The following is a 141,290-nucleotide window of genomic DNA, read 5'->3' on the forward strand; positions in this document are numbered from 1 at the left end:
CCTGAGGTCATCTTGGCGATAAGGCGATTATCCTTAATCTTTGTGATTACTAGTGACAGAGGAGGGGGTTCTGAGCAGATCCACTGCCTGTCAGACGGCTAGATAGATCATGTTAAGCAATTTATGTTTGTGACGGGGTAATCCGCAAATAATTTAAGGTTTAACAAATACCAAAACCAATAAGCCGTTCTAAAATGTCCATAACCCATTTATGTATCCCCCTGTTTTTTTTAAAAGAAGAAGCACCAGATTTTAATTGAATTGTGTAGGTGTTTTGGGAATATGCAAAGAGTGCCTCTTTTTCGACATTAAGAAAATAAGAAAAGTACTTCACTATGAGCATTTAATTAGTAATGATCACATTTGATCAGTGCCGCCCCCTGTGCAGGCTTTTTAATGTAAACAGAATAAAAAAAGTTGAACTGAACAATTCACAAGATGGCAAAACGCATTTTCCAAATATACTCTCACACAAATAATTTACCAACAAAACACACTACACTGCCAAATATGTTTCTAAATTACCTTCCTTATACTCTGAATCATAGCGTTTTTTCACTTCGCCTTTCCATTTTGTGAGTTTGGAGCTGGTAACGAAGAAAACCAGTAGAGAGGAGAAAAAGCTGAAGTTGGCCACAGTGAGGATGAAACCAACCAGAAGTCCTACAAGCAAAGAATAAAGCACATATTAATACAGGGTTGGCTTAGCTAACGCTGGAATACTGCATACGTGTGGGATCCTCTTCCTCCATTTTGGTTTATAATATGTAACTCTTGTTTTATTTCTACTTTTCAACATTCGGCAGATACATTCATTCAAGCGATGTTCATCAGATTTAAAATTTTGACAAAGCCAGCAACACCTAACTCCATACAGGAAGTATATTAAGACATTCCCATGATCACAATAAGCCCTACAGGAACACGGAGTTCCTACCACAGGTAACAGATATTGTGTGTTCTTAGTGCATGCATTTAACTTGGTAATTATAGGTTTAATTATTTTCCCCAAGCATAATTAAAATAGGTTGTGATAAATCAAACTTGCTACAATTCCTCTTAGAACTCATCAACCCAACTTGCTGGTGGTGTATAAATTAAAATGTGAATAGGACTGCTGCCCAAGCTGATAGCAGTTGCACCCAATGCAGCTCTACAACTACAGTCTGCACAACCAATGCAGTGATAATGAAATCTGGGCAGTGAAACTTATACCAGGTTGTCTAGATGCCTTTCTGTGGTGCATAAGGGAAAGAGTTCAAGCATTTCTCTCAGAAGCACTTCCATGTCACACACAAACAAGAGTTGGATACATCTTGATAATATAAAGAAATGTAAATTTCTATTGGACAGAGTTCCAGGCTGCCTAAAAGTGAATAGATCTATGTAGGGATCGACCGATATTGATTTTTTAGAGCCGATACCAATATTCTGTGAACTTTCAGGTCGATAGCCGATATACCGTAGATACTCAAGTATAAGCCGAGTTTTTCAGCACATTAGGTGTGCTGAAAAACCCCAACTCGGCTTATACTCGAGTCACTGTCTGTATTATGGCAATTTACATTGCCATAATACAGACTGGGGGCTGTGTGCGGTTACTTACCTCTCCTGCAGCTCCTGTCAGCTCCCTCCTCCTCCGTGGCGGTCCGTTCAGCACCTCTGTCAGCTCCCAGTGTAAGTCTTGCGAGAGCCGCGGGGTCATAGTGCTGCTCTCGCGAGACTTACAGTGTGAGCTGACAGAAGAGCTGCACGGACCGGCGCGGAGGAGAAGGGAGCTGACAGGAGCTGCAGGAGAGGTAAGTGCTCTCTGCCAGCCCCCCTCCCCCCACTGAACTGCCAATGCCACTGGACCACCAGGGAAGGAGAGCCCCCCTCCCTGTCATGTAACAAGCAGGGAGGGGGGACGAAAAAATTTTTTTAATACTAATAATAAAATAATAATAAAAATAAATTAATAATATAACAAAAAAAACTTAAATAATAATAATAAAAAAAATATTAAAGATGCCCACCCCCCACCAGAGCTCTGCATCACACTCTGCATCACACACACACACACACACACACACACTGCACTCATACACACACACTGCATTCATAATATACACACACTGTAAATAAATATTCAATTAATATAATTTTTTTAGGATCTAATTTTATTTAGAAATTTACCAGTAGTTGCTGCATTTCCCACCCTAGTCTTATACTCGAGTCAATAAGTTTTCCCAGTTTTTTGGGGTAAAATTATATTCTGGTCGGCTTATACTCAAGTATATACGGTAACTTGCCGATATTCTGTACATTTACCATTTTGGAAAATAAAAACTTTCTAAAGTTAAATGCACAAAATATACATGCCACGTGTAGTGGATGCAGTGTGTTTAGACAGGGGAGCTGTGTGTGTTTGTGTAGTGCGTGTAGTGGATGCAGTGTGTGTTTGTGTAGTGTGTGTGTAGTGGATGCAGTGTGTGTTTGTGTAGTGTGTGTGTTGTGGATGCACTGTGTGTGTTGTGGATGCAGTGTGTATTTGTCTAGTGTGTGTAGTGGATGCAGTGTGTATTAGTATGTATATAATGAAAGCAGAGTGTTTGTGTAGTGTGCGTAAAGTGAATGCTGTATATACTAAATGCAAAGTGTTTGTGTTTGTATAGTGCGTGTATATAATGAATGCAGAGTGTGTGTGTATAGTGAATGTAGTGTGTTTTTATAATGCAGAGTGTGTGTGTTTGTATAATGTGTGTTTATAATGCACTGTGTTTGTGTAGTGTGCATTATATAAACACACTACACACACTGCATTATATACACAGTGTGTCGGTGTAGTGTGTATATATAATGCAGTGTGTGTGTGTATACAATGCAGTGTGTTTGTATAGTGTGCATTATATAATGCAGTGTGTTTGTGTAGTGTGCATTATATAAACACACTATACAAACACACTGCATTATATACACAGTGTGTTTGTGTAGTGCATGTGTATATAATGGAGTGTGTGTGTTGTCAGGGTATTTATATCGGCAGACATTTTGTGCTATGATAGAAATTAAAGTGTATATTGCCTAAATCATTCTGAACAAAGCAGACTCCATTTTGTTATTCTCAGTCTAACAAAAGACACAAGATTTCTATCCCTTCTGTAAAACTAACCACTTTGCCAGAGCTAAGGAATGCTTAGTATATACAAACCAAATTGATAAGAAATGAGAACGGGGGATGGACAGACTGTCTAAATGCTAATGGAATATAATCAATTCTAAACCCAGATATTTGTGACAGAGAAGATTAAATAATTTAATTTTACTTTCGATATTGTATAACGTCCCATTGTAAGTTTAGGGGTCATATTTAGTTATAACTGTCATATTAGAAATTATAGCATAATTTGCCAGACACATAGTCTGGACAAAACTTAAAGAAACACTTTGAACTGACAGAAAACTTAAGTTATAGACAACCATAAAGATAAGGTAAATGACGTCAAAATAGCCACCAGGAAAAGTTAACTCTTTCCTGGATAGGAATGTTTAGTGGGACGAGACTGCCCTCTATAGACCAAATACTTAAATTGCGATCTGAAAGGTAACCACACCTCCAGTTTTCTATTGGTCTATCACCTAGTGAATTTTTCCCTTTAAAAGTTAAGACAAAGGGAAGAGAGGAATGCAAAGGAGCAAAGAAGCAAGAGGTGAGCAGTCGGGGGCAATGCAGACAGATATCCACTCCAGGGCACTCAGAATTTCTTACACACCAATCGAAAACATTGTCGAAAATACCGAATATTGGCCGTTTATATCGGTAAAACAGATAATCGGTCGATCCCTAGATATTTGTATGCGCAGCGTTTCAACCAGAAACGTTGCACATACAGATTCCAATCACCATGGCCACTTCTAAAAGGGGAAATGATGATGGTGGTTGGAGTAACCTTTTAAAATTGGCAGATTATGGGGAGCTAATAGAAGATCAGTGTTGTAATTATGGTGTTAATAAAGTAAAAAAGTTATCGCATTGGGCACATTCAAATCAAAGCAGCTGAACTGGGAACATTTTCAAAGTATGCTATGCTTACCTGTGCTACACTACTCAATCCAGTAAAAGCTTCCAACAAAAGCATCCGTTTCTCTTTAAGACTAATTTTATAATCTTCCTATATAAAGTAGTTTGGCATATAGAAGGTGTTTTACACTAATGATGCATAAAACAGAAAAACAACCCATACACACCCCCAAGGGCTCCACTGTTATCCAGGCTCTTCTTTCTTAATCCATGAGTTATGATGATCAGTGGAATCACTACAGACACTAACCAGCGCCAAGGAGAGACTGGCGTGAGATCACCTGTGAAAGGTAACAAAATCACAACAATAAAAACCTGATTTCAAAAAAAATAAAAATAAATCCACGCTGCATTATTATTTTACAAAAATAATTTTACACTGCTTTAATTTTATAATAGAATGTTGCTTTTTGAAGCTTCAATGGAAGAAGCTTTTTCATAGGACAGTGAACCCCACTTTCCTCCTGACACGCACAAACTGTACCCATATTCTTCTCTATAACAAAGATTGCTTTATGAGGTTCCTGAAAGAAACACCATACGGAGCAGGCTGTACTTGGATCTGTGATAAAGCACCCTAGCCAGATTCTAAGGCTTGAATATAGCATGGATAGCAACCTGCAAGGGTTCTGTCCTGAAAAAAGGCCTTAAGACACGGCATCAGAAAAGTATTACTAGCCTCTGCACTGCGTGTTGGCTAATGAGGCTTAATCTTTACTTAAATATTTAAAGGGATATAGAAGGGGGATGGGGGAATTGTCCTCCTGAGAGACACTATTTCTCACAGTTTCTAGCTCCATGCTGTGATACAGACTGTCTTGAAATATGTAATTTAGGATGTTTCCACATAAAATATATATTTGTACCAGTGAGATTTATTTTCCTTCCCTGAATACTTCCCTGCCTTATTGTAATACATTAATTTTGTCATAGATTATGTACTAAGCATATGTCTGTAAGCTCACGTATTTTACTTACAATAATGGAGTATAGCCATTTGTACTGTACATGCGTGAGAGGAAGTACAACACACATTCAGTAGTATTGTACAAATCAAAATGTTCACTTATTCCAGATGCAAAACAGCTTACCATAATATGTACTTGCTGTGAGTGATATTATCCAGAAAGATAAAGATATGCATAGGATCATGCACAGAATGATAATATTCATCATCATGTTTACATATGATTTTTGCAGGTCGTCCTGAATAAACCGCATGAGGACTGATCAACACATAACCTAAAGAAAAAGGACACAAGCATTATTCATACACACTGTATCAACATAACTTTCCTAACTGTAAATCTAACATCTACATCACTGAGGTCATTTAGTTCCTATTGTTTTTTTTAAATAATTTATTAAATTATGACATAATACAACTTAAACAGGAATGTCACTAACTAGGATTTTTAGTATTCTGTTTTTATTTTCTCCCTAGATTAAAAAAAAAAAAAAATTACAAAAATGTGTTTGTGAGGAAAGAAAACCAAAATTAAATGTAGGAATAACGAAACAAAAACAATATTAACCTTTCTTCTTCTTTAATGCAATGTGAACCAGATTTTGATGCCAAGCTTTAAAAGGATAGTATCGACACCCACACCACTTCAGCTCATTGAAGTGGTCTGGGTGTAGTGCCCCAGTCAGTTTAACTCTGCCATGGTAATTATTGCAGTTATTGAGAAACCGGACAGCTACTACAGACGCTACCGGGTTGTTGGGTAACTTTTGGTGCATGCGCATTAGGAACCTGATGTCGCGGAAGAAGCGGAGGCGGAATCTGAACCGGCGTTTGTTTTAGGTAAGCGAATTAAACGTTTTTAACCCTTTCTGCGCTGGGGCAGGAGGGGGAGAGAGAGGCATTATAGGGATCTATTGTGTATTCCTAGCCTATAGTTTCTCTTTAAACAGGAAGAATCACTTGCTAGATTTTTGCACAACCAAATAACTAGCAGGGTTATTTATTCAAGTGCAAATTGTCAGGAATTCAAAGTTACCGTCACTGCCTGGAAACTTTGCATAATTTGCAAAAACCCCAGATGGTGAAATCGCCACTGAGGGTCTGGTGGAGCAGGCAAAGGTGAGTTCTACTTACTTCCTACTGGGCTCCATTGTCCTTCCTCTACTGTGCCAGGAGCCAAAGTCAATGCTGTACTATCACGCATTTTGTGAAGAGCTTATAAAGTCATTCACAACACAAGAGTGCAGCGTTGCTTACGTCAGTAATTGTTACTATTCTTAACTTCCCTATCCTGCTTTGTGCAAATTGGTACATGTTGCAATGGTAACTTCACTAGCAGAGCAGGTTGTGACTGGTTGAGAGCAGCAGCGTATGTTCTCCGCCTATCAGTGCCGGATATGGTGTTAAGTGGGGCAACTCTCCATCTTTGCCATATATGCACTGGGGGGCTGGGCTGCAAGCATACCAATGAAATGGTAGGATACCAGTCTAAAAAAAGTTTAATTTGGCTCCTGAGCAGACGTTACAGTTGCATTGTTACCCCCTCTACCCCAAATAAAATTAATATATTATAAAGATAAAATCCTTATGAAATACTTACACTGACTGTGCTGGAATTTCGCTGACATTCTAACAAACGATAAACGAAGGTAAACGACCAATTACTTTATCTAAGAATTATGCCTGTGCTTGACAAAAGGCAGAGATATCTTTGTCAAGTTTAGTAATTTCCTCCAGATGTCACTTGTGACAACTGCATGGAAAAAGGCTTGGTCTATGGAGGATACTGTCATCTTGTTGGATCCTCGATAAGCCTCAGTGTTGTACTCCTCAGTGTTGACGGCTGAAGAGGACCAACAGGAAGACCATAGAGGCAGCCACAATGGACAGGTTCCGGTAAGTATAACTCACTTTCCTTTTGCACCGGACTGCCAAGTGAAACAGTCACCGTGGACGTAAAAAAATCGCACACATTGACAAAGCCACTTTCAGTCTAAAACTGTGCGTGACAAAGACATTTCTCTTGCGTCTACAGATGCCAGAGACCTAGACTGGAGCAACAAATCAGGACTGTCCTGCCAAATCCGAGAGTGTTGGGAGACATGCGATTTCTGAATACAATGAACAAGAAAAATATACCCACAACTATTATTTCTACAAATATTGAATAGCTATATACTTTAAAGCATTTTCTCTACTTTAAACATTTGAAATAGGATGGTGTATTTTGTCTCTGATGTAATCCCTGTTTTAATGTACCAAGAGAGCACGATGATGGTGCAGGTATTAATGCAATACACCTTAATCAAACAGTTAATTTAAAATTAGAATAGGAAATTCATAGTTATGTGCCAAAATAATCAGCCAACGTTTCGGCCAGAGCGTGGGAGAGCACACTATATTTTCACCATTTACCTGGCTAAGGACTTTCATTCCAATTCTGCACCACCTTCCTCGGCTATATAACTGGTTTATAGGGAGAACAGCCTCCATTCCCGCTATACTGTACAGTCTATAGACAGCTTCTCTCTATACACGAAGATACCCAAACCCATCACTCTCCTGACCACCTTTCACTTCCGCTAGGCTCCTTAGAGTTCTAAACGCTCTGCTTTGCGATGTCCGCAATAGAGTGCGCGGCGTTCTATGGAGGCGGCCATTTTACTGGAGTCCAAAATATACTGAAGCGCAAAGCAAACAGCTCGCTGTAGCAAGGAGACAGGTATTGCATAGTCTACCTAGGTCTTTGTTTGCTGGCTTTGCAGAGTATGTCAAAACGTTGTTTTACCATTATGCTAAAGGGACACTTCAATAATAAAAATGTTTGCTCTCTGCCAGAATATTAGATAAAAAAAAAACAATAGTTCCCTTTTTGTATAATTTGTGTAAAAATACAATTAATTGAAAAAAAAAAATATGGTACCCTACCATTGCACCCACTTTTATTATGTGTCCAACAGAACCTTTTGGATTTAGGTAAGTACTTAGTACTTGACAGCTGTTCACTAAAAGGGGTTTATTCTGAATTATATTGAATTAAAACCCAAATTGAAAAATGTAGCTAAAAGGAATGTATTCACAAAAAAATAAAAAAATCAAAGTAGAGTGAATTGATAATCCGAAGCGCAAACTTCAGGCAAAAAAAAATAAAAAATCAAGCTGTAACTATAGCTTTAGAGTTGAAACATTTAGTTTCTAATAAAATATTTTTGCCAATATTTTGCCATTTGGATTTCATAGAGGGACTGTCATATTTATTTATTTATAAAATATTTTACCAGGAAGGATACCTTGAGATTTATCTTGTTTTCAAGTATGTCCTGGGTATGTGAGATCTTTGAAAATAATATTTACTATACATATATAGACAAGAGAGGGTCTCATATGGAGGAATTCTGTTAAATGAAATACTTTCTTTACAAGCCTATGCTGTTATTAAGTACAAAATTATGTTTATAAATAGAGAAAATTTATGTCAAACTTACTGTAATTGTCTTTTCCTGGCTATTTCTCATGGCAGCATCACTTATGGGTAGCTCCTCCCTTAGCAGTCACAGGACAGAAATTGATTAGATTAATTAGACTGATAGGTATAAACATAGGCGTGCGCACGGGGTGTGCCGGGTGTGCCTGGGCACACCCTAATCCCCGCGGCACGCCTATGGATTGAGTCCTGCAGGAACGGAGTTCCTGCACTTTTTTTGTGCCTGCAGGCACTCAGCGCCCCCCTTCCTCCCCCATGTCCCCCCTGTCATGAATGGGAGGGGGGGGCAAGAGGTTATGGACCCCCCCCCCCAGTCGGCTCTCTCAATATCAGCCGCGGCGAGGGAGCTGTGAGCTTTCTGCTCCCTCTCGACGCGCGCTGTTTGCTGATGCTGGGAGCCGGAATATGACGTCATATTCCGGCTCCCAGCTACAGCAGACAGCCCGCGCGGCGAGAGGGAGCAGAAAGCTCACAGCTCCCTCGCCGCGGCTGATATTGAGAGAGCCGCCCGACCCACTGGACCCCAGGGACAAGTCCACGCCAGCACTCCAGGTAGGGAGGCTGGGTGGACATTTTTTTAATTAAAAAAATAATAATTTGTGTGTGTGTGAATGTGTGTGTGTGTCTGTGACTGTGTTTGTGTGTGTGTGTGTGTCTGTTTGTGTGTGTGTGTGTATCTGTTTGTGTGTGTGTGTGTCTTTGACTGTGTATGTGTGTGTGTCTGTGTGTGTGTATGTGAATGTGTGAATGTGTCTGTGAATGTGTGTGTGTGTGTGTTTGTGTGTGTGTGAATGTGTGTGTGTATGTGAATATGTGTGTGTCTGTGAATGTGTGTGTGTGTGTGTGAGTGTATGTTTGTATGTGTATCTGTGAATGTGTGTCTGTGAATGTGTGTCAGTGTATGTGAATATGTGTGTCTGTGAATGTATGAGTGTGTCTGTGAATGTGTGTGTCTATGAATGTATGAGTGTGTGTGTGTCTGTGAGTGTATGTGTGTGTGTTTGAGTATGCGTGTCAGTGTGTGTATATATATATATATATATATATATATATATACACACACACATATACATACACACACTGGAGTGTATATTTTTTTTTTTGGGGGGTGGGAATCTTGGTTCCCACACTTTATTCCCCAGGACTTTATTCTCCCCTGTCGGCTCACGCAGAACCGGCGCTGAGTGTCGGCTCTGCTCTAAGCCTCCATGGGCCGGCGGGGAGATCAAAGATCTACCTCACCGGCCCACAGCAGCATGAAGGGAGGCAGGAGAGGACCTGGGGAGCTCTAGACAGCAGCTCCGCCAGGTTCCTCTGGCGAGATCTGAGCGTTGCCGCGGCAACGCTCAGATCTCACGGGAGTTAACTCTAGCCCCGCAGGCTAGAGTTCACTCTCCACTGGACCACCAGGGATGGCACATGGCAGCAAGGATCCCCCCTCCCTACATAAGGTAAGAAGGGAGGGGGGATATTTACTAATCTGCCCCAACCTCCACAATCTGTCCAAACATACAGCACACACACACACATACAGCACCCACACACAAAAAGCACCTACAGACATACAGCACTCTCACACAAACAGCACACACACAGCACCCACACACATACAGTACACATACAGCACCCTCACACACACAGTACACTAACCGCACCCTCGCAAACACACACAGCACCTTTACAAACACACAACACCCTCACACACAGCACACTAACAACACCCTCGCAAACACACACACACAAACAGCACCCTCAGAAATACATGACACCCACACACATCACACAAACAGCACCCTCACACACACAGCACCATCACACACACATCACACAAACAGCACCCTCACACACACAGCACCCTCACACAGCACACTAACAGGACCCTAACACACACACACAAACACCCTCACACACAAACAGCACCCTCACACACACACACACACACAAACACCCTCACCCACATAGCACACTACCAGCACCCTCACACATACACACACACACAGCAGCACCCTTACACACACCACCCTCACACAGCACACTAACAGCACACACACACACACACACACCAGTGTATGTATATATGTGTGTGTGTGTATATATATATATATATATATATATATATATATATATACATATACATGCGGCGTGTGTTTGTGCTTTAGGGTGCACACCCTAATGCAATAGGCTGTGCACGCCTATGGGTATAAAGAGTCCCTCCTCCCCTTACACCACAGTCCAATTATAAAGCTAAAAAAATAAAAGAATGGCCGGGAACCCTATTGCTGCCATGAAAAATAGCCAGAAAAAAAAAATTACGGTAAGTTTGTCATAAAGTTTCTGTATTCCTGGCTAATCGTGGCAGCATCACTTATGGGTAATACCCAAGCTCACAGAAATATAGGGTGGGAATAAAGAAACTGAGAAATAAACCACTATACAGACACTCATTCTGCAAAGAAATTTAATATCAGTGGGATAAAGAAACCGTAGACAGAACACTCTTCCCAAAGGAGGTGGAAGAAGAGGCTACGTCCAGTTTGTAGTGTTTTATGAACATCATCGGGGAAGACCAGGTGGCTGCTCTGCAAATATCATCATATGAAACCTGCCCAATTAGCCCATGAAGTCGACAATGCTGTGGTAGAATGTGTTCTTATCTTTATTGGAGGAGACTGAACTTTAGAGACATGCGCTTTCCTGATTATTAGCGAAATCCAACATTTCAACGTAGATAAAGAAGCTGCCTCATCTCTCCTAGGTCCTGAAGGTAGAACGAAGAGTTGGTCAGTCTTTCTGTATGACTTAGAACAAAGAAGGTATTAAGACAGACAGTTCTTAACATCCAAACGTTGCCACCTAACTTCTTCACTAGAAATTGGATTAGGATAAAATGATGGAAGGACCACTTCTTGAGAGAAATGAAACTGAGATACCACCTTAGGAGGAAATTCAGGTTTTGGTCTCAGAAACACCCCATCCTGATAGATCTGTAGGCAGGAAGTCATGGTAGAAAAGGCTATAATCTCTGAAATTTTTCTTGCCACCAAAAACAAAGTCTTGTAAGTCAGAAGGGTAGTATCCAAATTTTCAAGGGGAACAAACAGATCATCAGTCAGGTAGTTGAGTACAAGAGAAAGGTCCCAAGGATGGGTACAGGATCTGGAAGGAGGTCTCAACCTTAAGGCTGCCTTGAAGAATCTTGAGATCAAAGGAACTTAAGCCCATGAGATATTGCATAATGCTGAAAGAGCCGAGGACTGAACTCTAAGAGTGCTGAGGCTAAGGCCTTTGTCCAGACCTATCTGAAGGAAATCTAGGATCTGAGTATTGCAAGGTTGCAAGAAGTCAATGCTCCTGGTCGATGCCCATTCTCTGAATATATCCCAGATTGTATGGTAGCACGAGGAAGTAGAACCCTTCCTAGACTGCAAAAGGGTATTAACCACTGCGTCAGAGAGGTCTAAGTGACGTAGTCTTTCCTTTTCAAGACCCATACCCCCAGCTTGAGGTGTTCTGGATGAGGGTGGGAGATTGGACCTTGACTCAGCAGATCCTTCATTATTGGGAGAAGCAGAGGTCATTCCTGACTCAACTTGTTTAAGAGAGGAAACCATGGCCTCTTGGCCAGACCGGGATAATAGCAATAACCTTTTTGCCTTCTGTCCAAACCTTTCGCAGAAATCTGGGTATCATGGGTAGGGGAGGGAACGCATACCCCAGATCGAATGACCAAAAAAGAGAAAGAGCATCCTGGCCCATCGCCCGATTGTCTGGACGGATAGAGTAGAATTTCTCTACCTGACAGTTCCTGGAAGTCGCCATCAGGTCGATCTGGAGTATGCCCCACCGATGGGCAATCCATGAGAAAACTGCCGGGCGAGGCCTCCATTCTCCTGGAAGAATTTCTGTTCTGCTGAGGAAGTCCGCAGTAATGTTCTCCGAACCCGGAAGATAGATTGCCTTTAGACCTCGAATTTGCTCCTTGTGCTTCCCTGGTTGTTCACATATGAGGCAATTGTAATTATGTTCCAAGAAGGTTCCTCCAACGAGAAACCTTCCAACAAATTATTTTTGCCCTTCCACCAGTTTAACTCTTTTCTTACCGGGAAAGGCAGAGTTATCCTCTGATCCCAATATGCTTCTATTCTGTTGAATTGAAGAAGGAAGCAATGCTGAATAGGACAAAACTTCTATTTGGCCCATTTTACCAGCCCGATTGTTGATGTCAGAGAACCTAAAAGGCTCATGACTTGTCTCGCAGGGGCCTTTTTGAGACTTTGTATTTTTCCTATTTTGTCTCGGATTTTCAGGGCCCTGTCCGAAGAGAGAAACATATCGTATCCATCACTGCTTCCAGGAAGACAATCTTTTGAGAAGGAATCAGGGAGCTCTTCTCTATATTTAGAATGTTTAGAAGCGAGCCATGATCTCGAAGAACGTTCATCATCACTAGAGTATGATGAGCCACTATCTGGTGAGATGGACCTATGATGAGGCGTCCTTTAGGGCTATCGAAATCATCCAATTCCCTTATTTTTTTTTTTTATTCTTTATTTTTATCGTGCAAGTGTGTACAGTCAAGCTTCATATGCCACAACAGCTCTATCAAGCATTGCAAGACAAACATAGGATATTAGTAGCATGGCATTAGTAGGAATTGCAAATTTTTTGTAGTGTAATAACAAACAAATCACAATAGTAGAGTAATAGTTGTCAGTAGATAAGAGAAACTCTATGGCGTAGTACTCAGGCTATCTTAACTGACGTATGTGCCCTGGGCACTGAGTGAGTGAACAAGCATAAGTGTTCAAGCTTAAGTGTATTCATAGGTTATGGGATTGCCTCAGGTATAACATTCTATGCAGCTTTACATTAGGGTTAAGTATGATAACGCTTTTCATTAGTTGAAGTGGGTGTCTGAGCCCTAAGGTTTGCTAGTGTGGCATTCTAGTTTGAGTTCCTCGCTTAATACAGTGTTTAAATCATGCTGTAGGCACTGTAGGTAGTCTGTCTGACTGAGCATATTAGGATTCAACTCTAGGTCAGATAATAACTGGCTTAAGTCAGTGTCCATGGATGCAGGCTTAGTTACATGAGTCCGTCAGGTTGAGCAGGATTTGAGCAGTTCTCCTGTGGTTCTCGCTGCACTGTGTTTGCTTGGTAAGTGCCGCTTGTGCCCTGGTGGTGCTGTGGAGTCATCCTGCGCTGTTTGTTGGCATATGGCGGTAGTTGTGGTGTAATAGGTCTGGGCTGGTATGGTGGGCCAGTTCTAGCTGGAGGCAGGGAGGAGGGCTTGGTGTTCTGTCCCTCTGGCTTGTCTTGTCTGGGCTGGCAGCCTTAGGGTCTGGTGGCCCCTGTGGTTCTGCTTTAGAGGGGTGGTTTAGTGGGGTCCCGTTTTGTGTATACCCCTTTACTCCCTGGTATTTGCCTGTACCTTTTTCTGCTCAGCATGGTTCGCCAACTTAAACCTGGGGCAGGCTTTCATGGTGGTCTGATGGTCCCCTCCAGTCAGTTCGATCGCGCACATGGTTGGCGTGCGGTGGCCATCTTGGATTGTCGCCTGGTGGATGTTCCTCGCCAGGGCGGTTGTTTAGGCCCAGGTTGGTACGCTGTTAGGTGCCCTTGCAAACCGGGATAACCCCCCGGTCCGGGGGGGGGAGCGAGACGCCGGCCGGAGACCCAGGAGAGCGGCCGTCTCGTCCCGGCTCAAGCTACAACGAGCTCCGGGCCCCAGTCGGGTTACTGTCGGTGCCGGACCGGGTCTTAGGCGCTATCCCCGCTTACCTCAGCGTCTGGGGGTTAGTATGGTCACCGGTGTGGCTTTCTAGTCGCGGTTGACCTTCAATTTGCGCCGGCTTTCGGGCCCTGAAGCGGGAGCTCAGACAGAGCACGTCTGATCCCGTCGGCGGTCAGGCCCCGCCCCCCCAATTCCCTTTTTTTCATGTTTTTCATAATGGTCTGTAGGGATTCCATTTTGAATGTTCTCACATCGAGTATGGAATTTACTTCTTATATATTGAGAATCAAATGCCACTTCTTTCCTTGTGGTTTTGGAGCCTTTGAACCTCGCTGTCTTTGGAACTTATTCTATTACCCCTTGTTCCTGAAGAGTAGAGATGCATTTCCTCGTGGCTCTTTGTTTGGTACCTGACAATACCCTTGACTTCCTGAAGAAAGTGGATCTTGGGTACGAGGAGAACTCAATCCTGTAACCTTCTTTTAAGATAGAACTGACCCAGACGTCTGTGATATTTTCAGCCCAAACAGGGTAGAAGAACCTTAGTCTTCCCCCCACAATCCCTGAAAGGGCCTGAAGACCTTAAGAAGTTCTTCCCAGATGTACAAGAACCTCTCCCTCTCCTTTCTTGAATATTCCCTTCCTGGTTTATAGTTTCTGCTATCCCAAAAAGAACTCATCCTTGCAGCCTTTTGTATGGCTTCATTCAGAGTTGTACCAAACAATAAATCCCCCAGAAACGGAAGACCACACAACGATGCATTGGAGGCATAGTCAGCTCCCCATGAATAAAGCCACAAAGACCTTCTAGAGGCCTCAGATAAGGCCATACCCTTTACAATCATACGAGTGATGTCTAAAAAGGGCTTCCGAGCAGAACACCGTAGCCAGGCTGAAGTCCTTGAGAGATTCCAAAAGATGTTCTCTGCGGACTCCTCGGTCAATATCCTCCTCTAGTTTAGCAATCTACACTCTCAATTCCCTTGAGAGAGTGGTTAAGGCCACCGCAGGATGAAGGGCGGAGCCCAGGGCTAAATAGTATTTTATGAGATCCCCATCCATACGCTTTTCCATCGGTTCTCTAAGGTAAGCCATGGAGTCAATGGGGAGCGTGGTTTCCTTTCAGGTTTGTTCCATTCTTGAAGGAACGTGTCCTTAATAGAAGAATGCACCAGAAATGTTGGTCTATTCGGATTCAGATCCTCAAAGAACCGGTCAGCCTCTCTCAACTCTGACTTCTCTTCCGTGAGGCTAAGAGTGTGCCTGATAAGGGTAATCAGCCTATCAACTTTGACCCCCAAAATCTGTTACGCATCTACAACCGTCAAAAAACATCCGTGCTAAATAGTTTAAAATTTTCCTGAGTCCTGAGTTTAGAAATACCCAATGTTAACATGTTCTTAGCTTTTTTTGCAAGTTATAGGACCAATAGTACTAGTAGGTCATTGCTGTTTCAAAATATATATATTTAAAATGTATCAATAGTGACTTTATATCACTGTTATCTGTCATAAATCTCTGAATCACACCTCACATGTACATATTTGTTTAAAGTAGACAACCCAGGGTATTCAATATGGGGTATGTCCAGTCTTTTTTAGTAGCCACTTAGTCACAAACACTAGCCAAAGTTAGCATATATATTTGTTTGTGTGTTAAAAATGCAAAAAACTATTATAAATGCTAACTTTGGCCAGTGTTTGTGACTAAGTGGCTACTAAAAAAGACTGGACATACCCCATTTGCAATACCTTTAATTGTCTTCTTTTGCAAATGGTATGCCATTATGGCGGTAATTCTCATTCCTGAGCTACCATACGCTCTCAAAGGCAACATAACCAATCTGGCAAATTTCAATCTGAACAAATGAAAAAATCATCACTGTGATGTGTTTTACTGTTTTGAAACACTAATATTTGTGTTCTGCGAAGTCTCCCGAGTAAAACAGTACCCCCCATGTACAGGTTTTAGGGTGTCATGGAAAGTTACAGGGTTAAATACAGTGCTAGCAAATTAAATTCTCTGGACTTTTGACCTGTGTTGTTAGGTCGGTCCCTCAAATTGCAATCAATAAAATTACTTAATTATGTAAAAATATTACATAAATATGCACGTAGAATTTAAATATATATATACATATTAATATATTTGAGGTCTCCGTGTATACTTATGAAATTATTTATGTAATTATGTTTATGGATATATACATATATATATATATATATATATATAATTTAATTCTAAGTGTATTTTGATATAACTATATATATATATATATATTAATAACAAATTACATTTAGAATAAAATTATTTATATATATATATATATATATATATATATATATAATTTTTTTAAAAAAATTGAATGTATTTTTATATTTTTTTATTTCTTTTAATTAATTCTTTTTTATAATATATATACAATATATATATAGTTATTTTATATATTATATATATATATATTTATATTTATAATCTTTATTCGGAAGTTTTTTCCTTTTTTTTTTTTTTAACAAAATAGTGGTTAACATTATTTCGAGGAAGCAATAATACATCACAAGAAATATTTAGAAAACAAGTCTAACAATTCCATAAAAAAAAATATTTTCCATACATATAAATGAAATAACTCTGTACAACAGTTGTTCCCTCTAAACTCATTAAATGTATCTAGAAGTTTCCACTATGAACATAAACCACAACATAGACATACATAAAACAATTTGGTCATAAAAGGAAAAGCTAAATAAAGAAGAGCAATAGGCTCACCATGGTCCCAAGATATACGGGAGGATTATCAATGGATCATTCAGCAGTCGTCTAACCTGGATAGCCAGGAGTTATAGCTATCTAGATGTTTTCTATTTAACCCAGCTTCCATTTTTAATTGATATTTAATTTGTTCGTTAACTACTGGCGAGGATGGCACTAACGCCATTTTCCAGTACCTTGCAACAGATATTTTAGCAGCTAGAAGTGTGTGTAATATAACTGGGAGTGAATTATAACTAACCTGGCGGATATCTAATTGTAGAAGGCACAATTGTGGTGCAAGGGTTAGATCAATCGTAGTTATATGTTTTATCTTAGCGAGGATCATTTTCCAGAAGATTAAGGCCGCAATCCCACCATTTGTGTAAATAATTCCCACAATCCGAATTACACCTCCAACAATTGGAATCATGTGAATTATTAAATTTCTTGATTTTGCTGGGTACCATGTACCATCTATTTACAATTTTGAACTGGCACTCTACCAGATTAAGACAATGTATATGTTTATAAACCAGATTTAAAGCCTCTCTCCATTGTTTACAAGTAATCTGGATACCAAGATCTCTTTGCCAAGAATTTATTATAGCTTCCAAAGGTGTATCTGGATCTTTTTGCATGAGTCTTAATCCCATAGCTAATAATTTATTAGGAGAACCTCTATTAAGAATATTTTCTATACATTTCAATCGATCAGAATTTTCTGTGATAATATACTGTTGACAAAAACCTTTTAACCTAAGATAACTAAAGATCTCCTTATTATCCATATTATATATTTGTTTTAAAGTTTGAAAATCCATCCACCCATTACTGTCCAATAAATCTTGAAATCTACATATCCCCTTCTCAATCCAACTTTTTAAATTAAAGTTGAACATATAGTATGACATATTCCCTAGAGAAAGTAGGGGGATTAACTTATTATGAATACCTATGATGAGATTTTTAGTTTTTTCCCACTCTCTTAAGATACCATTCAATACATGTCAGGATCGGGACAGGGATCCAACACGCAGAGTACAAACAGTAGCCAGATACGTATACCGGACCTTAGAATGGCCGGACTAACGTAAGTAGTACAGTATAGAATGGTCAAAGACAAGCCGAGGTCGAGGGTAACAGAAGACAGGTAAGCGAGAGACAAGCCGAATCAAGGGTAACAGAGATAAGCAGAGTAGGGTAAACAAGCCGGGTCAAAACCAAAAGGGATAATAGAATACACAAGCACTGAGTGACTAGAACAAGCTAGAACCACGACAGGGCAATGAGCTAATGAAAGAAGCTCTGTTAAATACCCTGTTCAGAGCAGTAACCACGCCTCCGAGGCGTCCTGATTGGTCCTGCAGCAATTGAGTGACAGGTCATTCCGGAGGAGTGTCCTGATGACAACTTCCTGCCTAGATGCTGTAAAAGGCAGTCACTCCCTCGCGGCCGGCCTAGCATGACCGGATAGACCGTGGGGAAGGGAGCCTTCAGGCCGTCTGGATGGAGGAACAGCTAAGTCTCTACCTCTTTCAGAGGTAGAGAGCACAGGTACCCTGACAATACAGTACTATGTGATATAAGCTTCGGAATATAATCATTCTTTGACTTAATAGGCCAAAAGAGCAAAGACAACTCCAAAGGAGGACCCTCAGTGGGCGTTAGATCTTGTTTTAATTTGTACCAGATATCATTCTTACTATCCCATAGTTGAGTAGTGACCGCATGTGTAAAACTCGCGGCTTTTTGATAATCCCTTAAAATAGGGACCCCCAAACCCCCATTTTCACTTTTAAAGATAAGCGGCTTGAACTTATTCTTGGTGGTTTATCCAACCAAATAAATTTATTTATAAGAGATTGGGCTAAAGTTAGCCAACTATTTGGACACGGCAAAGCGACCATTCTGAAAAGGTAAACCCATTTTGGGATAATATAGGACCAAAAGAGCAAAGACAACTCCAAAGGAGGACCCTCAGTGGGCGTTAGATTTTGTTCTAATTTGTACCAGATATCATTCTTACTATCCCATAGTTGAGTAGTGACCGCATGTGTAAAACTCGCGGCTTTTTGATAATCCCTTAAAATAGGGACCCCCAAGCCCCCCATTTTCACTTTTAAAGATAAGCGGCTTGAACTTATTCTTGGTGGTTTATCCAACCAAATAAATTTATTTATAAGAGATTGGGCTAAAGTTAGCCAACTATTTGGACACGGCAAAGCGACCATTCTGAAAAGGTAAACCCATTTTGGGATAATATAGGACCTGATTACATTAATACGACCCCACCACGAGATCTCTACATTTTTCCATTCTTTCAGTTTCTTTGCAGTAAGCTTAAGAAGAGGTAAAAAATTTAGTTCCATAATTCTATTCACATCATTTGAGATTTCGATCCCCAAATAATTAAAAGATAAATCTGCCCAATCAAAATCAAATCTCTTCCTAAGACTACCCCTGGAAACCTGAGGTATGTTCACTGCCAAGGCAGTTGATTTATTAACATTTAGTTTATAGCCTGAATGTAATGAGTACTCATCTAAACAATTTAATAAAGCCGTCAAAGAGTTTAGAGGATCTGCTAGAGTTAATAAAACATCGTCAGCGTACATTGTTAATTTAATACAATCATTTTGAACATTAAGGCCTTTTATTGCTTCATTTTTCCTTATTGCGGCTTCTAAAGGTTCAATTATCAGTAAATAAAGAAGTGGTGAAAGCGGACAGCCCTGTCTTGTCCCGTTTCTCAACGAGAAAAAATCTGAACTAAATCCGGCCCCCAAGACTTTTGCAGCGGGAGTCGAATATAAAGCCATTATTGCTCTTCCTATGTTCCCTAAGAGACCAAAAACTTTTAGGACCGCGTCGAGGAAATCCCACCTGACCCTGTCAAACTCTTTCTCTGCGTCTAAAGACAGGATCAGGAGGGGAAATTTCCTCGACTGAGCCCAGTCCACTACATCTATCAAACGTCTGACATTGTAAACCGAGGAACGTTTAGAAATAAAACCCACCTGGTCCCTATGGATTATGTCCATCATAATCATATTTAATCTACACGCCATTATTGAGGAATATAGTTTTAAATCTTCATTCAGCAACGAGATAGGTCTATAATTAGTTATTAACTCTGGTGATTTCTGATGTTTAAGGATAGGAATTATATTGGCCTTTAACATCTCCGGCGGAATCTTACCCTTTTCCATAAACTCATTAAAAATGGCAGTTAGAGTATTTGCTAAATTTTCTTTCAGAGATTTATAAAAATTGGTACTGAAGCCACCTGGGCCTAGAGTCTTAGAAAGTTTAATTTTATCTATGGCTTGGTTGACCTCTTCTAAATTTATGGGTTCATTCAGTTTTTGAAGTTGGGAATTCGCTATTTTGGGCAAATTTAAATTCTCTAAATATTGTGTGAGATTAACTGGGGATTGTCTATCCGGTAGGTTATATAATTTAGTATAGAACGATTGAAAAGCTTGGCCTATTTTAGTTGGATCTAAAAGGACCGTATCATCTTGAATAATCTTAGTTACTCTCATCTTAATGGAATCTTTTTTCAACCTATTCGAGAGTAATTTATCCGCCCTGTTACCCTTATAATACCATGATCTTCGTAGTTTTTCTAATGAAAAATTTGCTTTCTGAATCAGTAAATCATTGATATTCTCCCTAATAATCAACAATTTATTAATAGATTCTATAGAGGGATTATTCTTGTTTATATATTCTAATTTATCTAATTCTATATACAGATGCGCAAGAGTTTTTGAATTATTTTTTTTTTTTCTTGGGACCCCAATTTGATGAGGTGTCCTTGGATTGTGCATTTATAAGCGCACCAAATAATAGGTAACGGCAAATCATCTTTACTATTTTCTTAAAAAAAAAAAATCAGTAGTTGTCTTAATTTGTCTAAGATAACCGGGGATACTCAAAAGACGATCATTCAGTCTCCAATTAGATCTATTATCGTTCAAGCCATCATATATAGTCATTATTACCGCATTATGATCTGACCATGAGATGTTTTTAATAAAAAAATGTTTTAACATTTTGGAAATGCTTGGATCTGAAATTATTAAATCAATTCTAGAATATACCTGATGTACATGTGAAAAACACGTAAAATCATATTCCATAGGGTGAAGAATGCGCCAAAGATCCAAAAGGCCCTTATTTTTTTTAACAAATTACTAAAGGATTTCGCCGAATTTTTAACTGTTTATTATAATGATCTCTGATTAAACTTCTCCTATCTAATTCTGGATTGGGGATACAATTAAAATCCCCCAGATAGATTACTAAACCCTGTCTAATTTTATCAACTTTATCAAACATTTTCCGGATGAACCTTATTGGAGCTTGATTTGGTGCATACAGGTTAGCAATCGTGTAGACCTTATTGTTTATTTCACAAATCAATATATGAAACCTACCTTCTAAGTCCTGTATTTGATGAATAAATTTAAAAGCTACTCTAGATGAAATAAGGGTAGCAACTCCTCTTTTTTTTTATCATTCAAGGAAGAGGAAAAAATAAACGGGTAATCTTTAGAGTTTAATCGTAGTTTTACTATCCACTCCTAATGTGTTTCCTGCAAACCACAAATGGAGATAGACTCATCTTTCAAGAAATTTAGAAGAATATTACGCTTTTGTGGTGAATTTAGACCCCTCACATTTAGTGTTAATACTTTTATCATTGGAAGACGAAGTTAGAGCTTAGGCAATCTCCCGTAGTACCATCATGATGAAAAAGACCAAATATGACCAAGACATAAATAAACAAAAAGCACGTACAGATTACAATAAACCCCCCTTGACTCCCTACCTTTCCCCCCATGGGAGCCATACCTTACCCAATCTTGACCGTTCCCTAAATAGGTGAAGATCAATTAAACTCAACCGCATTAGCGGTTGGAGGGAAGCAAAAACAGAAGTATGTTCGGATTTTTTTTTTTTTTTTTTAAATTCTTTATTTTTGGTTTGACGAAGCAGATGGTAAACATTGTAAGTGGTTACATTTATGCAAGTGACAGCGCAGTGTCATATAATGGTTTACAGAATGCAGATGACAGTTGTTAGTTTAGGCATGTTATATACATCATATGTTTTGTTGGTGTCTTCGTCTGAGATTTTCTAATTTGGTGGCAAGCTATATTAACTATATACAATAGCATTGATGTGGAGAGTTAGGCTTAGGGAGTAGAGTGTCAGTCCCCCGCCTCTTGGGCCGTGCGACTGCGCACCCGCTCCCCTCTGTATTCCGCGGAATGTTAGCATGTTGTAATCCGCCTTCCCCTCCTGCCCACTTGCAGGTCTAGAGTGCTTGCCTTTAGTAGATAGATAGAAAGGAAAAGTAGAGAGTTAGAGACAAGTACCTGTGTGTAATTATCAGTTTGGTATGGTGTCCGGGTGAATTAAGGATGGGGGTTGCCAGTCCCCTCGAGTTGCTCTTTTATGTTCCGGGTTTTCTCCCTTCACTCGTCCGGTAGTGGTGCCGCTACCACCTGTCCGAGTGTTGGTGTGGTATTTGGTGTGTGGTGTGACTCAATTCCGCCTGTTTCGGATCGCGTGGATGCTGCCCTGCGCCCCGAGTCATCGTTCTAAGTATCATACTGCTCCCACAGGGCCCAGACTTTTTGGAACTTAGTCATTGTGCTTCGTACTTGGGAGGTCAATTTATCCATTATATAATTGTCCCTCATTTTCGTCTTAACCAGGGATATCTGTGGGAGGTCTGGACATGACCACTGTTGCGCTAGGGACCTTCGGGCCGCTAAATAGAGCATGTTAAGGAGTCTTTGTTCGTGTCTGGTGAGGCCCTCTGTGGGTCTTGAGAGTAAGCACGCCCATGGGTCTAAACCCATTCGCTTTTGTAGGATTTGGGAGCTGAGTTCTACAATGTTGCGCCAGTATTCTGTGACCTTCGGGCATCCCCACCACATGTGTATATACGTGCCTCGACCCCCGCACCCGTGCCAGCAATCGTCTGTGGGGCTCAATCTCATGTGTTTCTGTTTCACTGGGGTCATGTACCAACGAAATAATGTTTTATAAGATTGTTCTTGGAGTGTTACACATATTGTGGTTTTGCTGCATGCTTCCCATATATCTTGCCACTCCGTTCCCTCTAGTACCTCCCCCAGGTCGGCTTCCCATTGGTCGGTGTATCGTAGTACGCCCTCCCTGTCCGGAGTCCCGTTTAGGTGGTCGTATAGTAGTGTGATAAGTTTGGTTTGTGTTGTCTCGTTGTAACATAGTTTTTCAAAGAAGGTCAGTGGTGTCAGGGCCGCCTTTCGTATTTCTGGTTTTTGTGCGAAGTCTCGGATCTGTATGTACCTAAAGTAATCTCTCGTGTGTAAGGTGGCTTTGGTGGTTAGGTGTTCGTAAGTGACTACGTTTTGGTTCACGTATAGGTGGACGTATCTTTGGAGCCCCGTGGCCTCTATCCCCTTATAGTCTCTTGCCTGCATTCCGGGGGGGAAAGCCCTGTTCCGAAGAACTGGTGTCATGGGGGATGATTGGGGGCTGAGGGCGTACTTCGTTTTGGTTTGGTCCCATATCTGTATGGAGTTGAGTATGGCTGGATTCGCTGTTCGTAATATGGCTCTTTGTGTTCTGGGTGCCCATATGAAAAATTGTGGGAGATCCTGGTATGTTCGGATTTTTTAACCCCAAAGCTTCATTTATAAATTGTCTGGAATTCTATCAACAGAAAGCATAATGAGGGTATCCCATATTAGATAAAACATTGCACCTGATAGAAAAAAATAATAATACAATCTTATCCTTAATTTAAACCTATGTTCAAGCATTAGCATTAACATTTCCCTTAAGAATTTGTTAATTTGTGTATCCTTACCTAACCTTACTTAACGTTACCTATCCCCTTTTATTTAAATTTAAACATATTACTGTATAGGAGTAAATGTGTTTACTAACAATGTGTACATAGTCGTGAAATAGCATTTCTTATCTAATACCTAATGTGCAAAGGCTGAATTATCAAATCTAGTTACTATCTTAGTTTGTACATGTGCTATATTACACTCCTATCCCTCACTCTCATAATATGTTCAACCAAATTAAAAATCACTTCTATTATTAACGTGAGTGTAGTTGACTTTAAACCTACTTTAATATCTATCTAACCATAAATAGAAAGAAGATCCTTATCCTATCTTTACAATTTTGCTCCGTGACAATTCGTGTCTAAAGTGTAGCGGTACTTACCTTATCTGGGGGCCGGCCGTGGTCCTCTCTTCAAGCCGCGCGCGGTCCTGCGGCTGCACGAGCCGCGCACGGCTCATCCGACTCTCTTAACAGGAAGACTGGCAGTGACCGCGAGATGCGGTGACGTGTCCCGCCTGCAGCTAAGAGCGCGCCGCGAGTCTCGGGCGCGCTCTTAAAGAGACAGTGGGAGCCTAAATTGCAAAAAGGCTCCCATTGGCTCCTGTCATGCCAATCACCCCATACACTTACCTGTTGGGGGTGTGGAAGTGACAGGAGCCAATCACATTAGTTTGAAGGCTACTTATACTCACCCTTTTCCCTTAGTTCCTTGCCCTATCGTGGTTTCTGCTACAGTTCCCTTTAGTGCTTCTTGTGTTCAGTTGTGTTTCTCCGTATTTGACCTTGGCTTTGTATTCTGACTTCGTTTTCGCTTTATCCTTGTCTGTACTGTTTGCCGGCTTGCTGATTCCTGTGTACCAGACCCCGGCTAGTTCTCGTTTACGCTGTCTCTTTGTGCCCTTGACCTCGGATCGTTCCTGACTCTGTACTTCTCCTATTACGTCGAGTCCGGCCACCCTAAGGTCCGGTAGACGTATCTCTCCTCTGTGCTGTCTTCTGTTTGGCTGGATCCTGCGTGTAGGGGTATATTCTCGTTACATTACGATAGGGCCATGGACCCCGCAGATTTAGCTCAACAGATGGTGTCCCATGAGGCTAGATTTGTAGAGCAGGATCACCGTATGGATCATATAGCTCAGGCTCTCCAGACGCTCTTAGCTAGAACCATTCCAGCAACCGCACCTAACCCTCCCCCACCCCTGCTTCCTGAAGTATCCATTTTGCCTACTACTTCGGCCCATTTAACACCTCCTCCTAGGTATGGAGGGGATTCTAAGACTTGCAGAGGGTTCATTAACCAAATAGAGTTTCATTTTGAGATGTATCCACGTTCATTTCCCACAGAGAGGTCTAAAGTTGGAATCTTTATGCACCAACTTACCGACAAAGCACTTGAATGGGCAAACCCTATTTGGGAGGCTAATGGACCTATGGTGCATGACTTTCACAGTTTCCTTACAGCTTTTCGTAGAACTTTTGACACTATGAAAAGGTCTAAGAATGCCGCAAGAGCATTAATGAGAGTTAAACAGGGTTCTAGATCTGTGGCTGATTTCGCTATTCAGTTTCGTACTCTTGCCTCACAGGTAGATTGGACCAACAATGGGTTAACTACTGCCTTCATGGAAGGCTTATCAGACTCTATATTGGATGAGGTAGCAGCTAAGGAGCTTCCTGTTGCCTTAGAGGACCTTATTGACTACCTCATCGATATAGATAATAGGATTCGTGACAGGCTCTATACCAAGAACAGGAATAGACGTTTTGTTACACCTATTCACCCCAGAGTTAATACACCGGAGAGTGTAAAAGTATCTGAAGAGGAACCCATGCAATTAGGGGTTGCCAAACTCTCTGATAATGAAAAATTACATAGGAGAAGGGAGGGACTCTGCCTATATTGTGGTAAGAGAGACCATATGGTAAAGGAGTGTCCTTTGCTCCCGGAAAACTCTCGCACCTAAGACCTTATAGGGGACTGGCCTTGGGTGTGATTTCTAAGTCTCCTACATTGCCTCCTAACCGACTGCTTCTCCCTGTTTCTTTACATATGGGAGAGAGTTGTATAGTTGAAAATATATATGCCCTGGTTGACTCTGGGGCAGCTGAGAATTTTATAGACTCTGGTTTTGTAAAGAAAAACAATATTCCCATCAGGGAGAAGGAGATACCCTTGGCCGTTGAGGCCATAGATGGTAGACCATTGATATCTCCAGTTGTTACTCATGAGACTGCACCGCTACACATGTACACAGGGGTTCTACACTATGAAACCATTCGGTTCCAGGTCATCACCTCTCCCTCTTCACAGTTGGTGTTAGGGTATCCATGGTTACGTGCCCACAATCCCATTTTTGACTGGGAGACAGGGCAGATAAAATCATGGAGTGAAGCCTGCCATGAGTCATGTACTATTGAAGTCACGCCTGTGAATTCTATTAATGTTCCTACCATTCCTCCTTTGTCTACGGCTATACCCTCTCAGTATTTATCTTTAAAGACTGTCTTTGATAAAAGAGAGGCTGACAAATTACCGCCTCACAGACCCTACGATTGTGCTATTGACTTGTTGCCTGGCACTATACCTCCAAAGGGCAGGGTGTACCCTCTATCGGTTCAAGAAAACCGTGTCATGGAGGAGTACATTAAAGAATCATTAGACAAGGGATTTATTAGGAGATCCTCTTCTCCGGCTGGAGGGGGTTCTTCTTTGTATCAAAAAAAGAGGGTGATTTAAGACCTTGCATTGATTATAGAGGTCTTAATAAAATCACCATCAAAAATGCTTACCCTATACCATTAATAACAGAATTGTTTGACAGGCTCAAACATGCTACGGTATTCACCAAATTAGATCTTAGAGGAGCATACAATTTGATACGTATAAAAAAGGACCACGAATGGAAGACAGCCTTTAACACTAGGTTATGAGTATACCGTCATGCCATTTGGGCTTTGCAATGCCCCAGCAGTATTCCAAGAATTTATTAATGATGTCTTAAGGGACTTTATTCACTCATTTGTTATTGTGTACTTGGATGACATTTTAATATATTCTACAGGCTTACACACTCATCACAGACATGTTACGACAGTTCTGAAGACCCTTCTTGCTAATGGTCTTTATTGCAAACTAGAAAAATGTCTATTTGACCAATCCGAGGTCCAGTTTTTGGGGTATTTGATTTCCACTAAGGGTTTTCGGATGGATCCCCAGAAGCTCGCTGCGGTCATAGAATGGCCTCTGCCGCAAGGTCTGAAAGCCATCCAGCGTTTTCTGGGTTTCTCTAATTATTATAGACGTTTTATCAAAGGTTTTTCGTCTATCGTAGCACCTATTACTCGTATGACTAAAAAGGATGGCAATACACGTGCCTGGTCTACCGAGGCACTTCAGGCTTTTGACTTTCTTAAGACTACGTTTGCCTCTGCACCTATTTTTTTTTTTTTTATATATATAATCTTTATTGAAAAGTTTCCCCTTCTTTTCTCCCCCCCTTTTTTTTCTTTTTTTTTTACATGCATTATTACAAACAAATACGAAAACATAAATTAAACATTCAACATTTACACATTTACACATTAAGAATAAAATGACATGGGGTATGTATAAGTATTGTTACAGTTCAGTCATAGTTTGGCAATTTTCATTCCAAAGAGGATGAGGTTAGATATATGTAATAAATTCTAAGGGCCCTTTCCTTTTCTTTTCTCTTTCCTTCCTACTTCCTCTTCTCCCTTTTTCCCTCAGTACCCCTTTACTCATTCCTCTTAGTTTTAAATCCCTTCCTTATATATTTCTGCATTGCCCTGAAACTCCCATCTACCCTAGTCTATATTAACAAAACCTAGACAGAGGGAAAAAAAAAAAAAAAAAAAGACACACTCTTGCCGAGGGTTGGTCCCGAGTCAATCTTAAGAACCCGAGAGGCAACACTCATCAGTCATTCTATCTGCTAATCAGGTTCCATATAACCATGGATATCCTGAAAGTGAATGCCCAGGGTTCACCCCCCAACCACAGTTCCATAGCATAAACATCCTAGTGTAAATTAAGACTCATTTCTTCTATCTAGTTTTATAATCCATTTCTGCCATTGTTCAATGTGCGGATTAAAGTAGTGTTCTTGCCTTAATATCCCTATTTCCATTTTACAATTATTCAAGACCTGCTGTTTTATCGGCTCCCAAATCGGGGAGTCTGGAGTTTTCCAGAATCTTGCAAGAGTAGCTTTAGTTTCTATGAGAATATGGATTATTAATTCTTTTTTATCCTTTGGAATTGTAGGCCAGCCCAGATGTAATATCATAGAACTACAGGTAGGTGCCTCTGCACCTATTTTACAGCATCCTGTCCCCTCATTGCCATATATACTTGAGGTTGATGCTTCCGATATAGGGGTAGGTGCTGTCTTATCCCAAAGAGAGTCTCCTGACAAGCCATTGCATCCTTGTGGCTTCTTTTCTAAACAAATGTCCAAAGCAGAAAGGAATTATGATGTGGGTAATCGCGAACTCCTTGCTATCATTTTAGCACTCAAAGAATGGAGACATTTGTTAGAGGGCACTAAGGATCCTATCCTCATATTTACGGATCATAAGAACCTATCCTACCTTAGCGAACCTAAAAGATTGTCTTCCAGGCAGGCTAGGTGGTTACTGTTCTTGTCTCATTTTAATTATATAATCACCTATAGGCCAGGTGATCGGAACACTAAAGCGGACGCTCTGTCCAGACAGTTCGAGACTATTGACAAACAGGAGATTGATGTTACTCCTGTCATTCCCCCAGACAGGATAATAGCAACTACTATATTGTCTATTTCCTCGTCCCTCTTGCAGGCCATACAAGCGAAACAAAGCATGGCACCTAGCGAGAGGCCTAATGATAAATTGTTCGTTGACGTTCCCGAGAGACGGGATATTTTGTCACTGTATCATGATACTAAGACTGCTGGACATCCTGGTATTTCCAAAACGGTGTCAGACGTTTCTCGGTATTTTTGGTGGGATACCTTACGTAAGGATGTTACTGACTATATAAGTGCTTGTACTACTTGTGCATGTATGAAATCCTCTCGTAGAGTTCCTTGTGGGCTGTTGCATCCGTTACCCGTTCCCGAGAGACCTTGGTCTAATCTATCAATGGATTTTATTGTTGAATTACCCCCTTCGAATGGTAACACAGTCATCCTAATGATAGTTGATCGGTTTTCCAAAATGGCTCACTTTGTGTCTCTTCGCAAGTTGCCCACTTCCAAGGAACTGGCTCTTATCTTCGCTAGAGAAGTGTTTCGATTACATGGTATTCCCTTATCTATTGTATCCGGTAGGGGTAGCCAATTAATTTCCAGGTTCTGGAAAGCCTTTTGTTCGGAGATGGGTATTTCTCTCTCATTTTCTTCCGCTTACCATCCCCAGTCTAATGGAGCTGCTGAACGTGCCAACCAGTCTCTGGAGCAGTACCTCCGTTGTTTTGTGTCTCACCATCAAGACAATTGGTCTGACCTGCTTCCTTGGGCTGAATTTGCTCGGAATAACGCCACTCATGATTCTTCCGGCAAAAGCCCTTTTTACGTTGTCTATGGCCAGCATCCCGTTGTTCTTCCAGCTGCATTCTCCTCACAGGGCATGCCAGTTCTGGATGAGCATTTGGCTGGTTTGCGTAATACTTGGGAGCAGGTTCAGCGTTCTTTGGTGGACTCTGCTGCCGGTCGAAGGCTCAGGCTGACAAGCATCGCAGAGCGGCTCCTTCCTATGTTGTGGGGGACAGGGTTTTGCTTTCCACGTGGAATATTCGCCTCCGGGTGCCTTCTATGAAATTGGCTCCCCGCTTCATTGGTCCTTATCGCATTATACATAAGGTTAATCCCGTTTCTTATGCCTTGGGTCTGCCTAAGAATCTGCGTATACCTAATGTCTTTCACACCTCGTTATTGAAGCCTTACGTACGCAACCGCTATACCCGGCATACTCCCCCTCCCCCTCCTGTCTCTGTGGAGGGTCATGAGGAGTTTGAAGTGTCTGCTGTTCTTGACTCTCGTTTCCTTAGGGGTCGGCTTCAGTACTTGGTACATTGGAAGGGTTATGGGCCTGAGGAGCGCAGTTGGATTTCTGCTGATGCTGTTCATGCTCCCCGCCTTGTACGTTCTTTCCATTCGCGTTTTCCTGCCAGGCCTAGTCCTGCCCGCCCGGAGGGCGTGTCCTCAGGGGGGGTACTGTAGCAGTACTGTCAGGATCGGGACAGGGATCCAACACGCAGAGTACAAACAGGTACAGGGTACGTATACCGGACCTTAGAATGGCCGGACTAGCGTAAGAGTAGTAAAGAATGGTCTAGAGACAAGCCGAGGTCGAGGGAACGAGAGAGCAGGTAAACGAGAGACAAGCCGAGTCAAAGAGGTAATAGAGGTAAACGAGGTAGAACAGACAAGCCGGGTCAAAACCAAAGAAACTAACAGAATACAGGAGCACTGAGTGACTAGACAAGCTAGAACCACGACAGGGCAATGAACAAACGTAGAAAGCCCTCTTTTATACCCTGATTCTAAACAGGTAATCACGCCCCCGACGAATCCTCATTCGTGCTTGGGGCTTGATTGACAGATCGGGTTGGATTGTCGTCATGACGTCGGCTACTGAACGCCGTGTCATAAAAGGAAGTGGATCCCTCGCGGCCGGCGTGTAAACGGCCGAGGGAACCGCGAGGAACGAGTGATTCAACCCTTTTGCGAGGAAGAACGTCCAAGTGTCTCACCTCCACAGAGGTAGAGACAGCAGGTACCCTGACAGGTACTTACCTTATCCGGGGGCCGGCCGCGGTCCTCTCTTCAAGCCGCGCGCGGTCCTGCGGCTGCAGGAGCCGCGCGCGGCTCATCCGACTCTCCTAACAGGAAGACGGGCAGTGACCGCGAGATGCGGTCACGTGTCCCGCCTGCAGCTAAGAGCACGCCGCGAGTCTCGGGCGCGCTCTTAAAGAGACAGTGGGAGCCTAAATTGCAAAAAGGCTCCCATTGGCTCCTGTCATGCCAATCACCCCATACACTTACCTGTTGGAGGTGTGGAAGTGACAGGAGCCAATCACATTAGTTTGAAGGCTACTTATACTCACCCTTTTCCCTTAGTTCCTTGCCCTATCGTGGTTTCTGCTACAGTTCCCTTTAGTGCTTCTTGTGTTCAGTTGTGTTTCTCCGTATTTGACCTTGGCTTTGTATTCTGACTTCGTTTTCGCTTTATCCTTGTCTGTACTGTTTGCCGGCTTGCTGATTCCTGTGTACCAGACCCCGGCTTGTTCTCGTTTACGCTGTCTCTTTGTGCCCTTGACCTCGGATCGTTCCTGACTCTGTACTTCTCCTATTACGTCGAGTCCGGCCACCCTAAGGTCCGGTAGACGTATCTCTCCTCTGTGCTGTCTTCTGTTTGGCTGGATCCTGCGTGTAGGGGTATATTCTCGTTACATAAAGCTAGTTAGTGCATCGACTAAATAATAATAAAAAAATAAAAAAAATGTGAGAGTATAGTCAAATATCAATAACATAGTGAATACTCAGGAGTGCCTATATACATTCTCTTTCAAATACCAACCCCTATCATATCTTTACTAACACAGGTGAAAAAAAATAAATCTATTAATCAGGTCAAATTATTTAGCAATAGCCATTGATGTAGTTTATCCACATCCCTAAAAACTTCCATATTATCTTTGTGGTAAAACTTTAACCCTATAGGAAATAACCACGTATAGCCTATATCATGTTCTCTAAGCTTTTCAGTGCAAGTTGAACATTTTTTTCTTGCATTTCTTGTAGCCAAAGATACGTCATTAAAGATTTTTAAGTCCTCAAATTTTGAGTCCTTTAAAGATTTCATCCTTAGGGCTGTATTGAGTTTAGTCTTTAAGGAGAGAGAGTGTAAACTTGCTATTACTTCTCTTGGGATATGTGCTGGTAAACTTTTTAATTTTGGCAATCTATGAACATTCTCAAAAATAATTGGGATGTTCTGCAACTGAATGGCTAAAAAATTGAGGAATTCAATTAAATAGGTGGTCAACATTTGGTTAGAAATATTCTCCGGAATTCCTCTGATCCTAATATTTTTCCTTCGGGACCTATCTTCCCAATCAACAAATTTTATTTCCAAAAGATTTATTTTCTGCTCCAAAGAGTTTATCTTATCTTCCATCATCTTATTTTGCAGCACCGAATATTCCAGTTTTTCATCAATGGAGGTAATCTTTATGTTCAATTTCTTTATTTCATCTTTAAAAGTTGTAATAATAAGGTGCATTTCACCTTTTATCTTTTCCATTTGAGAATCAAAGCAGTTGTTCAGGGTATCTCTATCAATATTTAGGAAATCAGTTGGCGGGAAGATACAATTTAGACTTGGTCCACTTATATCCACAATGCTTGAGCTCGCCGTCTCTTCTTCACCGGGCTTAATGGAGTCCACTTGACTTAATCTCCTTTCTTTCTCTTGTGAGAATTTTTTTTTTGACAAACGTTTATCAGATTTTAATTCAGCTTTAGTTTCAGGTTTTAATTCAGCTTTTTTGTCTCTGTCCTTCCTAGTATTTATTTTGCTATCACCTTTTTTAGACGCCATCTTATATTCTCTAGCGCATATAAGAAAAAAACACAAAATTGTATGAATGCACAAGACACCCTCGATTTTAGATGGGTCGTTTTAAGTGACTCAAATACGTAGATATAGGTCATAGACCCTCTCACCAAAACGGGAGTAAGCTTTAGGCGCTTTAATAATCTTGTAAGTCCCCTTTTGGGATTTAAGAGCCAACCAAAAAAACAAGGCAGCCCTGCTCCACTTAAGCGCTCTCAGAGTGATATCACTCTCTTTTTACAGGCTGTCAGACTTTTATGACCCTGTACCGTCATCCACTTTCCGTCATCCGCATTCAGAATAAGAGCAAAGTAATCACAGTTCAGAGAGAAGTGGGCAAAAAAATGTGAATAAAAAGTTTAGAGACTTAGTAATTAGCACTAAGTACTCACTCACTCACTCACTCACGATTATTTAAAGATTTTTCTTTCTTTGTTATTTTTGCCAGTTCTTAGCGTGCAGCATTATATATACGTGTGTAATTTTACTCTAAGTTTATTTTTATATTAATATATGTATATATTAATTAAAAAAAATACACTTATTATGACGTTATAAATAGAATATATATGTATATATATCTAACGAAGCAACAACCAACACAGTTATGGTGGGGAAAAAATTGTGATTGAAAACCCCTTCCACCTGAAGTCTGTGGATAGTTAATACATTGTTAAACAAAAATATGCACACCAGTCAAGCCATAAGACTTGCTTTTCCCACAGAAATCACAAATTTGCAGTGATGTTACTACCGCAAAGGATTCTAGGTGGGCACATGCAAATTAGTTCAACAAAGAATAACATTTTTGCCTCATTCCATTTTAAACATGGATTCCATTAACTATATAAATCTTATATATATATATATATTTTTTAATTTATTAACATTTTTATTTTATTTTCTCACCAGAAGGGGGACTGTCTGTCAGTTCAGGCAGTCCCCCTGCAGGCAGCACTATGGACGCCTATTGCGAGGTCCTAATTTGCCGAGGGGGGACTGTCTGGGTTGTCAGACAGTCCCCCCAGACAGAGAGAACACCGATCCCCGGTGGGGGAACGGCGGCGATCGGGTATGTAAGTAGGAATACCGCGGACGTACTAGGTATGTCCGAGGTCCTTAAGGACCTAGTACGTCCGCGGTCAGGAAGGGGTTAAATTGCTTAATTTGATCATTGCATGCAGCTGAAAGTCTGGAAATGTTATCAACAAACCTGATTTTAAATGTTCTTTTGCGTTCACGGCGCTGCACACACAATAGACATCCATCTCTCTGTATACATATTTACACAAAATACGCACTCACTTTTAACGTCAGATTGATGCCCAATAATGCATCCTATTTTATATAAGCTCTGTTTCTTATTAAACTGTGGAGCGCAGCTCCAATTGCTTCACCCGGGCTGGGCTTCAGGCAGATTATAGCTTCCATTTTTAAAACTTATTTTAGAGTTGGGGTGGGAGTGGTAAAGAATATGTGGTGGAATCTCGGTAAAAATAAATTTAGTAGGCCGAGATTACCACGTGGCATGTGTACGTGCATATGCTGACGTATCGATCAGTTGGTTGCACGAGGCAAGATACGATCAGTAGTGTACGGAGCATGTGCAAGAATACAGGATGTAGTATTCCCCTCCTCCATTGTGCTGGACAGGCCATGCGGTCAAACAGGAAGTTAATTCTTACTTGTGTTGATTGGTTAAGAGAATGTGCGGGTGGAGCTTAATATGGGAGGAGTTATGTGCCTATATAAGGAGCCTGCACTATTGTCCGGGGCTCAGAATTTGCTGTATTTTGGTGACGCTAGTCCCTCTGAGTCCCGATCGGTGATCCAATAAAGAATCTCTTCCTTCCTGAAGAAACCTGTGTCCATCTCTCTGTGCTTGGCTTCCGTCAGTTTCTCCGGTATCATTTGGTGCATTGGCCGGGAAGCTCATCGTTCAACGGTAGCTGAGAGGCAGAGGCGTGAGACGGTCTATCTTTGCCCACGTTCTCTACGGCTGCACCCCTGAACTTCTGCGTGGACCTCCCTTCGTCTCGGCGCCACTGGTCTGTTGTCCAGGAGATCATCGGCCTCTACGTGAGAAGTGCTGGGGTGTCCCCGTCGATGAGTGTGAACTCAGGTTCAGGAACGAGGAGGTAAGACAACTGCTGTTTTAGACGGCAGGACCCACTAGGGGTATACCGATTGTGCGGTAGGCCCAAAGGGGTTTTGAATCTGTGTATCTGCCCCCTCTGTCGGAGGGAAGGAGCGAAGGCGCACCGCTCGATCGAACGCTCTTTAGTCAGACCGTTTGATTTGGTTAGTCAGGCGGGGTCCTGGTGTAAATAGCCCTAGCCGGACACCGGTGTCTTGTCTAGACTAGCGTTCTAGGGTGTATATTACGTTCGCTAGGTCGGAGGGACCGGGAGACTAAGCGGCGCCTGTGTAAATTCGGTTCGCTAGCTCTCAACCTATCTGGGCTAAGTGGGAAGGCGTGTAAATTTGGAACCCACTAGACTTTTGATAGTGCGACTAAGAGGCGCCTGTGTAAATTCGGTTCTCTAGCTCGCTATATGTGGTGATTGGGCAGTGTGGCTAACCAAAACGGGTGTATATAGTTTTAGGTAGTCCATTCAAGGTACTGGCCAATAGTTTAGTTGGGAATTGTAAATGTGATAAAGATTGTTTAGTAAAGTGTATATCTTGTTAGATAGCGCGAGCTCAGCCGTCTAGCGAGAGTGTTAATAGTGTGTTGCTGTATTATAGTGCACGGTACCATAACCCTGTATATTTACTGACACTGTATATAAGTACTAATCATTGTCGTCTATTGCATGTTTAACACCATAACCACTTATAATTGTATTGTGACCTTAACTTGTGCTTTGACCTATGCTAACCGTACTGTAACCGCTATTTGTAAAAGACGATGTTACTGGGGTGGGTTATAGACGGGTAATTCGTATATAGAGAATTATAGCGTGGGTGACTGTATAGTGACGCCAAAGGGCATAATATTGATTATATAGTGACTGGTGTAACAGCTGTGTGTGTACGGGAATTCCGTGAGTGTTTATTGTATTATTGTGTACGTTTCACTTGGTAACCGTACCACGTGGTGCTGTTGCCAGAGGAAACGGGTGTGACTGTTGAATAGTACGCGTGTATAGTATTCGTTGTCGACGACGTTCCATTGTTAAGTATGGGTGCGTCGCAGTCAACGATTCCGGATCCCTTAGGTTGTATGGTGAAGAATTTTAAAAAGGGATTCAAAACTTGTGATTTTGGGGTTAAGATGTCTCCTGTACGTTTGGTCACTTTGTGTACTAGGGAGTGGCCTACTTTGGTTGCGGCATGGCCGCCACGTGGCAGTTTGGATCCAACTCTGGTACAGCGCTTACACGTGGCTGTATCAGGTAGGCTTGAACTTTACGGCCAGTTTCCTTATATTGACTGTTGGAGACAGGCCGTAAATGACTCGCCAAAATGGCTTCAGACATGCCACGAGGAGCAGTGTCGCCTCATGGTAGCTAGGACTTGTTTGTCCACTAGGACTGGTGTTAGGCCCATTTTGGACACGCCCCCTGAGTCCGAGATCCCTTTGCCGCCCCCTTACTTTCCGTTAAGAGGAAGTGACGCAAATGCAGGAAGTCCTGCAACCCTCCCCTCATTACCCCCATCCACTTCCGCTTCCTCCTCTAGTACAGACTCCACCCCTCCTCGTACTAAATCTCCCCTTCCGGAATCAGAACCAACCCCCATTAAATCCGAATATCCTGATTTGGCGCCACTTCAGACTTCCGGTCAAGCTTCATCTAGCTCGACTCGAAGTGTTTTATTTACAACCTTTTCCCAAAACCAAGCTCCCACATCCCCATACCCTATTTCTCCCCGACTGGAACCCATGACTGACGCCCCTCCACGTAGCCCCATACAGACCCGACAACTGACCGGTACCCAACAATTAAAACACTATCAGATGCCTCTTCGTCTGAATCCCGGGTCAGCCTATATCGATGCCGCAGGTCAAATGGCACACGCTGACCCTGTCTTCGTATATGTCCCATTCACTACAACCGATCTTTTAAACTGGAAAACCCACAATTCCTCGTATACCGAGAAACCACAAGCTATGACTGATCTGTTCACCTCAATAGTACAGACACATAACCCGACATGGGCTGATTGCCAGCAGTTATTAATGACTTTGTTTAACAATGAGGAAAGGACAAGAATAAATCAAGCAGCCATTAAAGCGTTAGAGGATAAAGCCCGTACTTTGAATCAAGCTAATCCAGCAGCATGGGCCGCAACACATTATCCCAACACCGATCCCGACTGGAACGGAAATGGTGCTGATATGGTTCAACTCAGAGCCTATAGAGACGCTATAATTGCTGGCATGAAAGCCGGAGGAAAGAAAGCCATTAATATGTCGAAGACAGTTGAGGTGATTCAGAAAAGCGATGAAGCGCCCAGTGTCTTTTATGACCGATTATTGGAGGCATACCGCTTGTATACCCCCTTTAATCCGGAAGACGCAGATAATTCCCGAATGGTGAACTCCGCCTTTGTCAGCCAAGCTTACGGAGATATTAAGCGCAAGCTACAAAAGTTAGAAGGGTTTGCAGGTATGTCAATCACCCAACTAATGGAGGTAGCGAATAAGGTTTATATGAATAGGGAAACAGAAAGCAAGAAAGAGGAAGAGCGCAAGATGCGTAGAAAGGCTGATATGCTAGCGGTAGCGATCGCAGGCGTAGATAGACGGGGTCCAGATAGAGGCGATAGTAGATGGAGTAAGGAGCCTTTGAGTAGGAATCAATGCGCGTATTGCAAGGAAGAAGGGCATTGGAGGAACGAATGTCCACAAAGAGAGCAGTACGAGAGAGACCAACCCAGGGCAGGTTACGGAAACTTTAGAGGCAGAGCGAGAGGTAGAGGAGGCCCCGGAGGGAGTAATGGTAATAGAGGGAGTAATGGGAACAGAGGAAGTGTTAGGGAAGACAGGTATTTTCCAGCAGCGCAAAGGTCCCGCGATAGAGAAGGTAGGGACTTTGTAGGATTGGCTGACACGGTCATGGAGGACTATTGATACCGACCGGGCTCCATCCCCCTTGGTCGAGCGGAGCCTATGGTCGATGTATCAATAGGGGGAAAAAGGAGTGCGTTCATGATCGACACTGGTGCTGAACATTCAGTGGTGACTAATCTAGTTGCTCCTCCATCTGGAAGGACTATTACTGTGATAGGAGCAACTGGAAGAAGTGCTGAAAAACCGGTTCTTAAAAGTCGACTCTGTACATTGGGAGGCCACGTAGTAAAACATCAATTCCTTTATATGCCTGAATGTCCAGTCCAATTGCTGGGATGTGATATGCTATCTAAGTTACAAGCGCAGATTACGTTCCTACCAAATGGAACAACATCTTTAAAGTTCAATGGACCTTCAGGTATTATGACTTTATCCGTACCAAAGGAAGAAGAGTGGCGACTTTATACAGCGTTGACTATCCAAAACCCTAGGAGTGATGAATCCTTATTCAACATACCAGGAGTTTGGGCAGAGAACAACCCACCAGGACTGGCCCGCAATATTCCACCTATTAAAATCGAACTAAAACTTGGGGTTTATCCAGTGAGCCTAAGACAATACCACATCCCGCAGAAGGCTAAGAAGAACATCCAATCTCATCTGGATAAGTTCATACGGTATGGTATCCTAAAATTCTGTACTTCCCCCTGGAACACCCCATTGCTGCCTGTTCAAAAGCCCGGTACAGATGAGTATCGACCTGTGCAGGACTTGAGAGCAGTCAATGATGCGGTTGTTAGTATACATCCAGTCGTGCCCAATCCATATAACCTGCTCGCTTTAATTCCGGGCGGGGCTACTTACTTCACAGTCTTAGATCTCAAAGATGCCTTCTTTTGCCTCCGAATTGCCGCAGAAAGTCAATGTATTTTCGCTTTCCAATGGGAGAACGCTGTAACGGTCTCTAAACGCCAAATGACCTGGACAAGACTGCCCCAAGGGTTTAAAAATTCACCTACCCTATTTGGTTCAGCTCTAAGCCAAGATCTACTGGATTTCGAGTCCATCCCAGGAGAGTGTGTATTGTTACAATATGTAGATGACTTGTTGATAGCAGCAGTTACAAAAGAAATATGTCAGCAAGCAACGCACGATCTACTACACATTCTCTGGAAGGCAGGATACAAGGTGTCTAGAAAGAAGGCTCAGTTGTGTTTGCCAACTGTCAAATATCTGGGATTCCATATCTCTGAAGGTCAAAGAATTATGGGGCCAGAGAGAAAAGAAGCTGTCTGCCAAATACCAATACCCAAGAATAGAAGACAAGTGCGAGAATTCTTGGGGGCAGCAGGCTTCTGTAGGATATGGATTCCCAGTTACGCGATACTGGCAAAACCTCTGTATGCAGCTATCAAAGGTACAGAGCACGACCCCTTCTTATGGACTCAAGAACAACAAACGGCATTTGAAGATGTGAAGAAGACCTAACAACAGCTATGGCCACGAAGGCTGACTTACAGACCGCCACAGCCACGCTTCAGGAGTCCATGAGGGCGGAGGTCGCAGGGCTCCGCGCAGAACTAACCACTCATGCGGGCCGCATTACCGCGTTGGAAGAGGCGGATACAGCCCTGGCGGCGCGTGCAGCGTCCACAGACACAGCGGTGGCCAGACAGGGGGAGATGCTGCTGAATATGCGTCGCCACCTTGAAGATGTGGACAATAGAGGTAGGCGATGCAACATCCGCGTGCGGGGTGTACCCGAAGAAGAAGGGGTGGAGGATGCGACAAACACCCTTAGGGAACTCTTTCAACTCATTATGCTGCCTACCCCCCTGCCACAAATTGATTTCGACAGAGCTCATAGGGCTCTGCGACCCAGGAATGCAGAAGATGGCCCGAGGGACCTTGTCTGTTGCCTAAGCTCCTTCCCGGTGAAAAGTAACATCATGACAAAAGCCCGGGAAAGGCCCACTTGGCCCTTCCGGGGAGCCCAGGTCTCGCTGTATAATGACCTATCGCCTATCACTCTAGATCCTAGGCGAGCTCTTCGCCCTGTAACAGCGGCCCTGAGGGAACATAACGTAACCTACAAATGGGGCTTCCCCTTCGCTTTAATGGCAAGACACCAAAACCGATGGATTACCCTGAGATGGCCTGAGGAGGTACCGAGATTCCTGGAGGAACTAGGCCTCCCCTCTCAGACAGTCCCCAACTGGATTCTCAGCTCATTGGGCCCCCCCCCGAGGCCGCGGAGGGAGCCGAGACAACGGGCCACGGGTGCCCAGGCTACCCCCCACCCCGGACGATATGGAAGACCGACATCACCGGAAGAATAGTTGCAGCCCCATCCACCCACCGCGGGTAACCGCAGGATACTTTCCACTAGAGGGTCCTGTCTCAGGACGATGCTGACACCACGACTTGAGCTCCCCCTCTTGACGGGAACAGGGTCTCGCATTTGCTTCTACCGATCCACAGAATCCGAGATTCACGAGTAGTGTGCTTTCAGGTACTCTGGGACACTGTATTCAAGGTTTGGGGTGGGGGGCACTGGGGGGGGGCACATACCTGGTCCTGGCATACCTACATCTACATCTAAACATACGCCTATACCTCCCGCACTCCACTCCACTCTCTCAGCGAGACTCACAGCTTTTTGACCAGAGACAATACCTTAAGTGGAGCAGTTTGGCGGACCCTTGGGTGGGGGGATCTGGGGGGAGATGGGCATGGAAGAAATTGGGTGGTATATTGGTAGATGAGGGGTCTCGTGGAAGGAGACCTAGTAGCGTTGTGTTTTATTCTTAATGCATGTATTGATATGTTACCTTTTCCCGATATGCATAAACTGTTACATTCATGTGGATCTTGCGATTGCTTGGTCTTCTAGATTTATCTAAGCGCCCCATAGGATACACTTGCATGACAACTCACCTTTACGCCTTGGGGGAGGATCATGGAGGGAGATCAGGTTATGTTCTATGTCGAAACATGTATTAATGTATTGCCTTTTTACTGCTATGTGCACACCGTTGAATGCATATGTTTACTACGACTGTTCACACTTATATATACCCCCAAGCATACCACTCCTCACATCCACATAATGTCTGCTACTCACGCCCTAGACATACACCTTCGCGTGTACACCCCACGTCAGGCCCGCTTACCGCGGCCACCTAACAACTGATACACAAACGTGACCCCCCTCTTTCTCACTCAGCCCCCCTCCCCTCCACCTCTCCACCTGCCCCCCCCCTCCAGGGACATTGCGACACTCAAGGCGGACGTAACGCAAAACCGCGGCGGGTGGATAGGGGATAGTTGATACAGAGGGTCACTCTGGAGGGGACTGAGGTCCCCTAGCGACGGACCCTTGTACATACCATTAGTTTGGGGAACCAGACGTACGTCACCAGACTGCCGTTACGGCCACTCCTCACTCATAGGTTGCTGGGATACACCGAGAGTAAGCAGAAGGACTATCACACGGGAGCTCCATGTGGGAGGGATATACCTGGGGAAAGTGGGGTTCCTCTGGAAAACAGCCAGATCATAAGTAACTCTTAGAATAATCACCAAAAACCTAACCCCTGACGCTTATGTATCTTCTTACCGCTGGCGCCCAATTACAGGGATTGCTTTACTTTGCTAATACAGCACTGAGGGGGCGAACGGGGGCGGGAGCATACCGTTCATCAGTGAACCTCATCTGGTCGGAGCTCGAGACACACCCTCACACCCACACGCTCGTGCTGACCGTAGCGCGGCCACACAGGGAGTGCTTCGGTTACCTGGGCTGGTTCCGGTCCGAGGTCCCGCTAGTGTCGGTCGCTGCACGAGACAATCCCCCCCCCCCACTCGGGAAGGGGGACATAGATTTGGACCTAGTCCAAATTCTGAGAGGGTATCCACGATAGGGATACATACCTCCTTTTAACTAACAACAGGATTACCAGTCCCGCACCTGGACCACCGGCTCCTGACTTACTCTCCTTCTTAACGTACCCGCTTTCTCTCTGACCCTTTCTACCCCCCCCCCCCCCATCACTATCTCCCCCCCCCTTCCTTCCTCCGCTTGGGCACTGCACTAGTAGCTCTATCGGCTGAGCACCTTCCCTGGGGCAATACAGTACCTTCATTGTCGACTGGCCCAGTAACCATGGCCTATTGCAACACCCCCCTGAAGATTGTCACACAGAACTGTAGGGGCCTTAATATACCAGAGCGTAGGACCCACCTACTGAGGGAACTGAGGAAAAACCATGTGTCGATTGCCTTACTACAGGAGACCCACTTTAAAGAGGGCTCACAGCCCAGGTTACGGAATCGACATTACCCCAATAACTATTTCAGTAACCACCCTATGTCGCACAAAACTGGAGTGGCCATTCTCCTGGCAGCTGAACTCGGTTTTGAGGAACTGGATCGACAGCAGGATTCACTAGGGAGATATCTCTTCCTTAAGGGAGTTATAGCCGGCAAGATCTACACAATAGCCTCCATCTATACACCAAATAAGAGGCAGGCCCCCTTCCTCCGCAACACTCTACAGCAGTTGGAAGACTTCTCGGATGGAATCTTGATTGCGGGAGGTGACTTCAACGTCCCGCTGGACCCGATCTTAGACTCCTCGACGGGACATAGCTGCATACCGCAGCGTACTATCAAATTCATCAGACAAACGATGGAAGATCTAAGACTAGTAGATTGCTGGAGAGTGCTTCATCCCTCGGTGAAGGATTATACCTATTACTCGGCATTCCACAACCGCTATTCTCGCATAGATTATCTCTTTATCACACGTGAGGGGCTGACACACTTGCAGGGAGCTGACATCACCCCGGCAACCTGGTCGGATCACGGTTCGGTCGAGATGACACTCGCTGCCCCCTTATATAAACCGGCGGGATGGAACTGGAGATTGAATGAAGCCCTGCTACTGGACCCAAACATTAAGGAACAGATTCAGCAGGAGTTAGAACGATACTTCCAGGAAAACGATACTCCGGACATCTCCCCGATATCCCTTTGGGAAGCACATAAGAGTGTGATCCGGGGTACGCTCATACGCCTTGCTTCGCAGAAACGGAAATCGTTTATGGCCGAACTCACCGAATTACATCAAACAATCGCAGCACTGGAATGCCGCCACAAGCGATCACAACTGACCGCGGTGTATGGCGAACTGATGGAACACAGGCGGAAACTCAAAGCGCTCCTCTTGAAAAGACATCTCCGCGCGGTGCAACGCACCAAGGGCTTTTACTACGCCCACGCTAATAAAGGCGGCAAATATTTAGCTAGATTGTTGAGAGGCCCCGCCCCCCATAGACAAATCCGTCAGATACGCTTGTCAACTGGGGAAATTTCCCCTTTTCCCGAAAAGATCGCAGAGGAATTCAGGATCTTCTACGAGAAACTTTACAATCTACACCCAACTGCTGCTGGCGCCGAGGCTGCACGGAAACGTTTGACGATACATGACTATCTATCTGAAACAGTCTTGAGCACGTTGGATAGGGATTCGGCGGCGATGATGGATGCCCCGATCAGCGTAGAGGAATTGGCAGCTGCTCTCAAATCGTCCAAGACTGGCAAAGCACCAGGTCCAGATGGCTTCTCCCTAGGATATTACAAAAGCTTCTCAGGTCTGCTCTTGTCACGACTTACTGATTGTCAGGATCGGGACAGGGATCCAACACGCAGGGTACAAAGAGTGGAAAGGTACGTATACCGGGCCTTAGAATGGCCGGACTAACGTACCGAGAGTAATAGAGAATAGTCAGAGACAAGCCGAGGTCGAGGGAACGAGAAGACAGATAAGCGAGAGACAAGCCGGGTCAAGGGATAACAGAGAAGCAGGGTAATACAACAAGCCGAGTCAAAACCAAATAGAGCAAACTAGAATACCAGAGCACTGAGTGACTAGACAAGCTAGAACCACGACAGGGCAATGAGCTGAAGAGAGAAGCCAGCTTAAATACCCTGGCTCCGGATGGTAAGCACGCCTCTGACAAGTGCCGATTGGATATCGGACACTTGAGTGACAGGTCGCTCGTGATAGCGTCATGACGTCACGTATTGAGCGTCCTGCTAGAAAAGGATGTGGATTCCTCGCGGCCGGTGTTTAAGTGGCTGGATGAACCGCGAGGAACGGAGGGGACAGCTCGCCTGGACGGATAAACCACCAAGTCTCTACCTCCCTTAGAGGTAGAGGCCTCAGGTACCCTGACAGTACCCCCCCTCTCAGATACGCCCACCGGGCGGAAGGAACCGGGGCGAGATGGGAAGCGGAGGTGAAATGCTCTGCGAAGGCGAGACGCATGAACGTCCTCCTGAGGTACCCAACTCCTCTCCTCAGGACCATATCCCCTCCAGTTGACCAGATATTGCAATTTTCCCCTTGAAATTCTGGAATCAATGATGGAGCTGACCTCGTACTCCTCCCGACCCTCCACCTGAACAGGACGAGGAGAGGAAACCTTAGAGGAGAATTTGTTGCAAATAAGAGGTTTCAACAAGGAGACATGAAAAGAGTTAGGAATGCGTAAGGCAGGTGGCAGAGCAAGGCGATACGCAACCGGGTTGATACGAGTGAGAATCCTGTAAGGACCTATGTAGCGAGGAGCAAACTTCATAGATGGGACTTTTAGGCGAATATTCTTAGTACTCAACCATACCCTATCCCCAGGAACAAAAACAGGAGCCGCTCTTCTATGCTTGTCAGCGTGTTTCTTGAATAACGAAGAACTATGTAATAGAATTTGCCGAGTCTGATCCCATAATCTCTTCAGGTTGGCGACATGATCATCAACCGACGGTATCCCCTGAGAAGAGGAAACCGAAGGAAAAATCGAAGGATGAAAGCCATAGTTCATGAAGAAAGGGCTAGAGCGAGTTGAATCACAAACAAGGTTATTGTGTGCGAACTCCGCCCAAGGAATCAGGCCGACCCAATCGTCCTGGTGTTCGGAAACAAAGCAACGTAGATACTGTTCGATCTTTTGATTAGTACGTTCAGCAGCTCCGTTAGACTGAGGGTGATAGGCAGAGGAGAAGTTCAATTTGATACCCATCTGAGAACAAAAGGATCTCCAGAAACGTGAGACAAATTGAGAACCTCTATCAGAAACAATCTCCGAAGGAATCCCATGTAGGCGAAAAACCTCTCTCGCAAAAATCTCCGCCAATTCAGGAGAAGTCGGAAGTTTAGGTAATGGTACGAAATGAGCCATCTTAGTAAATCTATCCACTACCGTGAGAATAACAGTATGTCTCTTGGAAGCAGGTAAATCAACGATAAAGTCTATGGACAAACAGGACCAAGGTTTCTCAGGAACGTCCAAGGGGTGTAACAGGCCACATGGAGAAGCATGAGGTAGTTTAGTCTTGGCACAAGTCTCACAAGCTGCGACGAACTCCTCAATATCTTTTCGAAGTGAAGGCCACCAGAAATCCTTGGATATCAGAGAGTATGTCTTGCGAATACCAGGATGACCAGCTATCTTACTTTCGTGAAAACATTGTAAGAGCTCCAGTTGAAGTTCAGGAGGAACAAAGTTTCTTCCCTCAGGAGTGTTTCCGGGAGCTAGATGTTGTGACTTCAAGATCTGGTCAAGTAGCGGAGAATGAATTTTAAGACTGGTATTAGCAATAATATTGCATTTGGGTACAATGGAGGACACAAGTGGTTCAACTGAAGCAGAAGGCTCAAATTGGCGAGATAGCGCATCGGCTTTAGAATTCTTTGAGCCAGGTCTGTAAGTCAGAACGTAATTGAAATGGGTAAGAAACAATGACCAACGAGCCTGCCTGGAGGACAGACGCTTGGCCTCTCCGATATAAGACAAATTTTTGTGGTCTGTTAGAATGGTAACAGGATGTAAAGTACCTTCCAATAAATGTCTCCACTCTTTCAAAGCTTTGATAACCGCTAGTAATTCTCTGTCACCAATGTCATATCTGCTCTCAGTACCGGACAATTTTTTAGAGAAAAATCCACATGGATGTAATGGTTTATCAACACCCAACCTTTGAGATAGGACAGCACCTAAACCAGTCTCTGATGCGTCTACCTCAAGCAGAAAAGGCAGGGAAGTGTCGGGGTGAACTAAAATTGGAGCGGAAGCGAAAAGCTCCTTGAGAGTTTTGAACGCAAGAAGAGCTTCAGTAGTCCAATTCTTAGTATCAGCCCCCTGTTTGGTCATATTAGTGATAGGTGCGATAATTGAAGAATAGCCCTTAATAAAGCGCCTATAATAATTGGAAAAACCAATAAATCTCTGTACGGCTTTAAGACCTTTGGGTAAAGGCCACTCTAGAATGGACTGGAGTTTATCCGGATCCATCTTAAATCCCTCCCCAGAGATCACATAGCCGAGAAAGGTTACCTGGGTTTGATCAAAGCTACATTTCTCCAACTTGCAGTACAAACCATGCTGAAGAAGCTTGTGCAAAACCCTCCTGACTTGCTTGTGATGAGTCTCAATCTCACTAGAATGTATAAGTATATCATCTAGGTATACAATGACGCACTCTTGCTGAAATTCCCTAAGAACCTCATTAATCAGATCTTGGAATACCGCTGGTGCATTGCATAACCCAAAAGGCATAACCGTATATTCATAGTGACCATAGCGAGTATTGAATGCCGTCATCCACTCATGTCCCTGCTGGATTCTCACCAAGTTATATGCCCCTCTGAGGTCTAACTTGGTGAAAATTGTAGAGCCCTTCAAACGATCGAAGAGTTCGGTGATCAAGGGAATCGGGTAGGCATTTTTAATGGTTATCTTATTCAAGCCTCGATAATCAATACAAGGTCTCAAAGAACCATCTTTCTTTTTAACAAAAAAAAATCCAGCCCCGGCAGGGGAGGAGGACCTCCTGATGAATCCCTTGTCTAAATTCTCGTGAATATACTCCTCTAGAACTGAGTTCTCTTTCGTAGATAATGGGTATACATGACCTCTGGGAGGCATGGTACCAGGGAGTAGGTTAATTTTGCAATCAAAGGACCTGTGTGGGGGTAAGGTATCGGCTTTCTTTTTGTCAAATACTGCCTTTAAATCTAGATACTGAGGCGGAATTTGTGTCTCTGTAGGATTGTCAGAGGTAGTCGATGTGTTAGTTAATCCGAGAGGTAAGACCTTCCGCAAGCATTTTTCTTGACAATTCTCTCCCCACGAAACTATCTCCCCTGACTCCCAATTAATAATAGGGTTGTGTCTCCTCAACCAGGAGTACCCCAGGACTATGGGAATAGACGGAGAAGAAATGAGCATTAAGGATATATCCTCTTTATGTAGGATGCCAACAGTTAAGTTAATCGGTATGGTCTCATGGAAAATAACAGGCTCAAGTAACGGTCTACCATCGATGGCCTCAACAGCCAGTGGTGTCTCTTTTAACTGGGATGGGATAGCATGCTTGGCAACAAAACCCTGATCTATAAAGCTCTCAGCAGCTCCAGAATCGATTAGTGCCATAGTCTTAACTACTCCCTTCTCCCACTTTAAAGAAACGGGTAACAGAAGCCTGAGCTCTTTGTAGTTGTGAATAGAGGACAAAGTAGAAACACCCAAGGACTGTCCTCTAGAGAAACTTAGGTGCGAGCGTTTCCCGAACGATTGGGACAATTTAGGCGTAAATGACCTCTGACTCCACAATACATACATAAACCCTCCCTTCTCCTGTACTGTCTCTCCCTCTCTGTGAGATGAGTACTGCCTATCTGCATAGGTTCAGAAATACGTAAGTCTTCGAACTCAGAATTTTGAAAGGTAGGCGCTAGTTTAAAGGAGGGTCTACGGGTCCTATCTCGAGTGTTCTGCCTCTCTCTTAGGCGTTCATCAATACGAGATATAAAAGAAATTAAATCCTCCAAATTTTCAGGGAGTTCTCTAGTAGCGACCTCGTCAAGAATTACATCTGATAACCCATTCAGAAACACATCTATATAAGCCTGTTCGTTCCACTTAACTTCTGCCGCCAAGGACCTGAACTCTAGTGCATAATCCACAAGTGTTCGATTGTCCTGTCTAAGGCGCAATAGTAATCTAGCTGCATTGACCTTTCTACCAGGAGGGTCAAAAGTTCTTCTAAACGCAGCTACAAAGGCATTATAATTATAGACTAGTGGATTATCATTCTCCCATAAAGGATTGGCCCATCTCAGAGCTTTCTCAATGAGTAAAGTAATAACAAATCCAACCTTCGCTCTATCTGTAGGATAAGAGCGGGGTTGTAATTCGAAATGGATGCTAATCTGGTTCAGAAAACCACGACACTTCTCCGGTGACCCGCCATAACGTACTGGTGGGGTAATACGGGAAGAAGCACCTACAGTGGCTACCTCTAGACCTGAGACTGCAGGAGAAATAGAAGGAGTACGTGTCTCCTCAGGTGGATTACTAGCACGAGACAAAAGTGCCTGTAGTGCCAAAGCCATCTGATCCATCCTATGCTCCATGGCGTCAAACCTGAGATCCGAAGAACCAAGCTGACTGTTTGTACCTGCAGGATCCATTGGCCCTGTCGTAATGTCAGGATCGGGACAGGGATCCAACACGCAGGGTACAAAGAGTGGAAAGGTACGTATACCGGGCCTTAGAATGGCCGGACTAACGTACCGAGAGTAATAGAGAATAGTCAGAGACAAGCCGAGGTCGAGGGAACGAGAAGACAGATAAGCGAGAGACAAGCCGGGTCAAGGGATAACAGAGAAGCAGGGTAATACAACAAGCCGAGTCAAAACCAAATAGAGCAAACTAGAATACCAGAGCACTGAGTGACTAGACAAGCTAGAACCACGACAGGGCAATGAGCTGAAGAGAGAAGCCAGCTTAAATACCCTGGCTCCGGATGGTAAGCACGCCTCTGACAAGTGCCGATTGGATATCGGACACTTGAGTGACAGGTCGCTCGTGATAGCGTCATGACGTCACGTATTGAGCGTCCTGCTAGAAAAGGATGTGGATTCCTCGCGGCCGGTGTTTAAGTGGCTGGATGAACCGCGAGGAACGGAGGGGACAGCTCGCCTGGACGGATAAACCACCAAGTCTCTACCTCCCTTAGAGGTAGAGGCCTCAGGTACCCTGACACTGATGCATTGAACAAAGCGGGAGAAGGGGGATCCCTGGGCAGAGAGTCGGTGGCGGCCACCATCACTGTTCTCCTCAAACCGGGGAAAGACCCCCTACAGTGCGGTAGCTACCGCCCGATCTCGCTCCTAAATGTAGATTCCAAACTGTTCACGAAGGTGCTGGCATCCCGCATGAAACACCTCCTGCCTGACCTAGTACACGCGGACCAAACGGGATTTATTCCAGGTAGGGAAGCCAGAGACAGCACGCTGAGACTATTCGCTATCCAACACCATGCTCGAAAACGGGGGACCCGAATAATGCTACTGTCAACGGATGCGGAGAAGGCATTCGATCGGGTCAACTGGATATACCTGTTGGAAACGTTGAAGTGGCTGGGCTTTGGAGAGAGGCTCTTAACGTGGATCTCAGCTCTATACACGGATCCCAGAGCAACGGTACGGATTAATGGCGCCACAACTGCCGAGTTCCCAATCCGCAACGGCACCAGACAAGGCTGCCCACTCTCGCCTCTGCTGTTCGCGCTTCACCTGGAACCCCTTCTCCAGGCGATCAGGCGAAACCCAGACGTTTTGGGCTACGAGTGGCAGGGTATACAACACAAGGTAGCTGCTTACGCGGACGATCTCCTCTTCTTCGTACACAACCCACGAGTCACTCTACCTTGCCTCCTCACAGAAATCAACAGATTCGGACGGATATCCGGCTTCAAACTTAACATTTCCAAATGTGAGACGCTGAACATCTCGCTCCCTGCGGAGGAATACCATTCCCTGGAGTCACAATTCGCGTTCCACTGGTGCTATGGCAAGATGAAGTACCTAGGTGTATGGGTGACCACGGAACCTACGGATATGTACGATCATAACTTTACACCCCTTCTGAAGAAGATCTTAATGGATCTGGCTAGATGGTCCCACCCACACATCTCGTGGCATGGCAGGGTGGCTGTGATTAAAATGAATATCCTCCCGAGGGTTTTATACCTCATGCAGACCATACCCCTTGCCATGCCAGCAACTTTCTTCTCTGCCCTAAAAACCGGTGTGATCAAATATGTCTGGAATGGAAGCCGATCCCGGCTACGTCATGACATTCTGTGGGCTCGCACTGCCGGACTTCCGGAAGTATTATCAGGCGGCAGTACTTCAACGCATACTGGATTGGCACATAACACCTACGACCAAACAATGGGTGACCCTGGACAGGGGCCTTATGGGCCGGGCGATGGAGGCAAAAATCTGGGGGAAGTATGCGGGACGGCCCGCCCCAGCGACCGAGGAGGGATTGACCCTACAGACCCTGCGGAGCTGGCAAACACTGAGGGGACAGGAACACATATCCCCACTACCCAGCCCTATGCTACCGATCACGCATAACGAGGAGCTGGGCGGAGGCCTCCCAGCGGGAACGTGGACCAGTGAGAACACGCGTGACTATATACCCATTTACACGGTCCTCTCTGCTGGAAGGGTACGAGACTTCCCATCATTGCTAGCGGACAGACCACGGACACCTCTCTTACATCTTCGGTACCTACAGCTGAAACACTTCCATGCCTCAATACCGCATAACGAACGTTTAAATAGAGACCTCACTTGGTTCGAAGAACTATGTGACCGGGGAACCCCCCTTGAGCATGCTATCTCGAAGTTATATCAACATTTGCTAGCAGGTGGCGCTTCCACCCAGATGACATTCAAACGACAATGGGAGTGTCAGCTGGGAAGAGCACTCACTACTCAACAGTGGGAATTAGCGTTACTTTGGCAACATAAGAGTACTACGAGCTCTTACTACCAAGAGATGAATTACAAACTCATATCCCTATGGTACAGGACACCAGTATTTTTGCACCGCATTAATCCGTCCCACCCCTCGGTGTGCTGGAGATGCCAAGACGAAAGGGGGACGGTATCCCATATCTGGTGGGAGTGCAGAATAATAACACCCTACTGGGACTTGATCAAAACCTCGCTGGAACTCATCTTGGGGGACATACCTGATTGGACAGCAGAACTTGCCCTATTACACATCTCCACTCAGTCCATCTCAGTATACAAGAAGTCAATCCTCCGACATTTACTTAACGCCGCCAAAGCAAACATCCCAGCCCACTGGAAGACGGACGTGGTGCCGACCAAGCAAGAATGGATACACAGGGTGGAGGAGATTCAAGGGGCAGAAGAGGCTCGGGCCACCATCACTGGCCGGGGGACCAAACACGTCGAAATGTGGACCCCGTGGTTCTTATATATTGCCAGATATCGACAGGAGGAGGTAGCTCGTGGTAGCGGTGCTGACAGTGCAATGCCCACCCCCCTCTGACTCCCCTCCTTCCCCACTATGCTCTGGACCATAAGGGCCAGGTGTACACGGGCCCGGGACTGGTAGGGTCACATACAGAACGGAAGTTTCAACATACGACTTGTGACAGACAATGACATCTAAGGATAGTGACTCTTTGACTGTAATCTGAGAACGGGTTGTAGACGCGGATTACTCACCCATCACCAGGGATAAGTACCGCCCTGACCGACCTATGAACGGGACGAAATCTAAACTTCGATGCCTCGACTAAACAGCACCTACCAATACATGAGTGACGGGTTCGGTAACTCCGGCCATGACTCGCATGAGACTTGATCCTGACATAGATACAATGGAATGGGACCGACATAGCCCAACAACTGAGTCTCGAGCTCCGCTTCAGGTGGCGGTCGTGGGGATCGGATGAGCCCCCCCCTTAGTCACGAGCCCTAGGGGATGATACTCTCAAATATGGGTTGTGGACTCCGCGTTTGGAGCTGGGGAGGGACGGGGAACGGGATGATCAACCCAGCAGAAAAAGATACATAGGCGTCATTAACCACATAACAGCATAATTGATACACGACCAAGACGCGGAAGAGGCAATAACTCTGATACCCTACCGCATGTGCCCGATATGACCCAGTTGGTCCCCGACCCTTGCCCCTCCTAGGCTCGATTCTGCCCTGTCCCTCCTGACCTGAAATGGCATACCCCTCTTCACGGGCTACCCGACTCACCTTCCCCCCAACATGACAGGGTATAAATGACTTTGCTTAGTTGGAGATGACTATATATAAGATGTATTAACCTAACCTACAACAAACACGAACACAAGTAGTTTCCGACATAAAAATGTCAGTGCGCTGGGTGCACCTGTACCTACATACAATTGTTGAACCTATCCGCAGTTTGTTAAATTATACTTTTACTTGTACACCCACATTATGCGTAACGCTTTCACCCAAAGCGATCATAAGTATATTGCAGCCTATTGGGCCCACAGTCACGGTTGGGTCCGTTTATGCGAATATACCAATCATGGACGAGAGGAACATGTCGCACCTCTTCCCTGAGGTTAGGTGCCATAGGTGCTGTATCCAACCATGCACCCAGAACTTTGGAATGTGACTAGACATGATGCGCATATTTGTATTTTGATGAAACTTTAATGTTTATCCTGTTAACCTTTAAAACAATGTACTCCTTTGTTTCCGGCCTGCGAGCCGATCTATCGTACGTGTTATACCACAATAAACAGATTTACAAAAAAAAAAGAATAGTCATACCAGCATCACTAGCGGTAGAAATTGTCCAAAATTATCACAACGGGACACATTCTGGGAGAGACAGTACAGAAGAATCTCTCAGGAAACATTTCTACATACCAAGATTGTCCAACTTGACTCAGGCCATTGTACGCAGATGTGTAACGTGTGCTAAAAATAATGCAAGACAAGGACCAGTAAAGCCACCAGGAGTCCAGTTTATGGGGGGACTCCCCATGTCCGATCTACAAATAGACTTTACAGTGATGCCTAAATCGGGTGGACATCGTTACCTGTTGGTAATTGTGTGCACCTATTCAGGCTGGGTAGAAGCATGTCCTACTCGTACAGAGAAAGCAGGAGAAGTTGTGAGATTCCTGATACGAGAAATAATACCCCGATATGGACTACCCTGTTCTATAGGATCGGACAATGGTCCAGCTTTTGTTCAACAGTGCCTACAGCAACTGACTCATATGCTTGGTATAAAGTGGAGGCTTCATACTGCATATAGACCCCAGAGTTCTGGTAAGGTAGAGAGAATGAATAGAACTATTAAGAACCAGTTGGCTAAAATGTGTCAGGAAACCCAACTTAAGTGGAACGTTCTCTTACCCATAGCTCTATTGCGAATCCGCAGTACCCCTACCAGAAGGATGGGCCTCTCTCCTTTTGAAATCATGTATGGGCGACCACCTCCCGTACTTGGTAACTTAAGGGGGGATTTGAGTCAGTTGGGAGAAGGAATTACCCGGCAGCAGGTTGTAGAGTTGGGTAAGACTATGGAGGAGGTACAGAAATGGGTACAAGATAGATTACCTGTGAATATTTATCCCCCTGTTCATAGTTATCATCCAGGAGATCAAGTGTGGATTAAAGAGTGGAATAATGTACCGTTAGGGCCCAAGTGGAGAGGTCCTTATGTTGTTCTTTTGTCTACCCCTACAGCGATAAAAGTAGCCGAAGTGACTCCGTGGATACATCACTCCAGGGTTAAACCAGCAGCAGTCGATTCTTGGCAAGTTACAGCAGATCCAGAGAATCCCTGCAAGATCCGGTTAAAACGCACTACTCAGTCGGAGTAACGAGGAATCGTGTGGATTACAAATTTTATTGTTACAGGGATTTGGTGAAGTGAGTGTTTTAGACGGCCATAATAAAGCCTGTCCGCTTACCAACACATAGTATATAAGCCAGGAAAGTCTCGAAGGGACACCTGTGAAGACGAGCAGAACTCCATTCCCTGCAGCCCTCACATCCTGGAAGCTGAGGTGCCTTCGCACGGACGAAGACTGAGGATGACGGCGAAAGATGTGCTTTTGATTGTGTTTATTTATGTGTGTTTTTATATTCAGGAAGGTAGAGGTACCGACACTCCTAGCTGTGAGGTATGCATTAAGACTACGAGAACAGGTAACCATATTTCCCAAACCCTAATTTGGCATTCACAATACGAGTGTAAAGGAGATGTATCGAGATGTAGATACCTAAATATAGACTATAGTGTGTGCCATTTAGGAGTAGGAGAACCTAGGTGCTTCAGTCCGGAGTATCAACCTCGTACAATTTGGTTGACTCTCAGGAATGGAGATTCTCAGGGGACCCTAATTAATAAGACGGTGTTAGAATCCGTACATTCTTTGGGTGTTCTGCTATTTGATGCATGTAAGGCGATATCAAGTGGTAGAAAGCCGTGGAATGTATGTGGGGATCTTAGATGGGAGAGGACGTATGGGTCTAATGATAAATATATTTGTCCCAGTAGTAAAAATAAATATGTGAGTCCTAGATGCCCAAATAGAGAGTATAACTTTTGCCCATATTGGTCTTGTGTGGGGTGGGCAACTTGGGGACAGACAGTAGACAAGGACATGATAGTGACTAAGTTGCCGACTAGCCCATATTGTAAGTCTATGGAATGCAACCCAGTCCATATACTTATTAATAACCCCGACAAGTTCTTAGACAAGTATGGAAATTTATTTGGGTTTCAAATATACGGGACGGGTTTAGATCCTGGGACAGTATTATTTATAGGGATAGAGACTGATACGGTATCCTCCCAAACTCATCAAGTATATCATTCCTTTTACGAAGAGATGAGTATAGATAATAAGATCCCCCATAACGCTAAAAACCTGTTCATAGATTTAGCCGAAAGTATTGCCGGTAGTCTTAATGTTACCAACTGCTATGTGTGTGGAGGTACTAACATGGGAGACCAATGGCCTTGGGAAGCAAAGGAGGTAATGTCCGGTTCTGAGGCAGTTGACCAACTAATATCTACACAAGCCGATTATCATATGAGTGTTAGAGGTAAATCTGAGTGGAGATTAAAGACCTCCATCATAGGTTATGTTTGCATAGCAAGGAAAGGAATAATGTATAATACTTCTGTAGGAGAATTAACTTGTCTAGGGCAAAAAGCTTATGATGATGATACTAAAAATACAACTTGGTGGTCGGCTTCAAATGTCTCAGAACCATCTAACCCGTTTGCTAGATATGCCAATTTAAAGGATGTGTGGTTTGATCTATCCATCACATCTACCTGGAGAGCCCCAGCAAATTTGTACTGGATCTGTGGTAAGAAAGCCTATTCGGAGTTGCCACAGGACTGGGAAGGGGCATGTGTGTTGGGTATGCTCAAACCATCCTTCTTCTTGTTGCCTATTGAAACAGGTGAGACTTTAGGTGTTAAAGTGTATGATGTGAATCATAGGAAGAAAAGGGGACCCATAGAGATAGGCGCCTGGGAAGATAATGAATGGCCTCCCCAGCGTATTATAGATTATTATGGGCCAGCCACGTGGGCAGAAGATGGTACCTTTGGGTATAGAACCCCTATTTATATGCTCAACCGCATTATAAGATTACAGGCGGTGGTTGAGATTATCACTAACGAGACATCACAAGCGCTCAATCTTCTAGCGAAGCATAATACCAGGATGAGGACAGCAGTATACCAGAATAGATTAGCCTTGGATTACCTTTTGTCAGTAGAGGGAGGTGTATGTGGGAAGTTTAACCTGAGCAATTGCTGTCTTCAAATAGATGACGAAGGGCAAGCAATAGCTGAGCTTACTAGCCATATGGTTAAACTAGCGCATGTGCCAACTCAGGTATGGAAAGGGTACAATCCAAGTAGTTGGTTTGGTAGCTGGTATGAGTGGTTTGGAGGGCTTAAAGGACCACTCTAGTGCCAGGAAAGCATACTCGTTTTCCTTGCACTAGAGTGCCCTGAGGGTGCCCCCACCCTCAGGGACCCCCTCCCGCCCGGCTCTGGAAAGGGGAAAGGGGTAAAAACTTACCTTTTTCCAGCGCTGGGCGGGGAGCTCTCCTCCTCCTCTCCGCCTCCGTTCCTCCCCGTCGGCTGAATGCGCACGCGCGGCAAGAGCTGCGCGCGCATTCAGCCGGTCACATAGGAAAGCATTCATAATGCTTTCCTATGGACGCTTGCGTGCTCTCACTGTGATTTTCACAGTGAGAATCACGCAAGCGCCTCTAGCGGCTGTCAGTGAGACAGCCACTAGAGGAAATAGGGGAAGGCTTAACTAATTGATAAACATAGCAGTTTCTCTGAAACTGCTATGTTTATAAAACAATTAGTTAACCCTAGCTGGACCTGGCACCCAGACCACTTCATTAAGCTGAAGTGGTCTGGGTGCCTAGAGTGGTCCTTTAAGGCAGTGGTAGGTGGAGTCCTACTGATTTTAATGTTGTGTCTACTCCTACCGTGTCTTATACCCTTAGTAGTTAGATCTGTGCAAAGTCTGATAGAAAATATAGCAGAGAGGAAGGCTGCTGCACAGATAATGGCAATTTATAAATATAAGGCTCTAGATCAGGGAGAACCAATGCAGGAAGATGAATGTTGAAGATTCACATCATAAGATAAGTCTGGTCTGGTTCAAGGTAACTTGCGGTGTAAGCAAACTAAGGTTAAGTGATGCCTCAAGTAATTGTAAAATATCAAGAGGCATCAAAGGGGGGAATGTGGTGGAATCTCTGTAAAAATAAATTTAGTAGGCCGAGATTACCACGTGGCATGTGTACGTGCATATGCTGACGTATCGATCAGTTGGTTGCACGAGGCAAGATACGATCAGTAGTGTACGGAGCATGTGCAAGAATACAGGATGTAGTATTCCCCTCCTCCATTGTGCTGGACAGGCCATGCGGTCAAACAGGAAGTTAATTCTTACTTGTGTTGATTGGTTAAGAGAATGTGCGGGTGGAGCTTAATATGGGAGGAGTTATGTGCCTATATAAGGAGCCTGCACTATTGTCCGGGGCTCAGAATTTGCTGTATTTTGGTGACGCTAGTCCCTCTGAGTCCCGATCGGTGATCCAATAAAGAATCTCTTCCTTCCTGAAGAAACCTGTGTCCATCTCTCTGTGCTTGGCTTCCGTCAGTTTCTCCGGTATCAAATAGTGCCCAACAAAAAATAGGCAAAAAAGAGTTGGAGACCTGAGAGTGTATCCTAACAGATTATTAACGTGGTCCATACTAATCCTCCAGCCATTAACCTGTCTGGGGCTGTCTATGGGGATCAGGGGTCTGTACTGCATATGGCATGCTGTTACAGTTTTTTTTTTCAAGTGATGTATACCTCATGCCATATTGTTCAACCTGTTTTATTTGCCTGATTTATTCTATTATGCCATACAACTAAGCATGTCTAACAGTTTTCTCTAGTGTGATACGTATTACCCAGATCTTAGACATGTTTATCTAGCATACTGTAATATCCAAAAAAATGTGCAATCTATCTAAATGTCACTGTTTCCAAAAACCTGTTTTATCTATGTGTGTGAACGCTGTTGTGGCTTACCAAACTATCTGTTATCATTTGCACGCCATAAATAAAGAATATCAAATAAATCAATTTAAAAAAGGGTTGGAGTAACTTTTTAATGTTCCAGGACAATCGCCTAATGAACTGAATAGGCTCAGAACAGATACAAGTTGATTTGAAAAGTAGGTACTCTACTTTATAATAAATACACCCAATACGCCCAGTAGTGTCTTTCTATTGCAATACCAAAATGCCTTATATTGCTGTTTCTTAAATATCATAATACCTTGTATTCACCTCTTAAGTCTTGGTTTTTTCTTTTGCACTCAGTTCTCTAAATATCATATTAACTGAACTATTTTCCTTCTTTTTATTTTTTACAGAGCTAATAAATGGGATGGATTTATGTAACAACAAGGGATCTGAACCTTAGCTGCTCTGATGCCATTGCCATATTGATGTAGTCCCACTATATTCAGCACTTTATGGCTGGATAGCTCTATAAAACCTGGGTACCTACAGGGGTCTGAGAAGCTGACATCACAGGAACATTCCTGGATTTTTCTCATTGTATCCAATGGTTAAAGCTGTTTATCTATAAAATGGGAGCTGTCTACAGAAAATCCCTTTGATTTTAAATATGTAGACCATGAAAGGATCAGAGAGAGAAAGAGGAAAATGTTAAACATTCTAAGATGGGTTGAACAGGAGAGTAAAACAGCTATAGAAGAAATCTGTGACAATACAAAAGAAGACAAAAGATAAAGTCATGAAAGAACAGGCACCACAATGTAAAAATCATGATCACATATGCCAGGTTCCAGTAGCAACAGAGATTTTGTCGTCACCTCAGATGGTGTTTTACAACCAGAACTGTATTGATGATCGGCGCAAGAAAGCAGCATTAACCACAACCACCGAAGCAGCAACATGCCTTAACCCGACCCTTTTAAGTCTGGTTTAATTTTGGGATTGTTTTGCATTGCTCTGTTTTATTATTATTTGTTTTGGTTGTATGTATGCATTAAATAATATTTTCTTACAAACTGTCTATGGTTGTACTGTACTCAGCACTATAAGACTGGGTAAGCACTCTATAACCAGGGTTTCCACTGGGTCTCAGCAGTTTAGGGGGTCAGTAGAAGCAGATACCAACCAAGAACGTTAACAGACTTTGCTAATTCTATTCAATGGTGTTAAACTGTTTTCAAATGGTTTCATGCTGAACAAGGGTCTGTAGCCCCTGCTGGAAGAATGGCGGAAGAATGACTAATGTGGAGATTACACCCCCCTGTTGCTATAGCAATCCATACCAGCAATGTATAGTTTGATAGCGGTTATCTGAGGTTATCAGCCAATCACTGTCTTCCATCGCTCCTTGCACTAATGCAGACATATTAGCTTGATCAGCACAAAGGATTTGGACTGCGGGCAGCCAGGGATCCTCATTCAGTGTCAAATTGTTCTAAAATATTTCAAGATGGCACCATCAAACTCTGGGCCGTAAAAAAATTCAACGTGATAAAGTGGTTATAGTGCCATGAATGTCTCATCTTTTGTTAGCTATTTGATTGTGTTAAAACAATATTATACATAACATCGTTTATGAAAAAAATTAAGAATATAGTGTCTTTAACCCCTTAAGGACCAAACTTCTGGAATAAAAGGGAATCATGACATGTCACACATGTCATGTGTCCTTAAGGGGTTAATCTTTTACCACAACGGTATTGCCATGACTGCCTCTACTCCCATGGCTGTGGTCATCAATGATGATATTTACAGCCAATGGAATGCTTCGCCATAGATACGCATTGGGTGGGGTCTACTGTGCATGTTCAACAATCACTTAGCTGTGCCGAGTATCATCTACTTATAGAGACATATTATCTCAATGCATCTCTATGGGGAGCATTCAGTATCTTCACGCAAAAATTCCTGGGTGATAATGGAAAGCACCTCTAGAGACTGTCTGAGTTGCAATCACTAGTGGTGCCCTTAGCAACAATGGAAACGTGGCCTTTTCACGGAAAAGGCAGAGTTTATATTTCTAAGACTGCAGACAGTCTCTTTACCCCAGACACACTATATTAAACCGTAATGGTGAGTGTCCCTCCAGCTCTCTGAAGTTGTGTGTGTGTAAAGTGGCACTCAGAGGGCACCTGGAACGAAGTCAAACCGTTCTAAAAAATGGTTTCACTCCTTACAATGGGGAAGAAGGGGTATCGGGTCACTCTTGGCACCATAACCACTATAGTGTACTACAGTGCTTATGGTGCTTGTATTTTTCTTTTTATAACTTTGTCTGGTTACATTTTTTTATTTCTTTTTTATTCTGTTTGGTTTTTTTTTGCCTAAAATGTGTTGTTGCCTGAATCCTCCAGCATTCCCTGTAAAGGGGTTTATTTACTAAATAGCAATTTGTTAACCAGAAAAACTGCAAAATTGAGGCTAAAACAGCCAGGCAGGCTATGACTCTAGCTAAAGGTGACTAATTTGTCCTGAGTGTGTCCTTTCATATTTCAGTATCAGCTTGCAGACAGACCCCCAGACTGTCCTTACTGCTGGGAGGGAGGGGGAGTGAGGGGAGATAATTCCTCTCCAGTGACGTTTGGCTGAGAGAGGTGACGTCACTGACCGACTCTCGCGAGATTTCCCAGGGAGCTCAGCTCGAGCAGGCTGACGAGATCTCGCAGACAGAGCGGAGTCTCCGGGAGTCGCAGACCGTACCATTCGGCGTCAGAGAGAGGGGGGGACACGACGATTCCGAGCCGCCATGACCGAGCCGGCGGCGCCCCGCGCGGCCTCCCCCAGGGAAGAAGGCGAGCTCGAAGACGGGGAGCTCAGCGACGACAGCGTCCGCCCGGAGAGCCCCAAGCCCGTCAGACCGAGAGCGGCGAACCGCGGCCCCCCCGCCGGCTACCCTCACCGGCCCCGCCCGCCCCGGCCGCCGCCGCACGGTTACCGGTTACCCAAGGAGCAGTATCGGCCGCCGCCGCCCCGCATGCAGCCCCAGCCCGGGGACGGCGGCCAGAGGCCCTCGTTCTGGGAGCGCAGCCATGGCACGCTGGGCCGCTTCCGCTCCAGGCCGGGCTGGGTGGGCCGGGGCCTCGGGGGCCGCTTCTCTGAGAGGAACTGGGGGGACCGGGCGGGGAGAGGCGGCGGCCAGAGACCGAGCAGCTCCAACTGGCCGGAACCCTCCCCCAGAAAGAGTATCCTTCACCCAGAAATCGGCCCGGGGGCCTGGGATAATATAGAATATATAATAATATACTGCTTACAGGGCCTGGGATAATATAGAATATATACTGCTTACAGGGCCTGTGATAATATAGAATATATACTGCTTACAGGGCCTGGGAGAATATATAATTTATATATACTGCTTACAGGGCCTGTGATAATATATAATATATATATACTGCTTACAGGGCCTGTGATAATATATAATATATATATACTGCTTACAGGGCCTGGGATAATATAGAATATATACTGCTTACAGGGCCTGTGATAATATATAATATATATACTGCTTACAGGGCCTGGGATAATATAGAATATATACTGCTTACAGGGCCTGGGATAATATAGAATATATACTGCTTACAGGGCCTGGGATAATATAGAATATATACTGCTTACAGGGCCTGGGATAATATAGAATATATACTGCTTACAGGGCCTGGGATAATATAGAATATATACTGCTTACAGGGCCTGGGATAATATAGAATATATACTGCTTACAGGGCCTGGGATAATATAGAATATATACTGCTTACAGGGCCTGGGATAATATAGAATATATACTGCTTACAGGGCCTGGGATAATATAGAATATATACTGCTTACAGGGCCTGGGATAATATAGAATATATACTGCTTACAGGGCCTGGGATAATATAGAATATATACTGCTTACAGGGCCTGGGATAATATAGAATATATACTGCTTACAGGGCCTGGGATAATCTATAATAATATACCGCTAACAAGGCCTGGGAGAATATATACTGCTTACAGGGCCTGGGATAATATATACTGCTTACAGGGCCTGGGATAATATAGAATATATACTGCCTACAGGGCCTGGGATAATATATACAGCTTACAGGGCCTGGGAGAATATATACTGCTTACAGGGCCTGGGAGAATATATACTGCTTACAGGGCCTGGGAGAATATATACTGCTTACAGGGCCTGGGAGAATATATACTGCTTACAGGGCCTGAGAGAATATATACTGCTTACAGGGCCTGGGAGAATATATACTGCTTACAGGGCCTGGGAGAATATATACTGCTTACAGGGCCTGGGAGAATATAGAATATATACTGCTTACAGGGCCTGGGAGAATATATAATATATACTGCTTACAGGGCCTGGGAGAATATAGAATATATACTGCTTACAGGGCCTGGGAGAATATAGAATATATACTGCTTACAGGGCCTGGGAGAATATATACTGCTTACAGGGCCTGGGATAATATATACTGCTTACAGGGCCTGGGAGAATATATACTGCTTACAGGGTCTGGGAGAATATATACTGCTTACAGGGCCTGGGAGAATATATACTGCTTACAGGGCCTGAGAGAATATATACTGCTTACAGGGCCTGAGAGAATATATACTGCTTACAGGGCCTGGGAGAATATATACTGCTTACAGGGCCTGGGAGAATATAGAATATATACTGCTTACAGGGCCTGGGAGAATATATAATTTATACTGCTTACAGGGCCTGGGAGAATATAGAATATATACTGCTTACAGGGCCTGGGAGAATATAGAATATATACTGCTTACAGGGCCTGGGAGAATATAGAATATATACTGCTTACAGGGCCTGGGGGATATTCTAACTGGTAAAGCACACTCATTTATGAGTTATGATAATGCACTAGTATGAATTTCTGCTTTATTGTAGCCACTCAAACCATAAGGGCCATGGGCAAGTTTAATTTCAAACCATTCATATAAATGTTTCATAAATTATCACTCGATGGCGCCTGGGGACTCCTAGCACCATGCACGACTATAGCATGTTGTAGTGGTTTTAGTGCTTGGTGTCCCTTTAAAGCAGGGATGTCGAACATGCGGCCCCCCAGATGTTGCTGAACTACAACTCCCATGATTCCCTGGCTATCTGTTTCATTGAAAGAATCATGGGAGTTGTAGTTCAGCAACATCTGGGGGGGGGGGGGCGCATGTTCGACATCCCTGCTTTAACCCCTTAAGGACGCTGGACGGTTCAGGACCGTCATCCGCATTTTTCACTTGCCGACCGACGACGGTCCTGAACCGTCCTAAATTTAAAATGTACTTACCCGATCGCCGTCGTTCCCCCGGCGGCGATCGGCGGTGCTCCCGGTGTGGGGAGACTGCCTGCAGCCCAGACAGTCTCCCCATGGCGGTTTAGGACCCCTGTGGCCATGTGATCGCCCAACAGGGCGACCACATGGTCACAATAGGTGTCCATGTGTCTGCCTGCAGGGGGACTGTCTGTGCTGACAGGCAGTCTCCCTGCTGCTGTAAAATCGGAAATAAATTTAAAGTGAAAGTTAATAATAAAAAAAAAAATTATAATATATGTGTATATATGATATATAGACATATATTATACCTATATAATATATGTCTATATATCATATATATAATGTCATGCTAAGTGTATTTTTATATTAATATGTACATATATTAATATAAAAATACACTTATAATTAATTTACACACGTGTATATATATATAATATATATAATAACTATATATATTGTATATATATATTATTATAAAATACGAATAATAAATAATTTAAATTAAATTAAAAAAATTAAAAATAATAATAAAAATAAAAAAAATTATATATCTATACGAAATGTTATTCTAACTGTATTTTGATATTAATATATATATATATTTATATCAAAATACACTTAGAATGAAATTGTATATATATCTATGTATATATAAATAAATAAAAAGAATGCGAACTATTCATATGTCCATATACAAAATTACATAAATAATTATATAAATATACACGTAGACTTCAAATATATAAATATGCATATATATTTAAATTCTACGTGCGTATTTATGTAATATTTTTACATAATTAAGTTATTTTATTGATTGCAATTTAAGGGACCTGCCTGCCAACCCAGGCCGAGAGTACAGAGAATTTAATTTGCTATCACTGTATTTTACCCTGTAACGTTCTACGACACCCTAAAACCTGTACATGGGGGGTACTGTTTTACTCGGGAGACTTCGCTGAACACAAATATTAGTGATTCAAAACAGTAAAACATATCACAGCGATGATATTGTCAGTGAAAGTGACTTTTTTTGCATTTTTCACACACACACAGCACTTTTACTGGTGATATAATTGTTGTGATACATTTTCCAGTTTTGAAACACTAATATTTGTGTTCAGCAAAGTCTCCTGAGTAGAACAGGACCCCCCATGTACAGGTTTTATAGCGTTTTTGAAAGTTACAGGGTCAAATATATGGGTCAAATATTTTTACATTGAAAATGGCCAGGTTGGTTACGTTGCCTTTGAGAGCGTATGGTAGCCCAGGAATGAGAATTACCCCCATGATGGCATACCATTTGCAAAAGAAGACACCCTATTTGCAATACCTTGGGTTATGTCCAGTCTTTTTTAGTAACCACTTAGTCACAAACACTGGCCAAAATTAGCGTTCAATTTAGTTTTTTTTACTTTTTTCACACACAAACAAATATGAACGCTAACTTTGGCCATTGTTTGCGACTAAGTGGCTACTAAAAAAGTCTGGACATACCCCATATTGAATACCCTGGGTTGTCTACTTTAAAAAAAATATGTACATGTGGGGTGTTATTCAGCGATTTATGACAGATAATAGTGTTACAATGTCACTATTGATACATTTTAAAAATGTATGTTTTGAAACCGCAATATCCTACTTGTACTTATAGCCCTATAACATGCAAAAAATAGCAAAAAGCATGTAAACACTGGGTATTTTTAAACTCAGGACAAAATTTTGAATCTATTTAGCAGTTTTTTTCATTCGCTTTTGTAGATGAATAAAAGATTTTTCACATAAAAGTAAAAAAACATGTATTTTTTTCAATTTTTCATCATATTTTTTCATTTTTTTAAAAATTAAATTACATGAGATTATATAAATAATGGTATGTAAAGAAAGCCCCTTTTGTCCTGAAAAAAACAATATATAATTTGTATGGGAACAGTAAATGAGAGAGCGGAAAATTACAGCTAAACACAAACACCACAAAAGTGTCAAAAAGCTGCCTGGTCGCAAATGTACAACATCGCAAAAACAGTCCGGTCCTTAAGGGGTTAAAGGGACACCATAGTCACCAGAACTACAGATTATTGAATTTGTTCTGGTGAATTGAATCATTACATTCAGGCTTTTTTGCTGTAAACATTATCTTTTCAGAGAAAATGCAGTGTTTACAGCCTAGTGATCACTTCACTGGCCACTCCTCACATGGCTGTTTGGTGCTTCTTGGGTCATGGCTGCCTAAAATGCATCCAAACATTCAGAATCTCCTCCCTCTGCATGCAGACACTGAACTTTCTTCATAGAGATTCATTGATTCAATTCATCTCTATGAGGGGATGCTGATTGGCCCGGGCTGTGTTTGAATCATGCTAGCTCTGCCCCTGATCTGCCTCCTTGTCAGTCTCAGCTAATCCTTTGGGGAAGCATTGTGATTGGATCAGACTACCACTTCTGATGATGTCAGCAGACTGCTTGTTATTCTGAGACAAACAGCTACAGAGTTACAGCTTCAAGCTTGAATACAGTAAGATTTTGCTATATTTATGGAGGCATGAGAGCCAAAGGGGGCTAGATGGTGGTGTTAACACTATAGGGTCTTTTTCAATGCTTATGTTTTGTATGAGATATAATTAGCCATGCTGTATGTGTGGTAACTAGAATTCCCTTGATACATAGTGTCGTCCTCTGGCACTGAAAGCTCTTTAAGACTTGCATGAGGCAACAACTTTGTAATAATTGTCTGAACTAATATGTTTCAAGTAGCTAATGCCATGACTGGATTTATATCCATTTTAAACAAAATTTTTACAGTAAAGTTTTCCTACCAGCAAGATTGAAACACTGCCAATGTTTTGTTGGAGTACAGTGTCATGTAGCGCTTTAAGCTGGGCAGGGATGTACATATTTACGTTTTCCCATGCTAGCCAAGGGTCTCTATTCTAGCACTTTACTGAAACTACACATGCATTCATGAACTGGTTCTTATTTCCAAACTGACATTATTTTTAATTTGCCCAGTGCCAGAGTGAGAACTGTTACAGATCCCTGTTAGCATAGGATGCTACATGTATAGATATAATAATATGCCACTTTGTTTTAATGTCAGATGGATAATGTTCAGTTCTCTTCATATGGTTCTTAAGGACCACTCGACACCCATAAAGCTGAAGTATCGGATGGGTGAGGAGTAACTTTATTATTTAAAAAAAAATTTTAAATAAAAAAAAATTGATTCCAGTTTATAAAGGTGCCAATTTCTTATAGAAATCCGCACCTTATTTGAGCACGCCTGCCTTCTCCCCCTATTGCTGCTCACAGACCTAAGACTAGTGTCCTTCAGACCAGACACGTGCACGAATATGAACTGACCCATGCACAGACTCAATGCTTCTCAATAAGAAAGTCTAAAAAGGGAAGGGCCTGTAAAGGCTGCAGTTATTAGAAGTGCAGCGTTTGCACATTCCTTTTAGATGACTATATACATAAACAAATTAATGCATGCATTCTAATGCATGTATTCTACTCCTTAAGGACTGATCCAAATGTACTCGTTTTGATCAAAATAAAACTTACCGTAATCAAAACTTGTAATGTAACCATATGTCTGTTCAACCGTTATTTACCTCTTTTATATTAAGTGCACCCACACTTATTTATATATAATTGTATTTAGGAGAAATAGGGCTTTTATTTAACATCAACTATTTAGCTATGAAACATTTTTTAATATGAATAAGATATAAAAAAAAAATGGGAGAAATGCTTTCCTATGGACGTCCTGCACGCTGGATGAGATTTTCGGCTGAGGTTGGATTAACCCTCTCAAGGACCTCGCTATCACATGGCTCTTAGTTCCCGTTTTGCTTCCTTATAAACCTTTACCCTGTATCTGAACCGTAGTATATATCATCCAGATATATTTGCTTGTCATATATCATTCAAATGAAAACCGAACAGTTAAATTCACTTTTTCTATAATGCAATCCTTGTTTTAAAAGTAGTATGTCTGGTTTCTGCTGTTTGCACTGAATCATAACTATGTGTTCAACTGTATCTAACATGAAGACGTCAGTCTTTTATTTTGGCATTATGCCACCTGCCTCTTCAAACCCAGGTCCTTTTCCATATCAAAATGCCCTCTCTAGTTATGTTTGCTTGACCATTCTCTCAGATAAGAATTTTGTGAGGTCTCCACTCAGGAAATCTGCTCACCCTCAAAGAAACGAGAACTGTGAAGAAGAGAGCTTCGAAGATCTGCTTTTAAAGTATAAGCAGATAAAGCTTGAACTTGAATCCATTAACAAGGATGAGAAACTAGCTCTGAACATACAAGAAAATAATAAAGAAGCTGAGAGTGTAGTTACTACCACGACAGAGACAAATAATAAAAAAGAAGAAAAAAGTATTGTAGTTGGTAATGTAACAGTTCCTCCCCCACAAACTGAGGAAAAAGTGGAGAAGCCTCCAGTGAAGGTTTTTCAAGCTTTTGAAATCAAACCTTTGAAGCAAAAGCTGAAAATTATTCCCCAACAAAAGAAACAGAATATTGTCGAAGAAACCGAGCAGAAGAAAGATGATGTTGAAGAAACCACCAATGAAACTCCCAAGCCAGGTATTACATTGTTCAAGTCTTTTTATTTTCTAATCACACTGGTAAATTCTTCAAGGATTTGTGGTGGTAATATTATTGCTTTTTAGTTAAAGGGACTCTCCAGGGATGAGATTTTACTCACCTCGTTCCAGCGCCGGGAGCCTCGTGAAGCCGCGCCCCCTATTTCGTCAAAATGACGAAATAGGCGGGCGAGAGCAGGGAAGCATCCAAGCGTCCAGGGAAGCGTCCATTTGGAAGCGTCATTGCTCCCTTGTGCGCATGCGCGGCTTCGCCGCACATGCGCACATACTTCAGAGGGCAGCATTCATGCCGCCCACTAAAGTGCTGAGCGCACTACCGCGCATGCGCGCGGTGTGCGCGGCCACGAGCTGAGCTGAGTGACAGCTCAGCTCGCGGTCTTTGCCCGCCCCCCTCCTCCGCTGACAGGCTGGAGAGAGAAGGCGCGCACACAGTGCCTTCTCTCTCCTGAACACGTCAGACGTATTTTAATACGTCTGACGTGTACAGGGCCTTTTTAGGGCCCTGCGTGATAGGAAGTCCCTCTAGTGGCAGTCTGAGTGACGGCCACTGGAGGTATTCCTATCAATCAATGTAAACACTGTATTTTCTCTGAAAATACAGTGTTTACATTAGATTGCCTGCAGGGAGCTATAGATAATACCTGAACAACTACATTAAGCTGTAGTTGTTCAGGTGACTATAGTGTCCCTTTAAGCATTATTTTGCTTTCTCTAATGAAAGCAGTTAACCCCTTAAGGACACATCAGAAATAAAAAGGAATCATGACAGAATATTTCTATCACATGTGCTTAAGGGGTTAAAGGACACTATAGTCACCAGAACAACTACAGCTTATTGTATTATTATTTTTTCTGGTGAGTATAATAAATCCTTTTGGTTTCTTTGCAGTAAACCATGTCTTTGCAGAGAAAAGGCAGTGTTTATATTACAGCTTAGGGATACCTCCACTGGCCACTCCTCAGATGGCTACTAGAGGTGCTTCATGGGGCAGTGTTGCACAGTGAGCAGCACTGACATTAGTCTCATCCCTCTGCATGGAGAAACAAAACTTTCCTCACAGAGATATATTGATTCAATGCATTTCCATGAGGAGATACTGACTGGCCATGATGATGCTTGACTTGTGCTGGATCTGTCCCTTATCTGCCTCCTTGACATTTTCAGCCAATCCAATGCTTTCCAATGGGAAAGCATTGTGATTGGCTTTGTACAACAATTTTGATGTCAGCCGAGCAGGCAGATCAGGAGCAAAGCCAGTAGCAGCAGCCTGGAGTGAAGGTAATATTTTATACTCTATTTAGAAGGGGGTGGGGGCAGGGGGTTACATGGTGTTTTTAACACTATGGGGACAGGAATAAAGGCTTGTGTTCCTTTTGATATAGTATAATTTAGAAACAAACAAATATGTTTAAATGTCTATCTGTTCCTGTCCAAATCTGAGATGAATAAATTGCGTATACGCAGAAGTAAATTCAGACTGACACACGGAGTGCAGGTTAAAATAACTTCGAGGAAATTTATTGTCATCTGAAGAAAAGCGGGCTCGCAGGCCCTTATAAGAGCGAAATTGCATCATCATTGATTATCTAGATATCAGTAAATAAACATCATTAATTGGATTAATTGTTAAGTGGCTATGTCAATGTCCACCCATCAATATGATTAATTGGCTCAAAAACTAAGTGGTTAGCTAGGTGTCCTCCCACCGAGAGGTGGTATTGTTCTGGACACGGGTGTGGACGGATGGCTCAAGCGCCATCTTTCCCAGCACGAGGCTTACTCGGTGGAAAGGGGGGCTTGGGCGTCATTTTGCGTAGTTAGTGATGTCAGTCTCGTGGTCAGGTGCAAGGTTCTTTTATGAATAGAACATTTCATTACGCCGGCGTTCTCATGGCCTTCAGATTATACTATGTTGCAAATTACAGGAGATTCAGCAATTCCGGGGTTAGTCATGTCTTTATAGAAAATACAGTCTCTATTCATTACACTAAATGCTGTTAGGAAATTCTGTCATGTAATGTAGACAAAATGGAAGGTCTGTCATGGTGATGTGGGTTAAAATGGAGTTAGTGCAATAATTCAATACAGGTTCAATAAAGATTTTCAATAATTCTACATCACTTTAATGTAAAAAACACTGGAGCCCCACTGCATATATCTTATCACTCCCTTGACTTTCAAATATTGCAAAAAGAACATCAGAATCTGCTTATTTGTTTTGTGTGTGTTCCAGAAAGTAAAGTGTAATATCTTTTATTTTAATGCAATTACTATTTTTTTTCTCTTTATTCTATCTTTTATAGTGTACTAATTTATAGGGTACCCAAAACACAAAATATTACACAAAATACTCCTTCTATAGTCCTTCACATTTTGACTGTGGCCAAGTTGATGATGGCTAGAATTGGAAAAATCTCCCATTATCCCAAAACTAGATGGATTAAGGGAACAAGTTATCTGGCAATGTAAAATGGAATTGGGTTGTGCTAGAAACAAGAATTGTAACTTAATCACTGTAAATGCGTGGGACTATTGGACAAAAAAGTTGGCCCCACTAACAATCATATCATAACTGTTAAGTAGGAGAAATTTAATCTAATTTTTTTGTTTTTGTTTACGATTCTCTCAGGTCTATGTATGTATGTATGTGTCTTTGTTTATGACTGGCTAATACATGGCACATGATAAGTTAATTGAATTAATGAGATAAATAGGTATTGTGTTATTTATTTTAAAAATAAGAGTACCCTAATCACCAAAGTCCTGTGTTGGTATTTTCTTTCATTCATACTCTATACCAATGATTTTCTACCAGTGTGCCACAAGCACATTATCGGGACAAATTGCCTGTGCAGCTGCTAACTTCACACTGTTTAGACCTTCATTTTTGTGATTTTCATCTTCGTCACCATTTCGGAGATCCCACCCACAGAGACGAAGAAAAACAAGTTATTGTAGCTGATAATGTTACAGTTCCTCCCCCAGAAACTGAGGAAAAAGTGAAGCCTCCAGCAAAGGTTTTTCAAGCTTTTGAAATCAAACCTGTGAAGCAAAAGCGAAAACCTATTCCACAACAAAAGAACCAGGATATAGTTGAAGAAACTGAACAGAAGAATCAAAATGTTGAAGAAACCACCGATGAAACTCCCAAACCAGGTATTGCATTGTTCCAGTATTTTTGAGATTCTAATCACACTGGTAAATTCTTCAAGGATTTGTGGTGGTGAAATTATTCCTTTTTAGTTATGCATTATTTTGCTTTCTCTAATGAAAGCAGTTAATGTAAAAACACTAGAGCCCCACTGCATCTATCTCATCACCCCCTTAATGTCTAAATATTTCCAAAAAGGATGATCAGAATCTACTTTTTTTTTTCTATTTTATAGTGCGCTCATTTAATAGGGCAACCTAATCACCAAAGCCCTGTGGTTTTTGTGCAGTGTGTGTGGGTATTTTCTTTACGTTATTCTCTATAGCTGTGATTTTCATTATAGCTGCTCACTTCTATTTCCAGTTGCCATTTTGCCAGAACTATTTTCAAACCGTCCCTAAAAACTTACTGGTTAGATCATCTTTTTCTTCTTCATTTTTGTGCATTTTATTTTTTTCCTTTTTTTTTTCTCATCTTTACCATTTCGGCGATCCCACTCACAGTCACTGAAACCTCTACTCATTTCCTGCACATGAAGAGTGACACAAATAACTTGAGCTGGATGTATGTACACAACCTGTGATTTTTTTTTTTTTTAATGGGGAAGTGTTACTTTTGAAAATAACATCAATAGCAAGGGGATGGATCCTGACTGCTGGCGATGAAGCATATTTTGGATTGAAAAGGCAAATCTTTTATAGACCTCTTGCTAGCACCATAATCATTTCAATATATTTTGTTGGTTATAATTTGTGGATTTTCTCTTTACCAACTAATTTATCATGGATTTTTATAACAATATAAATGGTTTTGTTTTTTTCAACTTAGTTTTAGGTAAGATTTGTTTTCTTGTTGGTTATATTGTGCTCAAACATATGTGGATTTTATACTTTCCATGTTTGTCAACAGCTGTGTTTTGGTATTTCCTCTGGTATAAAATACATTGATATGCTTGTACTCCACACATGCAAAAGTTTGTGATTAGTATACATTAATGTATCATGCTACAAATTTGTGTAATTTTCAGAACCAGTTAATAATGAACAGGGAGATTCCTGTGACAGCAACACTACAGATGAAACAAACCAAGTGAGTATATTATTATTATTGCCATTTATATAGCGCCATCAGATTCCGTAGTGCTTTACCATATTAGAAGGTGGGAGGGATTTAACTATAAATGGGATAACTACAAAAAACTTACAGGAACGATAGGTTGAAGAGGACCCTGCTCGAACAAGCTTAGTACTATAGGATACTTACAGATATACACAAGATTTCATCTGGGGATTTTTCTCGTTTCTAAACCATGCCAGGTCTGTATTTTTGTTGTAATACAGACAATAGTACTGTTTTACATGATCTCCTGGTCTCCCTTTCATTTTGTGAATAGGACCAGTAATAGGACTCTTTTGAAGCTGCATTGTGCAAACACATACACTTACATGTTTGTTCAATGCCTACCATATTGTAGTGAATTGAAAATTGAATTATCAAATTTAGGCTGTAATACCTGAGCTATAGACTATAGCACAGCTGGAAACATAATCAGGAAGGGTATTTGTTGCAGAATTAAGGCACACTTTGGTATATATTAAGTAAGCACCCTATATGCCCTGCATTTCAGTTACATTTGATGGGGGTGGAATGTTTAACTTTAGAGTTTGGCTGCTCACACCATCAGACTTTTTCTACATAACCATTTTTTTTCTGCGTTTAAAATGAGTAAAAATCAAGATGCTGGGCAGACGTGTGAGCGTATGCATTTTGATCTGTGTTGTATCCTAACTAAACAACAAAGGCTAAATGCTATTTTTTTTTTTTTTCAATACTTTATTTTTGCGTGAACATCCTGTTACAACAATACCTTACGACAAGTGGTATACATAGAGACATTAACGTAGGTAATAACCGTAATTCTGTTACGTTACACATAGTCCCATCGTCGGTTAACCGTGTTAAGTCAGACATGCAACAGATACATTACACTTTATTTTGTTTTTTGTGAATATTTGTGCGAACCAGCGGTGTGCAGCTAGTGTCCAGTTGTCTACGCTTGTGAAGCTATCGTGGTTTATTTAATGCCAACATTCGGTTGGGACAGGTGACTCCAATCCCTTTGAAGGTGGACCTGGTCCTGCCAGGAGTTATGTCGACCGTATGCATGGAATTGGGCCTGTGCCCTGTGTCCGAAGTTGAAGAGTGTAAATGCTATTTTTAAGTATTAAAATCTCCTTTTATAGTGGAACTGTCAGATTTCTTAAGCGGTGTCCTCCCACCTTAAAATTAGCATTACATTGAAAAATAAACCGTGATTTACATCTCTATGTACTCCACTGGGTTCATGGTGATGGTGGAGCAGCTATAATGAAAATTTACTATGTTCATATAAAAGTTATTTTGCAATGAATGCTAAACTTTAATATGCATATTGAAGGTAAATTCCCCTTATGACTTTCAGCAATTTCCTCATGATTTTGGCAATTGCCATTTTTTTATGACAATCCTGGCATGTCTGTATTTAGAGGGTGAAGTAGAGAAACGTGTTTTTTTTTTTTTTTTTGGTGCAGATGTCCTTGTGAATTTGTTCTCAGTTTTAACCTCTTACCTCTGACATTTTCAGAAACCAGTCGAGGAGGAGGAAGAGTTGTCAGAGCTCCACTTGCGACTTCTGGCTCTGCAGTCTGCAAGTAAGAAATGGCAGCAAAAAGAACACTTGGTAATGAAGGAAAGCAAGAAGAAACTAACCGAACCCAAGGCTGAGCTACCAAAAGAGAATAGTACCACAAATTCACACTTAACACGGAAAACCAACTGTGCAGCATATGCAGGTAAAACATGAAAACTAAAAATAAATAAATCTATTTTTGGTTTGATGTTTATAATATAGTATGCAATTCTGATGGTCATAGCTTAATAGGAAAATAAACTGTTTATAGAGCATTCAAATGTGCACTTAGGACTTAAAGGAAGAAAGTAAATCTGGTAAAATAAAAATATCCACTCTGGGTATTAAATATGAGCATTTTCACAAAGAAATAAGCTAGCTGACATCACTTAAACTTGGAGGAAGGAAACTGAGCAATGATGTCTCAAGGTTTTGATTGACAGGCTGTTTGGTACCTGAATCTACTTAATTGGAAAGAATAAAGGCTGCTATGGTCTTGTAAAGACTGTTAAAGGGACACTATAGTTACCTGAACAACTTTAGCTTAATGAAGCAGTTTTGGTGTATAGAACATGCCCCTGCAGCCTCACTGCTCAATCCTCTGCCATTTAGGAGTTAAATCCCTTTGTTTATGAACCCTAGTCACACCTCCCTGCATGTGACTTGCACAGCCTTCCATAAACACTTCCTGTAAAGAGAGCCCTATTTAGGCTTTCTTTATTGCAAGGTCTGTTTAATTAAGATTTTCTTATCCCCTGCTATGTTAATAGCTTGCTAGACCCTGCAAAAGCCTCCTGTATGTGATTAAAGTTCAATTTACAGATTGAGATACAATTATTTAAGGTAAATTACATCTGTTTGAAACTGAAACCAGTTTTTTTTTTTTTCATGCAGGCTCTGTCAATCATAGCCAGGGGAGGTGTGGCTAGGGCTGCATAAACAGAAACAGTGATTTAACTCCTAAATGACAGTGAATTGAGCAGTGAAATTGCAGGGGAATGATTTATACACTAAAACTGCTTTATTTAGCTAAAGTAATTTAGGTGACTATAGTGTTCTTTTAGTTGTGAGTAAGTGTACCAATTGAGTATGCTCAAATCATCTATATTCAGGGCAAATGGCTCTACCTACCTCTACCGGCAGTGGTTGAGGGGGGGGCAGAGGGACACTATAGTGTTAGGAATACAGTTTTTTATTCCTATAGAATCTGCTTGTTATAAAAATTGTATTTAAAAGGCCCAAAATTAAATGTAAAATAGTTTTTATTCTTCTGAGTCAAATGTGTTCCATTTCTAAAGCCAAACAGGCACTCCGAAGGCAACAGACAAAAGCCTGGAAAAAATTGCAACAACAGAAAGCTGAAGAAAAGAAAGAGGAGGAGGATAAAAAGAAGAAAGCAGAAGAAGAGGAAAGAAGAAAACGAGAAGAGGAGATCCGAAAGATCAGGGACCTTTCAAATCAAGAAGAACAATACAACAGATTTATGAAACTTGTAGGGGAGAAGACCAAACGTAGCAAGGTAAATTGACATCCTTTGTAACTTTATTTATTTTTTAAAATCTATATTTTGTGATGTTCTAATTCAGACCTCTTTCGCTTTGTATTCTTACATTAGCTGGTAGTGCACAGTTTGGTTGTTTTGTTGTTTCTCACAGAATGGTGAATGATGACTTGCATTTCCCCCCTCATTTTTTTTTTTCCTCACTCTATTGTATTTTTTATTTTCTATAAATCACTTTTGAGCTTGTAGCATTGCTGGCTCATTTGGGTTATGGCATGTACAACTGTTGGTTCTCTAAACTTCTACCAAAGCTAAGAATTCATTGTCTAGTGTGCTGCTTTTGCCTCCTTGTTCTTTTTGTCTGCAATGAATTGTGGGTTTACATGCCAGTGTAATTCCATCGTACTACTTTCTAATAGAAACCTGACAGTTCATGCACATTCAGATTTGCTGTGCTGCCTTTACACGTGGAGCTTTAGGCTGAGCCGTCTTTGTGTCTATTTTGAGACTCTTCAACTTCTAAAGGATGAATGTCCTTATAGCTATCAGTGCCTGAGCTTACTTGTTCAATTCTATGGGAAATGACAACTAGGAATGTGGTGTCAGGTCCAGATTTGCTGAATTTGTCACATAAGAAAAGCATGTAATTAACCTTTAGTTATTTTTTATTTTTAGTCTTCAGACGCAGATCAGAGACGATCCGAAAAGCAGGAAAGTGCAGGAGGCATTTACCAGTATGATAACTATGAAGAAGTTGCAATGGACACGGATAGTGAAACAAATTCTCCAGGTATTTTAGCCTGAAAAACATTGTTCCTAAAGTCTGGATTCGTTATACATTGAAACATAATTGGCCAAAAGGTATATCATTGACACAGAGCTAAAACTCCCAGGATAATTTCAGGCCACAGTGAAAGAATTTACTTAGACCATCTGGATACCAAATCCGGAGGTCTATAGTAAGTACTGGAGTAGGAAAGATGGGATTACCAAATCAATTAATGATAGGACCGTAAAGAGTCTTTAGCAAAAATAACAAAATAGGTGGTCAAATACCCGAATTGGGTAAAAAAAATCTCGCCACAATGGCTCACCTCACACTATCTTGGTCAATGGGGTACTTTATAGATTTGTCTTAAGAAAGCTACAGATATTAAACTTTAATCATGGAAGGTCAATACTGATAGCTACAGACAGCAGATAAGCTTAGCTCCAAGTTGCTAAGTAAAGTATTGACTAGAAACACTGGTCTTTAGGCTGGGAGCAGACTTAGTTGTAAAGCTCTATAGGCCACAGCTAGCGTCTGTGGAATTATCTAAATAGAGCCAACAGGATTAAAAAGTAGTCTTGCAAATAATCAACAGTTCAAAACTGCAAACATACCCACACATATGAGGGCTAGATAACTGTAATGAGACCTACTTGTAATGTCTAAGGCTCTCAGTATATCTTACCCATATTATGAAAAAAAAAAGGGGGGAAATTGAAACAGCTTGCAGGACTGTAGTACTAAGTCTAAGAGAATATAGTTAACTGCTCCCAGGCAACATGTCCAGTGTGATGAGGTGAAAAATAAAGAAAGTGAAAATTAGAGTGATCTAATGTGTAGAACCATACTTAGATTGTTGGTTACCTACACATAGTGACAGTGCCCTAATGAAAAAATAAGTGAAAGGAAAGAGAAACCTGACGCGCGTTTCGGTGCTTTCTGTAATGCACCTTCGTCAGGGGCTAATTTATCAGGCCCAGTGGTACCTCCTTTTTATCTTCGATTTACTTATTAAACCTGTAACTGTTAGTGAAACTGCGGTTTTATTAGTCAAAAAAATATAAAGCTTCAAATAAGGTTATAGATTGAACCAAGAAACAAGTTTCTGAATCTTGCATATGGTTTTTATGTATATTTGAAACTTGTGCACAGTGTTTATTATTAATTAAATCCTGTCCCTTAGTGTTTTTATGTTTTTTTTTTTTGTATAGGTGCATCTCCTACAAGGGTTCCTTTTACCACTAATCTGATGGGTGGATTGCCATCGGCGTTGTGTGTTCCGGAGGATTGCCCTTCTTCAGTGTGGGTAGGTTGACAGGCATTTTACATCCAGCACATATTGGCAGTAAGATTGGTGTTTACTCTCTGATCTTTTTACTTGGCCTGTGCCAAAGACAAAAGATCTCCCTCCAAATGCACACTAACTATACGAATAAATCACTGGACTAATAGGAGGGAGATGCCTATGGTATTCTACAAGTACATTGAATCAGAATGTATATCTGAAAATAACAAAAAAGGTACCACTAGGGAACCAAATAACCGTGCCTAAAAAGCTCCACGTGGGAGTAACCCACAACAATTTAATTAGATTACAAAATGGACAAAAATGCAAAAATTAGAGTAAGAGACAATACGTATGCACATTAAAATGCCACGAGGCTATTGTGCATGATGGGGGTTAAACACTGAGTTTAGATTTAAGAAGGTACATATAAACCAACCCTTTCACAGAAGGAGCAATTCAACAGGGTCTTGGACAGGGATAACCCCTGATGCCACAAGGAGCCAAACAAAAGGTAGATTTTAAACAAGACATGGTGGAGTGAAAAAATATAAAAATTACAACCCACTTGTGTACAATGTATAGCCACAATATTATTAGAATAGCAGATTCTCCATTAGAGAGAGAGAAAGTGGGTCCCAATAGATTTATTTAGATAATATGCCCCCAAAGTTGTTTAAAATGAATCTTACTTGATATAAGACTAGATGTACAAAAACAATTAGGCATAATACTAAAAGACCCCTTTTAAGAATCACCTGGTGCAACTTGATTTGCTCCTATTCAGTTAGTTAGCACCACATGCTCTGTATGTCCCCGTCTTGATTTAATACTGGATGGGAAATAAACAGTGCTCTGCATCACTACTGCAAATGCCCATGCAACAAATATGTGCCAGCAGATGAGGCCTAGTTCCATGCACTTCATTTTTAATAAATCCCATTAGTAAGTTCTTCTCACTGTCAAATAAGAGGGGTTTTGTAACTGATGCGAGGCAGAAGAGAACTAGTAGTGACAGAATGCTGCTTGTGTGTTTTTTTTTTTTTTTAGATGAGAACCTTATACAGGATTGTGGTAATAAAAAAAAAAAAAAATCTGAGGTACAAGTGTATGGTAGCTCGTTCTGTTTGTTCTGACTCACAAATTAAAAAAAAAAAAAAGTAAACTTGACGTTTAATATTTGTTTTGGATGCCAGTCACAGTGTGCACTTTGTATATTTTCAGCCTCCTCAGAAGACAGACTTTGAATTTTATGAAGATGCTGTCTCCAGAGCGTCCCCTGAAACGTTGCTTCCACCTCCCCCACTGCCACCTGAAGAGCCAGAACAGCCACCAAAACCTCCATTTGCAGATGAGGAAGAGGAGGAAGAGATGCTGCTACGTGAAGAGCTACTGAAATCATTAGCTACTAAAAGGGTGTACAAACCGGAGGTATAAAAGTCTACCTTCTCTTTAATACATATTTATTTAGTAAAGAAACAAAAACACCCTTTGGTTTTTGTCTTTCTGATTTTGTTTTTGCACATTCCTATTGTGCACTGCCAATGATTATCAGCACACTTTTTTTTTGTTCGGTAGAGGTGGTGATTAAGTTGACATTTGATTGTAAACCATCATTGTACATCTCAACTTTATTTTCTTAGGAACCTACGAACAACAGTCGACCTCCGTCCCCACCTGCTCTTAGTAATATTATGCCTGTACCAAGGATCACTTTAACATCCTCTAGTCTTAACAGTAGCTCTCATCGCAAACCAACTACTCAGATTGTTCGAGTGCTGAGACCTATCCGACGTGTAATAAAGGTATGGTATATGCATTTTTAATACAATCTGAAAGTTACACACACATTGTGTGTACTTTTACAATATTGGAAAACAAGTGTTTTAAGTAGCCATGCTGAACTAGTAATGCAGGCCCTACATTATAGTATTTTAGCTTTTTGTAATCCCTATTTTCTTGGACAAACAAAGGTTTGCAATAACAAGATTTCAGAAGTCTTATACTTTTATTCTCCTCAGACATACAGAGAGAGCACAATATAGCATTACAACTGAAGGAACCATATTGGCATTGCACAGAACTAAAACTGTTTCAGTCCTTTAAAGGGGCACTGTCATAATCCATGGTGTGTGTGTAGCTGGATAATGTACAGTTTTCAGTTCTTTAATAACCAAGGTGGCAGTGTGCTTCAGTCTGCTGCAGAAAATCTCATAAACATTAAAAGAGTGATGACTAGGTCTGGTTTTGGTCAATGATTTGTCATCCTGTAATTCATGCAAGACTTCTTGGATTTGTTTAGCAATGTGTAGTGGCCTTTTCCTGGAATATGAGGACATAAAAAATGTGCTGACTCCATGGGTTCAGATAATTACTGGGAAATAACCTAATTATTAGAGCAGGGTCCTCTATACGCTGATTTTGCCTGTCAACATTTGTAATAGCTTTTTATGTTTGTCTTATCCATACATGAAGTATAAAATAATCTGAAATATGATGCCACCATATAAATGCTAATAATTCCTTGGTTGTAAAAATAAATCCTTAGCCCCTATTGACTTCTGCTATATAACTTAAAGGGATACTGTAGTGCCAGGAATACAAAGCTGCAACATTAGCTGCCAGAAGTATTTAAATGGCTACTCCAGGTACCATGACCAGTGATTTAACATGTTGATGCGTGAAGTCAGTTTTTTTCGATGTTTTCACTTTGAAACGCCTCACATACGGAGGCTCCTGGACTAATTTCCATCCTTTTAAAATGTATGGTAAAATAGTTTCCCTGGTTTAATATATGTGGTACAACTGTTTTTAAGTTAAATAACATTCTGCATGGAACGCCTGCTGTAGCTTACATCTATTCTCAATAGGGAATTAATTTCTAAAAGCATTACGAATGTTGAGTCATTGACAATGACACTACAGTAATGAGCGATAGTGATGAAGTAGATGTGCTTTTAATCATTACCGTGTGCATATAACTTTACTGATTCTTATTCAAACTTTTTTTTATTTTTTATTTTTTTTATTTAAACTCATTTTTAGCTTCCAAAACACAAATCCGTAGTCGTGACCTTAAATGCATCAGATGACAGCGAATCGGATGGGGAGCTATCCAGTACAAATTTTAGTGTTTTTGGGGGCCTTGAATCTATGATCAAAGAAGCAAGAAGAACAGCTGAGGTAAAATGGAAATGAAATAGGTTTGCTATATTCTGCTATTGGGTATTTATAATATCACCCCCCCCCCCCCCCCCTGGAAAGTTACATTGAGATGTCATGTTTTGATCCTTGTTGTGCTAGTCATGTTGGCATAATAAGCAAGTAAGGGCAGTAAAACATTTTGACATGTTGAACACCAGGTATTAAGATCACTGAAATGTTATATTTCATTCCACATTTAGTGTTTTAAATAGATGGGACAAACCACTTTGAGTATTAGCAGCAAGGAGTTGCTTTGAGTGGTATATGTCAAGCTGTTTAGTGAGTATGTGATGACATTCACATGGTTGCGTGAAAATGGAACTATCAAACCAACTACTGGGTTAAAGTCTGTAGCAGAGGGAAGTAAAAAATAACCTTAAAGCAACACAACCACTATAGCCGGCTTTATTGGTTATTTTGCCACGAGTCCCATGGTAAACCCATTTCCAAAACTACCTTTTGTGTATAAGCAAAACTGTTTTAAAGGGGTGTGCAAAGGAACTCAAATACTTAGTAACTTACCCAATGGGATGATACAAACTATGGAGTGTGTGTTTTAGCACATGCTTGCCTTTTTGTGAGCATGTCATTTCATTGTCCTGTTAATTCCCAAGTCTTAAATACCACATCTCTTATCTGCATGTATGTTTAAGAATTCAAAGACTTTAAAAGCATTTTTAGGTTTTACACTTTGCTGAGCAGATGTCTGTTACACAATATCTAAATCCCATATGTTGCCTCTAACATGCACACTTAGTGGTACCCTTTTTACATTGAGTATTTCTTATCCATGTGTTGTACTAGGCATCAAAACCAAAACCACAACCTCAATCTGAAAAAGAAAATGATCCCATGCGAACCCCAGAGGCGTTACCAGAGGATAAAAAAATGGAGTACAGGCTGCTAAAAGAAGAAATTGCCAGGTAATTAAGTGGCTGATTTTCCGTTTGTGCATCATTGTTCATGTGCTGTGTACGAATTATTTACTTTTATATTTTATATATATATATATATATATATATATATATATATATATATATTTTACTTTTTTTTTAATTAATTTTTTAAAGTCGTGAAAAACATAAACTTCTAAAGTCAGAACAGTCAAGAGCAAGTGCGTCACCAACAAACTCGGACATGGAGATGGAAGCGAATAGAAGCCCAGTCATAAGTTCAAAAGTCACAGAAGCCGAAGCAAAGCATAAGAAACAAACGTAAGCGTCTAGTTCTTCTCTGTAAACCTTTTTTTCTTTTCTTATTTTACTGTTATGTTGTGTAATGCTCTTTACACTTGCGTTTGTTGCATCTTTAGTGAATTATTACAATCCAGCTTTTATGCTGAACATATGCCAATAAATGATTACTTTAGTTTTTTAATGCCAAAGCAGTGGTTTTCAGAAATTTTTGGAACAAGGCAAACGTCGATAAGAGGAAAATTTAAAAGGCACCCCTACGGTTTCCTTTTACCTTGTTTTAAAGGACCACTATAGTGCCAGGAAAACATACTCTATTTCCTGACAGCCCTGAGGGTGCCCCCATCCTCAGGGACCCCCTCCCACCGGGCTCTGGAGAGAGGAAGGGGCTAAAATCTTACCTTTCTCCAGCGCCGGGCGGAGAGCTTTCCTCCTCCTTCCTCGCGACATCATCGGCTGAATGCGCATGCGCGGCAGGAGCCGCGTGCATTCAGCCGGTCTCATAGGAAAGCATTATCAATGCTTTCCTATGGACGCTGGCATCTTCTCACTGTGATTTTCACAGTGAGAAGCACGCAAGCGCCTCTAGCGGCTGTCAATGAGACAGCCACTAGAGGCTCTGGAGGCTGGATTAACCCTCAGTATAAACATAGCAGTTTATAAAATGTTTATAAAAAAAAACCCTAGCTAGACCTGGCACCCAGACCACTTCATTAAGCTGAAGTGGTCTGGGTGCCTATAGTGGTCCTTTAACAGCGTGTAAATGTCACATTTATTGGAGTCTTACAAAAGAGATGTGCATACTTCTAGCCAAATTTACTCATTCATTTTAATGAATTGGTGGATAGGCATCAGCAATAATGCAGACACTTTACTAAAAAAAAAACAACACATTTTAAGGACTGCAGTCTGTTTATGAAGGCCCTCTAGTTTAAAACCACTGGGTTAGCAATTAGTACTGTAACGGTAGTCCCCATTGCTTGGACTATATAAACTCTGCCCTTATCTCTGGCAGCTGTTTTAGTAACTGCTTGTTTGCCTCACACCCCAGTTGCTTTTATGAATATATTATCATGTTATCGAAAAATAAAAAGTTCTTACAGTCTGAGAACGGGAGCTTCATCACAGTATTTAGCAAACGTTTTGACTACACTATATTGTCTTGTAAGGGGAACACCAATTGTTATTTTTTTTTTTTTTAATGCCCAAGATTTGACAAACCTAAAATTTGATGGCATTAAGTACTCATTCAATATTTTTTTTTCTTTTGAACAAATGCTTTCCATTACTACTTTTTCTTTTTTCTTTTTTTTTTTTTTGTTGATAGTTCCATGTAAGTAATGACATGACATTGTCACTTTGCATGCATATTGTAACTAAATTTTTATTGAATAGGATGCTGCTAATAAAGGATGAATCGGTCTTAAGGAATCTTTTGGAACAAGAGGGAAGGAAAAAAGAATCCATCAAAACAGCAGAATTAAAGATCACCAGACTGACTGAGCAACTGCAAGCAACTGAGAAGTTCCTAAATGCAAATAGATTATTTCTGAAGAAACTCCAAGAACAGGTAATGATCGCTTATTCTTTTATGAGGGAATCTATATATTGGGCCTGGCTGACATTGATCCTTACTTCACCAGGCTCACATACCTTCCTGTCTTGGAATAATATTGCGAGGCATGCTTAAATGTCTTCATATGTAGTTGCATAGTAATCTTGGGGTTTGTTTTGTTTTGTTTTGTTTCCTGTAGATTACTAAAGTTCAACACCGAGTAAAAGAAAAAAGAACCCTTGCACTAAAGTTTGGTGAAGAACTTGCTCGCGCCAAAGCACTAGCTAGTCAGGAACTAGGGAAACGAAAGTTGGAACACCACAGCATTGGAGTAAGTACATTGTTTTTTTTGTTTTTTTTTTATTAAATATGTGTATATACCTTCATCCACGTTTCTTGTCTAAACCATTCTAACTTGGTAATGTCACTGCCTTAGAACTGTCTGTAATTGTCCTTGAGCAAGACACCTAATAATATATATTTGCCTTCTTTATATTGTAAGCTCGTTTGAGAAGGGCGTTCACTTTAATTTAAGCTGGTTTGAGCAGGGCTGCCTTTATAACCTCTCCTTTCTATAATTTGTAAGCGCTACGGAATATGTTGCCGCTAGTATTAATACTCGTTTAACACAGAAGTAAATGCCGAAAAATTTCCGACTGGAAATTACACCCCTTTCCCTGTGTGTGGTACCACAATAGCACCCTTCAGCTATCTCTCTATATAAACAAATTGTTAATATGGATATTATAATACCCACCTCACTGGGTGTCCCAGCCCTGTATCCACTCCCTCTCCTTGCTCCAGTGTCCTCCGTAAAGCCACTTCAGATCTGTCTCTGGAGCACAATGCCTGCACTCACTGCTCACGCTGCGGATGCAGCTTCCATCATTATTAAAGAACTTGTATATGCTGTCACAAGAAAGTGGGTGTTACTGAGCGGCCATTATGGATGAGGGCAGGAATGTTAAACTCTACAGAGAGTATGGGCAGAGTGTGAGTGGTTTGGTAGTGTGTTAATGGTTAAAGGACCACTATAGGCACCCAGACCGCTTCAGCTCAATGAAGTGGTCTGCATGCCAGGTCCCCCTAGTTTTAACCCTGCAGCTGGAAAAATAGCAGTTTCAGAGACACTATGTTTACACTGCAGAGTTAATATAGCCTCTAGTAGCTGTCTCCCTGACAGCCACTAGAAGCGCTTCCACGATTTACACTGAGTAATTAGAAATTATTTGATGCTGGACGTCTTCACGCATTGAGTAATGCTTTCCTATGGGCGAGTTTGAATGCGCGCGTGCCTCTGGCCGCACATGCGCGTTCGGCTCCACTCGGGTGCTGACAGCGGGGAGGAGAGGTCACCAGCGCCGGTACTGGATTAAGATAAGTGGCTGAAGTCAATGTGTAACATGAAGACATGCTTTGTATTATATGGACTGAGTGTGAGAGAGACTAGAAAGGATCATTACAGACAGGAGACTGTATTCTACACCCACATATTTACATTATAAACTGACTGCAAGACAGACATAAACCCCCCCCCCCCCCCAAAAAAAAAACTGTTAAATCTGATTCTGTTGCATAGAACTGAATAAATGTTTAATATTAAATTTCATCAATATATTATTCTTTACTCCTATATAACAAACAGATTTAACAGATTTTAATTTGTTTTTTAGTTTTCTGTCCAATTTTGGTGTTCCTTTCAATAAAAGTGTGGTTATTTATTTTATTGGCTTGTAGTTTTTCATATTGGATTAAATTAATTAAGTCGAATAATACAATTATAGAAACAAATGATTTTAAAATCATTTGGGGGAAAAAAGTCCTTTTCGGTTGGTTTTCGGCCAAGGGCATCCTGAATTTTCTGTTACGGCCCCAAATTTTCATTTCGGTGCATCCCTACTGATGAACCATTCGTTCTTGTGATATTTTTTATAAGAACTGTAATGTACTCCCTCTTTCTGAAACTATTTTCTATTTTTATTTTTCCTTGTATAATGCAAGCTGTTTAAACTCGGGATACATGTAGTACAGTGAATTGTTTCAGCTGCAGCACTCCACTCCTTTTTAAGATATTGTAACACTACTTCCTTGTTTTCTTTTATTCTCTTGGGTTTTTTTTTTTTTTCTTATTTGATTTTTATTTTCAGTTTTGTTTCTTTATTTTTTTTTTTATTTGCAGGCCAACAAAATGTTTAAATCGGACACTGGCACTTTGGCCAGCCCTAAAAAGCAAAATGCAGAAGCAATTGCGTTGGAGAAGAAGCGGCTGCAGGAATTAGAGCAGGAATATGCCCTCAAGATTCAAAAGCTGAAAGAAATGCAAGCTCGCAATATCAAAGAACCTGCTGTGCTCACACCCCCTGTGTTAGAGCAGCCTGAGTTTGTTCTTCCACAGCCTTCACTTCATGACCTTTCTCAGGACAAAATAACGCTTGACACAGAGGAAAATGACATTGAGGATGAAGTTTTATCACCCTCTGTTAAACAGAGGCGGAGATCATTCAGAGACTCTAACTCTTTCACTAAGCCCAACTTGAAGCACAGTGAAGCTACACCCAACAAAGAGGGAGTTAACAAACCATCCAAGATGTCTACAGAGGGACCAGAACTTTTCTTAGGGTTGAATATTGAGCAATTAAAAATACTTCATTCCTGTTCTGATAACTTGAAAGATCTATTTTCACAAGGCACTGGATTAATGTTGTCTCAGGAAAAACTCGTCTCAGGGAAGGTAATTAGTTTTTTATTTTGTCTTGAAACCTAATCTTTTCTTGACTGTTGGCTCTATTAACCACTCTGACCTGCATTGTGTTGTGTTTATTTTTACACACGTGTACAGAGAGTCATGCAGTGCTGCATGGTTATTAATGACCATTTTGAGTTTTTATAAATTTACTCATTTTGTTCCAGGAAATACCTGCGGATGTGGATTTAGTTACAGCACAAACAAAACAGATGGATACCAGGCCCTTGCCCTTTGGACCATATAGAAGTCCCCTTCTGGTTTTTAAATCCTACAGGTAAAAGCTTTATTTTGTATTGTCCTTATTTTTGGGCATTTTTTTTTTTTTTTTTTTTTAATTCTTTATTTTAGTTGTGCGCAGAAATAACAAGTAGCCTCAATGCGCCACGACAGCGGCATCAGGGTAAAATAGTAAACAGTTGCATTACAGGTTGTGGCACATATTAGTCAGGCACATTTTTTTTTTTAAAAGGGTATCATTAGTACAACAGATTGGTGACTCGTTTTGTTAAGTAGGTTAGTGGAAGGCGTATGTCAGGAAAGATTATTCAGAGGAGTGACAAAGTAGTGAGTAAACAGTTTCGTTAACCAACATTTAAAACACTTTGAAAAGGCCTCCAAAGAGGTCCTACCGCTATAGACCGATAGACAAGCCTAAATTCCGTATGCATAAGGCTCAATAAACAGTTTAGCGAAGTTATAGCCAACTAACAATTAAAGCATTCATGTTTTAAAACATAAGTTGTGCCCCAGTACCAAGTAATTATATCGCTACAGGAACTAACATGGACTATGTCGAACCTCTGGTAGCTTTTGGTTGACTGAATATATTCTTAGTATGCAATTCGTTATATCTGCAGGTTTATGAAGTAGTATATTCAGCAAAGAGCATAATTAATGTGTAGGCTAAGGCGAGGTCCCTTATATTGTAGTGTTACTTTACAGCATCAACAATAAATCAATTAGCGTAAGGAGAAATAAAAGCAGAGAAAGGAAAATCATAAGATATGTATAGAAAAGTATAGAAAACTCAGAGCTTGGTACTTAAAACATATGGATTGTCTCTCTAGAGTAAGTTCAGCCTATCCCTGTTAGCGGCATGGCTGTTACCCCGCCGGGTGTCAGAGACCGTAGTATGAATTAAAGTTAAGGGCATAGTAAGAGCAGATTGACCCCTATAACCAAATGCAGTGTCTCAAAGTAAAACATCAGATTATATACGCATGTGTATAGTTTACACTGGCATTAGCTGTCAGGATGTGGTGCCACTAGAAACATTCGGTCATTGCGGCCATAACTAAAGAAGGGTAGAATGTAGGAAGTCCGTGTAGCATCGTCTGTGAACGTGCCCTCCAGATGGAAGTGAGGTATGTCCACTTGATAGGCACAGAAGTGGTCCCTTCAGCCGATGCCCAGTGCATGGACTTGTCTCTTGCCATCTGCGTTCGTCTCTGTAGAGGCATTCATTAGAGTGTGTAGCTTTGCGGCTCCCCGGTTTGCAGCTGTGACTTGGAGGGATGGAGGTAGGCTGTGCTGAGCGTTCGTTCCCGGGTTGGGTAAGTAGCTTGTGTGGAAGCCTGGTTTGGTAATTTTGTTCTCATGAGTGTGGGGGCAAGTGCGTTCGCCCGAGTAGTATGGCGTTGTTTCCCGCCCATTGAACCGGCGGTGTTTGCGTGGCCTGGCGGCCTTTCTGGATGCTCGTGGTGGAGGTCTGTAATGGCGACGGCGAGTTACTGGACGAATCCATGTAGCCACCAGCTTAACTGCCAGGTGGTAATCCATCCCGTTGTCGCACAGCATGTTCCAGAGGCTCGCGCAGAGCCGGTCGAGATCCCCCAGGAGGTGCGTGGTAGGTTGGGTGTGTGTGCTCCGCTTTTTGGGCCTTCGCTGGGCGGCCATCTTGGCTGCGTCCCAGTGGCTCGGTACCTCTCAACGGGATACTCAAGAGTGTGCAGGTGCCGTGATGTCCCTCAACGGCGGGGGGGGAAGCAGGAGCCCCTTCCACTTGTGTGTCCCAGCAATGTAGACAGCCGAGAGACCGGCCGTATCTTCTCGGCTGTGTCCACGAGTAGGCCCAAAGAAGTGTCAGGATGTGACCTCCGGTTGATTAGGGAGACACCTTAAAAAGTGTCTCTCGTGAGTGTAGAGTTGCTCTGGCAGGATCGTTGCTTGTTTTATCAAGTGAAAAGTCGTTATTTTTCGTGGTTTTGGTGAGTCCTGTCAGGAGCTATCTCTATGTGCGACTTGTCTGCATGGCGGTCAGGCCCCGCCCCCTTTGGGCATTTTTATGTTGTACTATTTCTAGTACTAAACAGGACTTTTAGTGAAACGTCCCCCTGCCACTCTCAAAATGTATCCTTATATGTGTAGATGCGACAGACTCTTTTATTTTGAACAATACTTTTTAAGAGGATGTGTTGAACGTTTGCTGTTAAAGGATAGCACCTGGTTGCCAGAAATACTTGGTGTGAAAATGATGTATACGTTTTGTCTGTTGTTTTGTTTACCATACTGGAAGAATGATCTTAAAATACATCAGCTTTTGGAAGCAGTGACTGGCTATAGTATCAGATTGGTCAAGTCTTTTGAATCAAGAAGCCTGAAATCTTGTTCCGATGGTCAGGACAAAAAGATACTGAGATAGCCAGTGGTCTCGGCTAATCGGTAAACTTAAACAGAAATGTTTCCACTAGATAATATTATGCACACTAAAAGCAATTTGGCAAAATCAAAATGGGAAGATGAGTGGAACCAAATGGTCCTTATCGCTTAAAACTTGTTTTTCTAAGCATATGGTGTTCATCTTATTTGAACACAAGATGGTGCTCTTGCACCACTTTTGAACAAGCCCTCAAAACATGTAATTCACAGAATACCAAAGGATCCTTGCAAGATGTAAAAAAACATGCTTTTATACCACAAAGAGCACGAATTATTTAAACGTGTGCTTGTGCTGCACTTTTCCAAAGTTTTTGACACAGTAAGACGGAGCCACTCTGGGTGATTAAGAAGACTGTTAGAAACCCGTTCGCACAAGGGGATCATGTGACTGTGAAATTTCTAGACATTGTAGGAAAGGACATATCCGTTAATGCTCACTAAGGCACCTTCTTTGAATGATGTGATTTTAGAGTCTACTCTAGATACTGACATACGATTGTTTGCATACCGTTGCTGACATGCAATACATAAGTCTCTATTACAACCAGAGCAGTATCTACTGAGCTACGAGTGACTCTCTAATTCCTAACCATGCAGTCAGGCACACGTCTGTAGGTGCTCTAAAACGGTCACACTTGCATGTGTTTCTTTAATAATAGTCTGATTTGGTACTGTTACCGGTAAACAGCGTATTAATGTGACAGGTCCACTTAGGCTGAAATAGCTTTGCATGTTATGTTAAGTGAAATTCTTGATAGTTGTGTTTGTTTGTTTTTTTGTGTGTGTATTTATATTGTACCACACAATGGAAGCAGCTTCTTATAAAAGAAGGAAAAAAAAAAAACATAGATAAGCGATAATCTACAATACTAAACTATAACAAAGTAAGCATGTAAGTTATTTTCGGGAAAGTTGCTTTCGTATAAGCCACTTAATTTGTAAATTAAATTCTCTGCAACATTAGCAGTGCATTAAAGAGACAAATGTATAGTCCATGTTAGAATGGGAAGGGGTGTTTTTATTGAACAAAAAAATATTATATTATACAGAGCTAAGGAAAAACTACTTTGTGTTTAAATCTGTTTTTATTGAGGTCAACACAATAAGCAGTTTTCCCACGCAGGGGATAAAGCGTAAACAATGCATTCGTTATGGAAAAACATGAATAGATATGTGTACAAGTTTATCATAGCATATTATAGCCCTATAATGTGGTACACTTCTCATGGTTTTTTTTTTCTGCATCGGCTCAAAATGGGGCCTCCTATGTCTCTACGCAGTCAAGTTGCGTCTAACTAAGCATGTGGTAGAGCTTTCAGTATATGTAACCTTATATGTGATTAAGTAAACTTTGCCTTTCTATTGTAAGCTTAATATGGTTCGGAAGATATATAACTAATTACAGCAGCGTACCAGATAGCCTCTGGGTACTATAGGGCACCAATTTCGTATGTGCTTGCTAAAGCCATTTGTGAAGTCCTATGGACAATTTCACTATAGGTTGTGCCACGTGCCATATTTGCATTTGGTTTGCTAGTAAGTTGATTACAATGGTGGTTAACATGTAGCCGATGTCCGCTGAGGCCATGTAACGTGGAGAACATATTCAGGTTTAAGTCGCGGTACACACATTTACATAATCAACATATACAGTAGTAACTGTAGGTAATTATGCAGCGAGTGGGTAGGGGTGATGTGTTACCGTGTGGATTTATAATCCAAGTGATTAGGTACACAGACCTATCATATGATGTGTTCAAATAGTGCTTAGTCTATTGTGACTCTAACATGGATATTATGAATGCCTATAATATATGCATTAATAGTAGTAACTTAAACGTTGCGTCAGAGAACAGACGGCTTACATGTAGCATAAAAATTAAATCAACACTGATGCAGCATGTGTAATCAGGTCTTTGTGCCTTCTGTGGTAATTTTAAAGCCTTTTTTTTGTTTGTTGAGGCCTGGAGCCACTTTAGTTTGATTCCAGGCATCTCGGTAGCCTTGGCCCCGCCCCCCAGGAAAAACTACTTTGTGTGTAATCATATTTATTTTTTTCTCACAGGTTTAGTCCATATTTTCGAACAAAAGAAAAGCTGCTATTGAGTTCTGTGTCTTACAGTAACATGATTGAGCCTAAAATGTTCTTCTGCCATTTTGACTTGACCGGCACGTGTAACGATGATGATTGCCAGTGGTAAGTGGATTTACCTCTCTTGCGAACAATTTGTAATTTTTAATGCACCTTTTACTTATTTCCTTTTGTCCCTTGTAGGCAGCACATGCGTGATTGTACGCTTAGCAGACACCAACTGTTTCAAGATATATTGTCCTACAACTTGCACCTTATTGGCTGCACAGAAAAAAGCACAGATGAGGAGATTAGCATTGCTACTGGTAAAATGTCTTCTGAAATTATTTCTGCTTATTTAAAGTTTCCTGTCACTTGTTGTGATTGATTTAACCTATTCTTAAACATGGACTATCAATTTCCCCTTTCTGCTTTTGCAGACTGTAAAGAAAAATCTGTACTCGCTTAATGTCTTGGGGATAGTTTATGCAAAGTCTGTTGTTCCTGTCCATAAAAACGTTAAAAGAACGCTATTATGTATGTGTTAACGCTATAGTGTTTCCCTATTTCATGAAGGGATGATAGGTGGTTTTCACTTACACTTTTTTTTTCTTTGTTGCGCTGGTGTCACCAAGGTCACTCTGCCTCCCTGGCTGAGATCATTTGGATTAATTGTGCCAGCCAATCCAGTGCATCCTCATAGGGAAGCAATTAGCAGGCTAGTGCACAGGAAGTACGAAGAGCAGTATTTCTAACTCTGTACTCACACAAGTGAGAGGAGGATAGCCACTGGAGGGAGGTATGTTTAACTATGCAATAGAAACATTGCAGTTTCAGCAAAACTGCAATGTTATACATTGCAGGGTTAAAACTAAAGGCCCACTGCACCGAGACCACATTATTGAGAAGATGTGGTTTGGTTACCTTTTAGTGGTCTTTTAATATCAATCAGCACAAATCTGTTGTGACTAGATGTTTTTGTATTTTTTTTTTTTTACAATGAAATTATGGACTGAGTATGCAAATAGAAATGAGCTAGGCTTTATAATTGAAAAATGGTGTTTATTGTCGGAGTTGCGTTGTATTTTTTTTTTTTTTTTTTGCCCTGATGGTGTATCTGGTTCTGGATTACTATTGTTTTATATATGAATGCTCAGCTTTTTGTTTTCTGTAAATCTTTGTATAAAGTTTGTATATTGCAAGCAGGTAGTAGCCAATTAGATACAAAAGCTAGAAAATATATAGATATAGATATAGAAAAAGGTAGATAGCACTCCACGGCATATATATATTTTATACAGGTTTTAAATTACTTGCCAATGGCTAGTGGAAATAAACGTTGGTGGATACTCCTGCGGCTGTAGTGGCAAGTAACATTTAAGGCCTGGCTAGTAGCATAGGACTACATATTTTAAGCAGTGTGTATGTATATATGTATTCTTTTTTGTAAATTTTTGTTTTTTATAGTGCTGAGACGTTTACAATCACCTGTCTTGTCCCAACAACAAAACAGGCACATGCAATAATACAACTATACATATAACTTGAAAACAGAATACTGTAATCATAGATTAGATATGTACAATTGCGATGGAACAGCACTACTTTTTAGAATAGAGAATAGTAAAGCATGCTATAGAGATTTAGGCTAGTTATTCAAGAGTAGGCCTAAATTCCCGTTAAACTGTTGCTTTAAAACACAGATGCATATGAGATACCTAGCTATTCTATAACTAGGCGTGTTGTGTAAAGTTGTAGGAAATAGAAAACACATTGCTGTAGCTATTTAAATGTGAGGTTAAGCATGTTAAGCTATCGTATGAAATAAGCTCTATACTACTGGAACTTAAAATGTTGCACAGTGCTGCATTCTAGACGAGTTGGCTAGTAGGGCAAATGATATGAACTTATAGTTGCATTGAATTAGTTTATGGGGACACAGTCAATAATGGCATCCGCTTTCAGCAAATGTCACGTGTCAGACTGAGGGTCCGCGGTTTTCTCAGCCGATTCCCTGGGGCAGCCTGGGGTCTAGGGTCAGCCAGGGAGCAATAGGTGAGCCCCAGGCTTGTGTGAAAGACGAAATTCTCTGTCCACGGACTCTGTACCGCCTAGTCCTTGTCACCCAAGGAGCAGGTGAAACATTGAGGTGGTGTCCGCTTCCAGCGGCGTGGGATCTTCCGCCTGTGTGGTCGGCTTAGAGAGGTCAGGCCTCTAGTGGCTTTCGGCCTTGGTAAGTGGCCATTAGCATGGTGAGGCACTTATGTAGGTGCGCTGCCTGGAGGTATCCCTCCTGTCGCCATCCGTGGGCCCCTCTTCCTCTCCGCCTGATGGCTGTAGAGCGTGCCAGCTGCTTGTCCCAGAAGGCCTGGAATGAAGCATCCAGCCTGGAGTCGATGGAGTCGTGGTGAAGCCCATGTGACCTGCTTAAGGCTTGTGAGGCATGTGGAAGGGCTTTCGCCATCTTGAGTGGTCGGGCTGCCGTAGGCTTCTGCTTTAAGCAGTATGTAGGTGCAGCAGGAGGGGCTTTAGTCAGTCCACCTAGTGGGGACCGGGATAACCCCCACCAGTTGAGAGAGAGGGAGTGAGTCACGTGGTGAGGTTGGTTTCGGGGAGAGCGGCCGCCTCTCCCCTAGTCCAACTCTTAGACCGCAGCTCCGCGATCCCGGCCGCAATGGACTTGAGTGGGGTGTCGATCGGTTCAGTGGTGCACCCCAGTAAGTAGTTTTAGCTAATTAGCTGTTGAAATACCCTAGAGTCTGTGAGTTAGGCAGGAGCTCGTGCTGCCCGCGACTGCTCTGAGGTCAGGCTACGCCCCCTGTAATTTCATTTAACAGCTTTTCAGTCTCTCATTGCGTTTGACAGACAAACCTTTTCCAATTTTGAAATGTTAATAATTTTATTTCTAGGCATTTTTTTCTTTGTTTTATACAAATATTCATCTTTATTGTCTTGATAATTAATATGGACACTCTTTTTTTTTTTTTTATTTTAGAAAAGTATGTTGACAAACTCTTTGGTGTCAATCTTGATCGCATGTCAATGGACCAGATGTCTGTTTTGCTTGTTAGTTATGTCAATGAAAGCAGAAATCACAGTAAGTGTTAATTTTTCAGAGGTTTTAATATGTCAGTATTCCTCTAAATTAAATATAACTTCTGAGAAATGCATCCCCTTGTGCTTGTCAAAGAAAAAAAAATGATTTGGTTACACTTTACAAAATTGAATTTTAATTTACTTGGCGAATGTGTGTATACATAATGTAATTGTTATTTTAGAAAACCATGCAATAAATCATCTGGATTCTTTTTTTTTTTTTTTTTTGGAGGGGGAGGGGGGGGGATGGTTTTGATGCCTGGTTTTAGCCTTGTTTCCATCATTCAGATTGAAAGGAATTGAGCTGGGAAATTTTATTAAAGGGAAACAGCCAGTGGTCAGTGTACCAACAAAAGTAGAACTTTACTTTATAATTTGTCCTGCACTGATACTTTTATATATTGCAGAAATGCATGCAGTGTTTATTTGTTAATTTCATTTCCGCTTTTTCACTATTTCTTTTTTCCCCAGCACCACCTCACACTACATGTAAAGAGAAGAGAAAATGGAGACCAATGTATTGGAAAAAGCCAGTATCAGATGTTGGCACTAGTGATGATGAGGAGACGTCAAAAATAATAAATTCTGGTAAGTTTATATTGTGTGGCGCTTTTTTTTTTTTATTTATAGAGCCGTGTGTGATGGAAACACTCTATTGTAAATATATGTACAATAGGTTTTAATGTATTTAAATAGCCACTTTATTTCTGCTTGTCCATTTCCTTATTAAATTATGTCCTCTCCAGTTTAATTTTTTATTTTTAACTCGTTGAATTCAAAATATTGAAGATTACTTGGGTTGTTATTGTGTATTTTATACTGTAGGGAGAGACTGTCATAACCATGTTTTATATTTATAATGTGTTCTTGCACTCTTTTATTGAATGTGTAGTTCTGCCCATGATGTACATTTTACATGGGCAGATGATTCTATATATCAATACATTATAATATATAATACAATATTACACTATATATATTGTTTCATTTGAGCACTTTGTATAAGATTTATCCCTAAACTTCAAAGTGGTAAGTATATTTGTTAGATAACTAATTGTATTTGTTGAAGTAATCTGAAGAGATTTCACCCCATATTTCCTGATGCACATTGCACAGTTAGATTTACTTATTGACCACTTCTTACTTACCATACGGTCAAGCTGCTTCCTTAACAGCTCGGTAGGGTGAGATCTGGCCACTTAATGACCGATTAAGCGTTGGAAAAGGTAGTGAAAATTTTCCTTCCTTAAGGTATCTTTAACCCTGTATATAAATCTCAAACTTTACCACCAGCAAGGCACCCCCAGTCCATACAGTTACATCTACCATGTTTGACAGATAGTAGGTATCAAGCTCTCCTCCAGCATCTATTTATTTGGTCTATATCTCACAAATGTTCATCTTTGGAATCTGAACAACTCAAACTTAATTGTCTGTCCAAAACACTTTCAGTCGTACTCTATGTTGTACACTGTCACCAGTTTCTTAACAATTTCTGGCATGGAATAGCCTTCATTTCTCTGAACAAGAATATACTGACAAATTTCAGAAGAAAGCTCTGGCCATCTTGAGCCTTTAATCAAATCCACAATTACTGATGCTCCACATACTCAACTAGTCCAATGAAGACCAGTCTTATTGTTTCTTTAATTAGCACATACCTTTTCAGCTTGCTAACATACATTTTGAAGGGTTTTCTAATGGTCAATTAACCTGTTTAAATTATAACACACCATTGGAACACTGGTTAGTTGGTATTCCATTAAAAATCCGCATTAACAATGTAAACCGTGTGTTTCTGATTGATTGTTATATTAATGGATGTATATGTAGCGGAAACACAATCTTTGTTCATGTTTTGACTCTAAACTGTACTTTATTCACAAATGTATTTCTACAGCGCATACAACAAAGCCCCCCAAAACTGTGCCTGTTCAAGATGCTGTTGTAACTCCAGAAGATGTTCGTTATTTCACAAATGAGACAGATGACATTGCCAATCTAGAAGCTAGTGTACTTGAAAACACTCATGACATACAATTGTGGATCAAGTTGGCATTCAAGTATTTAAATCAGAATGAATGGTAGGTGTTTTCTTTTCAAATACAAATTTCATTGTTCAGTAAATGGTTTTTTTTTCTTTTGTTTTATTTTACATAATGCAAGTTATGCTATGTTAAATCTGCCCTCCCCTTTCCCGTTCATAGGTATGTTTTTATATCCCAATTAAATTTATTTTGGATACATTGTAGTGCAAGACATCCATTTACCAAGCTGATTTAAAAGCTGGAGGTTTGGTCCTATAACAGGTCTGATTTTGCTAGTATTTGATATATATATATATATATTTTTTTTTAATTCTTTATTTTTGTTGTGCGGGTAGGTACAGAGTTTTCACAAACGCCACAACAGCATATATCAACATATATAAACATATAAAAAGAGTATGTTAGTGGTTTGCATTATCGCACATTTTTTTTTTCCTATACGTAAGCAGGGTTACAAGTATTGCCTGTAGTTGGTTCATCATTTAGCATTAGTAGTTTAGCTAAGCAGTGACTCTGTTTATGTATTAAGGTATTGTGGTTGCATGCATAAGCCGACCGGCAGGTCCCACTTCGAGGCCGGGAATCGGCCGTCTCCCCTAACTCATGTGTTTCTGTGGGCATCGTGTATGTCCAGTGCCGGCGGGAGCCGTGAGTTGCAGGCTTGCCCTTTTGTGGGGGGTAGTGTGGGTGTTCCCTGGGCTGAGATGCAAGATTTGGCTCAATTTGGAGTCTTGTTTGGCCCATTAGCGGCGTTAAAAGTGAGTTCCTCTTGAGGAGCTCCGGTTCTAAGCCACCATCTTGATCGGCTGTCAGGCCCCGCCCCCTATATTTTTTTAATCTTAAATGGACACTATAGTCACCAAAACAACTTGAGCTTAAACTGTAAATCTTTCAGTCTTCTTATTTACTTTAACACAATCTTTAACAGTTTTATCCAATTCTTTTTTTTTTTTAATTCTTTATTTTAAGCGTGCATAGAAGAACACACAGTTTAGCACAGCCACACAGCTTGCATTCATATAGACATAATTTGTGTGGCCTGTCAAGTCTTGCACTTTTTTATGTGTTTTAGTCGCGTCCTATTGGGTGGTACTTTAGAGTTAGAGGTAAGTGCCCGGTTAGTGGTGCGGATTTGTCTACCCCATTAGGTATTATATCCAGGTATAGCCTGTATGTGGTCTGTGGCTTGCTGTGTCGGTGCCTAACCGGCCCGTAGTGTAAGTGTGGGACTGTCCGGGCCATACCGTATTTTAAGTGTTGTTCGTGAGGCATGTTCCCTACACGGGGGGGGTCCGGCCATGCTATGCCTCGCCGTGGGTATTACGCCTGGCTGTGTCAGGTGTCATCTTGAGCTAAGCGCTGTATTCCTGTCAGGTGGGGGGGGGGGGGGGGGGGGAGGAGAGAGGTGAGTCTTGGCCTATAGGCCGTTCAGTCGGTGGAGGTATGAATGAGTGAGTGAAAGTCGCGTCCCGTCGGTAACAGTATATAGTTGAGCTAACGGTGAGAAACAGGCAACGTAAAAAGAAAACACAGATACAGAGAGAATCATAGGTCCTTATCGGGCATGTCTGCTTCAGGTTGCTGTTGCTTCAGCTTGGTCTCAGTGCGTTCTGCGTGGGACAAAGGGTTGCACCCGGTCAGGGTTCCACTGGTGAGTCGAGCAGACCCGGCTTGGTGTGTTGTAGGTTGGAGAGAGTCTTTCGCCAGGCCCAGGGTGTGTAACAAGGCTGCTGCATCGTCGAGGGAGCTCACTGTGTACTTGGTCTCATGCTGTTGGAGCCATATAGCTCGTGTCTTCAGCCATTTGTACGGTATTTTGTGCTGTTGCAACAGTGTGGTGAACGGCCTGAGCGACCGACGCCAGGCGAGTGTACTGCCAGTCAGGTCAGCATAAAACGATAGATTCATTTTCTCGAACTTATAAGGGGAGCACTCCCTGGTCGCTGCCACGACCGCCATCTTATCTTTAAGGTGCTGGAATCTGATGATGAGGTCTCGAGAAGCCGCGGCAGGTGCCTTCGCTGGCTTCGGGGCTCGGAAGAAGCTGTCCAGCTGTACTGCCTTAGCGTGTCTCGGCGGTAGCAGAGCCGCCATTAGCCGCCTCAGCATGTGTGGGAGCTCCTCGGCCAGAATATCTTCTGGGATGCCCCGAATTTTCAAATTCTTGGCCCGCCTTGTGTCCTCTATTGCTGCGAACTGGCGTTCGTGTCTGTCAGTTTGGCTTTTGAGGCCCTGTACTTCCCGTTGCAATTCAGCTATCTGGGATGTGTGGTCTGTGGTCGATGTCTCCAGGGTTCCGATTCTCCCCGCTAGGCCTTGGATGTCGGCCCGGAGGGACGCGGCGTCCGATTGGATAGTCCGTTGGAGGTCTGCTAGTAGGGACTTTAGAACCGCCGTTGTCACCGGGGAGGCATCCGTTTCCCGGGCACTCTGCCTTGGCATTGCCGTCTGTGGTATGGCTAGCGTTTCCTCCCCGGAGGAGAAGTCATCTGACGGTTCTGAAAAGGTTTCAGGGTAGGCGGCCATTTTGGGGCCGAGCGCCCCCTGCGAGTGTCGGAATAGTTCGCGATGTCGGGGCCCTGTCTCGGTTTGTCTGGCCTGGGCTTCTTCGTTTACGCCCCATCCTGACGACCAGGTGCCCGACAATCTTGTAGGCTGTAAGGTTGCCTGTTTGGAGGTGGCAAACGGGTGAATTTGCCTCGTTTTTGGCTGGTATAGCGGGAGCTCATATGCAATGCGACTTTCCAGCTCGGCTGTTAGCTCCGCCCCCCATATCCAATTCTTAAAACAACTCTTCACCAAAATCCCAACCATTTCATCATACTGCTGTTTAAGAAACATGTTATAATGAGTAGGATCTTTGCAGATGATAAATTGAGAAAGGTGTCTGGTCAACTTAAGGTTCTTTTTTTATTCTTGAAATGTTACCTGGCGATATCTTTGTTTTTAATGTTGGCAGTTCAGAGTTGATGTCTCTTATTACCGTAGTTTAAGCTTTCATAACTTGATGCCATTTTTATCAGTAACACGGCATTTCACCAAATGTCAACTTGAACCTTTCTCAGGAATATAAAATATGCAGTGCAAAAATGGGATACTCTTTGCAACTTCTCTGTGGTTATTATTTCCTTATTATCTGTAACAGAAAATCATTGTATATCTGTAGTCTGCTGCCATAGTTCACATATTCTGTAGTAGTGGAATTATGAAATGGATGTTTGGCATTTATTCTTCAAAGCCACAAATAGCTGTTTTGTTTTGTTTTTTAAACAGCACCCCTTCTGAGTGTTTAGATTCAGCATTGAACGTTCTGTCCCGAGCCCTGGAATATAATAGAGGAAATTCGGAAATCTGGTGTCATTACCTCAAACTCTTCTCCAAAAGGGGAACCAAGGAAGAATGTCAGGAGATGTGCGAGACTGCTGTAGAATATGCCCCTTCATATCAAGTTTGGTGGACTGTGAGTATTCTGTCTAAATGTTTGAAATCTAAATTTTATCAGTAGAATGCATACACGGTTTTTACAATTGATACATGGTGGTAGTGAGTGAGTAATTTTTTTTTTTTTTATTCTTTATTTTGGTGTGCAACAAAATAGTAACATTCAGGCTTGCTTTGCCACGACAGCTTCTACAAGCTCAATGTAGATTAACAATTCCATACAGTGTCATGACATGAGAAATCATTTGCACTTTTTTACGTGTTAGAGATATGCTTCAGTATATGTTGTATTATAATTAGCTTTACAGGTATACGCATGCTTAATAAGATAGATTAAATGCTTGAAGTGATAAAAGAGAGAACAAATCTGGTATAAAGCTTAAACTAGATGAGCTCTTGAGTGAGTACATTTTTATGGTTTCAATTTCAAAAGTCCCACTATCATGAAAAAAAAATAGCCTACAGCATGCGCCCGGGTAAAAGTGAGTGATAACTTTACTGAAAACTACCCCTTAGTTCCCCCCTCTCAATGCACAGAGAATAGAAGAATGTCCCAAGTCCTGGGCTGAGAGAGGAGTTAAAACAGAACTGAAGGGAGAAGGCAGCACCACCATTTGTCACATGTCACCAGAATGCTATGCTTTCTGACAGCGGACGAAAACCTACGCACAAAACTAATCTTATCAGACTTAAGTCTTAGTACGCAATGCTGCAGTAAGTAGAAATACACATGTGACCACAAGGTGCATATTTAAATTCCAAGCATCATTATTGTGCTTGAGTAACACTTAAGATTAGCTCTCTGTCTGGTATTGTGAGGGTCCTAAATCCCATCCAAAACGCATGGGACAAAATTATGTTGAGGTTACTGTATGAAAGATGCCTTTCTGTAGCCCACCCTAGAAGAGAGCTGTCACTGTGTGTTTGATATTTTTTACATTAATTTCTTGCTTTTTTCTTCAGTACTTGACCTTGGAGTGTTCCTTTAATGGAAAGGATTCAGTGTGCAGTAAAATATTGCAGTATCTCATGTGGAGACTGGAGGAAGAAAAGGAATCAGAACAGCTATCTCTGCAGCTCCTGGAGACATTACTCTACCACATACATCTCAGCCTGTTCTCCGGACGGCTGCAAAATGCTCTGGCTCTTTTGCAGGTATATTTGATGAATTAAACCGAATGATCATGTTTACCGAGTTTTTGATCTAAGTATCTAAATAATAATCTTTACCGTCCCCCCCCCACTTTTATCTGGTCAATAAAGCACAAAGTTGGCATAGTTTTGTTTTGGTACTTATACCTATCTCGTCCTGACAAGAAGAAAACTGCCATTAACAAAAGGTCACATTTCAGTGCCTTACTGCAATGTCGGACATATAAATGTGTCTGCCAACCATTTGGACAATTCTGGGATAGCATTCTGAAAGTGACTGCAGTCACCATGGTATTCAATGGAATATCCATACTGCTTGTTCCATTTGTAGTATTTTGCCCAGAATTAAAAATGTTTTGGCCTTGCATTATTTTAGCTGCTTTGTGAAGTTTCCATAGGAATACTATAGCCACCCATCCTCTGCAAGGATGGCAAAGTTTTCTTTCCAATGTTAACCTGCCCCAGAGGTGCTTTCATGAAATAGAGTAAAACTGTCAGGTGGTCTTACTGGCACTTCAGTGTGATTTGGTAAAGTTACAGTATAGAGCAGTGTCAAACATTGAAGGGCATTCAATGTTGCATTGATAAAGGGACAAAAGATCCCAAAACGTTTGTGTTTATGCATGCTCTTCCAATAAACCAGTGGGCCTTAACTAAGCTTTTTTTTTTTTTTTCCCTCTGTTTAAATTTTTTTGCTAAGCTAGCTATAGCAGTCTATATACCTATAGTTTGCTAGGTGAAAGTTTTACATTTTTTGCTGCATTATAGTGTGGACTCTCCTACATAATTCTATTTTAAACATTGGCTCTATTTCTAGAACTAATCTTACCCCTAACACCAGCTCAAAACCCTTACCCAAACCGTAATGCTCTCAACCTCTAACAGTACCTAAAAGGGATTCCCTCTACTGCTGCCACCAGAGGAATTTTGCAGCTTATACAGTACAGATGGCTCTGTGCTGTTGGGTCACAGCATGAGAGGGGGATTTCCTTTCAAAGCTACTGCTTTTCATGCTGATAACGCAGGGATTGGTGCTGGGCTGCATGCACAGCCCAGTGCCGATCACCATTAACATGGGGCATCCTGGTCCTTTCAGACTCTAGGGCTTGCCTCTGCCTCCTGTAAGCTCTGAATTCTTCAGCTCATCTGTCAGCCTGTTATTAATAATTGTGGCCCCCAACTGATTGAGGGAACCCTCCGTTATTGAATAAGGTCCAAGTTATGCGTTTATTAAAGGGTTAACAACAGTAAATAGTCACCTGCAGCTGGGGGTTACAGTGAGTGACATTATATATTAGTATGGACGTGTGTTTCAGAGAAGTGTAATGGATTCCTGTCTGCATACATGCTTTCCATGTTACTAGTTGTTTGCTAATTTGCTTTGGGTGGAGGCAGGGGGTAAAAGTATGGCTAATATTTTGAATTCTTTAATTTCCATCTGATTTTCTTTAATATCCACATTCTCAGGGTTTTATCTATTTTTTAAATTTATTGGTGTCTTAAATGGTTTCCCTGCATTCTTATGTGCTTTGCAGAATGCTTTAAAGTCACCCGACAAGAAAAGCATTGGCGATTACCTCACCCCACAGGATCGCTGCTTAGCATGGCTTTCCTACATTCACCTCATGGAGTTTAGCTGTCTACCTGCTACATTCTACGATCCATCTCACAGCAACCCCTCCAGAATGGTTAACAAGGAACCATTTTTAATACCTTGGACAACTCCCCAAAGTATTATCACTGAACCAGCTATGCTGCTTGCGGTGTTTGAAGGTTTGTGCCACAATTGCTTCTTATTTTCTCTTCCTTCTTTTTCTCCCAAAATTCAATGGTTTATTATTGTTGTATGTATCACCTTATGAGCACATGTAATACCGAGGTAAAAGGTATTCAATTGTAGCAAGTACTAACATTCCGTTAGTTCTACTGAAGGGACTGCTTTTTATTACTTTTGTCCCAGAATTTTTTATTTTTTTTATTTTACATTTAAAAATAAATTCATATGTACATTATGAACAAATATATAGCCCCGTTTTTACCCTTTGCCCCCCCCCCCCTCCTCTGCTCCTTTCTCTCCCGCGCCTTTCTCCTCTTTGTCCCCCGTGTTCTTGTCATCCATGTACAGAGCGGACTGCAGATATGTGTATGATAAATACGACCCATTCAAATGAAACTGCTCCCTGAGACTTCTTCTCACACAGAGCTTATTAAAATTATAAAAAAAATATTCTAATCTGATTCTGTTTCTGTTAACATTATTAGCTGCTGTATCTTCATGTTCAGATGAAAACTTGACTACCAAGCAGAGAATTGAAGTTTGTCTACCACTATATAAAAATATGATTGCGTTGCATCTTCTTATAAACAGGTAAGTTTTAGTGTTGAATTTTGGCATTTGACTAGTTCTGTTAATGCATGCAATATTTATGTGTATCTGTTTAAAAATAAATAAAAATATTTATATATTTTTAAGTCCCGATGCAGCATTGAATCTCTGCAAAGAATTGCTGGAATTTTCTGGTGATAACTGTGAAATCCTAGACTTGCTGTGTTCAGTGTATGTGAAGATGGGCCAGTCTCAGAGTGGGATCGACGTTTGGCTTCCTGCATTCAAGAATAGTCCAGGAAACGCACAGGTTTTTTATCATGGCTGCAAGTTCCTTGTTGCACAGGTAAGTACGTATGGCATATTCATTCAGGGTTATTCCTTAAACGCAGAATTTTTGCAAACTAGGTTCTGAAAAAACAGGCAAAAATAGTGGTTTTTACTCTTGTCCCACACACATTCACAACTTGGCTATTTTTGCCTCCATTTTACCAGTCAATTGTAATTTACAAAAATTCAGAAATATTCAATAACCCTGATTTGTATTTTTCGGCACATACACATTTTTTTGGGTTCTCCTTTTCTAGACCAGCTTTGTATTTTGACCACGTGGCTAATTTTCTACGGGTAAAGTCAATAATGTGTTTTGGTTTCCATTATATTCTATTCATTCATATTTTTCTCTCAGGGTCATTCTGGTCTCATTCCCTCCCTAATGCTGCAGTTTGTACAATCATTTTGTAATGACACGGATATCAAGCAGGAGAAGCGTAATCCTGCAGAAATTCTGAGGTGGGTTCTAGTTTAATTTTAAATCATACAGCAAATGTTTGTGTAAACTTATCTTGTCATTGGCTACTCCTGGAATCTCACTGTTATGTGAATCAGGAGCTGTTTAACTCTTTGCCAAAACAATAAATATGAATATCAATATTACCCATGAGATTAATCATACCCAGAATCTGCTAATCTGCACACTTTCTAGGGTGGTAGGGGTTGAATATCAGAGCAGTATTTATGCCAAAACATATAAATCATTGCCATTTTGTAGGTGTCGGGGTGTCCTTTTTGAGCCATTTACCCTTCCTGTAGTGCGGGATATTGAATTTGTGGGCTGTATTGTAATTAAATGTAATAGTTGTTTTAGGAGATGCTAACATAGCTTTTAACTTTTTCTTTCGTGTTAGTTCTCTTTTGAATTTCACAAATCCATTGAACTCTCAGACACCAGCTTGTAAGCCAGAGGAATCAGTTGACATTTCAGCTATGCAAAAACCATACCTGTGGCTTGTATTCTGGTAAGCATCCCTTCTTATTATCTCGTCTGTCAAACATTGATTTATTTAAAGCCACACATGTTTATTTTCCTATGTGAAACACATTGGCAAACTTTTTTATAAAACATTTCAATCAAGTATCACTTTACCCAGCCTTGTACTAAATAGGCAAGTTTGCTTTTGTGCATTATTCTACCAAAGTTTGGTTGTATTTGAAACTAACTTTCTTACCAACAGTCTATGGAAGACCCTTCTTCCAGGGAACGCTGGTGCAGAAAATGTGTATGAAACAGCACTGGGGTCTGTAATGCAGCAGGATGTACTTGAGAAACTTTGGATGGAGTAAGTAGTCTTCGTTTCTGATATTACAATGGGCAACAAGTAACACCCAAAACATTGCAAAATAATTTACTGGCTATCCTTTTCTTTTCAGTTATCTTGTCTTTACTAACAGAAAGATTGACACATCCAAAAATAAAGCTCAAGACAGCAAACATTTTACAGACCTCGTTAACAGATGTCTGATGACTGTTCCTACACGATTTCCCACCCCTTTTAGCACAGCCGATTACTGGACCAACTATGAGTTTCACAATAAGGTATGTGGATGCTTTTCTTTCCTGAAGCTGTCTTCCCACAAATGCAAATTTTGGGGGGGGATTTGTCAATCTCCTGTTCAAGATTTTTGTTCTATCTCCTCCAATTAGTATGCTTCATTATTTAATTTATTTCAGACGTTAAAACTTTGAATGCTGAAATAGTATGAACTAACCAGTGTGGTTAGTATTTTATACAAAGATTGAGTTCGGGGTTTTGGTTTTGTTTTTACACTATTTCAGAAAATATCTTTTTGTTTAATAATTTTCATAGCATTTTTTAAAAAGATCCTTTCCATTCCAACTGCCTATCATTTTTGCAGTTAATTTAAAGAACGGTCTTCCGAATTTAAAACTTATTTTTTTTCCTTATATATTATATGGTTACTGCACAAATATTATATAATAAACTCTTCAGTTATCCTCATTTGGCATCACTGATTAGCAGTTCCACCAAAATTGTAAGCTTAAGTCTAATGTCCATGACCAATACAGTGTTCTGTAGTGGTTAAAGGAACATTCTGTCCCAATTCCAGCTCCATAACTTTATTTCAATAAAGTTGTTTAGGGGCCTGGGGGGGTCCTAGAGCTAGAGGCTTTATCTCTCCTTATAGTGTTTAACTGATCTTAAATTATGTGTGATATTTCATTGAAAATGCAATTGATATGAAAATGATCATTGTTATGTATTCTAATGAGCCCTAATGATATGTCTTTTATATTTTAAGTATTCATACATATTGGGTTGTCTTACCTTTATTTTGTTATTTTCAGGTCATATACTTTTATTTAAGTTGTGTTCCAAAGGCACAACATTCCAAAATATTGGAACGCTTTTCTTCCATGATGCCTTCAAATCTTGGCCTTGCACTCAGGTTGGTTAATATTGGTTTCAGCCACAAATGAAGAATTTGAGTTGTCTAAGGACCACAGGCTCCATCTATTAGGCACTTTTGACTTCAGAAATAACAGTCTGACACAGATCACTGTCAGAAATCTATCCTGCCCCTGTGCTGGAACATTTCTAAAACAGTTTGTGAAGAACATGTTCACTTAAAGTATGTAATCTTCTAATTCACTAGTTCCCCTTGCTACTGTATGTAAACAGAGCTACAAACATGATTCTTATTTGTTGTCGACAGACAAATGCGCTGATAGACGTGAATATATGTAGCAAACAAGGAAAAAAGTGGTAAACCGCGCCCAAACAGTACAAGTAATAATAAAGATGTATACATACAAACTGTCCTATAATAAGGGATGTATGGAACCTTCAATAGAAAAATACAAAACAATAATAGTGCAGTATATCACGCAAGTAAGAGTAGTTAAAACTTATAAAAGACTAACTCACACTTTGCAGAGCTACTCAGAGCTCTGCCGTATAGCGCCTAGACGGTACAATCCCCGTCTCAGGATGTCAAGTGATGGTGCAGTGCGGGGTCCAATCCTCCACAGTAGTATATGGAAAAAATAGAGATAGGATCCAATAGTATAGTATGTATTACAAACAGTGTTGGTAAAAAAAAGGAAAAATATCCTACTTACAGATTTCAGAGCAAATATCTTGCTCTAGTATGTACAGCATACGGTGGTATAATCCCCACCAACGGATATATGTCAGGATTCAGGAAAATCAGGAACAGCAAATAAAGTAGTAAAAACTGTAACTTTATTTAAATATAAAATATGTCTATAATAGAACAAAATGATATAAAATCAACTACTTAACGCGTTTCGCCCAGTCTAGGGCTTCTTCAGAAGTATCAAGTCCAAGTTTGGGTAAAATCCGCTTATATAGGTGTCCCTGATTGATGAAATTTAGTCCTGGTGTGATTTCGCTTCCTACTTCCGGGTCGCGTAGGAAGCGAAATCACACCAGGACTAAATTTCATCAATCAGGGACACCTATATAAGCGGATTTTACCCAAACTTGGACTTGATACTTCTGAAGAAGCCCTAGACTGGGCGAAACGCGTTAAGTAGTTGATTTTATATCATTTTGTTCTATTATAGACATATTTTATATTTAAATAAAGTTACAGTTTTTACTACTTTATTTGCTGATCCTGATTTTCCTGAATCCTGACATATATCCGTTGGTGGGGATTATACCACCGTATGCTGTACATACTAGAGCAAGATATTTGCTCTGAAATCTGTAAGTAGGATATTTTTCCTTTTTTTACCAACACTGTTTGTAATACATACTATACTATTGGATCCTATCTCTATTTTTTCCATATACTACTGTGGAGGATTGGACCCCGCACTGCACCATCACTTGACATCCTGAGACGGGGATTGTACCGTCTAGGCGCTATACGGCAGAGCTCTGAGTAGCTCTGCAAAGTGTGAGTTAGTCTTTAATAAGTTTTAACTACTCTTACTTGCCTGATATACTGCACTATTATTGTTTTGTATTTTTCTATTGAAGGTTCCATACATCCCTTATTATAGGACAGTTTGTATGTATACATCTTTATTATTACTTGTACTGTTTGGGCGCGGTTTACCACTTTTTTCCTTGTTTGTTTCACTATTCTGAGTAGGCGTTGGGAATTCCTGCTCGGTTCACTGCTGCCCACCTTTAGTTTATTTAGTGAGCGCCTATTCCTCTTGTTTTTAGTGAATATATGTAGCTCTATATCAAAATTCTGTATTATAAAAAGAAACTTATTTTTTATATATTCATGTTGTACCTTTTTTTTTTGTAGGGTACTTAAACAAGAGATGGAGGAGAACAGTATTGAAATTGTGAAAATGCAATCCAAGATGTTTACATATATCTTCCCAATGTGCCTGCCCATCTGGAAAATGTAATGTACAAAATTAGCTGTAATATATATATTTGTATCTATTATGTAGCTTTCAGGTAAATCTATTAATTTATTTTATAGGGTCAGGGTTTCACGTTGCTTGTATGAATATTCATTGTAAGGGAATTTTACCATCATCTGGTTTGCTGTGTAGATAGTCTTATGTAACGTTTATTATATGTATCATTGTAGCCATTTAATCAGGGAATCAAGGTTTTCTGCTATAGGCACCTATTCTATAAAAGTATATACCATACAGATATCTTACTATGTATCTTTTTATTTTATGTTACTGTGTATCCTTAGAGCCATCGCTGTGGAATCCTTCATAAAGGGACAGAAAGAGGTAAGCCTTTGCACTCTTGATCAAAAGTCTAGAAAAAATATCCAACTTTATATTGCATTGATATTTTTTTTAATTTTTATATTTTGGAATGGCGGAGGGCGACAGATGTATAAGAAATTTTGGTTAGATGAGTTACAGAAAATGTATTTGATATTTGAATGTATCGCACATTCGCACTGACCTCGACATAAATATGTGCATTATAAACCTTTGAGAAAATTGAAGTATCACGCCAAGATTTGTTTGTAATCTACTGCAGTTGTTTGATCGTAATGCTATCTTAATAAATGTTCTAAACTGCCACTAGTTGACCATATATTTTTTTTTCTTTTTTTTCTTTCTTTTTTTTTTTTTTCTTTCTCCCCCCTCCCTCAATTTTTTTTTTCTTCTTACTAGGTCCATCAGCTGTATCAAAGAGCCCTTCAGACGTTTCCTCTGTGTGCTACTCTCTGGAAAGATGTAATGTTTTCACCTGTTCTTTCTAATTGGGTTCTTTGTGTCTTATATCTGTGTGCCATATCCATTGTGATTTCTCAGACATTGGCCTAATCACGTATGCTTCCCCCATCTTTTGCAGCAACTCTTGTTTGACGCATCAGAAGGAGGTAAAAGTGATAACCTGAGAAAACTAGTTTCCAAGTGCCAAGAGGTTGGAGTCAGCCTAGATGAGCTCTTAAATTTAAACACAGAAAGCAAGAATCGCTGAACACTGGGTGCAGTCAGGCCAATGTCCAATTCTTAATTGCCAAAAACATCAAGATTAGTTTGGTACCTTTAAATCTGTGTGAGGCAGACCTCTCCTGATTCAACAATGCTTTCTGTTACCCGGTGGTCATATATACTGCTTTTCGCAGACTGGAGAAGAGAATTCCAAACTCTAGCCTGCTTCCAGGCTCGGCAAGGTTCTCTTTACATCATGTACGTAAGTATAGTACATCACAGTGACTGCTGTTTTATTGTTTGTCTGTCTGTGTTTATTTTCTTCCCTACCCCCTATCCATTTATTTTGCAATCCCCATTTGTTGTGCTGTTTTCTAACTTGCTTGACTCTCTCACTGATGCCTGTGAGACCCTAAGTATGGGATTAGCAAATGATGCTGTTGCTTATGACCCATAAGCAACCTACATCTAATACAAATTCTTCTAAATTTGGTAATTTAAAATGGAGAGTGGGAGGGCTATGATTCTTGTTGAAGTTAAAGCAAAAGCAGCGGGTCGTTACAAAAAAAATATAGCTGTCGGGGCCGTCAGTCTGCTAACTGCACTTGAGGGATATATATAATATATATCTATATTTTTTTTTTATATATATATACGTATTGTTTTGTTTGTTTCACATTTCTGCATTCTGGACTCTAAGCAGAGACTGTTAAACTTGAAGAAAAAAAAAAATCTCTATTACAAATGCCAGTGCATCAGAACCGAAGAGTGGTCAATTACTATGTGCAATTTTTTTCTTTGTGAAGACATTTAATTTATAATAAAGTTTAACAGTTTAAAGTACAGAATTTAATGAAAATAAATGCTTTGTATTATAATACTACCATGTGTAGTATTACAATTGTTTATACAAACCTATTTTAAATATAACATTTGAAAAAAAAAAAGTCTCTTGGTTTTATTTTTCTGAAAAAATTTAATTTCTGATTGTTATATACTCAAACAAATCATTCGTACATTTTTACATAATGGCAAGCCGTATATGATAGGAAAATGCCACCTTAGTATTCTGAAGAGAATATAAAGCACAAGGCTTCTTTTAACATACTAATTTTTCCTATAATTTGACTTGACACCATTCTCATTCACCACAAGGACGATACTCTGTCAGAAATCCAATCTCTGTAAGTACACTCACACTAAATGACAATATAATCTGCCACCAACATCCTCTCCAAGTGCAGGTATTGGTTTCTGTGCACCTGTGGGGAGGGTTGCAGCAAATATCCTATTCCCAACGGCAGGATTCTGCATTTTCTTTTTGTTTGTTCCCCACGGAGTTGAATACAGGTGTCAAAGGGAATCCAAATTGCTTTAAGCATACTTGAATAAATGAGGTGTCATGAACTAGCGTGGAGTTTTTCTTATATATTCACAATTTCTCTATAACCTATTTCAAACAAGCAAGTTTATTTTCCATACATGTTATTCCAACCCCTCATGCTTTCATGGTTTATACAAGGAGTACTGCTCAGTTTAGCAATAATAAATACAAGACTATAGGGCAAACTAGTAAAATGTTCTAAAGATAACTGTAGTCTCCCTGTTATAGTAATTTCATATTATATTCTTGAGTTAATTTAAAGGTATAATTAAACATTCATATATAGTAAAACAAATAGTTCACAATGAATAAGAAAAATAATCTAGTCTGGAAACACTTTATCAAATAAAACTTCAGTTATAGCGTCATTGATGTGTTGCAGAGTAGTAGATACATGGATCAAGGTTACTGGTTCTAGATACTCAAATGTCCTGCGTTAAACTTCTGATTCATTTCATGTGTTTCTTTATATTCTACATCACATAAAGAGCGTTTCGTTACTTGATGCAGTCATTTACCATCACCTTGGATATCTCACTGACCGTTTCCAAATTACAAAAATGAAAGTAGAAAAACTGGTAATTAAGTGCTTCTGAAAAATTTTTTTTAAAGGTCAATCACAGAGTTGCTAAATATATACAAGCTCTAAAACATATACGTATTCTACGGCTTGTTTAAATTAAGAAAATTCTTCTTCTTGGGCAGACGTGTGTGTGTGTGTGTGTGTGTGTGTGTGTTAAAAAAAAAAAAAAAAAAAAAATTCTGTGTACATCGGATGCCAAATTTCAAAGACATTTACTGAAAACATTGAGGGCTAGTTGATAGAGTACACAAAGTGTACATGCAGTGATCAAACCTTTTTATAGTGTCCTGGTGGAATATATAAAACCATTTTTCTTGATTGAAGTCCAAGTGGTAAAACGGTAAACACCAAGTATTGTACTGCAGTGGAGACAGCCACTATAACCTCCAGATGTTGAATTCATAAAGGATCACCATATGGTCAGGAACACAACCGTATTCCTGACCCTATAGTGTTAATACCACCATCTAGCCCCCCTGGGCCCCTCATGCCTCCAAAAAAAAATCAATATCTACTGTTTTCCTGTTTAAGTGGAAAAACATCCTAATGCTGCAGAACAAAGGAAGGGGTCTAATGAAAAACATGGTTTGTATTTCTAAGGCACTGTGGACAGAAAACTAAAAATATAACCGTAACAAACATTGACATGTCATTCACCGCAGCTATACTTGAAGAGAGGTCTCCTGGAGTGTGAATCTTGAATATTGAAGGGTTGCTTAAAGGAACACTCAAAGTACCATTACTACTATAGCCAACCAGGCACCTGTAGCCACATCCACTGCTTCCAGTGTGAATCTTACAAATTACCATAATCGCTACAGCCAGCTAGGGAGCCACAGCCCATGCTTCCAATCTTGGATGATGATCTTAACCATATGATGATGGTCCTGCATACCCCTACTAAATTCTGTAGCGCTAACCAGATCCTCCTAAAGAATAAGACTGGATGCATGCGCTTGGTGAGAACCAAGTACCGGTAAGTGTTAATAATTCGTAGTAGAATAGACTGCTTACCTGGGAACAGTGCCTAGATGTGTGCACTAGCAATTCAACCCACAAGCATTTAATCACTGTTACCACTTGGATGTTTGATGTTTAGTGTTTTGTTCTGTTTCTTGTCTTCAAACTATTTTGCATGTTTTTTTTTTTTTTTTTTTAACCTTTCATCCTTCTTTGTCATTGCTTGGATATCAGCAAGCAGCATTACACTCCTACCTACGCTAATGTAATAACGTAAAAGAGTCACATTTTTTTTTTATTTAAAAGAAATATGTACCCAATGAAAATATGCATTTACCTGTAATTATGCTTTTTTCATTGGGGTTATATGTATAAACAGTTTGCAAAAACTGCAGATCTTTTGTGTGAAGTCTGTACAAGCCCTCCTCCTTCTCAGCCCAGACTTTGTGTGGCTGCCCAATCACAGACTTCACAGTGCAGCTCAATGAGATGTCTTTACAATTCCTGCCTCTTGAGTTTAGCTCCACTGAGCTAAACAACTAGGAAGTAACAGAGCCTGTCATCTGATTGACGGAGGGGAGAGGGGTGTAACCAGGTTAATTTCTAAAAGTGACAATTCCAATTGAAAACTGAACTCAAAGAAGGTACTATTTACACATAAAGCACTTCAGTATGTTTGAACTGCTTTACGGTTCTGGACTGTCCCTTTAAACAGAGTCAAGTTTGTAGATGAATCCTATGAGACTCATTCCTCCATAAACAAATCTATTCTTTAACTCCCATAAACTCTGGGCGACATTCATCACAGCAAGCTATAATGGCTTAGTTTAGAGTGCCTCTTTAAGGATCATTTAATCTAGAACATCTGTATGGTTAGAATTAGATGTGTTCATTTATAATATTTTTGAAATAAACAGATGCAGTGTAAATTGGGGCTAAATCCACACAACAGACATTAATTCAGTCATATATCAACTTGTCAACAAAGGCAAGCCATGGGAACGAACAGTGATGAATTTGATTTATTTTCTAGAAGGAATATAATAAATGTAATTTAAGTATTATATATTTTCTGTATGCATGAATTATTTTTCACAGTCCAAAGCCTAAGTATATAATTTTATATTTCCATTAGCAAAAGATGAATCAGCACAAAGCCATTTCTTTGAATTGTATTGAAGTGCTATAGTGACACTGCCATACCTGGGTGTATTTTGACCAAAAGAACATCTGGAATTTGCAAAATGTTAATATAGAAGTGTAAAATGATAAGTTGAACAAGCAACCGTGTCTTAAGGCATTGAACCAAGAATGTTGATAGGGCTGATTAAAGCCATTATCTCCTGGCACATGAATTGAAATGTTCTGTGTTTCATCTGCTCTGATATTTTACAAGGCTCCAACAGATTTTTCTTTGCCATAAGTTTAAGACGTGCTTTGGAACATAAACCCATCACTGGCAAACTTTTAAGTAGCAAGAACAAAAAACAGCAATGTCACCAAGTCCAACTGATGTTTCTAATGGGCATTCCATTCAGAGCAGACACAAACCTGGAGGACAACTTAAGGCAGGGGTGCCCAAAAGGTAGATCCCCAGATGTTTCCAAACTACAGCTTCCATGATACTTTGTCATTCTAAAATAATTCTAAAGGCATGCAAAGCATCATGGGAGTTGGAGTTCTACAATATATGGGGGATCTACCTCTTGGGCACCCCTGACTTGGGGGTTTAACCTTTAGAAACCATTTAACCTAGTAAAGTAACATGCCTCCCAGAACCTCCAGCTCCGTGATAAGTTCATTGAGATGCACTCCCTCTAGCATGTAAGCTCATTGAGCAGGGCCCTCAACCCCCTCTGTTCCTGTACGTCCAGTGGTCTGATCTCAACTATGTGTCTGTTAGTCCACCCATTGTACAGCGCTACGGAATTTGTTGGCGCTATATAAATAATAAAATAATAATAATAATGAGGTTCTGGCAGATGGAGTGGTTTTCAAGTAATATATAAAGCGCACATTTGCCCTAGTTATTAAAATTAGGTAATATTTAACGTAGGGCATGCAAATTTGCAGTTAGTAATAGGATAAATAACACACAAAAGAGTCAAGGTAACACTTTAAAAGAAAACTTTTTATTTTTGTTAATTATTTGGGTTTATTTCCCTGGCTTTTCTCAAATTTTGTGTGTGTGTGTGTGTGTGTGTGTATATATATATATATATATATATTTTTTTTTTTAAATCTCTCTGCCAATTTTCCCATTCCCCTTGCATGAACAACTATGTTAAATGATATTCGGTCGGAATAATTTGTTATCCAACCCAAGATCACTTTCCTTTGCTTTGCTTCTGCACGTTCACAAAGCACTGACGCAACCAATAAAATCTAAATAATTCAATCATAAGCCCACTATAGTGGAACAGACTCAAATGCTCTGTAATTAATATTGTTAGGTTAGGACGTTCTTACTACCTTGACATGAAGACAGACTAATCAAGACATAGCCATATAATATAGCAGGATTAATAACCACTGGATACCGGTTATCTGATACCTGTGTAATAAAGCACACTGGACAGTCTTGCGAGATGAACGTGCTTTATATTGCATTATTTGTAAAATATTGACAGTACAACAAATTTATCTTACATAAGCTTTAAGGATTCTGACTTTGTGTGATAGAACTGCTCGTTAATAAGAACCATTTTCGGCCACACTCAGCACTTGTTCCCATTTAAAAACAAAATAGCAAAATAGATTCCATCTGTGACTGTGATCTGATGACATGGACAGCTGTCAATTTAGAATTGAATTTGAACTAAAAACAAATTCTTTTAAGATGACCAAATGCTTTCCAGATGGTAATGATTTTTTTTTCTCATGTACAAAGGAAAATAAATCTTTTTTTTCTCTCTGTTAACTAGGCTACCAGATCGACTAGAAAGACTAGGTTCCTTATACTACCGACATTTGATTATTCAGTTTAAGTAAGACTTTTCTTGAGCCCCTCAACTTGTCTAATACACAGTTGTCTTCATTGCCAGAATAAAATATTATTTTAACTAGTAGCAATAAATGAGTCAGTATTTTTGTTATTGTTATATACATTGGGTACCCTTCTTCAAATGATTTTGAGACTAGATACATCCATATGTACAGCGCTACGGAATGTGATGGCGCTATATAAATAATAATAATAATATGTTCTTAATTAATGTTGATTTAGAGATGATGCTGTAAACAAGGTTGTCCAGAAGGTAGATCCATGGATAATTTGCCAACCTTTAGAATACAAAACATCATAGAAGTTAAACTTCTAAAACATATATCTTTTGAGGACATCTTTGCTGTAGTATAGAGCAGGTGTGCCCAAAAGGTAAATCCCCAGATGTAGTGGAAATATAACTCCCATGATCCTTTGCATTCCTTTAGAATGACAAAGCATCATGGAAGCTGTTGTTTTAAGATTTTTGGAGATCTACCTTTTGGACATATCTGGTATAGAGTATTCAACGGCTGTGAATATGCGATCTGAAAAGAATCTGGAGATTTTTATTAAAAAAAAAAGAAAAATACAGACGACATTTAAGCCGATGCCCTCGGTAAATGAAGTTTGTCCCAGCTTGGAATGAGTTAGTATTATAATGTGAAGTATGAACTTCCATTTTACCATACCAGCTTGGAATAGAACAGTAGGATCCTGGATTCTCAATAGAGGCAAGTACATGTCAAACTGCTGTCTAATGGTTTGACAGTTCATGGTCCGATGGCTAAGTGGCAGAATGTTGGTGTGGCCGTTGGAGAGATCTTGAACTCTGACCCATGGTTTGCTTTGCTCAGCAGACCTTATTCTACAAAGGAACTCCCTATAGCCCCCCTATAGTTGCTTTTTTTTTTTATAATTTTTGAAACTCTGGAAGGGCACTGTCCCTACATTTGTGTAAGTATAGCAGAAAATCACTATGGATTAAGTAACTGTGTCCATTTTTGACACCTCAGTATCTTTTTATAAAATGTAGACTACCTAGCTTAAGGTAAATCCAGATTTGTTGACTTTGTGAGAGGTGTACTTTCCATGATTTACGTTATGTTTTTGTTTTTTTTTATTGCTGCTTGGCACTTATAGTTGTTTTCCCTCTTCCACTTTTGTTTCCATGTTTCCTCCTTTTAATCTTTATTGCCCATTAGCCTGCCGCCTTTATTTTCTCGAAAGGGTTTAGACACTTGACACTGAGCCTTTCTGTTAGTGACAACGTTTTGGCTTTCGTTCTCTTCATCTCTTATCTGCTAATGCCTGTCGCTGCTGCTAGCAAGAAGTGACTTAACCAACAGCAATATTTCTCCAATAATGACAGAGTTACCGACTGCTGATACTCAACACCAATCACTAAGTGGCTAATGACCCACATTATTCTCTTTGAAAGCTGCTCACTGTTACTTAGTGGCTGGTTTGCAGCCCTGTAGCTACTGTTTAATAGCTGTTACTAGAACCCAAAGCATGACCACCAGTCTCTTTCCTGGTGCTAATGAATTAACAACAGCTAATTCCCTATACTTGCTGTAGGAAAAAAAATACATAACATTGATACCGTAAGGCACATATTATCAAACCGCAGTAAATAAAAAAAAAATGTCAGATATCTGACATAAAACATAATGTGTTTCTTTCCACATTAAATTACACGTGTCCTTTAACCCCTTAAGGACGCATGACATGTGTGACATGTCATGATTCCATTTTATTCCAGAAATTTGGTCCTTAAGGGGTTAAACCCCAGTTTAATACATTCTATACACTGCTGCTATCTCCTGCTAAGTGCAATCACAGGGAGAAGGATGGCAAGCAGCCAACCCAAATGCATTTTTTTTTTACTATTTAAATTACATTCTTGCAGCAATAAAATGCAATTCTTCAGCCTTCACATACGCATACATCTAAACTTGTGTCATTATTCTATTTCACATAAAAGCCACTTCATAAACTTTAAGACATTACTAACCTTTTAGAATTGTTACTACCCAAAGGCACGCATATTGAATAGCTCCCTGAATAATAATAATAATAAAAAAAAGGTCTCATCTCCTTCTCTGCAGTTTTGTTATAATATAAAATACAAATCTATATATTTATCTCAAGAATGTAAGGCACAGAGTATCTTAACAAGTGGCAGGTGAGCTTACACTTGAATCTCCATTTGAGTGATTCTTAAAAATCTCCAATTTCGTAAATGTGCATAGGGACTTGGGATAGTGTGCAGGTAACTTTAAAATTTCCTGGCTAATCATGGCAGCATCACTTATACGTTTCACTTATGGGTAGCTCCTCCCTTAGCAGTCACAGGACTTATTTCCTGTCCTTAGCAAGTTCTCTACAGGACTTTAAAAAAAAAAAAATTTATGGCCACCTTCCTGCGTTTGTCGTGGGTTCGTTCCAAATGAAGTTCAGCCTCTCTCCATTTGAAGGACCCAGTAAACAGCCTGCATGAGCAGGACTAACTGGGTCAGGTTCAGTGTAAGTACTGAACTGCTGCGTGGGATTTGGTGTTCTGAGGGAAACACGGCTACAGGTAATCTGAGACTATGGGGTTGGTCCTCCTTAAAAATTCCCCTTGTTGTTTGTCTTGCCCCTAGCAACTGGGGTCTAAAAATTCCCTCCCCTAACATTGGTGGCAGTGTTTGGGATCCATACTATGGGGGTCCTCCTGTGGGGGGATCCTCTTTACTTACTGGTGTGCTGAGCAGTGGCGTACATACCAGGGTCGCAGGGGTCGCGGCTGCGACCGGGCCCGGCCCACCAGGGGGCCCGGCCGCCTCTGCGACCCGGTATGTACGCTCTGGGCCAGCCTCTTCTCCTGGGGGGCCCAGGAGCCGGCCACCTCCGGGCCCCCCGAGGCTGGCCCTGCTTACACCCGGCGGCCGGCTGGTGCGCGAGGGAGCACTCTCCCCTGAGTGCTTCCTCTTCAGCTCCCTCGCGCACCGCACTGATACCGGAGCCGGAAGATGACGTCATCTTCCGGCCCCGGTATCAGTACGCGGCGTGCGAGGGAGCTGAAGAGGAAGCACTCAGGGGAGAGTGCTCCCTCGCGCGCCCGCAGGACCAGCCAGCCCGCCGGGTGACCGCCCCCCCCAGGAGCCCAGCAGCACCACTGGACCCCAGGGAATCCCCTCAGCACTCCAAAAGGTAAGGAGGCTGGGGGGATTAAATTAAAAAAAAAAGTGTGTGTGAGTGTAAGTGTGTGTGTGAGTGTAAGTGTGTAAGTGTGTAAGTGAGTGTAAGTGTGTGTGTGTGTGTGTGAGTGTGTGTTAGTGAGTCTGTTTGATGTCTGTTAGTGAGTGTGTGTTTGTCAGTGAGAGTGTATGTTTTGTAAGTGAGTGTGTATGTATGTCTGTTAGTGAGTGTGTCTTTATCAGTAAATGTGTGTATGCATTTGTTCGTGAGAGTGTGTGTGTGTGTGTGTCTTCAGCACTTACCTTTCTCCAGCGCCGGACTCCCATGGCGCTGGGGATCCCTCCGCCTCTCAGCTCCGAATGCGCATGCACGGCAAGAGCCGCGCACGCATTCAAACCGCCCATAGGAAAGCATTACTCAATGCTTTCCTATGGACGTTCAGTGTCTTAAAATGGCGGAAGCGCCTCTAGCGGCTGTCAGTGAGACAGCCACTAGAGGCTGGATTAACCCTCAGTGAAACATAACAGTTTCTCTGAAACTGCTATGCTTTCAGCTGCAGGGTTAAAACTAGAGGGACCTGACACCCAGACCACTTCATTGAGCTGATGTGATCTGGGTGTCTGTAGTGGTCCTTTAAGTGTGTGTGCGCATCTGCATGCAGTGGCGTACATACTGCGGTCGCAACCCCTGCGACCAGGTGCCCGCCGCCATGTGTTGCTGCCCCGGCCCGCGCAGAGTAAGCACGAGGGGGGGGGGGGCCCACGGATCAATTTTCGCACCGGGGCCCCATGGGTCATGTGTACGCCACTGGTGCTGAGTGATCTTTCCTGAGGGTGGAGTCCCTCTCTGCCGCAGCAGGGGTGCCCTCTGTTGTTGCCTGTGGGTTCCTGGTGTTGCCAGCGTGGTTGGCTGGAACGCGGTGTGCGTTCCAGCAGGCGGAAGTGACGTCGCGGCTGGCGAAACCGGAAGTGATGCAATTTTAGTCCGCGAGCGTTTGGAACGCATAGCGTGCGTTCCAGCGGTCTGCGCATGCGCGGACCGGACAGTTTCCCGGCTCTATTTAAACTTGATGATACAGACACTCTGCCTGTGCACTGCATCAGCTGTTAAGGCGATTTCAGTCCTGGTTTCTCTGCAGTTCATCCTTTGCTATTATTTCTTGGCTGCCTGGAGGTTTTTACTGTCATTATAAGGTATGATTACCAGTTCTTCTGTGTTTCTTGTTTGAAGGTTTTTAGTTTTTGTTTTACTTGTCAGTTTGCCTCTGGCTTTTTTATTGGGAATTGTGTTTTGAATTTCCTTTGATTCTCCTTTGTAGTATGGATTCTCCCTCTCTAGAAAACATAGGTGAGCCAATTTTTTTATGGGGGGGTTGTTAAAAGAGTGCCAAACTAAGCCTGTAATATATGTTTATATATGGCTTTATTTCAGCCCCAGCAAGCATCTGGATTCTCCAGCAAGGAAATCAAGGGAAAAGTCCAACAAATGCATTAATTGTTCGTCGCCTGCTCCACATGGAAGGAACCTTTGCAGGGAATGCTTATTGGAAGCGGCAGATGCCCCCAGTGGGGGTTCCCCACAGGACGACCTTAAGCTCTGGATTTCCTAAGCTATTTCTGAGGGATTTAAGTCTAAAACGGTGTCTAGTGGTCCGAGTAAGAGACGCAGAGTGTAACCTCAGCCTTCCAGCTCTGGAGAAGACCCTGATGTGTGGGAGGTCTCAGATGATGGTGAGGAGGAATTTGAATAGACCTCCAGGTCTCTCGATTCGAAGTCTATTGATAGACTTATTACCCTTCTCAGAGGCACTCTTAGTCTCACGGAAGAAAAGTCTGTATTGAGAGAGGCTGACAGGTTCTTTGAGGACCTAAAACCGAATAGACCTACCTTCCCGGTGCATTCCTCGATCAGGGACATAATCCTTCAAGAATGGAATAAGCCAGAAAGGAAATCCACCTTGAAAAATTAATTCACGTGGATTTATCCTTTCTCTGCCGTGGACTGCTGCCTATGGAATTCAGTTCCTAAGATTGACACTGCTGTGATTCATATGGCAAAGAAAACTACGCTTCCTATTGACTCCATGGCATATCTCAGAGAGCCTATGGAAAAGCGTATGGATGGAGATTTGATTAAAGCCTACTTGGCCCTGGGCTCCGCCCTTCATCCGGCAGTGGCACTGACCACTCTCTCCATGGCCTTAAGAGTGTGGCTCGCTAATTTGGAGGAGGACATTGATCGGGGTGTCCGTAGGGAACATCTTTTGGAAAGCCTCAAGGACTTTAGCCTTGCCACGGAATTCTGTTCAGAAGCCTCCCTAGACATCACTCGCATGATTGCCAAGAGTATGACCCTGTCTGTGGCTTCTCAAGGGCCTTATGGCTTCATTCGTGGGGAGCGGACAATGCCTCTAAGGCGTCCTTGTGTGGCCTTCCGTTCCAAGGGGATCTCCTATTTGGCAAAATTCTGGAGGATGCTATTCAAAAAGCTGCGGATGGGAAAAAAGCATTTTTGCCTCAAGTAAGCAGAAAGAGCTTTCCCTCCTCCTGGAAGAATAAGCGCTTCAAGGATCGGTCCTTTTGGGACAGCAGAAGCTATAAACCAGGAAGGGAGTATTCCAGAAATTCTTCATGGAAATCCTTCTCACACTCTTCTTCCAATAAGGCTTCCAGAGGAAGAGGAGCTAGAACCTCTGGGAAGAACTTCTGAAGGTCTTCAGGCCCGTTCGGGGACTGTGGGAGGAAGACTGAAGTTCTTCTACCCTGTGTGGGCCAAAATATTACAGATGTGTGGGTCACATCCATCATAAAGGAGGGTTACAGGATAGAATTTTCCTCTCGCCCAAAATTCGCTTTCTTAAAAAATCCAGGGTGTTGGCAGGCATCAAACGAAGGGCCATGAGGACCTGAATTTCTACTCTTCTGGAACAAAAAGTGGTGGATGAAGTTCCAAGACAGGAAAGGTTCCTTGGGGTTTACTCCACAGTGTTCTTGGCCCCAAAACCCCAGGGAAAGTGGCGTCTCATCTTGAACTTGAAGGGTGTAAACTCCATGCTAGATGTAAGGACATTTAAAATGGAATATTTACAGACCATCTTGAAGAGCGTCAAAAGAGGAGACTGGATGACCTCCATAGACTTGAGGGACGCCTACTACCAAATCACTATAAACCATGATCATATGCAGTTTCTCAGGTTCTGGGCGCTAGGAAGGCACTTTCAGTTCCGGGGACTACCGTTTGGCCTCAGCTTGGCGCCAAGAACGTTCTCGAAAGTTCTTGTCACTTTGATAGCCTTCATAAGGGAGAAAGGAATCGAGATCTTCCATTACTTGGACAGCATCCTTATCATAGGTCTATCTCAAAGGATGGTAGCTCATCACACGTTGGTGGCAATGAATATTCTTCAAGACCATGGTTGGCTTCTGAACGTGGAGAAAAGCTCCCTAGTTCCTTCTCAGACTATCATAATCCTCGGAGCAGTGATGAACACTGTATCTGCCCATGTGTTCCTGTCTCCGGAAAGGGTCACAAAAATCAGAGACAAAGTAGGGAAGCTACAAGGTCTCGAGACTGCCTCTGCAAGAGAAGTCATGAGTCTCCTGGGTTCTTTGACATCAACTATAGGGTTGGTAAAATGGGCCCAGTGGAAGTTTCGTCCGGTCCAGAATTGCTTCCTTCTCCAGTTCGACAGAGTGGGAACAGATTGGGAGCAAAGGATCTCTCTACCCATGCCCATGAGGAAAGGGTTGAACTGGTGGAAGAACAAGAAAAATTTGGCAACAGGCTTCCCGTTGGAAGAACCTCCTTGGAAGGTTATTACAACAGATGCCAGTTCTTTTGGATGGGGTGCCCACTTCAATTCCACATGGACTCAAGGGAAGTGGACCCGAGAAGAGAGTCAACTACACTCAAATCTAAAAGAACTGAGAGCTGTTACCAAGGCCATCTTGGTGTTCCTACCACAGATCTTAAATTCTTGGGTACTGAGCAAAACAGGCAACCGAGCGGTTGCTTCATATGTAAACAACCAAGGTGGCACAAGAAGCAGATTGCTCTTGAAGGAACTAGCTCCGTTGATGACAACCGCCATGACAAATCTCCAGGGTCTGAAGGCAATCTATCTTCCAGGTACGGAGAACGTGAAGCAGATTTCCTCAGCAGGAAGGAGGTTCTTTTGGGAGAATGGAAACTTCACCCGGCAGTCTTTGCTTGGATTGCCAAGCGGTGGGGCATGCCCCAGATCGACCTGATGGCATCCTCCCAGAATCATCAGGTGGAGAATTACTTCTCCCTCCACCCGGACAGTCAGGCAATGGGCCAGGATGCTCTCTCTCTTCCTTGGTCATTCGATCTGGGGTATGCGTTCCCTCCCCTACCCATGATACCCAGGTTCCTGCGGAAGGTTTGGTTGGAAGGAAAGAAGGTTATTGCCATAATTCCGATTTGGCCTCGGAGGCCGTGGTTTCCCCTATTGGCTATGACGAGCCAAGAACAGCCTTGGCCTTTTCCTGTTATGGAGGATCTGCTAACGCAGGGCCCAATATTCCATCCTCATCCGGAACGCCTCAAATTGGGGGTATGGGTCTTGAAAAAGAAAGACTTCAACTACTAAGTCTCTCAGAAGCAGCGGTCAATACCCTTTTGCAATCAAGGAAAGCTTCTACTTCCTCATGCTACCATAGGATCTGGTATGTGTTCCGGGAATGGGCTTCGGCCAAAAATATTGACTTCTTGCATCCTCACAATACTGAAATCTTGGAGTTCCTGCAAGAGGGTCTGGATAAGGGCCTTAGCCTCAGCACTCTTAATGTTCAGTCTTCGGCACTTTCAGCTTTGTGCAACAGCTCATGGACTTCAGATCCTTTGATCTCTAGGTTCTTCAAGGTTGAGACCTCCTGCCAGATCTACTACCCCTCCTTGGGACCTTCCTCTGGTGCTCAATTACCTAACTGAGGATCTTTTCGTTCCTCTTGAGAGTTTGGATGCTACTCTCCTGACGTATAAACTTTGTTTTTGGTGGCAATTACTTCCGCAAGAAGAATTTTGGAGATTAAAGCATTTTCTACCTTATCTTCTTGTCTACAATTCTATCATGATAGGGTGTGCCTGAAGCCAAAACCTGAGTTTCTTCCTAAGGTGGTCTCTCAGTTTCATCTCTCTCAAGAAGTGGCCCTTCCACCATTCTACCCCAATCCTTCTTCGCAAGAGGAGGTTAGGTGGCAACGTTTGGATGTCATGAACTGCCTGTCTATGTACCTTAAGCGTTCTGAGTCTTACAGGAAAACTGACCAACTCTTCGTTTTACCATCTTGAAGAGCGTCAAAAGAGGAGACTGGATGACCTCCATAGACTTGAGGGACGTCTACTACCAAATCACTATAAACCATGATCATATGCAGTTTCTCAGGTTCTGGGCGCTAGGAAGGCACTTTCAGTTCCGGGGACTACCGTTTGGCCTCAGCTTGGCGCCAAGAACGTTCTCGAAAGTTCTTGTCACTTTGATAGCCTTCATAAGGGAGAAAGGAATCGAGATCTTCCATTACTTGGACAACATCCTTATCATAGGTCTATCTCAAAGGATGGTAGCTCATCACACGTTGGTGGCAATGAATATTCTTCAAGACCATGGTTGGCTTCTGAACGTGGAGAAAAGCTCCCTAGTTCCTTCTCAGACTATCATAATCCTCGGAGCAGTGATGAACACTGTATCTGCCCATGTGTTCCTGTCTCCGGAAAGGGTCACAAAAATCAGAGACAAAGTAGGGAAGCTACAAGGTCTCGAGACTGCCTCTGCAAGAGAAGTCATGAGTCTCCTGGGTTCTTTGACATCAACTATAGGGTTGGTAAAATGGGCCCAGTGGAAGTTTCGTCCGGTCCAGAATTGCTTCCTTCTCTAGTTCGACAGAGTGGGAACAGATTGGGAGCAAAGGATCTCTCTACCCATGCCCATGAGGAAAGGGTTGAACTGGTGGAAGAACAAGAAAAATTTGGCAACAGGCTTCCCGTTGGATCATCCCAGAATCATCAGGTGGAGAATTACTTCTCCCTCCACCCGGACAGTCAGGCAATGGGCCAGGATGCTCTCTCTCTTCCTTGGTCATTCGATCTGGGGTATGCGTTCCCTCCCCTACCCATGATACCCAGGTTCCTGCGGAAGGTTTGGTTGGAAGGAAAGAAGGTTATTGCCATAATTCCGATTTGGCCTCGGAGGCCGTGGTTTCCCCTATTGGCTATGATGAGCCAAGAACAGCCTTGGCCTTTTCCTGTTATGGAGGATCTGCTAACGCAGGGCCCAATATTCCATCCTCATCCGGAACGCCTCAAATTGGGGGTTTGGGTCTTGAAAAAGAAAGACTTCAACTACTAAGTCTCTCAGAAGCAGCGGTCAATACCCCTTTGCAATCAAGGAAAGCTTCTACTTCCTCATGCTACCATAGGATCTGGGATGTGTTCCGGGAATGGGCTTCGGCCAAAAATATTGACTTCTTGCATCCTCACAATACTGAAATCTTGGAGTTCCTGCAAGAGGGTCTGGATAAGGGCCTTAGCCTCAGCACTCTTAATGTTCAGTCTTCGGCACTTTCAGCTTTGTGCAACAGCTCATGGACTTCAGATCCTTTGATCTCTAGGTTCTTCAAGGTTGAGACCTCCTGCCAGATCTACTACCCCTCCTTGGGACCTTCCTCTGGTGCTCAATTACCTAACTGAGGATCTTTTCGTTCCTCTTGAGAGTTTGGATGCTACTCTCCTGACGTATAAACTTTGTTTTTGGTGGCAATTACTTCCGCAAGAAGAATTTTGGAGATTAAAGCATTTTCTACCTTATCTTCTTGTCTACAATTCTATCATGATAGGGTGTGCCTGAAGCCAAAACCTGAGTTTCTTCCTAAGGTGGTCTCTCAGTTTCATCTCTCTCAAGAAGTGGCCCTTCCACCATTCCACCCCAATCCTTCTTCGCAAGAGGAGGTTAGGTGGCAACGTTTGGATGTCATGAACTGCCTGTCTATGTACCTTAAGCGTTCTGAGTCTTACAGGAAAACTGACCAACTCTTCGTTTTACCTTCAGGAGCCAGGAGAGGTGAGGCAGCCTCTTTATCTACATTGAAACGTTGGATTTCACTAGTGATCAGGAAAGCATATATCTCTAAAGATCGATCTCCTCCAGTGAAGATAAAAACTCATTCTACCAGAGCATTGTCGACTTCATGGGCTAATTGGGCAGAGGTTCCATAAGATGATATTTGCAGGGCAGTCACCTGGTCTCCCCCGATGACGTTCTTGAAACACTACACTTCCACTTCCTTTGGGAAGAGTGTCTTATCTACGGTTTCTTTGTCCCGTTGATATTAAATTTCTTTGCAGCATAGAGTCTGTTTAGTGTCTTTTCTCGATTTTAGTATTCCCACCCTATAATTATGTGAGCTTGGGTATTACCCATAAGTGATGCTGCCATGATTAGCCAGGAATAGAGAAAATTTATGACAAACTTACCGTAATTTTCTTTTCCTGGCTATTTCTCATGGCAGAATCAGGGTTCCCGCCCATTCTTTTATTTTTTCAGCTTTATAATTGGACTGAGGTGTAGGGGGAGGAGGGACTCTTTATACCTATCAGTCTAATTAATTAATCTAATGAATTCCTGTCCTGTGACTGCTAAGGGAGGAGCTACCCATAAGTGAAACGTATAAGTGATGCTGCCATGAGAAATAGCCAGGAAAAGAAAATTACGGTAAGTTAAGGACCAAACTTCTGTAATAAAAGGGAATCATGATGTGTCACACATGTCATGTGTCCTTAAGGGGTTAAACTCCTTTACTGTGTTACCTCTACCACTTTAGCTGGAAGGCTATTCCATGCATCCACTACCATCTCAGTAAAGTAATACTTCCGGATATTATTTTTAAACCTTTGTCCCTCTAATATAAGACTATGTCCTCTTGTTGTGGTAGTTTTTCTTCTTTTAAATATAGTCCCTCCTTTACTGTGTTGATTCCCTTTATGCATTTAAATGTTTCTATCATATCCCCCCTGTCTCGTCTTTCCTCCAAGCTATACATGTTAAGTTCCTTTAACCTTTCCTGGTAAGTTTTATCCTGCAATCCATGAACCAGTTTAGTAGCCCTTCTCTGAACTCTCTCTAAGGAATCAATATCCTTCTGAAGATACGGTCTCCAGTACTGCGTACAATACTCCTAGCAGGGCTGGATTAACATAGGGGCTGATGGAGCTGCAGCTCCATGTGGATGTTGGGAAACAAAACTTGTGTGGACTGGCCGACAATGATATTAGTTAAGGTAAAGCTGACTTTGTGCACTATGCAAACGCTCTTGCTGCTTCAGTCTCTCTAACTCTGTGGCATGTTCCCTTTCTTCTACACTCACCACATACACCTTTTCTCTGTCCAGACTGTATAACAGGATCTTCTGCCTGCTAGTAAGAAAGTAAGGAGAGAAGTTAAGAAGTGAGGGCTAGGAGACAGTCCTTAGAAAGCGTGGAGCAAGCGCATCATTAGACGCATTTATGCCAGGTTCAGGGTGCTGTCTTCATAGTATGCCCTTGGTTGGTCATCCTGCATGATTGGTAGGCATCCTGGCATGCATTCACGACAGGCTGACCTTATTTCTTGGGCAACTTGTTTTGGGCATGATTGCCCCTTTGGGCAGTTTTGGTTTCATGATTCGCGTCAGTGACCCACCCTTTTACCGCACCCACCGAAATCCAGCTTCACCAGACACTGCTGTTAGGGGGTATAGATTTACTGGAAAGATGAAAGTGAGAGATTAGCATAGGGTATGTGTTTTCTTAAAGCGATATCCTGTGGGTTTCCCTGCAGCACCATCTCCACCAGATACATGTCCCTAGGGAGGTATAACTGTTTTAGTGTTTTCTGTCAATACGATTCTATAACGAGGCCATCATAATTGTCAGCACCCACTTGTCAGCCCACTGGGCTCTTAATATGGCCCAGACTCCAAGTGAAGTTTCATCAGTGTTCTGTACTAGGGGAAATTTATTCATACTTACCGTAATTTTCTTTTCCTGGCTATTATTCATGGCAGCATTTAACATATGGGTTAGCTCCTCCCTCCAGCCAATAGGACAGGAAAAACAATTAAATAATTCAATTATCCCTGAGGTATAAGAGATCCCAGAAGACTAGGTTCCTCAGTCTAATAGCAAGCTGATCCGACATAATAAAAATGGGTGGGCAACCCAAATGCTGCCATGAATAATAGCCAGGAAAAGAAAATTACGGTAAGTATGAATAAATTTTCCCTATTCCTGGCTAATCATGGCAGCATTTAACATATGGGGAATACCCAAGCAGTAAATACCACAGGGAGGGAATAGATGCTCAGAAATATTATTTGCTTTGAGAAGAACAAGAATTTAGGACCGAAAGGCCAAATTGCAGATTAGAATCTGAAGAAACATCCAGTTTGTAATGACTAATAAACGTCCCTATAGAAGACCAATTAGCAGCTCTGCAAATGCTCTCTGGTGATACTCCAGACTCTGCAGCCCATGAAGTGGCAATCGATCTGGTAGACTGTGCCCTTATATTCTTTGGAACGGGAACTCCTCAGACCTTATAAGCCCTTGAAATAATGGAGACAGTCCAGGAACGGAGAGTAGAAACAGAGGCCGCTTCATCCTTACGTGAGCCCCAAGGGACAATAAAGAGTTGAGGAAACTTCCTCCATGCCTTAGTCCGTTGAATGTAAATCAAAAGACACCTCTTAAGGTCCAGCATGTGACACTTTTCTTCCATCTCGTTCGACGGATTCTGAAAGTAGACTGGAAGAACGATCTCTTGGTTCAGGTGGAAAGGAGAGACCACCTTAGGCAGAAATTCCGGTCTGGGACGGAGAACGACCTTGTCATGATAGAAAGTGGTATAAGGTTCTTCTACCAAAAGACCTCTTATGTCCGCCATTCTTCTAGCTAAAACCAATGCCAATAGAAGCAGGGTCTTTTGAGTCAGGGATAACATAGGGATTTCGTCCAATGGTTCGAAAGGTTGTTCCATCAAGGCCTGTAGGACCAAAGGTAAATCCCAGGGACACTTGAATGCTCGGATCGGTGGTCTGATCTTAAGAACTGCTTTCATAAAGCGTATTACCATGGGGTTTACAGCCCATCTGACACCTGACATGGCAGAGATAGCAGAACAATGAACCTTGAGAGTGTTCAGACTTAGACCTCTATCCAACCCGGCCTGTAAGAATCCTAAAACCTGAGAAATAGAAGGTGACTGTGAAGAAAATGGACTTTATCCGACCTTTTCTTCTATGTTTATGTGTTTGCTACATTTTTCTGCCTAAAATTGGTTATTAGTTCGGCAGTTTGAAACTACCGAACCCCGACCCCCTCCTGGCTTGTTATGTTCAAAAGCGCCGTCAATTAAGTGTTCCCTGGGTGGCCGCTGTTCGTATAGCCGAACGGCACGTGGAAAAGAAAACGGCGGACATCTTGTTCGCACGAGGGGAGCAGGGGGACTTGGTCGTCGAGTGTCTGGAACTAAAATCAGACACTCGACCGCATGAACCACCGCTGAAAACTACCGAACTCCCGCTTCTCCTACTTACCGAACGGCCAGACAAGCGGCATTCGGTAGTTATGTTCGTGCAGACCAGGGGAACAATCGCTACTATGAGCCAGGAGGATCTATTCGGTATTTTGACCGCTTTTCGCCTTTTTCCCAATTGACTGACCGCACACGCTGAATTTGTGGAACTGTTTTGGGCAGGAGCCTCGTGTGTGGTCGGTAAAACAGGACTTCCACACTTTTCAAGAACCCCTGAACCGATCTGGGTGAAATTTGGATATGTTTGTCTCCCAGATCGGGGCTATCAGGGGATATGTATTTTGTGGGAATAACTTGTGGGGAAAGGGGTGTTCTAACTTTTGGGGAAAATGTGTGCCCTTTGCCTGGAGATAATTGATTTATTCCTTAACTTATCTCAATATCTCTCAGGCAGAGGGAGGGCGTGTATTAGTGAAATACTGTACAGTGATTGGTGAATGTATTTGTTTGTTATGGGACCTCCTCTTGCAGGAGGATTCCCCATAAAAGCCAGCCTGTTTCAATAAAGCTTAGTTCTGTTACACCCTTCATGAAGTCTGGGCTCATGTTTGGGAGGAATATTCTACTTACTGTGAAGGATTGTCTTGGAAGCTGTATTCATCTCTACCCCCTGCTGTAGCTATAATCACTAAGGCTCAGCTGTTGGGAAAGGAACAGAAGACCGCAGTACCATAACCACTGCAGGTCTTAACAGTGACTTTAAATCCTTCACATCTTTATGAAGCCATTCCGCGAAGGCCCCCCATATCTTATAGTACGTAGAAGAGGTAGAAATTTTCCTGGAATGCAACAAGATGGAAACAACATCTTCAGGAAAACCCTGTTCGCTTAAGGATTTCCTTTCAAGAGCCATGCATGAAGACGCAGCTTGTGTGGCTCCGGGTGTACTAGAGGTCCTTGGGACAGAAGATTCCAGAAGACTGGAATTTTCCATGGTTTGTCTATCAACAGACTCTTCAAGAGGGGAAACCATGGACGACGGGGCCAGAATGGGATGATAGCCATTATCTTGCATCGTTCTTTGGAGATTTTCTTCAGGAGGGCAGGAATGAGCTGGACCGGAGGGAATACATATGCCAGCTGAAACGGCCATCTTGATGAAAGGGCGTCTTGAGCATATGCCAGAGGGTGAAATCTCCTTGTCATGAAGCATGGAAGATGAGTATTCTGAGCAGTAGTCATTAAATCCACCTGTGGGAGCCCCCACTTCATTATCAGTTGTTGGAAGGCCAAATCGGATAGCTTCCATTCTGTCTCCTTCACTTGATGTCTGCTCAGGAAGTCCGCAATCGTATTCTCCTTCCCGGGAAGGTATAGGGCAGAGAGCCCAGCTAGAGTTTTCTGTGCCCAACTCGTGATTAGCTTGATCTCCTTCCTCAGTGCATAACTTCTGGTACCTCCTTGATGGTTGATGTATGCAACAGCAGCCCTGTTGTCTATCCTCAGTTTCACCTATTGATTCTGAATGAGAGGCTTGAAGTGTAGAAGGGCCAGGAAGGTTGCTCTCAATTCCCTTATATTGGAAGGAAGATGACGGGTGTGCAGGGGCCATAGAGCTTGAACAAAATGGTCTTTCAGATGTGCACCCCAACCATCCTGACTGGCATCCGTGGTGATTATCATCCAGTTCACCTCCCTCAGAGGGAAACCCTTGGATAGGTTTTCCCAAGAAAGCCACCAGTTGAGGGACAACTTTATGTGATCCGGAATGGACATCTTAATTTCCCATTCCTGTGAGCCTGAATCGAACTTCTGAAGGAAGTATTCTTGTAGAGGGCGGAGGTTCCACTGAGCCCATCTCACTAGGCCAATCGTGGAGGAAAGGGAACCTATGATTCTCATACATTTTCTTGCTGTAGTCGTTTTTTCGATTTGAAATTCTCTAATGCGTGACAGTATACTCAGTTTTCTGTCATGGGCCAGAGACACTACTGCTGACATGGTGTCGAATTCCGCTCCCAAAAACATCAGCCTTCTGGCAGGCAGAAGTTGACTCTTCTGGTAGTTAATTAACCAGGCAAAGCGTTCTAGTGTCTGGAGTACCCTCAGTTGATGTTTTAGCAAAACCTTGCATGTTGGAGCGACTAACAGGATATCGTCGAGGTAATGGAATACTGCTATTCCCTTCTTTCTGAGTAACGCGATAACCGTCACCAGGATCTTCGAAAAGGTCCTTGGGGCTGTGCTGATTCCAAATGGTAGAGCCTGGAACTGGAAATGTAGATTGTTTACGCAGAATCTGAGGAACCTCTGGTGATGAAGAGCTATTGGCACATGGAAGTAAGCATCCTTCAGATCTACTGAAATTAGCCAATCTCCTTGACGTACCACCGGTATGATAGAGCGAAGAGATTCCATCCTGAATTTTCTCACCCTCAAGTGAATATTGAGTTGATGTAAGTCCAGAATGGGTCTCCACTTTCCTCCAGGTTTCTTCACTAGGAAGAGAGGGGAATAGAAGCCCTGAAACATTTGTCTGTCTGGAACAGGAACAATCACCCTTTGATGTAGAAGATCTCCAGTGTACTGAATTAACGCTTCTCTTTTTTGTGAATTCAGGGGCAAGCTGGTCCTTATGAATCTTGATCGGGGAATGTCCATAAACTCCAGAGAATAGCCTTCTGTAATTATGGACTTCACCTATTTGTCTGGGATCTCTGCCCAAGCCCTTTGGAAATGCATAAGTCTTCCTCCTACCAAAGATGCTTGGGCGTAGTAACCTTCAGAATTGCTTGGAAGGACGAAAGGAAGAGGTGTTAGGCTTTCCTCTGGTGGACTTGTTGGTTTGACCACTTCTCCAGGAGTTAGGTCTGTAGTATTCACGACCTGGCCTATAAGCCTTACTGTCTCTATAGGAAGGGTGTTCCCTATATGAACGACGTTCAAGTGGAGGTCTTCTTGGACGTCTATCTTGCGAAAGCAGAACCTGCTTGACATCGAGTGCTCTCTTGATAGCTTCTTCAAGGGGTTTCCCAAACAATACCTCACCAGAAAAAGGAAGGGAACATAAGTTATGTTTTGAGGCCATATCAGCCCCCCATGATCTGAGCCACAGTGCACGTCTGGCTGCAACCGAGAACGCCATAATCTTTGACATGACTTTAGTCATATCCGTAGAGGCTTCTAAGAGCCATTCACTGGCTAGTCTGACTTCCCTTAAGGAATCTGCAATGTGTTGTCTTCTGACCCCTTTGTCCAAATCCTCTTCTATGTCCAGGATCCATACTCTCATAGCTCTGGACATAGCAGAAATAGAAACCGCAGGGTGACATCCAGTACCAGCTGCTAAAAAACATTTTGGAATGTCAGCATCAATTCTTTTCTCCATAGGGTCTCTCAGCGAAGCATTGGAATCTATCGGGAGAATAGAATGTTTAGCCACCTTAATAACTGAGGCATCAACCTTTGGGTTAGAAGTCCAAAGTCTGGAATCCTCCTCACGTATGGGGTATAATTTTGGCAGACGGTTTTGCAGAGAAAGTCTCTTTTCTGGAGTCTTCCATTCATTACTTATAAGATCCTTAATGGACCTGTGTACCGGAAATAAAGGTTTCCTTTTACTGAGATCCCCGAAGTGTTTGTCTGCTGCTGAGGTCTCTAGCACATCGTCAGGTAATTCCAGTGTTCTTCTCATGAGAGAGATCAAACGCTCTATTGCTTTAGAGTCTACGGGGCAGGAGTATTCCTCATCACTGAAAGACATCTGTTCAAAGTTCAGGGAACCTGAATCCTGTCCAAAATCTTTGTCTGAAGAATCGTGATTTTCATGGGGATATTCACATCTAGGATGTTTGCATTTGTGTGATTCAGCAATGCCTTCCGCCACTGCTTGTTTTATCCATGAGGCTATATCCTGGGCAGAGGTGGATGCTTGTGGAGGCTGCTGGAATTCAGATTCTCCTGCAACTCGAGTCAAACATCTTTTGCATAGCCTGCAGTTATCCAAGGGTCTGGAGCCACATTCAACGCAGGCTGCCGGTTTATCCCTTCTCCTGGAAGGAGATCTAGGGCCTGTCCGGTCTTGAGGGCTGAAATTACAGAAGTCAAGAGACTGTACCCTCTATTGCACTCTTTTTTATTATGAAAAATAAATAAATACATAAATCAATGCTCACCTATGACCTAGAATCGCTGATTTAGCTGAAGTGGGAGAGTGATCCATTTTAAGAACACAAGTTCAGGCTGAGAGGAAAAAAAAAAAAAGATTGAAGAAAGGATATTTTAACAGGAAAAAAAACATTTATACCAAAGGTATCCTAAAAAGGGAAAAAATAAATAAATAAATACCTGCAGAGTGAGGGAGCTTGATTCCCAGAGAGCAGTAAGTATTTCTTGAGGGATTTGAATTTCACGTTTCACATTTCACATTTTAAACCGCCCTTTCCCCCTTTAAATAGAAAAGGCGCGCTGTGTCTTTAATCGCGCATGCGCGATACGCCGCGAGCGCCCGGAACCGCCATTTTTGATACTGGGGAACAAAGGGCTACTCGCGTCCACTTACCATTGCGCATGTGCGGGCGTCCTGATCCGCCGAACCGAAAATCTGGCGCCAGAATATGAAGATTCACCTGCAGGAACAGGCATTCAGCAGGAGGCTGGCTAGGAGGACAGGAAAAAAAGACTGAGGAGCCTAGTCTTCTGGGATCTCTTATACCTCAGGGATAATTGAATTCTTTAATTGTTTTTCCTGTCCTATTGGCTGGAGGGAGGAGCTAACCCATATGTTAAATGCTGCCATGATTAGCCAGGAAAATGGCATTAGCACTTCTCTCTTTCTACTGCTAATACCTCTCCCTATATAACCAAGCAAATCATTCTGTATGTTTCTATTTGCTTTTGTATCACACAGCCATGTTACAGTGCCACTGCCCACCCCATCTGTTCTCTATTAAGGGTTAATCAATGTTGGTTCATAAAAATATCCCTCTCTGTCTCATTAGACAGTTTGCCCTTTAACTGAAGACAGCACGGTGAATTGTTAGCATTGAACTTCACTGAGAAGTTTTACCTTGACGTGGCATGTGAGCTCACACTTTAATGGCCATTGGAATATTATTTAAATTATTATTATTATTATTATGATATTTATAGAGCGCCCTCAAATTCCGCAGCGCTTTACAATGGGTGGACGAACAGACATGTAGTTGTAACCAGACAAGTTGGACACACAGGAACAGAGGGGTTGAGGGCCCTGCTAAATGAGCTTACATGCTAGAGGGAGTGGGGTAAAATGACACAAAAGGTAAGGATAGTATTAGACTAGTGACAGTTGCAGAAGAGGAATCAGTTGGGAGCTATTAACAGTTTAATTGATACGCTTTTATGAAGAGTGGAGACTGGGTGAGCATCTAACGGAGGAGGGAAGGGAGTTCCACAGGAACGGTGCAGCCCTCGAGAAATCTTGAAGGCGAGCATCAGAGATGGGAGTACCGACAGAAGATAGACGTAAGTCTTCAGCAGATCGTAAGGGCGTAGACGGGACATACTTGTGTATAAGGGAGGATAGATAGGTGGGAGCATTATGTAGAGATTTGAAAGCAAGAACCAGAATTTTAAATTGAGCTCTATATTTTATAGGAAGCCAATGTAGGGACTGACAGAAGGGTGAGGCATGAGAGGTGCGGTCTGACAGGAAGATGAGCCTCATCGCCGCATTCATTATGGACTGTAGCGGCGCAAGTTGGGAGCACGTAAGACCACTGAGAAGCAGATTACAGTAGTCAAGGCGAGAAAGGACAGTGGAATGGACCAACACCTTAGTCGCATCTGGCGTTAAGTAGGGGCGGATGCGCGCAATGTTTTTGAGATGGAAATGACAGGATTTGGCGATAGATTGAACATGAGGCTTGAAGGAGAGGTCGGAGTCAAAGAGAACACCTAGGCAGCAAGCCTGCGTGGTGGAGCTGATGGTAGCACCGTTGACTTGGAGGGAGACAGACACAGGAGTAACAACACTTGAGGGAGTTTTGGTCAAGTTTAGTTTAAGGAAGTGGGCAGCCATCCAGTTAGCCATCCAGTTAGAAACAGCAGAGAGGCAGTCAGAGACACTAGTCAAGAGGGACGGGGAGAGATCAGGAGAGGACAGGTAGATTTGCGTGTCATCTGCATAGAAATTATATTTGAAGCCAAAGGAGCTAATGAGTTTACCAAGGGAGGCAGTATAGATGGTGAACAGTAGGGGACCAAGGACTGAACCTTCGGGGACACCAACAGAGAGGAGTTGGGGAGAAGAGGCAGATCCAGAGAAAGAAACACTGAAAGAGCGCTGGGAGAGGTAGGAGGAGCACCAGGAGAGAGCAATATCTTGTAGACCGATATTGCGGAGGATGAGAAGAAGCTGTTGATGATCAAAAGCCGCAGACAGGTCAAGGAGAATTAGGATAGAGTAGTGACCACGAGATTTTGCAGCGAGTAGATCATTGGATACTTTGGTCAGTGCCATTTCCACAGAGTGCTTAGCGCGGAAACCAGACTGAAGCAGGTCTAGCAGAGAGTTGGACTCAAGGAAGTCTGTCAATCTCGCATACACAATTCTTTCAAGGATCTTGGATGCAAAAGGCAGTAGCGAGATAGGACTATAGTTGGATGGGGAGTTAGGGTCAAGATTGGGCTTCTTTAGAATTGGGATTACAGTTACATGTTTGAAGGGCGATGGAAATATACCAGAGGAGAGAGAGAGATTGAGAATTTTAGTGAGAGGTGGAGAAAGAGAAGAAGACAGAGTACGGATGAGATGCAAGGGAATTGGATCTAGGGAGCAGGTGGTGGGGCCGGAGGACTGGAGCAGAGCAGAAACCTCTTCCAATGTAGTGGGTGCGAATGAACATAGAACAGCAGAGGGAGTGAAGTTAGGGGAAATATTGTAAGGGGAAGAAGAAAGATGAGAGAGCTCTTCTCTGATTGTAGAGATCTTGTCAGTGAAGTGAGTTGCAAAGTCTGAGGCGGTCAAGTTAGTAGGTGGAGAAGGAACAGCAGGGCGAAGAAGAGAGTTAAATGTGTGAAATAGTCGTTTGGGTTTGCGGGAGAGTGTGGTTATGAGGGTGTTGAAGTAATTAACTTTTGCAGAGGAAAGAGCCAAGCTGTATGAGCTCAGCATAAATTTATAGTGAAGAAAGTCAGATGCACAGTGAGACTTTCTCCAACAGCGTTCAGCAGTTCTGGAGCATTTTTGGAGGTATCGAGCTTGAGCTTGGTGTGCCAGGGTTGTTGTTGGGGGGGCCTGCGGCGTTTAAATGTACAAGGTGCCATGATGTCTAGTTGAGAGGAGAGGGTGGAATTGTAGAAGGAGGTTGCAGAACTTGGACAGGTGAGGTTTGAGATAGGTAAAAGGAGAGTGATGTTCAGACGGTGGTGTCAATTGGGTCTTAGGTATGCCAATGTCAAAAGTCAGCAGATGGTGGTCAGATAGAGGAAAAGGAATATTGGAGAGATTAGAGGCAGTACAGAGGTTGGTGAAGGCAAGATCAAGAGTGTTTCCTGCTGTATGGGTTGCTAAATTGGACCATTGCGTAAGGCAAAAGGAGGAGGTTACAGAGAGCAGACGAGAGGCATCAGTGCAATTGGGGTTATTGATTGGGATATTGAAATCCCCAAGTATAAGGGAAGGAGTGTTAGATGAGAGGAAGTGGGGAAGCCAGGAAGCAAAGTGCTCAATGAATAGTCTAGGATAACCGGGGGAGGGGGGGGGGGGGGGTAGTGTTCAAGTAACTTAAAAAAAAATGTATTGAGGCTGATGTGTACTATAGTCATTGCTACCCCGAGGGGTAGTGGGAGTTTGAGCCCAGGACTTATTTGTGCATGTTTGTATAATTAAAGTAGCTAGGTGTGAAACAAGTTTTGTCCTCCAGACCATTTGGTAATGATGTGGTAGTTTTAATACAGAATTTTGGAAGTTATAAAAAGATGGCTGGGCTTTACGAGGCCTCATACCTTCTCTATGACATCCACAATCTTCAGATATATAAGCAGGGCCGTCTTTAATAGTGATTGGACCCTGGGCAAGCATTTGCTTGGGTCCCCTGGACCCTGTTGCCCTCCCACTCCCTGGCATGCAATCATGCCTTACACTCCAACCCAGTGACGGAACTAATGCAGAAAAGCCCTGGTACAAGAAAGTTGTTTGGGCCTCCCCCTCTAGCACAAGAGTGGCGAAAAGATACATCCCCATCTGTCATACAACTCCCACAATGCTATGCTAGCTGGGGATCTATACTTTGCCCATCCTTGTAGGGTTGTATTTGTGTGCAGTGTTTGTGCATTTGAATGTAAGCCTGTTTTTGTATAGAATATAAATATGCTTGTAGAGGTGTATTTGTATGTACTATTACAATTGGAATGCAGAGGTGTACTTGTGTGTAGTGTTTGCGTTTGAATGCAGTTGTGTGTGTTTGTATGTAGGTTGACTTTTAAATGCAGGTGTGCAACTGTGAGTTGGTGTATGCATATCATTTTGGCATTTTAATACTGGGTTTTGTTTGTATGTAATATTTGCCTTCAGGGTTGTTATAGGATGTAGTGTTGTCTTCTAAACATTTGTGTATAGTATTGGTGTTTAAGTAAAGGGTGTGTTTTATATATAATTTTGTAGTTTGAAATCAGGGGTGTGTTTGTCTGTAATGTTTGTGTTATCAGGGATGTGTTTGCATGTTGTTTTTGATTGCTGGGATGTATACACATACACAGTTACATACACATCAACATACATATAAACATACTGACACATGCACATACCTTGACACACAGATACACACACTGGCACATGCATACAAATTCTGATATGCACACTGGCACATAAACACTCAGATACACACAGACACAGTTACACACTGGCACACACATACACACAGATACACACACTCTGACATACATGTGATAATTTTTATGTTTGCAGCAGGGCAGAAGCAACGAGTTGGAGGAGGCACAAAGCTTGTAAATACTGATGCTGCTGTGGCAAGGCAAGCTGGTACTGTTATATGTAATGCACAACAACAAAAAGAATTAAAACATAAAATAAACACTGTGCTTAAATGCAACTGCAGCAATAATTAAACTCATCTAAACAGAAAAAAAGCAGTGAGTGGGGGCACATAGTAGAAAGGCAGTGAGTGGGGGCACAGGGTAAAAAAGCAGTGAGGGGGGAAGGCAGGAGCAGTGAGTGGGGGCACAGAGAAGCAGTAAGTGGGGGAAAGCAGGGCAGGGGCAGAGAGTGGGGGGCATAGAGAAGAGAAGAAGTGAGTGGGGGAAGGCAGGGCAGGGGCAGAGAGTGGGGGCACAGAGTAGAGAAGAAGTGAGTGGGGGCATAGAGAAGAGAAGAAGTGAGTGGGGGAAGGCAGGGCAGGGGCAGAGAGTGGGGGCACCGAGAAGAGAATAAGTAAGTGGGGAAGGCAGGGCAGGGCCAGAGAGTGGGGGCATAGAGAAGAGAAGAAGTGAGTAGGGGAAGGCAGGGCAGGGGCAGAGAGTGGGGGGCATAGAGAAGAGAAGAAGTGAGTGGGGGAAGGCAGGGGCAGAGAGAGGAGAAAAAGTGAGTGGGGAAGGCAGGGCAGGGCCAGAGAGTGGGGGTACAGAGAATAGAAGAAGTGAGTGGAGAAGGCAGGGCAGGGGCATTGAGTGGGGGCACAGAGAAGATAAGCAGTAAGTGGGGGCACAGAGAAGATAAGCAGTAAGTGGGGGAAAGCAGGGCAGGGGCATTGAGTGGGGTGGTTTTTCTAAAAACTATCTTAGCTGCAGCCATTCACCCAGAAGGAGAGGATTAGGGACTGGATACACTTACCTTCAACTCAGCTTAGTGCTGGCTGAGGCTAATGGGAGTGGGAATGAGCAGCAGCTCATTCCTGCCTCTCCTCCCATGCTTCTTCCTGCTGCTTCCTCCTTCCTCCCGCGGTGCTCTCTTCTGAAGCTGGGAGGAAGTGATCGGCTGTCACTTCCTCCCAGCCAGCTAATACTACAGGGGCCGGTCAGCTCTTAAAGGGCCATGGCAACCCACCGGGTCCCTGTTCAGAGATACCCATCGGGTGGCCCTAAATGCATGGGCCACCTGATAGGCCCCTCCAAATTGTTGTGGGCAGTGTGGGCCCACAGGGTAGCTGCTTTGGGCCCCCCAGGAGTAACTGGGCCCGGGGCAGCTGCCCCTTTTGCCCTGTGTTAAAGACGGCCCTGATGTGCAGTTGACTTGACTTATTCACCAAAGCACACTTAAAGTCCATCAAGTTCAGCCTTTCTCACATTTGTGTTTGCTGTTGATCCAAAAGAAGGCAAAAAACCTAGTCTGAAGCGCTTCTAATTTTGCAACAAATTAGGAAAAAATTCCTCCTTGACCCCAGAGTGGCAGTCAGATCTTTTGGATGATCAAGAAGCTATTAACCCACAATTTCAAAATTATATCCCTATTACAGTGCTACGGAATTTGCTGGTACTATATAAATTATAAAATAATAATAATGTTTTTGCAAGTATGCATCCAGATAATGTTTAAAAATCTGTACAGACTCTGATAAAACCACTTCTTCAGGCTGAGAATTCTACATCCTTATTGCTCTTACTATAAAAAAAGAAAAACCCTTTCTGTTACCTTAGGTTAAATCTCCTTTCTTCCAGTCTAAATGCGTGACCACGAGAGGGTACATTTTCAATTTTGGGCAGGAATTTAAGAATTATTATAATGGTGCTGTGGGTTGGAGCAAGTCTAATACTTATTAACATGTTGATTCACTGGGGAAATCGTTTACACACTTATCTCAGAAATAACATCCATACAATTCACTAGTTGTAAAAAAACAAAAAAAAAATTTAATTTGCAATGTCTTGAGAAAGTAAATATTTGGCATTATTGCTACAAACTCGCATAGCGATGGAGATACATTGTGGAATATACAAGGTGAGTTAAAAACATCAGATGGAAAAGTAACACACACACACACACACACACACACAGACCCCCCCCACACACACACAGATTGACCCATGCACACACACACACACACACACAAACTGACCCCCCCCCCACACACAGACTAAACCTCACACACTCATATACACACAGGCTGACCCCAACACACACAGACTGACCCCCGCCCCCTCCCATACACACACAGACTGATCCCCACACACACACAGACTGACTCATACACACACAGACTGACCCATACACACACAGACTGGCCCCTTACACACACAGACTGACCCCCGCTGCCGCCCCAACCCCCTCAGTGACGCCACTGCCAGTATCCAGCCAATCAGGGCCTCAGGAAACATAGACCGGGAGAATCCAAAGACTCATTCAACCAATGCCGCGATATCCCTATCCACCATCCACAACCTCTAAAGCCAACGGTCCTGGGAGCAGTCTGGGCTTGGATGGCAGCAGAAACGGGACACCTATGTGCTGCCTTACATCACCTACTACATCATCCTTTTCATCATTACTTCACCCTCAATGTGCAATTTGAGGAACTGAGACTCCTGGTTCGCTCAGAGCTCAAATAGCACATTGAGGATAAAGCAATGATAAAAAGGACGATGTAGCAGGTGATGTAAGGCAGCACACGGGTGCCCTGTTTCCGCTGCCATCCCACTTCTTGAGGTTGTGGATGGTGGATAGGGATATTCCCCATCTGGATTTCCAGACCAGAAAGAGAGCAGCTGCCAGGGTCACCATCTGCTACTTGAGTAAATTGCTGTTGTTGCAATGAGATTCTGTGCCAGAAATTAGTGTATATGGTATCAAATGCAGCGTTGAATCTTGCTTGCCAGGCCCCTCTCGACTTCTGCACCTCAAGACTTTGATGGGCTGGCCCGGGCGACATGGAGCTGGTTCAACCAGAGTTAGGCAGAGAGATAGCTTTAGAAGTGGCTTCCCCAGCAGGGGCCTGGATATCCCCCACAGGTTCAGAGGTGGGGATTGGAAATCATGTTTATTTAAAGAGAAAGAGGTAAACCTTCTGATGAATTCCATTTCACTGTAAGTTTGCAGCACAGCATAATATTTGCTGACGCAACTTAGGGAATTGACATCTAAAACAGAGATAAAATATGGCAAATTTACACAGAAAGTCGGAAACATTATGGGAACATTTAATGTATGAAAAGCCAAAATATCAGGGAGAAAAGCATGCAAACTGTGAGAATTTTTTTTAAACCAACCATTGTTGCTTCATTTAAAATTCTCGGGAGGAGCTGTACAGCAGGGGGAGACACCACCACCACCACAACTCTTACACGTGTCCTTGCACTTCATCAGAGGTCATAAAGGAAGATCTCTCATCAGTGAATCCTAACAGTTAATTTGTGCGTTGTATGCTTATCACTATCTTACATTGTGTGAATGGCATTCACACTTCCGTCTATGCAGGGCCGGATTAACATAGGGGCTGATGGAGCTGCAGCTCCAGGCCCAGGCCCATGGAATAGGCCCATTTAAAAAAAAAAAAAAAATTTTTTTTTTTTTTTTTTTTACACACTGCTCTTAGGTTTGCCACCTGACTGGTATTTTACTGGCACTGCCGGTATTTGAGGCTGTCTGGCCGTGCCGGTATTGCAGTAATACCAGCAATACAAATGCAGGTATTTTTCTCAGAATAAATGGAGATTACTCTGCAATACCAGCACCGGCCAGTAGGGGTCACTGTGTGTGGAGAGAGGCAGGTATGGGAAGTTACAGCATATCCCTGCCTCTCTCTACTACTCACTGATCCATGAGGGAGCAGCAACACAGCACAGAGTCCAGACAACAGCTCTAAGTGAGGGATGGGGGGAAAGATAGTAGGGACACATGGGGACACTGAGACACTAGGGGACACATGGGGACACTGAGACACTAGGGGACACTAAGGGACATATGGGGACACTCAGACACTAGGGGACACAGACACTAGGGGACACTGAGACACTACGCCATATGGGGACACAGACACTGGGAGACCTGGGAACACAGACACTTGGGGACACTGGAAAACATGGGGACACTGAGACACTAGGGGACACTGGGGACACATGGGGATGCTGAGACACATGGGGACGCTGTGAGACATAGGGACATTAGGAGACACTGAGAAATTGGGACACGGAGACACTATGTCCCCATTTCTCCCAGTGTCCCCATGTCCCCCAGCCAGTGTCCCTAGTGTCTGTGTCCCCAAGTCTCCCAGTGTCTGTGTCCCATGTCTCTCAGTGTGCCTAGTGTCCCCATGTGTCCCCATGTCTGTGTCCCCATGTCTATGTCCACAACTGTCCCCATATCTCCCAGTGTCCCCAAGTGTCTGTCTCCCAGCCAGTGTCCCCTAGTCTCCCAGTGTCTGTGTTCCCATGTCTCTGTGTCCCTAGTATCTTAGTGTCCCCAAATGTTCCAGTGTCCCCATGTCTCCCAGTGTCTGTGTTCCTAGTGTATCAGTGTGCCTAGTGTCCCCATGTCTCCCAGTGTCCCTATATGTCCCAGTGTTCCCATGTCTATGTCCACAACTGTCCCCATGTCTCCCAGTGTCCCCAAGTGTCTGTTTCCCAGCCAGTGTCCCCTAGTCTCCCAGTGTCTGTGTTCCCATGTCTCTGTGTCCCTAGTGTCTTAGTGTCCCCAAATGTTCCAGTGTCCCCATGTCTCCCAGTGTCTGTGTTCCTAGTGTATCAGTGTGCCTAGTGTCCCCATGTCTCCCAGTGTCCCTATACGTCCCAGTGTCCCCATGTCTATGTCCACAACTGTCCCCATGTCTCCCAGTGTCCCCAAGTGTCTGTTTCCCAGCCAGTGTCCCCTAGTCTCCCAGTGTCTGTGTTCCCATGTCTCTGTGTCCCTAGTGTCTTAGTGTCCCCAAATGTTTCAGTGTCCCCATGTCTCAGTGTCTGTGTTCCTAGTGTCTCAGTGTCCCCATGTCTCCCAGTGTCCCCATGTCTGTGTGTTCCCGGGTCTATCAGTGTCCCCATGTCTCTCAGTGTCTCCGGGTCTCACTGTGTCCCCAGTATCCTAGTGACATGGGGACACACTGAGACATTGGGACACTGGGAGAAATGGGGACACTGAGACACTGGGAGACTAGGGGACTGGGCGACATGGGGACACTGACACTGATACATAGGGACACTGAGACACTAGGTGACTTGCGAGACTGAGACACTGGGAGACAGGGA

At 42.1% G+C, this 141,290-nt stretch overlaps 2 protein-coding genes across 3 annotated transcripts in view; one reads left to right on the forward strand and one right to left on the reverse strand.

The window, feature by feature from the left end:
- The window catches only part of TMEM19 (transmembrane protein 19), a 13,295-nt gene extending 5,681 nt beyond the window's left edge, over window positions 1-7,614 (reverse strand). The window contains exons 1-4 of the mRNA XM_063447003.1: window positions 7,443-7,614; window positions 5,152-5,302; window positions 4,228-4,341; window positions 526-663 (exon numbers count right to left, since the gene is read on the reverse strand). Coding sequence (XP_063303073.1) covers window positions 526-663; window positions 4,228-4,341; window positions 5,152-5,281 — 382 coding nt within the window. The 5' untranslated portion in view covers window positions 5,282-5,302; window positions 7,443-7,614. The remainder of the gene's footprint in view (window positions 1-525; window positions 664-4,227; window positions 4,342-5,151; window positions 5,303-7,442) is intronic.
- Window positions 7,615-59,652: 52,038 nt separating this feature from the next.
- Window positions 59,653-108,345, forward strand: ZFC3H1 (zinc finger C3H1-type containing). Of its 2 annotated transcripts, none has more exons than XM_063447000.1 (35): window positions 59,653-60,199; window positions 66,474-66,914; window positions 71,114-71,175; window positions 72,710-72,917; window positions 74,053-74,273; window positions 74,931-75,045; window positions 76,236-76,330; window positions 77,534-77,740; window positions 77,953-78,114; window positions 79,355-79,492; window positions 80,318-80,436; window positions 80,584-80,727; window positions 82,102-82,276; window positions 82,461-82,592; window positions 84,441-84,992; window positions 85,172-85,281; window positions 89,731-89,862; window positions 89,941-90,062; window positions 92,732-92,833; window positions 93,304-93,420; window positions 94,733-94,916; window positions 98,154-98,340; window positions 99,285-99,476; window positions 101,009-101,246; window positions 101,736-101,841; window positions 101,947-102,145; window positions 102,488-102,591; window positions 102,987-103,097; window positions 103,314-103,418; window positions 103,510-103,675; window positions 104,447-104,547; window positions 106,390-106,491; window positions 106,798-106,837; window positions 107,234-107,296; window positions 107,415-108,345. In XM_063447000.1, the coding sequence occupies exons 1-35, from the start codon at window positions 59,764-59,766 to the stop codon at window positions 107,541-107,543; spliced, it is 5,817 nt and encodes a 1,938-aa protein (XP_063303070.1). In that variant the 5' UTR covers window positions 59,653-59,763; the 3' UTR covers window positions 107,544-108,345. The 2 variants fall into 2 exon arrangements, with proteins under 2 accessions (XP_063303070.1, XP_063303072.1); XM_063447002.1 differs by having other exon boundaries at window positions 77,546-77,740.
- The last annotated feature ends 32,945 nt before the right edge of the window (window positions 108,346-141,290 follow it).

Source organism: Pelobates fuscus, chromosome 3 (genome assembly GCF_036172605.1).
Source record: "Pelobates fuscus isolate aPelFus1 chromosome 3, aPelFus1.pri, whole genome shotgun sequence".
In the NCBI taxonomy this organism is placed as follows: domain Eukaryota; kingdom Metazoa; phylum Chordata; class Amphibia; order Anura; family Pelobatidae; genus Pelobates; species Pelobates fuscus.

Coding starts and splice junctions, on each gene's coding strand:
- ZFC3H1 (XM_063447000.1), top strand. CDS start 59,764: ATGACCGAGCCGGCGGCGCCCCGCGCGGCCTCCCCCAGGGAAGAAGGC. Junction 77,741..77,952: donor AAAGGGTGTACAAACCGGAG/GTATAAAAGTCT, acceptor TTATTTTCTTAG/GAACCTACGAACAACAGTCG. Junction 101,842..101,946: donor TTGCATCTTCTTATAAACAG/GTAAGTTTTAGT, acceptor TATATTTTTAAG/TCCCGATGCAGCATTGAATC.